Source organism: Lactuca sativa, chromosome 2 (genome assembly GCF_002870075.4).
Source record: "Lactuca sativa cultivar Salinas chromosome 2, Lsat_Salinas_v11, whole genome shotgun sequence".
Taxonomy (NCBI): Eukaryota; Viridiplantae; Streptophyta; class Magnoliopsida; order Asterales; family Asteraceae; genus Lactuca; species Lactuca sativa.
Window position 1 is genome coordinate 161,505,422 of NC_056624.2, and position 144,179 is coordinate 161,649,600.

Consider the following 144,179-nt stretch of genomic DNA (forward strand, 5'->3'; position numbering starts at 1 on the left):
TCTTGAAAGCTACTCAACAATTCCATTCTTTTTTTTATTAAAAGACCAAAGTACCCCATTATTGGAAGAAAAAAAAAACAAAGTAGAACTAGACAAAACAAAAAGTTTTATTTTGATTCCAACATATATAGAGGTACTTACCCGGTCCTGATCCTTGATCACTTGGTTATATGAAAACCATGTAACAGGAAAATGGTGTTTTTTTATGTGGTCAAAAAGTATAATGGTTTAATCAGTACTAAACAGAGTGAAGTGTTAAATCAATAAAATGTTGAAAGTACAAGTGTTTTTTTCTGTATTATTCCTAAAGAGAAAATACAATCTAAACACAAATAATATGTAATTTTCTAAGTAAAAAACATACAAAATGATGTGGTACCTGAATGAATAACTGATCTACAAGGTGTAAACGAAAAACAATATAGTCTTTCATCTGTGAAAAAACGTGTAAATGAATTAGAGAAGGAGCTTAAAACTAATTAGAATCAAGGGCAAAATTCTCAAGCTCAAACTGCAAAGAAAATTATGTTCACAAAGAAGTGATACCAATAAAAAAAAGGAACTCTTTTATATAATCTAAAATCTACCTTAATTTGGTACATTCCAAGGAGATTTGCAAAAGGAATAGGTACACTACCGATTCCCTAAGCTGGACCAATGAGCTTGAGAGAGACGTCCTGTAGTAGCTATACGAAGGAATAGGTGAAGAATTAACCTTCACAACGGATAAATTAATCCCCTGAACCATATCTAAGCTAATCGGAAGAAGAAAAAACCGTTTATCCTCTGCAAGACGTGATGAAAAAACGAAACCATGCAACAGAACTTGCAAGACTCCCACATGTGAGATGAGGGAACTACAAACAAAACCATGCACTAAGAGCTCCAGCATAAGAAACGCCAAACAAAAACCATGGATTTTAAAAAGAAAAACTGATAATTCAAAAAAAAAATGTTACTGGCTAGAAAAGGAAGCTTTCTCCAATCTGGATTTAAACAAAGTGGCATTAGAAATATTGACACATGGAGATTAATTATAAATTCATAAATTCAAAAAAAGAATGTTACTGGCTAGAAAAGGAAGCTTTCTCCAATCTGTGACATCATTAGATGACTCCTTAACAGACTGCTCTTTCTGTATTAGATCCAATTCAATTTCAGCCTCTTCAATTTCCTGCCACACATCAATCAATACCTCTTATTATTTTTTTTTTATTTTCTAAAACAAAATATTGTAATTTTAGAACTTACCATAAGTTTTTCATCGGTGTTTTTCGAAAAGAAATCAAAGTATGATTGTGTTCCATGTTCTCTCCAACTTCTAGAATGGCAGCCATAACCAAGGAATTGCTAACAATTCTATTTCACAGGGAAAAATACATGAAATGTGGGATGGGATGTTAGGTTGATTCATACCCCTGATACAGTTAATTCTATCCTTCATTGTCCCACCTTGCACCTATAAAGAAGCATAAATAATAGTTTAGTAGTAAATTTGTACACATTTATAAAAGTTTAGTGTTGAGAATTGTTAAGAATCGTTATTATTTAGGAAAAGAAAAGAAACAGGATAAGTTTTTTTTTAAATACTATTATTATTTATCCATTCTAGAGAACACTTAATCTGTATGCTGTTATACTTAAGAAAGTGAATGACCATTTTACCCTTGTATTTGCAAAACTACTAAATCTAATAGAAACATGGGTAGAACAGGAAAATGCAACATCTTAATTCATAGAGTGAGTGACACCCATTACGACATTGATAAAGAAAACAATAGTGCTACTATTAGCTACATGATGCTAAATGTATTCAAGTAAAAAAGAAACGGGTATTTATAAAAGAATAGTGCTACTATTATCTACATTATCAAAATTCAATTGTAAACTCAAAATTAAAAAAAATGTTCAAAACAGATAGAGCATGATTTACATGAATATACACGAAAAAGAAAGATAGAGAATGCGGAAACCATACCATGAGCTCCTGACCACCAATACTTAATTTACTCAGAAGCCTTAAAGCACGCAGAACTCCTTCAACATTCCTAAATTCACAAAAACCAAAGCCCTTCAAAGCCCCAGTAGTGGGATCTGGTACATGTTTCCAACTTTTAACAGGCCCACAGAGCTTCAGAAGACATAAATGTGTAATAAGTCCATGAACATTGGGCAATAAGATCTATTTCCAGTAAAGATGTGAGAAAAAGAGGAACTTACCTACAAAAAGGGAGAGCATGAACTCATTGTCCACTAATGATGCTATCTTGCCAACATAAACTGTGGTTATTGGCTTTTCAGCTGGAGTTATTGTATTGATGGGTCGCCTAATGATTGTAGGGACCACTGGACCCCGCATAGCCATCATTGGTGGGTGTGCTAATGATGGAATGACTCCCACTGCTCCAAGTGGCCTTTGAGGATATGCTGGTTGCAACATTTGTGGATATGGAGAGGCATAATAGAGAATCCCTGCAAAAATAAGACAAAAATACTATTACAAAAAAGAGAGATCAAATAGTGAAAGTATCACAGCAAAATTCAAACATATCGCACATATTTTCATCATTGACATATATAACTATATACCAAAAACTCAGATCTGATGTGAAGTTAAAAAAAAAAAAAAGGAAATTTAACTGAATTGAAAATTAAAACCTGAAGTTCTGTAATGAAGCTAATGCTCTGTTCCGTGGAAGGCTCGTGGAAGGTCAATGAATGATTTGATTGTTCCACTTCCATAACTCTCTGTCTCTAGCTGAATCACGAGTTTAAAACAACAAATTTTGGGGAAATTCAAGAAGTGATTATTTGATATCAACAAAAGAACCCTAGCTTTAGTTTACTCTCTACTTTACTAGATACATGTAAAGAAAGATTGGGTGTGCAATGGATTCCAAGATTTAACTAACTTACTGATTATAATAATATATATTTTGGTTCAAACATTTAGTCAAACACCTGGTGTGCATAAAAAAAATCAGGTACTTATATCATAACATATCAATAATTCCATGAAAAGATTTGAGAAAGGGTAGAAGGGCACAAAAATCGTCCAAAAAGAAGGACCAGTTGTACATGAAATAGGTAACTATGGTTGAAAAAAGAAGAATTACCTTCGTAATATGCCTACTACTCAAATGAAATACACTCCTTTAATTTTGAAGTCTCCAAAATCGACATGAGGTCAAGATGACCTGAAGCAACCAGGAAACTATCATACTACATGATGGAGGCGTGCAGAAGTAAGCAGGACGGAAACATCGGGAGAAACGACACTGCCAACAAGGAGAACCCATAGAAGGGAAGAGACGAGAAAAAGGCACCGTATCATTCTTCTTCTTGTTTCTGTTGTATAAGTAAAATCAAGATTGATAGAAGATTATAAAATATTGGGATGAGAGAAGAAAGAAAACATACCTTAATCCGTACGAGGTGTGTTGAATCCGAACTCCTCAGACTTTGTAGAGAGAACTCATGTAGTAATGCCCTAAATCACCGGTTCTCTAAGAGTAAGAAAATTAGTTTGATTCTAATGGGAAGCTTAAATTTCTGTCGATTCTTTCAAGTTTCAATCAAAAAATGAGAAAGAGTTAGGGAAATCAAGAATGGAATGCTCACGATCATTGGGAAGATGAAAGATAGAAAGAAGGTAGAAAAGAAGAAGGCGGGTCTTCAAAATTTTGGAGATTTCATTTCCCCCCATTGATAGGAGAAGCGCGTTTCATTAAAATTATAAAGCGACAGTCACAAAGGACGCGCGATTAAAATAAAGCGCCCTCCGTGTTTTTTTAATTTTTTCTTGGGACACTAATTTAAGGGCACGCAATAGTGCGTGACTTAAATCCTTAAAATTTTTGAAGAGATGACACTCTTTCAAGGTCACTCTTATTTGCGTAACATAAATCATTGTGTGTCGTGGTTTGCGCGTCGTAAAAGGGTCTTTTTCTTGTAGTGAGCGAACTAGGAATTTGTAGGATTTCTAGACTTAAACTTAGAATGCTAAGTGGAGATTGTGAGATGTGTGTCTGATATATTATAGACACGAGCACTAGTATTTTAGGAAAGTTGCCTAAAATGCTTTTATGTGCTAAATGTTATATGTTGCCATATATGATATTATTTGTTCGGATCTACGGTTTGTTGCCAACCGAATCTGAAGGTTTATGTGTTTAGGATTCTAAGCGTATGTATACGATATTAGAACTAGCATGTAATCGTTTGGAGTACTAAGGATGAATTGAAATCTTATCGTGAAAGAGGATCTAATTTCACCTTATTCGGTGTATAGATCAAAAATGGTGAGAACAAGAAGCGGAGTTGGAAATGCTAATGAAAACAGGAATCAACCACCTGTAATTCAACAAGTACCTGTTGTAGCTGTTGCACCTGAGCCGATAACAATGGCTGGTGTACAAATGATGATTCAAACGATGTTGGATCGTCAGATGGAAGAAACAAGACGTATGCTTAGGCAGAATCTTGAAGAACCGTCAATTCAAGTGGAAGAGCCCAAGGAGAATGGAGGGTAGTTTGAAGGAGAAAACTTTAGTGGGATCATTGGTCAAGACAACCCACCCGTGGTTAGGTGCAATAACCAGGATGGAGGAAATGATGGGCGTGGGTGCAAGTACAAGGATTTCATGGCGTCCAAACCACCATGTCTATCCGGAAGAGTGACGCCGGTGCAAGTTATCGACTGGGTCTCCGAAATGGAGACTATGTTTGAAAGTTGCGAATGCAGCAACAGGCAGAAGACCGCTCTTGCGATCCCTCTGCTAAAATCTGGCGTGTTGAGTTGGTGGAAGATGTTAGCTGACTCTATGCCCAAGGGAGAAGCAAGCAAAATGTCTTGGGAAGACTTTGTGGAACAACTAAAACTGCAATACTGCTCCGAGCAGGACCTTCTGGAAATCGGTAATGAGTTTCAGAATTTGAAGAAAGGGAAATTGAGCGTTACTGAATACGCTGCAAGTTTCACAGAAAAGATGAAGTCTATCCCATATTTGGTGCCTACATAACTCTCTAAGGTCAACAAGTTTGCCCTTGGACTACCAGCGGACTATGGTCCAATGGTTAAGCAAGCAACCACATTGAAAGCCGCCATCTGGGCTGCTAGAAATGTTGAGACCCAAATCAGGGAAAAAGGTCTGGAAAGGTCAGAGGTTGGTGAGAAGAGGAAAATCGATGGATTTTCAAGGTCCAGCAAGAAAAGTAAATTCTCAAAGTCTAGTTCGAAGGGAAGTGGAGGAAAGGTAGAGGCGAAATGGTGCGACAAGTGCAAGAAAAAGCATCATGGGAAGTGTGGCGGGGAAACCACATGCTTCAAATGTGAAAAGCCAGGGCATTATGCCAATGACTGTACCTTCACTAAGAATATTTGTTATGGTTGTGGTGAGGAGGGGCACATCTCAAGGGATTGTCCGAAAAAGAAGGAAGCAGCAAGACCCAACATTCCGCCAAAGCCAAAGGTGAGAGCATTCCAGATGACACTGGAAGCTGCTAAAGGTGAAGCTGATGTCGCTTCAAGTACCTTTCTCGTTAACAAATTGCCTGCCCAAATTTTATTTGATTCTGGAGACAACTACTCCTTTATATCGCACGAATTTGGTAGAAAACTAGTTTTGCCTGTTGATAGACTAGATAATGCCTTATTAGTCGAAGTTGCCAGTGGCAAGTTTGTACCTGTTAGCCATCGTATGAAAAACATCTTAATTGATCTGAATGGGAATAAGTTCCACGAGGAATTATTGTCTATCGAACTTAACGGTTTCGACATCGTTTTGGGAATGGATTGGCTTAGCGCCAATGATGCCGAAATTTTATGCAAGAAGAAAATAGTGAAAGTGAACCCGCCTGGGAAGGAATCGTTTATGGTGTACGGAGATAAACGCAGAGTAAATTCTGAAATCATTTCTCTAATGAAAGCCAGAAAATGTTTGACCAAGGGGTGTACATCATACTTAGCATTCGTAATCGATGCTAAGAAGGAAAAGAAGGTGATGCAAAATATTCCCGTTGTGTGTGATTATCCGGAAGTATTTCCCGAAGATCTTCCTGGATTACCACCCGATCGGCAAGTAGAATTCTGTATCGACTTGTTGCCCGGAACAACGCCAATTGCAAAAGCACCTTATCGATTAGCACCGACGGAGATGAAGGAGCTAATGATGCAACTTCAGAAGTTATTGGACAAAGGTTTCATAAGACCTAGTTCATCACCCTGGGGAGCTCCGGTGTTATTTGTAAAGAAGAAAGATGGAAGCATGAGGATGTGCATTGATTACCGAGAGCTGAATAAGGAAACAATAAAGAATAGATATTCGTTGCCAAGGATTGATGACCTATTCGATCAACTACAAGGTTCAAGTTATTTTTCAAAGATCGACCTGAGGTCAGGATATCATCAGCTGAAAGTAAGAGAGCAGGATATAGAGAAGACTGCATTCAGAACGCGATATGGACACTATGAGTTCTTGGTTATGTCGTTTGGACTAACCAATGCTCCAACAGCATTCATGGATTTAATGAATAGAGTTTGTAATCTGTTCCTTGATAAATCTGTGATAGTGTTCATAGATGACATTCTGATTTATTCAAAAAGCCAAGAAGAGCATGGCAGACACTTGCGAGAAGTGTTGGAAGTCTTGAAAAAGGAGAAGTTGTATGCGAAGTTCTCCAAATGTGATTTTTGGATTCGTGAAGTCCAATTCTTGGGTCACGTGGTCAACCAAGAAGGGATAATGGTTGATCCAACGAAGATCGAAGTTGTGATGAAGTGGGAACAACCGAAAAGTCCCACGGAGATCCGAAGCTTTTTAGGATTAGTCGGATATTACCGAAGATTTATCCAAGGCATTTCTTCGATCGCTAGTCCATTAACAGCTTTGACCCACAAAGGAGCTACTTATGCTTGGAGTGATAAGCATAAAGAAGCATTCGAGAAGCTAAAGAAGAAACTATGCGAGGCGCCGATACTTTCTCTACCCGATGGAGTTGAAGACTTCGCTGTTTATAGCGATGCGTCTAGGGTTGGATTGGGTTGCGTTTTGACCCAAAGGGATAAGGTGATCGCATATGCGTCTCGACAGCTAAAAGAGCATGAAAAGGACTACCCGACTCATGATTTGGAGTTGGCAGCGGTAGTTTTCGCTCTGAAAATATGGAGGCATTACCTCTATGGAAACACGCGAATGGGCCGAATCTCACCTGGGAGACGGAGAGTGACATGATGAGTCGCTATCCGCATTTGTTTGTTGATGTGTGATTCCGGGGACGGAATCATCCTAAGGTGGGGAGAATTGTAACGCCCGTGTTTCTGGGCTTGCCATTTTTAGCAATGTAATAGTCTAGGTTAACCTTTGTAACCCAATTTGAAATAATAAAAATGTATTATTTGTGAATTTTGTGAATTATGTGAGTTATGTGTTTATTTGCTTAATTATGTGATATAATCGAATTAAGAATAAAATGAGCATCAAAATTTAAGTGTAAAATAAACTTGATATCATTGGATAATGTTGTAGTAGTTGAAATGAGGTTTCTGAATATATATAGAACGCCCAAATCTGACTTCGTATGAGGAAGTTATGATTTTTTGAAGTTTCGACTTGGCAGTATGCAGCCCGAATACTTGATTTGAGATCGAGCGGTTTTTAGCCGAAACAATCTAAACGAGAATCGAAGATCTCGTTGTTAGTAGCAAAACGATGAAAAGTTAGGCGAGAACGGACGTCAGACGAAGAAGTTATGAATTTATAACGAAGTTTTTCTGTCCCGGCCTTCTAAAAATAAAAGTCAAAATTAGCCGACGGAGTCTAAATGAAAGTTGTGGAGTATGGTCTGACCTACGCGTGGATATAAAGAACGTCGAAAACGGAGTTCGTATGCGAAAGTTACGCAATTTAGAAGTTGACGAGTCAAATTACGCCGAGCGTAATTTGAGTACGCCCAGCGTACTCAGTCGGATGCAACTTGTCTGACCAATACTCGAGTGCCACCGATCGACGCACGTAGTGACGTCAAAGTACGCCCAGCGTAACCCGAGTACGCCCAGCATAAATTGAAATTATGCCCAGCGTAATCCCAGACCCAGCAGCCTATAAATAGAACTCGAGATCAGCCATTTTCCTTGCGATTTTTCTTACTTTCTCTCTAGTTATTTGCCTCGGTTTGCGTGCCAATCATATCCCAAAGCCTCGGTATTATTCCCGAGCCCCGAAGCAAGTTCCGAAGTCCCGAGGATCCCGAGAAGTGAGATTTCCGAGCCGAAGCCCTGCCCGTGAGGAGCCCGGTTTTTGTGAAGATTTTCCAGATCTACGGAGAAACACTACTTCTGCAAGCCGTAGCGCTGCCCGATCGTCTTCCGATCAAGTGAGTGTGTAGTCATTTTCATTCCAATGCAATATTATGAAGTATTCTATATAAAATACGTGCTATGTGTATATATTTTGTTGTTATATGTGTGAATGTATATTCACTCTCTTCTATGTCATAGATCTGATATATTCTCTATGAAATATGTGTTATGTGTGTATGCCTCGTCTGTTATGTGGAATATGTATTGATTAAAGCATGCTATACAGGTTTTTAAACAATGTATAAAAATGTATATTTTTATCTACTAATATGTTGGGTAGAACATGGGTAGATAATTGGTGTGAAATAAACAGATGAGAGGCCTCGGTGTTATTGGTGTTATTCTAGTCATTCAGCAGAGTATGGATGACGACCACGGACTATTCTAGACTGTCCTGTGGAACACTAGCAGGCTCATTACCTGTAGGTGTTGTGAATGACGTGTTCACCGGTGTACTCTATCCCCCACATGGTTGCCTTTAGGATACTTATTGTTGAGGAAGCCCCTCTGCAGTAATGTCCGTCCCGATGAAAATCCTGAATTAGGTTCCTTATAATAGAAGTTATTTTAGGGACGTAAAGTGAGGATAACGGGAATGGGTAATCGGGTTTATTGTGGATTGTTGTAATTAAATATAATTATTGTGGGTTTGAAAACCCTATATGCTCACCAGGCTCCCAAGCCTGACCCACTCAGTTTATTTGTATTACAGGAAGTGGCGCAAGAGCTTAAGATGGGCGAATCATCAAGTTGTTTTGTTTACAAGTTTGTATATGTATATATTTGTTGAATGACTTGTAATGTTATCGTTTATGCTTTATGATCTGTATCGGAACATGACATCCCGACTTTTGATTATGAAATGAAATCATATTTCTATATGAAATGTTTTGATAAATATCTATTTTATCGTGTTTTGTTTTTGGGAACAAATTCCGCATCTCTTTTAAAATCAAACGGATTTACTCTGAAAATGTTTAAAAAGCATAAATGAAATCGGTCTTTTCTGGCCGAGATTTTGGGGATGTCACAACAACAAACATCCAACCCAAGCTTCTTAAAGCCAAACCGAGACCAGTCCTTAGCCAAATACTCAATTCTACCCAACTTCGATCAAAAGTCAAACTAGCAAAAATTCAATGGTCAAAGTCGACTGAGCCGTCAATAGTATATCTTCATTTTATTATCGATCCAGGAATGATTGGCTCCAAAAGTCAAACTCGATCGCCAGATATTCCTCACACACATACCATTCTATGCACGTTGATTCCTTATCCCAGGCCTGGTGGTCGATGCCACCTTCTTCTCCGACGACGTGCACCTCCTTCGGTGGCACCTTCTATTTATGTCAAGGTATTAATACCAAAAAAGACCTGAGATACTCAAGAACTAGCTTTGTCGATCCCTTCTTCTCCAGCCTCCATGGCCCCTGCCAATGGCAGCGCCGCTATTGCCATCGTTCTCTGGCAGCAACAACATTTTTGCTACTTCCCGTCTTTGTCCTTCACTAGATATTTATCTCTCATCTTCACTCTTAATCTCTCTCTTTCTTACTCCTCCACATGCACGCACACACACACATTCACACACCAGGTTCATATGTAGATATAATCTTGATGCTTATCGATCCAATGAGCCTTTTGATATTCTCTCATTTTCTCCCAGATTCAAGCTCAAGGAGGGGAGTGATTGGTTTTAATATGATTGGGATTATGATCAAATGGATTTTCCAAAATTCGAGTTTTGCTTGACCTTATGAAAGAAATGACATGTTCCTCCTCTTGCATCGTTGTGACCGAATGTGAAGAATGAGACAAAACAACTTTCAAAAACTGGCATAAATGGTCCCTAGGGTTTGGCCGAGATTTTGGGGATGTCACATTGAACAAATCAAAAGGATCCATTTTTTTAATTAAAAAGAGTATTAGAAAAGAAAATGAAATTGAAAGAAATGTGAATTGTTGAAAGAATTTGTTGAGTTTTGTAGATAAAACTGAGATAAATATTGTGTATTTATATTAGATATAAATAAGGAAAAAAATTATGTTTATGGCTGTTTGCAAACGGTAAAAAATGTGACCGTTCCTTAGCAGGGGTGTAGCAGGCGTTATAACGTTGTGTTTAGCTTGCCATGTCGGAAAAACAGGGGTGTCTGTTACCCACTCCCATCTGTCTAAGGTTCTACAGTTAACCAAACTAGTTCAAATTACAATTATTGTGGGTCCCGACAATTTGTATGCAAGAAAAAAGTCTGGACCTTGGCAATTATACGTAGAATGTTAGTTGTCTTTGTGATACTTTCATGGAAGACTAGGAGTTGGCTCTTGGAACTTGTTTTTAATACTCGGTTTTTGGCCCTCGTCATGGCAAGGAAAGACCATGATAGGATTTTTGGGAAACTCACTAAGCTTTGTGCTTACGGTTTTATGTTTATGGCTTCAGGAATTTTGGTTCCAAAGGGAAGGACCTGTTCTGACTGCACTGCATCCCCAGAGATTTCCACATCGGTTATTTGTGATTTTTACTATGATGTTTAGATAATATATTAACCTTGATTGGTTTTGGAACAACTCCTTTGTGTGGTTTATTATTTTAAAAATGAAAATTTACTATGAATTTTAGGGATGTTACAAGTTGGTATAAGAGCCTTTGTTTGAGGGATTCGGGCACACTCTCTGGTGTGTATGAACTCAAACCGAGGAGGTTTAGACAAGCGCCTGGGCATGTTTTGCACTAAGATTATGGCTTGGGAGCTCGCACTCATTCTTTCTGCGATTTTCGTGCTTGTGGAGCTCCCGAGTTCTTTTGGGAGAAGGACCCTATTGCTATTAGGAAGTGATTAGGGGACACGGTGAATGCTTTCTGGACAAGCTTCTACCCCAAGGGGTCAAAGTTCGAATTTGCATCCTGTCTTCTGAAATACAGAGCTCATGACTGGTGGGATGAGGTAGATTTCACTTTGGGAGGTGAGGCTATTCAGACGATGACTTGGGATGAGTTTGTGACCCGGTTCAAGGCGAAGTTTACACCAGCTATCGAGGTGCAGCAGTTGTTGGTGATTTAATCACCAAATATATTTTAGTGTAATGGATCTAACAAGTGTTTCAAGAATATTGTTTCAGTTATAATACAAGTTAGGAGGTGTGGGAGTGCACACTTGTATTTACTAAACATTGTTAGAACAGTACGAGGATCAATTTGTTATTCTTTAAAGATGCAAATACAAGGTTTAATTCGTATTTTCTGAAAGTTGAAAAATGTTCTCGTTTTATCCGTTGAGTGGATAAGTCCGGGAAATATAACGACTTCGTTGAAACACAAAAAACTAAAAAACGCTTTCTTCTTCATTCTCTCTCAAAATTGATTCTGTGTTTTGTTCCTAAAACCAAAATCGTTTCTTCAGGAATTATCCTAGTTTGGATTTCGTGATACCCAAGGCAATTAGGGTCGAAATATCAAACAAGGAAAGTGTATCACACGATTCCTGTGTGACAACCGTCAATTTCCGGTCAAGTCAAAGTCAACTAAAGTCAACAAGTCAAACCGGTCGACTCAATTAGCCCATGGGTACTAGGGTTTACGTTATGTAATTACTAAACAACTTGGTATTCTAATGAGAGATCATAAATCGAAAAGTTCGTACATCTAGATTTCCTTAACCTAAAATTGTGGTAAGTAACGAACCAAACCGATAAAACAATGTTGCATACTCATTGGGAGTGTGTAAGATCCTTAAACATGGCTTAATGGGGCTTACGGACCTTGCGTTGCGGAGCCAAACACTCACAAATGTCACACACGAAACCTCTCTCAATCGTTTTCACTCTATCTCTCTTTATCTAGAAATCTCTCCCAAATCTCTCTAATAATGTGAAATCTCTCCCAAATCTCTCCAAGAATGTGAAATCTCTCCCAAATCTCTCCAAGATTGTAAAAACTCTCCCAAATCTCTCTTTGTATGTGAAATCTCTCCCAAATCTCTCCAAGTATGTCAAATCTCTCCTAAATCTCTCCAAGTATGTGAAATCTCTCCCAAATCTCTCTCCGTATGAGAAATCTCTTCAAGTATGTAAAATCTCTCCCAAATCTCTCTTTGTATGAGAAATCCCTCCAAGAATGTGAAATCTCTCCAAGTATGTGAAATCTCTCCCAAATCTCTCTCCGTATGAGAAATCTCTCCAAGTATGTTAAATCTCTCTCAAAACCCATTTTTATTTATTTTGATCATTTGGGGGCCTTCCGATACTTGGCTTGATAAGAAACCGCGCAAGGAGGGGTAAAATCTTGGAAAAAGACCCCTTGGGACCGAAGCCTCCCCTTAGGGGCCAAGTCCCTCTTGAATCGAGGTCTAGAGTAGAACCGAAGCCTTAGGAGAAGCCATCCGGAGCCGCAGCCAAGGAGGCCGACCGCAGTCAGCGAGCCGCAGCAAGCCGACCGCAGCCAGAACTCCCCTCGGACCGCAACTTCCTTCCTTCGGATCCGCCTCCGCGACCAAGACCAAGCCACTTCGGATTTAGTCTGCTGATGACCGCAACCTCGCCCAGAACTTCGGATTTTTGCGTTTTTCACCCGGTTTTCGACTAGTTCTCCATTTTAAGCCCGTTTTTCATCCTTTTAACGCGGGATTTTCTCCAGAAATCATATTTTAACATATAAGACCCTAAATATTCATAATATAAACATATTTTTAGGGAAATTCATATTTAAGAATAAAATCTATTAAATGAGATCTTGTGGTGGAGTGTTAACTTATCTTTGATTAATGACACAAGCAACCACCACCCCCACTCCATGACTAACCCACACACCTCCCCACCATACCTTGTCACTTCCTTGTACTTTCCCACTCAATTTTCAGCCTCTCCCACGTCCAAAGAGCTGAAAGACTCTCTCCTTCTCTCTTCATTTCACTCACTTCACTCATTTCCACCACAAATCAAACACCACTTTTCTCTCAAATCCTCTCACACAAATTCAAGATTTCCAAGGCATTCTCCAGCTTTTCTCCTTCATTTTGGTAAGTAGCATCATCCTCCTTATGATTATCACACTTATCTTTTACTCAAATCATTGACTCCTTACACAAACATCATCACATTCATGATTAGATCTTCAAATCTTCAAGTGATCTTTCAAGTGTTCTTGAGTTGAACACTTCTCTTCTTCAACACTCATCTACTGAAACCACTCAAGGTGAGTTCATACCCCTATATTTTCATGTTTTCTCAAGTTTTTAGGGGGGGGGGGGGGGGGGAATACAAGTTAAAACACCAAGAACATAACTAAACTTTTCTAACAGCCTTCATCAGAAAAGTTCAACTCTATTCACGGACTTTTTTTGGATAACTTAAACATTTTAGTTTCCAAAACTGTTTTAGGTGCAAGTAGTTCCAGTTCTTAGCTTTAAAATGACTACTTGCACATCTCCATACGATTTTTCTATAATTTATGGTGATTTTTACAAAACTGCCTATCATTTCAAGAGCAATCATTTCCCAAACTCTCAGAATTTACGGATTCTGATTTGGACCTTTGAGGATTTTTCTATAAATTTTCTAAAATTAGTAAAAGAAAATGTTAACAACAGAAAAATGCTATCAATTTCATTTCACCTTGTAACATGTTGAGCAAGGTGTATATCTTTATGTGAATATGTGTTTTTGCAAATAAATGACATTTTGACTTAGTATATAGTCATACATCAGTTAAAAAATGGAGATTGCTAGATAAAGTATAGAAATAACGATTTGTTATAATCATAGCACATTTATTACATACAAACATTTAAATAAACTATGTTAAAGTATAGTTCATGTACATTACCACTTTTACACTTGTTTTGATAAACTATAATAGGTATGGTTTATGTTTCCATTAATACAACAAACACAATTCGGAAGGTTTTATTCCCACAGAAAAAGGTTTTACACTCACGCACACCACACGTAAACTTGTTAACTTAAATTGTGAGGCATTCTCTCCCTGTACGTCCGAGTATGGGATCCAAATTTCTGGTAGTTATAATCAGAGTCTCTTGTAGGGAGAACGTGATAGTTGTGTATAGATCTATATTGGGTTAGACACCCCACACTTGAGCTGCATGCAACAGCTAGACCGGCAGGTCTATGGTGACAAGTGTCATTTCAGTTTCGCGACGCCTGAGAAACGTCGTGGCAGGTTCATTCAATCATAGTATGATTATAGCGGCTCACATAGGAAGTTAACAACTCATAAAGTTTACGGGAAATTTTATAGATCAAAAGGGGTTTTATGTCGATTTAAAATCACTTTTTATATCAATAATTACTGATATTATTGTATATTTTCAGTCTTGGTATTTAAGACTACACACCATTCATTACGGGATTTTTCTCAATTCAGAAAGGGTTTTACGCCAATTTAAAACCACTTTTATATCTTTAAGTATGACAAATACTTGTTCATTCTCGGTCCTGGGATTTAGGACCACATAACTTCTATAAGGAAAATATTGGATTTTTCTTGGTAACACACAACTCATTACAAAGATCGGTTTCCAAACTCTTTATCCCAAAAACTTATGAACTCACCAACCTTTGTGTTGACACTTTTTCAAACAACTTGTATTCTCAGAAAATCAGTGAAACAGGAAAACCAACAACATTTTGAGGATAGGACGTTGAATCGTCAAACAGTTCATTTTGTCATCATAATGTAATTGATTTGAAACATGTAAACATATACTTTGGTGTAACTTTTTCAATTATATTTATGATGGTTGTATTGACTTTGAGCATTATTATACTCGTTGTTGTGATACTATACATGAAGTCCGCCACCCCCGGACATTTCCGCCATCCTTGGTTTGGGGGTGTGACATCATGTTTGTGATCCAGATTTCCTATTACCCAATTCGTAATTCCCCAATAGCAGTTGGAGAGAGAGTTTCAAGACCTGCACCAGACGACTAGGACTGTGGCAGAGATCACCACCAGGTTTAGGGAGAGAGCTCTATTGGTTACAAAGTATGTCGTAGACAAGGAGATGAAGAAGACTCGGTACCACGTCATGATGAGGGTAGATATTAGGGAGTTCATTAGCTTTTTAGCTTGTCGGACATTAGTGGATATGATAGCTAGATCCCGAGAGCAGGAGATTGACTTAGAGCACCTTGGAAAGAGGAAGGCATTTCAGGTACAGACAATTGGTAGTCCTATGAAAAGACCCAATATTTCCGATCAACGATTGAGGGGCCAACAAGGCCGAGGAAATTACGACACAAGTGGGAAGTAGCATGATGGGGTATGTTGATCTAGGGGTATGGGTTGTTATAAGTGTGACAGGGTTGGTCATGTCAGTAGAGATTGTCCTCATGGAACGATTCATTTATGTTTCCACTACAACCAAGTGGGACACAAGAAGGTCGACTATCTGGAATTGTTAGGTGGAGTGGTGCGGGAACTAACTCCAACCACTCTGAGGATTACTGATGTCCGCGAGAGCAGAGTGGGGGCTCCCATGGTGAAGATCTGAATATTTCACTTGCAGATGAGACTCGAGTTCCATCAGATGACATCATACTCTCCACCCATGGATCATAATTTTCCAATAATGGCCTAGATTATTACAATTCGAGAATCTTCACATGCCATTTTGCATACCGATGTCCATGTTTAAAGGATATTCAAGTGAGTCGGTTCTAGGATTTCGTTTTGGGTGACCTCGACCAACGACAAATCAAGCCTTAAGTTGAGGAAGATTAAGTGTTCCGCTTGTAAGACCATAATCCGATTTGATTCATGGTGGTGTCAGCAAGGAGTCTAAGGAAGTCGCATCGTGAGCGTGACGAATTTGGATGTAGGGCTCATGGGGGATCTTTTGTGGTTGCGATACAATGAAGAATTGGACTAATCGCGGGTAGACGAGAAGATGTGCGAAGTTCATACATTTAAAGTGTGCTCGATTGCATGTTCGTATGGGAATTGCTCCATAGTAAGCAGGTCATTGGATTAGCTATCAATCTGTATCGATAATTAAGTTATTTTTTTTCGTCAACCGCTAAAGACGCTTGAGGATTTTGAAGTTATACCATTGGAAGGTTCTTGGAGATATTGAGTTTGTTGAGATATTAGGGTGTATTCATTCAGTTTAAGAATGTGTGGGTGGTCATGGAATGCTAGTTCTTGTAAGCTCTGATGGACGATAGCTTTGAGTGGTGAGTTGGTGAATGGCTTGGAAAATTAAATGGGTACGAGATTGTCATGGTATAGATGATTTCAAGTAGGGGAGAATCACTTTGAATTGATGGGAGTACCTCCAAATGTAAACCAACATGAAGTTTCCAATCTAAGGTCGTGGGTAGCTAGTTCTGGTGGCGGTTTGAGCCGGGGTTTATTCAAGTGATTATGTGAAGTAGTCAGTTGTTATCTGGAAAGCATATGATGGAAATTCAGGTTATCTTGTCCGAGAACATAACATCAGTGGTAGCGCATTCTGGATTCGTGATCAGTCTCAGGCTTAGGGTTGTGTTATGACCTTTTTGCCTGTTCTTGTCTGAGGAAGGATTTGAGACCCAAACTCCTGTTGGGGTTCAACAGTTTGGAGTTCTAGGTTGTATTGATTGTCGGATAAGTTTCCTCGTGGATAATTGGCAATACCATGAGCCGAGACCATGGCAGTGGTAAAAGTGTTGTAAGATTGTGGGGTGACTGTAGCATTCACTAGGTTGGCATGTAGTGATAGAAGTGTTGTAAGACTATGGGGTGGCCATATAATTCACTAGGTTGGTAGGTAGTGGTAGGAGTGTTGTAAGACTGCAAGGTAGCCATAGCATGCACTAGGTTGGCAGGTAGTGGTAGAAGTGTTGTAAGACTGTAGGGTGGTCGTAGCATTTACTAGGTTGGCAGGTAGTGGTAGTAGTGTTGTAAGAATATGGGGTGACCCATAACATTCACCTGGTCAATGGATGGTTGTGAGAGTGTTGTGAATTTACGATTTGGCTCGTAGCTTTCTCTATGTAGAGTTAGACCCTATAAGGACAGGTTGTGAGATTGTGGGAGGGGCACAACATTAATGGGATTGAGGAAGGTTGTATGCCGATTTGGGGTCGGTTATGATGTAAGACTACAAATGGAATGGTAGCATTCACCTAGAGTGAAGTGGACTATCTTACATCCGTGTGATGGTTGGTTATGTCATCTCTGGTTGGAACAAGAGGGCATGTGTTGCTTTTTCTTTTGCATGAGTATATAAGAGAGCATCTTGATTGAGTTTTTGACTATGTGTCTTACTAGTTTTCTTCTCTTCCTGGTGATGGCCGAAACTCCTCTCTCTTTACCTCTTCTTCTTCTTGTCTTTTGAAGTGTATTGAAGAAGCTAAAAAGTACTTCTCCTATAGTGCTTATTTGAGTTAAGCACTTAAATGCTTTAGAAGTACTTTATACAATAATGAACTAGCATTCCAAGTGCTTAATCTTGATGGTGGATACTTGTAGAGAAAATCATACTCTTTTATTTTTCTATCTTCATCAACACCCCAAAACCAAGTGAGTTCAAAGGATCCAAAGGTTGTCATTCTAAAACACTATATGTTTGTTTTAATATCATTCAAACCTCTATAAATGGATCCTAGATAGTTTTGTTTTGTTATAAACTCAAAAATAAACTTGTTATTTTTAACGCTTTCGTTGACCAGTTTTTGTGAAAACGCACTTATATTTTGTATCAAAACCCATCGGGTTTAGCTATCCCAAAAGGGTGCAATGCTTCTTTTTTTTTTACAGTTATACCCAAGGTTGGATATCCCAAGTTTATAAGGGATTATCGCCCTCAGTGTTATTGGTTACCAGTATAACATTATTGGAAAATTGTTGGCTAATCAATTAGTGAGTGTAAGTCGGAGTGTGGTTAGTGGGGAGCAGTTAACTTTTAATAAAAGGTTTCATATTCTTGACGAGACTTTAATGTTGAATGAAGTGGACACTTAGTCCAAGGCGTAGAGGGGGCGGTTGATGGTCTTCAAGGTTGATTTTGAGAGAGCATGTGATTTGATTTCTTGGGATTATTTGTTGGAGATTATAATTATTATAGGTTTTGGTCATGTGTGGTGTGGTTGGATCCAGGGTCTTTGTTTTCATCCATAGCTTCAATTTTAATCAACGACCCTCCGAATCATGAGTTTTCCATTGAGAGGGGTCTTTGTCAAGGGTGATCGGTTATCCCATTTTATTTTATTATTGATATAAAGGGTCTTTCATGTGGCTTTGATGCATGGTAGACATGCCAATGTTTTTAGAGGGGTCTCGGTTCATAATGATAATTTTGAGTTGTCACATCTTTTTTATGTGAATGATATTATAAATATGATGTGTGATTGGCGATTTGGAAAATGCAAGGCCATTGTTCGCATTTTGCGTTTTTATCCGACATCATGATTCGAATTTACTTACTTAAAAGTGAGTTGATTGGTGTGGGGGTCCCATTTGGCCAAGTAAATGAAGCTACTAAATCTACTGGGTGTGCGATTATGAGGTTGTTGTTTATTTATTTGGGCCTCAAGGTGGGAAATAATATATCCAAGGCGATTTCCTGGTAATCTGTTATTGATAAGTTTTCCACCAAGGATAACAGGTGGAAGGTGAAGACCCTTTTGATAAGTGGTAGACATACTCTTATCAAGTATGTTTTGGTTGCAAGTAGTGAGGGGCATATATAACCATAATAAAGGTTTTCTAGATCAGTTTTGGCTACGTTGTCCGAGTGGTCCTTGGAAGGATATCATGATGTCTATTAGGTGGTTGCGTGATAAGAGTTTGGATTTGATGGAGTTTTCCTCTATTCATATTGGAAATTGTAGACAAACTCTTATATAGGTTGGTGTTTAGATGGGGTGCCATTCTCATTCTTCCAATTTTCCCTCAGGTGTTGGCTCTAAGATTGCACAAGGGCATGGCGATTTGTGCTAAACTTATTGAAGGTCTTACGGTGGAGTCCCTGAAACGGGATCCTAGAGGTGGTTCTAAAATGGAGCGGTGGGAGATGATGGATAATTTGATTCATGCCGTTCAACTTTTAGACATGAAGGATAGGTTAAGTTTGACATTTGGTTTCCATGGACATCTTATAAAAAAAGTCTTTTAGACAGCGACATGTTGTCAGAAGGTTCAACTACTATGAGATAGAATAATATTTTTCTCTCAAATGTAATATTTTGATGTGGAGGATTAGTGCATGTCAACTAAAAGAGGCTTGCTCATAAAGGCTTAGATTCTGATTTTGTTCTTTCCCCGATTTGTATGGAAGAATAGGAGTTTGTATACCATGTCTTTTGTGGGTGCTCTTCCTTTTTTGGGTTTGTGCCCATATTAAAAGGTTGGGGTGGCGTTGCCTAATGTATTCATGTTTGACTCCTTGATTGTTTGGCTTGATACTTTGTGCTTGTTTGTTCTACAAAGAAAAGATTTTTATGCAACGATGATTATTTTTTGTCCGATGACCTTGTAATTTTTTTGTACTAGCTATTTGATAGTTTTTATGAATCTCCATCGTTTTTTAAAAATAATAATAAATAATAAATATAAATAATTAAGTTGTTTAAAAGGTATAAAATAGTGGTTGATTTATGGCTATTTTAACAACATATATATTTATATTGCGTTGATACAAAAATAATTACAAAAGTTTAAAACTAATAACACTTGTGTATTGTGAACCAAATATATCCTAACGAAATGATACATACATTGTTACATCATGGTACTAGGAGAGAATATTTTTGTTTTCATTCTAGTGAGTTTGTGTTGTAAAATTATGAAGGTGACCATTCATATAAATATATATATATATATATATATATATATATATATATATATATATATATATATATATATATATATATATATATATATATATATATATATATATATATATAATAAATTTGTTTGTGTTTTTTACTACCAAATGAATTGCTTTCCAATTTTGAAGAAATATTTTGTGAAATATTATTGGGACAAAATGAGGTAAAATGTGATATTAGTTAGATTATTACTTTGCATTATCTTGTAAACATGTTTTTCAATATGTACTGATTTTAATTTAGAAGAAGTACGAGTAATTGCTTTCCATATTTAAATGATTATAGTTTACATACTTTACAACAAAGATTGATGAAATCTAACATCGAATTGATGTTTTTAGAGTGGGTTCCACCATATTTGCTTTTGTTGATGACAATTTCATTTGGTGAAAAGGCCCCTCCCTTGCTTTATGCATCATGCAACCTTGTCCATTTGTAATAATCTTACACAATCTAGGAATGCTCATCAATCACTCTCTCATTAAGTTATTTGTGTTGCTTTTTCGGCAAAATAAATATAATTTATGTTTTTTAATAATAAAACTTATTTAAAATTTTATTAATTATATATATATATTTCAAAAATGGTATTAATTATATTAATTTTGTTTTATCGTAATCACTTAACATGATTGATCAAATTGATTAAGAGGTAACTATTTGACGAGAATATGATTTAAATTATGATCAGATACTTTATGTTAAAAGAAGAGTCAAGATCAATAAAATAGTTAGATATAAGATGAAGAATGGTCAAGACATCATAAAGGAGACACAAAAGTTGATTCAAAAAATTAAATTTATGGATGTATTATTATGTGTAGGTCCCCAAAACAAACCCACATAAAAACTGAAATACTTCGAAAATATCTTTCTGCGTATTTTTCTCATAAAACATAAAAACTGCAAGGTATTTTAATGCTTCAGAATTTGGAATAGGCTTGTATTTCAAATCGAACTTTGTGATACCTCGGGGAATAGGGTTGAAAACTTGAAATTACATATTCTAAAAAACGTATTCATACAATCCTTACAAAACAAATTCAAAACCTATTAGAAAACTAAAATATTTTATATTTTCATTTATAAAAAATCAAAATCTAATAATAATAAAGAAAATTTTCTAAAAAGTTGATTTATCTTACCTTTAAGTTAGTCTCCACCACTCATTATATCAAAGATTCTTTTACAATCACTCGAACTTGTAAGCTTTTGTATATTTTAGAGCTACTTGTTCTTCTTCGCACTCACAATAATTCATTGTCATCACTTTTAGTCTAACAAACATCGAATAGGGTTTTTACTTTGTACTTTATGTCAATATGCTTACTTATCCATGACACAGTAGATATTTTGTTAGTTTAACTGTCGGCATGTTGTCAAACATCACCTTTGAAGGGCAGTCTTTCTTATGTTGGAAAAACTGTCATATTTCTTTATCATATCCTATGGGTGATGGAATTTGCGAAAACAATGTACTCTGAGCAACCATGAGTAGTTTTTTTTAAACTCCAAGAATAAACATTCGTTTAACATTGTTAAACGGAAATGTCATATTTTAAGGATAAGGATTCTAACTATTTTTAGGGCCGAGTCTTAATTCTAATAGTATATTGCAAGGAACTTTGTGAGTTCAATTTAAATAGCATCTTGATCTAACAAAACAAATATCATTGTAATTATAGAAAAATACGAAAAAACATCATAACTTTAACAATTTTTACTTTTTAACGTGTTTCTTTGATGAGATAGGTGAAAAAATCTCCAAAATAAAGTGGTTAAGAAAAAAAATACCAAGTCCTTATTTTGATTGCAAATTTTTGGTTTCTCTCAAGTTCCAATTTTTGGACAAATGACTTTTCTTTAGCGACTTTTGGATTAAGTTCTTGCTCTAATTCACTGGTATAATCAAGAGATGAATGTTTATGCGCATTACTTTAGATCGTGTAATTTTCCATAAATTGTTTGTTTGTTCTTTCATTCAATTTTACAGATATGTGGTCATTAAATGAGAATGGTTTTCGGGTGTCCCTTGATGACCCGAGAGGTAATTAGCAATCGTAATTGGTAACATCGTGCATGAGCTGCAATTAGCATACATAGAAGGGAGAAACATCCTTGACGGGCCTCTAGTGATGAACGAGATGTATTCTTGGGCAAAGAAAGAAAAGAAATTGATGTTCTTCTTTAAAGTTGATTTTGAAAAGGCATCGACTCTATTAATTGAGGTTACTTAGATTCCGTAATGGATCAGATGGCTTTCGGAGATAAATGGATAAACTGAATACGTGGATGTCTTTCTAGTTCCAAGGCATCGTTATTAGTAAACGACAACCCCACATATGTATTTCATACTAACCGAGGTGTGCGACAAGGAGACCCGTTATCTCCATTCCTATTCATCATAGCAATGGAAGGATTACACGTTGTGATCAAAGGAGCTCGGGAAAAAAACTTGATTAAAGGAATTAAACTTCCTCATAGCGGGTCTGAGTTGTCTCACCTATTCTACGCAGTCGATGCTATTTTCATTGGTGATTGGGATCATGGATCCATTAAGAATCTGTCTCGCATCCTCAAGTGTTTCCAAATCTCTTCAGGGCTCAAGGTTAATTTTCACAAATCAAGACTATTTGGTACTTGCATTTCGGACTCTGAGCTTCTACGGATGGCTCAAATTCTTGGTTGTCTTAAAAGTACATTCCCATTCGTATACCTTGGAACTAGAATTTGCAATCAAAATGAGAACTAAGTATTCAAGTCTGAAATGAGTATAGGAGTTCGAGAGTACAAAATATAGAATCATGCTCAAAGTTATAACTCTACTCCAGTACCTATCCTGTATATAAGATACAAACAGATTATAAAAAATTACAAGGACTAAACGTCTAAGCTTCGAATACAACAATGCCTTGTAAAATAGATAGAGAGTCGAAACCATTTGGATTTCGACTCCTTACAGACTCAGACCAATTTGACTCCTCACTATTAACGTTTCGACCCCTACAATCTCCCATTTAGTGAGAGAAGTCGAAATTATGCAATCAGCTTTAAAGTCTGTAGAAGTAAACTACGAATCTCCATATACCATAAAATGGTCTTTCGAATCTCTATTTTGTCTTGACTTTCATTCTTCTTGCAGTTGTTATTTCGAATAAGGAGATTTATATACTGAGAGTTCGTATGCCTCTCAAGATCACTCACTTCAAACAAGAATTTTTTCATTCGCCCATTCATGTTCTTTCCTCGAAACACGACACCAAGAGGTTGATGAATTATTTCACTATCTTCATAATCATCAATGTTAAGCTTTCCTCTTAGTAAATATTGAGGGACTTTTGAAGTTTTCTTGACAGCTATTGCAAGCTCAATATCAACGATTTCCAAGTAATCATAGTAATTGTCTATGAAAACTTTGATATGAGCAAAACTAATGATGAAATCATCCTTGTTGGTTTTCGTTATCTTCAATACATCCACAGCACTCAATATCTTTGTTTAAGTTCATTAATGGAAAATTTGCTATTGTGAACTCAAAAGCAACATTATTTGCTCTTAAGACAACGTAACGAAAGTTTTGTAGAAGACCTTCGAACAAGTTGTCACAAATTATGGTCATGACCTTTACTATCCTCATAGGAGACCATATCGCTTCTTCATTTTTCCTCAAGACTATGTGAAATCGTATCTTCAATCTTTTGAATTCTTCTTTATCATTGAAGTTCTTGACAATCTTGAATTGAGAATAAGTGAACAACATGTGATTGATCAGAATGTCCAACTAATTAAAATCAGAATTTTCTATGTCGTAGTTCTTCTTAGGCACCTTTCAAAATTAATCATTCATTCCAATCGAAACTATATCATCAATTGTTTCATAACACCACTGCTTGTTTGGATCGCCCTTGTTCAAGCCAGGTGGGTCATTTGCTCTTCACCTCAAAATGATGTTGATCTGCCTTTGTTTCTCAATTTCAAGAGCTTGTTTCATTTTCTTTTCTTCCTCTAATAGAACAACAGAGATAGCTTTTCCTTTATCACTTGAATCATCATTCAAGAGCTTGTTTCTTTGTCAAAGCTCTTTTTTTGTTGCGGAAGTTGTGGTCAAAGCCATGGGAAGTGAAGTTGGAATTTGAGTCGAAATTACTTTCCCAACTACAACTCCTTTCTCTTTATCAGAATCCTTTGAAGAACCAACTCTTCCAATTCATTTCTCTCCACCTTATGAGACTAGCACTTCACGTGGAGCATTTGTTGGTAAACGAAGGACCAACTCAAGGATTGGAGCAAGCTCAGATTTGATATTGGACTCAATATTCAAAATCATTTGATAAAGATACTCTTAAGATACATTCGATTGATTTGAAAAATCAACCTTGGAAAGAGACTCCTTGATACTTGACAAAAATTCTTCCATCTTCTCAAACAAATGAGTATCCTTTCCTGACTTGGCTTCAAGCTGTTCGTATATTCAGCCAAACCATGGGGTATATTCCAATACCAAGCATACAACTCAGCTAAACCCTGGGGTATATTCCAATACAATATGAAAATATAGGCCTAGCCCTAGGGACTAACCCTGGGGTTTCTCCCAACCCATCATATATGCATGGGCCCAACCTTGGGACTTACTTCAACCCAATCATACAATAATGGGCCCATCACTAGCGTTTCTTTCAACCAAATTATAAAAACACGTGAAAGTCATATAACAACTAACATTTTACATAAATAATCTGGTGGCCATCATTCGTGCCTTCAACCAGCAAGCACAGTGAGAAGACTCACTTCTAACTGAAGATAATTGAACCATACACCCGAGCTACTGCTATCTCGGCTCCTCACACTAATCAAAACCAAAAAGACAACCCTAATTAATAATCAGGGTCTTAACCCATAATCAATGGTCTAAATCATATATTATCTTCCAAGGGAAAAATACCATTTTGCCCTTCCCATGCATGACCCAAAGATACAAGGCCTAAAACCCCTAACAACCCAAAGCCCAAAAATATCCCAAGAGGGTTTTCTAGGAGTAAGTCATGCATACTACTTTTTATGCTCAACGTACCACTTCAACTTAGAAGGTTTATGGGGCAGCAACCTAGTACGCCGAAAGTACTTAGGGTTATGCCCAACGTACCCTTGAGACGTCTAAAATCCCCATTAAGGCCTTATGACATTAATACTTCACGTCCAAACTTCATATCTAATCCTAATAAAAATCTAAAACCATAACGTTGCAACCTTTATGCCTTTTCATGGCTACAAGGAGCTCAAAACCGAAAACCCTAACTCATAAACCACCTAAGACCCCATAACTATTGCATGAATGAATATAAAGGAACAAGCTTGCATTTTTATGACATGAAACACCCACAAATGTCTAAAAGTACAGCTCAAATTGTCTGGAGTAGACTATACTCATAGGACTAAGGTTTTTGGGACAAAAAGGCTATAACTTGCAACCTAACAAGATCTAACAAGGCAAGCATCAAGATTTGAACTTTATACCTCCTATAGACGCACAAAGATGTAAATAATCTGGATCCAAAAGCTTTTGTGCAACACTACCTCTTCAAGGATCTTCCTTCACTACCAAGAAAACTAAAATAACACTCAGGAGCTTCAAATCTCACACACAAGAATTAGGGTTTTAAGATGGGGGCTAGGAGGTATCGAGGCTGGAGGTAAGAGAGGGTTCAAGGCCATAATGTTTTAAATAGGGTCTAAACTCTAAAAATAGGGTTTGGAATCTTTATGATTACACCCTACGTACTCTGACATATGCCCAACATATGCAATAGCATCCCCGCTATCTACTTAATGAGCTACGCTCAGCGTACCAAAAGGTATGCCCTACATAAGGACTGTTTTTGCAAATATTTTTATACTTGAAGTAAAAAATGAAAGGTACCTATAACATGGGTGTTACATCTAAGGTATCTAAGGATAGGCTTAGGTGCAAATAAAATGAGGTTCAAGAGGATCACGTATATAAAGGCCTATTTGTTAAATCACATAGGCAATATCCGGATGGGTGAATGTTAGATATTGAAAAGCATTAGCAAGACTTCTATAAAAGTCGGGTCAGAAACTGACTTCCCAGAATCAGAATGATTGGGTTTGGTGTCGATGGGAGTGTTACAAAGATTGCAGTAGGACATGTTCTCATGAGAAAGAATTTCTTTAACAAAGGCGGTTTTGGATATAAACAAACCATGCATAGTCCTAGTAGCAACAATGTTGTGGAAGAAAAATAATGGGCCAAGATCCATCATGGAGAATTTTGTAGATAATATAGATATAGCATGAGATATCAAGGATGGATTTGACGCAGTAAGAAAAATGTCGTCGACATAGAGAAAAAGATAAATGACTTCCGATCCTCGATGAAAGGTAAAGAGACAAGTGTCAAAATGACCACTACAAAAGCTTATAAAAGACAGATAGACATCAAAATGTTAGTTCCAGGTACGAAGGGATTGATTAATACCATATATCATCTTACAAAGGCGACATATATAGTTAGGATGTGGCTACATATAACCAAGAGGTTGTTTCATATAACCTGGTCATTGAGGTAACTATGCAAAAAAGCATTCTTGACATCGAGTTGACAAATAGGTCAATGTCGAGAGATTGTGATGCTTAAGATGGTACGAATGGTTTCTAGTTTGATGATAAGAATGAACGTCTCATCAAAATCAAGACCATGCTGCTAGAAAAATCCTTCGACAACTAAGTGACCCTTGTAGCGATCAAGCTTGCCTTGACTATTAAATTTGTGGCGGTATAATCATATATAGCCAACAATGTTGGCATTAGGAGGAGGATGATAAACAAGATCCCAATTATGATTAGAATGGAGAGCATCCATTTCTTTATCTACAATGGATTTCTAGTTGGGATCACATAAAGCTTGAGAGGAGGACCGATGGATAGGAGAGATTTCGGATGTAGCAGAGAGATTGAGAATGTGATGAGGTTTTAAGGAGCCAGTTTGTGAGTGGATGGTCATAGAAGGGAGATGAGTGGGATTCATTGAAGGGGGGATAAGGGGTATAAGTACCATACAATGAAGGAAAAGGAGATGAGGATGACAACAAATCCAAATGGGAAGAGTTAGATGCACTCGTGTTGGCCGAAGATGTAACGGTAGTGGGTAGATAAGGAATAATATCATTCACATTGAGAGAGTCATATTACGTGGATATGGGGATGTCATGGAAGTCTTTATAAGGAAAATGATCCTCCTCAAATATGATGTGATGTGTAACACTCAAATCCAGATATCATGTTTACCCTCAAAGTATTTCATTTTTTGGAAAATAAGGACCCTCCGTACACTGGGCGTACATATGAGTATGCTTAGCGTATGTTTGTGCATGCAGTGGGTGGCTGAGGCTCGTACGCGGGGGCGTACAAGGCCAATGACCAAAACCCTAATTGCTTGGCTTTGACACTATTTTAACACACTTATATTATTTAGACCAAACCCTAATCAGCCTCCATAGCCTCTTTTCGTCCTAAAACCCTATTTTCGCAAAAAAGTGTGAGTTTTGTGCCTTAAGGTGTTTTTGGTGGCCTATCTAGTGGATTTTCAAGAAGAAGGAGGTGGTGTCCAAACCTTGAATGTGGGAAGAGTTTGAGGATCCTGCATCTAGAGTATTTTGGGGAGCTTTGGAAGGTAAAAAGCTTTCACCTTGCTTGTCCTTGTTGTTTTTTTTAGTTAGGGTTTTCTAGATCCTCTTTTGAGTCCATAAATCCTTTCTTGGGAGTTTGGGCAACTCCAGAGGTTAGGAAGGATAGATCCGAGGTCCTTTGGCTTGTTTATAGCATAAAAATGCAAACTTGATGACTTCTATGGCTCCATGCATGAGTTAAAACCTTTGGAAAGGTCTTAATGAGATAGGATGGGTTGTTGGGAGCATATATGGAATGCAAAGGCATGAAGTTGCAAGATTTATGCCTTAGGACCCTAAAAACGTCTAAGACCCGAGTTTGAGCAAAAAGTCTTCATGCATTAAGAACTTAATGGATTTGGATGCAATTCAGCTTGTACGTTGGGCGTACTACGTTGTACGCTGCACGTACAACCTATAAACCCAATACGTTAAGCGTACTGAAGAAGTATGTTGGGCGTACGCTCTCATAAAGTTTTGGGCTTCTGGTGGAGCTTCGAACCTTTGGGCCCTAATTGTTTTGGGCCCAGACTTGTTGGAGTTGTGATCCTGAATTTATTTAGGCCAATATTGGCATGAATGGGCCTTTTTGGTCCTTATGGCCCAATATAGAATTGGATTTTGATGTTAGGCCCATTAGTGAGGGGAAGACCTTTGGGCCATCATGGAGCGACTTGGACTTAGGATTTTTGGGCCCTTGTCTAGATTGTGTCATAACCCTAATTAGAGTTATTTGTATATTTGTTTAGTTTGAGATTTTGAATAGGTTTTCGAGTAGCTTTTGTGCTCAACAGACTGAGTTGAGTCTTCTCATTATACTATGGGGGTAGTCCATGGCATTCCAGGTCAAAAACCATGGAGGGAGTCCACGGCAATCCTATGTGTATATATGTTGCATGGCATTATGTGGTTATATGTTTGTGTATTTTGGGAACTCACTAAGTGTTTGCTTACAGTTTGTTGGATGTTTCAGGTACTTCTGGGTCTAAGGTCAAGGGCCCGGCTTGATGGCACAACATGCACTCTCTAGTATTCCGCATTTCTTGTTTTGGATACTCTGATCTTATGGAAATGAGTTTATGTAATGAAAATTTGGAAAAACAAATATGGTTGTAATTTATAAATATTAAATGAAAAAAAATGTCAAAATTCTCAGGGTGTTACATGATGAGAAATGACGAAACGTTTAGCAGTAAGCTCAAGGCATCGATGTCCATTATGATCCTGAAAGAGGCCAAGATATACACAAGCGGTTGATTCTGGAGAGATTTTGTGGGGAGAGGTAGAAGAAATACTAGGATAATAAAGGAATCCAAAAACTTGTAGATGGTCATAAGAAGGAAAAAAGTCGAGCAAAACTACAAACGGTGTTTCAAGGGACAAGGTGGTGGTAGGAAGAATATTGAGGGTGTGAACAACTACGTTAGGGGCTTCGGTCCAGAATTTGGTGGGCGACGATGTTTGAAAAAGATATATACGAAGGATGTTATTAATGATCAGAATAGCACGTTATGCTTTACCATTTTATTGGGACGTGTAAGGGCAAGAAAAGTGGACACGTATGCAACTATAATGAAATTGATGTAATAGGGATCAAATATTAAATCTATGACCATTATCACATTGAAATCATTGATTGAGAATGTAACGACCCAATTTTACCAAGAAAATTTTCATTTTTAATTAATCAAACAAATCCCATAGTCCATAGATTTCCAAACCATTTGTTTTCCAAATCACAATTATTACAATTTCGTTGTACTTTTTGAAAACATCAGAGAGTCCCAAACACACAAAAAGAGAGGTAGAGTGCACGCCACATCATCACGCCTTGCCTTTTCCCTTAGGTTCTGAAGTACCTGCAACAATCAACAACCTGTAAGCGAAATCCTTAGTGAGTTTCCTAGAGCATACCACACACACAATCCACATATCACATATCCTGTTAGCTATAAAAGCTACACACATATTGCATAAGTCATGCAAACATGAAACATGTGAGAATGTCATGGGCTACCCTACATGGTCTTCACCTAGGACTGCCATGGGCTCCCCCACATGGCCTTACATCCAATGTCATGGGCTACCCCACATGGTCTTCACCTAGGACTGCCATGGGCTACCCCACATGGTCTTACATCCAATGCCACGGGCTTCCCCCGGGGTCTTCATACAAAACATGCAATCACATAACAAAACATAGAATGTCTAACACATATATCATATTCACATAATGGGCCGACCTTGGTGCCTTAGACCCATAGGTATGGTGAGAAGACTCACCTGTCACGAATGCTGAACTAACACTTTACGACCAAATATACCCCACGAGCTGCTCCACTCAACTGCCTAAAAAGTGTCATACAATATCCATTCATTTCCCCAAAGTCCATCCTGGTCAACTACAGCCAAGATCAAGTCAACAGTCCATGTTGACCCTAACTCGTCGAGTACAACTAGTGACTCGCCGAGTTTCTCGGGATAACGTCTACTCGCCGAGTCATCGAGGTGACTCGTCGAGTTCATGCGGTCTTGATTGATAATCTAAGGTCATTCGTCGAGTTTCCTTGCTTGCCACTCGACACGTCTACGAACATCCAACAGTTGGCGGAATCTTACTCGACTCGCTGAGTTGTTCATTCAAATCGTCGAGTTCTAGGTAATCTTCATCCGTCTCGTCAATTTGTTCATCCAACTCGTCGAGTTTATGGCAATATTCATTGGGCTCGACGAGTTGTTCATCCAACTCGTCGAGTTCATGTCTGCCTTCATATGACTCGCCGAGTCGCCCCCTGCGACTCGTCGAGTCCTTACAGATCTCAGGCCATACAGACTCTTTTGAGCCATGCAATGCTTCCAAATTACATATCTAAGCTTCTAAGGCATGCGTTCCGCGTAAAGTTGCAAACTTTACGTGCATGCAAGGCTTTAAGGCCCTAAAATAGCAGATCTAAGCTTGGAATGGAGTCATACACTTGAGGGGAGGCACATGCTAGGCTCGACTGATAACTTTATGCATCTAAAGGCCAAAAGAAGTCCAGATCTGAAGTTACAACTTCAGATCTTGGCTTAAACACAAAAGCCCTTTCTTAGAATTCATGCACAAGAGGGTTTTGGGTGGAAATGAGCCAAGCAATAGCTTAATACCTTCAGGGAGTGCTCCACAGAAGTAGATCTTGAATCCCCACGAGTCCTTTTCTTCCTCTAGCTTGTTTCCTCAAGTGTTTCCTTCACCAAATCCCTCCTTCAAGCTTAAAATCACCAAGAAACACACTCACACTCGAATCAGGGTTTTTGGGAGGTAAAGAGTTGTAAAGGGGAGGCTAGGGGAGGCTAATGACCCTTTAAATAGGGTGCAAGGCCCTGAAAGCTAGGGTTTCATCTTCCAACATCTACACGTCGAGTCCCATATTGAACTTGGCGAGTAGGTCATTAAACTTCGCGGACAAACTCACTACCACTCGACGAGTAGGGAGGCTAACTCGCCGAGTAGGTTCTTAAAAATATCCAAAGCAAAATGTCATTATTAATACCTGAGGATCAGGGTGTTACAGAGAATTAAACCTAGTTTTAATATATGCTTGAAAGATGCAAAATACAATATAACACATCAGATTTTGCACGAAAAGTCGAAGAGGAAAAACCCACAAAAAATGAGAAAATAGATCCAAAAAAAATATAGTGTTTAAAACCACTAATACTTAAAACTGGAGAAGTCCAAAAATCAGAAGGTATTGACTCAAACAACTTAGATGTCTTTGTAGAAGATGACGCAAACGGAAGACGACAATGCTTTCATAATTGCCATGCATGGAAATAAGAAACTTATTTGAAGAAGACACGGTGAAATTGCGAGAATGTACAAACTATAAAATAGAAGACTCGTGATACCCTAGACAACGATGTCATATAGGAAGCGACACCATAGCTAGAGCGGTTGCTAGAGAAGACTAGGAAGAATGAGTAATTGCATATAAATCACCGGTAGTGTCGCAACGTTGGAGAAGGGTACCTGAATCAAGATCCATTACAGAAAAAACAAAAGGGTCAAAAGTAATAAAGATAGAATTATTAGTAGTGAATTTACGAACAAACACAAGATTTTTGACAATTTTATTGGACACAAGAACATCGTTTAATATGAATTTAGTTTGAGAGAATGGATAGTAAGTTTGACCGTTGTGACTAACAGGAAGCAACACACCATTACCAACTAAGAGGGACTTAGAATTACATGGAGTGATGGAAAGCATATTACCTTGATTAAATAACATATGAGACCTTACGCTCGTGTCCATATAGTAGTTATTATCCGGAGGCGGCTAAAAGTCATATGTGGGAGGAGATTGAACCAGAGCAACAAAAAATTATTTGATTGCTATGGAGAAGGGCCAAGAGTGGTAGGCCTTTGATGCGGGAAAATGGGTTGACCGGGTGAAGCCTATTGGACCGACGAGGAGGTGGCATGGGGCGGCTGGAAATGTTGAAGTGGTGAATATACGTCACCAAAGTTTATATTTTGACCCGTCCATGAGTTGAGATTTTCCTGTTATATGACCAACTACTTTGGCGCCTTTGCAAATATCGGTGAATATACGTCACCAAAGTTTATATTTTGACCCGTCCACGTAGTATAAAATTGAATTGGTTGTACACATTTGTTACGACATAGACAAGTGTTTGAGCAGTCGAGTGGTGGTGGATGAGGAGGACGGGTTGGTCATGATTCCAAAAAATCTAAAAACATGTGAAATAAAAAAGAACCAAATAGTAATAGGAAGCTTACTAGGGGTAGAAGGATTGTAGACGTACATGATACCAATCCTTGAAGATGATGTGATGAAGGCTAGTGGGAAGCAGCAAGTTGACAACGTCGACAGAAGGAGACGAAGGCAGTTGGATGTTGGATGCAGAGGAGGCCTGAACGTGAGCAGTCAGAGAGATCGAATCGAAAAAAAAACATATGATTATCGGCGGTGATGACCGGATGCGGAAAGCAGGCGCCGGAAATCAGGAAGTCACGTTGGAGGGAAGGGGGAATGGGATCCCTAACTTGTTACCTTGTTAGATTGTGAAAATACTCGTTATAATTTCTATGTATTTCATTGTTTTAAACAATATATAATCTAAGTTAGATCGATTCTGAATATGTGGTGGGATAATTCCCTTATCTCAACAAGCTTCATGTATACATGTATGACTCTTGAACAAAAGGCATGTTCAGGTATGGTTGTCCTCGCGTTTTTGTGGTCGTGTGGAATTACATAACACTTATGGGCGTGTTTAGCACAGAGCTTTTGGAAGCGTTTGGGAGCTTCTAGCTTTTAGCTTTTGATCAAACGCTCTAGTTTAAACAAAAAGATCCGTTTCGCAGTACGAGCATTTAGCTTTTAGTTTTAACAAAACACTCCGATTCTAAAAGCTACTTTGTGTAGCATTTAACAAAACGCTCATAAGCTTTTGAAATCAATTTCCATAATTACCCTTAAAAATATATTTATATATTTATTTATTTTTAATCAATTGTCCTTTTATGTAATTTTATATATTTCAAAAACTTCCAACTATTTTTGCCAAACATTCATATAACAAATAAAAGCTACAGCTTCTCGCTACCAGCTACCTGCTACACGCTACCAGCTAACCGCTACCCGCTTCCAGCTAACAACTATTTTTGCCAAACACACTCATATGTGTTCAACGACAAGGAGATGAACAGATTTTGGTTGAAGAGATTAAACTTTTGGTAACCAAGTTAGAGATAGGCGAGGTTATATTTTTAATTGGTTATTGGTCCAATTTTTGAAATATGTATATCCGTATATAAGAGAATGGATATAGCCTAAACCTCATATGTGTTTGCTAGTTTAGTCTTTATAAAATCTGTTGTTAAAAAAAAGCGTACAATTAGATTTAAACACTTTCAAACTAAAATTAAAATGTACCTATGTAATCAAACGAGACGATTTGGTTTTATGTTTCAAAAGTTTAATGATATATATAAATATACTTAAATAATTTAATTAACCAAAATAATTTATATATAGTTGGGAATTCTATATTTAAAAAACGTCATCCATATTTTAATTGGTATACAAAGTATGTTTTTCTTTTTTATAATGTCTATTCTTAAAATGTCAAATGAAGTTAGATTTATATTTAAAATCATTACGTGCCTTCGTTTATGGTATGTTGATACCACCATACATGCAACCCAATCACCAAGAATTATATTCCCTTGCAATCTTGAATATATTAAGTTTTTTTTTTTCTTTTTTTTTTCGGTGTTCATTTGTAATATATAAGGGTATTAATAAAACTAATTCAGTTAAATAAGAGAATTAACAAAAATAATCATTTTTTTTTGGAATTAGATGCCGATTTTAATCTAGTAATATTTGTTGCTTCTTTCGTTGGGTTGGTTGGAGTACTATAATTATACTTGTTGAAAAATAAACATATTTTACGGAATATTGTATTCCGCAAGAGTTAAGTATGTGTTTTAAAGTTGGTGATATATGACGTAAAGATATTCTTGAATTTGACATTGTATACTGTGGAGTAGAGTATAGTCTGAGTACGAAGATTTCGGAAGCATGTTTCCGAGTAGCTAAAAATCAACCATTTCTATAACTATTCTTTGCCTATTATGAAGAGATTTTATACAAACTCTTCACAAGATTGTCATCTAGATTTTTAATATTGAAAATAAATTTGTGTAGTAAGTTTTTTAGAGTACTTGCTTATTGTGGCGGTTAATATGAGTGAATACGCGTATCTATGCAATATATTGCTCCATGTCTTTGATCAAACATAGTTATGATATAGATTTAACCAATGATATCAACATTTATGGTTCCATTAAGTTGGTTGTTTCGAAGTCCAAGTTAGATACTTCGTTTGTCTTTTCAATGTCTTGGATCAAACATAGTTATGTCGATCATTAATGATAATGATTTCATATATTTTCTTAGGTTTGTAACTAGTATGTCTCCTATCACGATACAATTTCTAGTTGTGAGTCGTATTATGGAAAGCAACATTAATCGATTCGCATGAAAAAATTGTTTTAGTGGCAATGGGTCGTTTGGTGTCGAAAGTAACAAAAGATGTAATTTATCGTTGATGATGGTATAACATTTAGCGGTGATAAATCGGTAATCCATCATGCAACATTGATGATGTTGGTTGACGATGCAAGCTACTTCCACACGGGTAAATTTTTTGGTGTTTTTCCAGAATATGATGATGACACTGAATCCGATGACGGGGAAATTAAGATTCAACAACACTGTAAGGATAACTACCCATATTATTTTTCAAAGTTATGAAGAGACAAAAACTACTTATTATGGAATGTCTGTTACTTTTGCCCGAATTGTCAACCCAAATCATAAACTTTTATTAGCCCACAACCCCTCTTCGCATATCAAGCTGTTACAATTGTTCAAAAGCAAAGAAGCTCTTAAGGTATCATTAGAAATGAAATGTGTCCACGAGGGATTTCAGAATAAAGTCAACAAATTTTCAACATACAAGGTTGAAGTGGTTTGCTTTGTTAAAGACTATAAATGACGAAGAGAATCTATAAAATATAAGATTACGAAAAAATTTCAAATCCATAAATTATTGGAAACCCACATTTGCTCAAACATACAATTGCAATCCCATCATCGCCAAGTCAACATGAAAGTGTTGGGTCGCTCATTCAAGAACATATTAGCTGAAAATACATCAAATATGTTGTGGGGAAACAAATCAAACGAACTCTAAATGACCGCTTTAGTGTTCATATTTCAAACTAGAGAGCATGAGTGGCGAAATTATATGTTCTAGATCTGTTGAGAGGGTCCGTAAAGAAACCTTTCTAAGAATCCCTTTATATTGTTATAGTTTAGAGAACAAGGATCCAACAATGGTTTCACATATAAATACAGATGACAACAATCAATTTAAATATTTTTTTGTAGCTATTGATTGCACAATAAGAATACTTTGCACACATTTTTTACATGTTATAAAGTTTTGGGATCTTATTACTACTATATTATTTTGTAAATTCAAGCATTTCAAATGTGCTTGTGTCTCCTTGTTCTCATTGGATGTGCCCACCTAAAAAGGAAATATTTGGGAATTATGTTCATAGCAGTAGCCATGGACAATAATAACCAATTTATGTTCCTTGCATTTAGAGTTGGAAAATCATAAAGTAGAGAATTGTGGATATGGTTTTATCGATGCTGAAAGAATATATTCGGGATATGACCCCTATAGCCACAATATATGATATAGTTATTTCCATTCAGATGGTAATCAAAGTTATGTTCTCAAATGCATATCACGAGCTCTATTGTTGACATTTAATGATGAATATATGAGCAAAGATTGAAAAATATGAGAGAATTGAAATTTTGTTTTGGGAGACATACAAAGCTTACAGAGAGTCTGATTCAGTGATAACTTGGCTAGGCTATGATGCACACTTACCAATGATCATTATATGTGTGTGTGTGTATATATATATATATATATATATATATATATATATATATATCATTGTATTCTAACTATTTATTGTCTAGACGTAAGATTGAATGTGTAACACCCAGTCCATGTATTATTTACATTTTGGTCCCTTATATATTGAATTACTGCTTTTGAACCTTGTTATTAGGGAATTTGGAGGAAGGAGGGAGCATTTCTGCCAACTTTGGATTTTGGAGGCGGAGCCCGAACGCGTGGCGTTCCCCTGACGAACGCACTGTGTTCCCGTGCTGAATGCAAACTCTAATTTTTAGGGTTTGGGACCTATATAAACAACATTATGACTCAAGCTCTGGCCTCCTTACCAACCTCTCAACCTCAGAAACCCTAGATAGCCTCTCATTCCTTATTCTTGTGTGTGTTTTGACCTTGTGAAGTTCTTTGTGGTGCTTAGGAGCTTGAAAGGAGAAAGAGGAAGCTAGTGAAGAAGAACTTGAGTATCTTGAGCTCAAGGATCCGGGATAGCATCAAATTTTGGCACTCATTTGAGGTAAAAAGCTTCCAACTTGCCTCGTGTATGCTTAGATCTATGTTAATGGAGTTTTGGACCTTTTAGGTCCCAAGAAAGGATTTTTATGAGTCCAATCCGTTTTTGGACTTAGGGTTGCTACCCTTGATGCTAATGGTGTCCCTGTATCAATAAAGTTTCGATCTTTTAGGTCTTCATGGGTTCATGCAAGAGTTAGGACCACATTTATGGAAGTTGATTGCTATCACTTGAGATTTGGACTTATGGGGACATGCAAAGTCACCAAGTCCGTGACTTTATGATTCTAGAGGTCCTAGATAGCTTAGATCCGTGTTTGGATAACATGGATTAAGCATTAAGTGCTTAATGACCTGTGTTTGAAAACTGGATGCGAACGCCCTGCGTAGGTATGGGGAACCTCCAACGTTCCACAAGGGAACGCCTCGAATTCTTTGCGTCAGTGGGTCTTTTTGGGCCATTTCCTCGGACTAGATGATTATGGGCCTTAGTGGATTATTCTTTTGGGTTCATAATGAATTTTATAACATATTGGACTTGAGGGAAGGCCCATTTGAGAAGTTGGGCCCAATTTAGAAAATTAGGCCATTAGTGGGCTTGGTGAGAATATATGGATTTGGGCCTAGGTCATGGGTCCATTTAGATCAGGGGTAAAATGGTCATTTTACCCTAAAAAGGATTGTTTGGATTTTGACTAAGTGTTATTTGGTAATGATAGCTCGGGGAGTCGTGAGAGCAGCCGATAGAGATTCCTTACCGAGAGATTTAACTACCAGCCTTGTGAGGTGAGTTTTCCTCCAGTAGGAATGGGACGAAGGCACTAATTTCGGCCCGTTTATGTATGTTAGTAGATGCCGGACTAAGGTCCAATGTCAGGCTGAGCCCAATGTAGGTTTATATGTTTCCGGACTTCGATCCGATACCGGGGAATGTTTGTCTGCTTGATGTCTTCGTGATTCTTGCATGTGTTTGTTTATGTGTTTTGTCCTTCGGTCCAATGTCGAGGCAAGCATGAGGAATGTTAGCTTATATGTTATGTTTATATGTTCCCGATGTAGCGGGCAAGGCCCAATGTATGTTATTATGTGATTATGTGTATGGTATGTGGTAGTCTGCGGAGACTCACTAAGCTTCATGCTTAAAGTTTTCAGTTTTGGTTTCAGACACTTCCGCTAGTAAGGGGAAGAGCTCGGGATGACTACATGGCACACACCACAACGTTTATCCTGGGATGATTTACTCTGATGTTTTGACAAATGATTTTGATATATTGACAGATGTTTAAGATATTTTTGGAGATACACGACTCATGGTTTTTATATGATGAATGATATTTATGGTTTCATTAATGATTTAAAATGAAATTTTTAGACTGTATTTTTTGGATGTTTCAAGTTGGTATTGGAGCCTTGGTTTGAGGGATTTGGGCACACTCTCGGGTGTGTCTGGACTCAAACTGAGGGCTTGGTATGAAAAATCTCCAAATAAAAATTATTTTTATAAAATGAACTTTGGAAAAAGAACAGACTTTTGAAAAGAGAAAGGAATTTTGGAAAGAAAAAAAGGGTGTGGTGCATGCAATTAGTCGCGCTCAAGTAAGTACTCCCAAATTACCCATACAAGTTTATGTTATGATATGTTTATGAGAACTGCATGCTAGATCAGTAGATTGGGGCTAAGGATCTAGGAAGGATGCCTTATGTGCATGTTATATGTATATCAGTTTTATGAATTGCATGTTAGTACAGATTAGTCAGTGATATGATGGCCTGATTTGAATATGCTTGATTATGTTTACTCAATGCTTGAATACTGGTTTCTTTGTGCTTTTAGGAGCTTTAGTTATCTTTTACTAGCTAGTAAACGAATATGTTAAGTTACATATTGCGAGGACTAAATAATTTCAGAAGGTTAGGTCTAGCTCTATTTCGCAGCTCTTGTTTGAGTCCAACCGTTGTAGGGTAGAACCTCTCATTCGAAGAATTATCTAGTCTTAGTGATATGTAATGGTATTCACGAGCTAGTTAGGGGAGATAACATGGACTTCTTATGCAATTGATGGCAGAGAGTGGGTTGGTGATTACTCTAGGGCAAGCCTATGATGAGATTAGCGTGAGAGCAGCAGTAGCAGTAGAAGGGACTTGGTGGAGTCAAGCCAACTCTTGAGGGAAGTACGGATAGATGTGGGAGGTAGTATGGGCCCATACTACTAAAAGCAGAGGATCCGTACTCAAATCAAGGAAGACTGAGATGAACCCAGGAAACTTGTAGCATGTGAGATCCCTCGAGTTATGATGTGTATACTGATGTTTGTTATGGTGTATTTTCAATATGGTGACGTTACGCATTAGGCCAGTTGGCAGTTCAGGTGTTGGTGAGGGATCAGGCTCGAGCTCTGGAGTCGGGCAACTTGACGAGCAGACGAGAGAGTTCATTTCGTCTGAAGTCGTGTGCAATATTTTAGACCAGACTCCTGTGATCTTCGGTGCTGTAATGACGTAAATTTTCAAAAAAAATCATTTTTCAAACAACATAATTATCATTTAAACATTTTCAAATTCCATGTTCAACAATTGTCATCAAATAAAACGCATCCCAAGATCACAAATAAAAATCCTCGGCCTGTGTGTACGGATTATGTCGGTGCCTTCTCGCGATCGTCACTAGTACTTGAAACACATAACACTGTAAGCAGAAATGCTTAGTGAGTTCCCCAAAATACCACATACAACACATATTAGCCACTCTAGGCTATAACTCTGTATGACCCTCTGGTCAAAGTGTCTCAGTGGGACCCTCCAGTCCCATAACTCCGTGGACCCTCTGGTCCTAACTCTGTAAAATCTGAATCACATATAACACATAATCACGTAGATATCACATCATATAATAGCTTACAACATACTCTGTCACATAACTCTAATTACCACTCTAGGTAAAGTAGAGTGAGAAGACTCACATCGGGTAATTCGGTAAATCTCGAACTCGGTAATACGGGTCTAGCCTCCGCCTAATCACATGGAACAATTACTTTAATCAATACAACTCCCAAAGGCTAGACTAAACCCTCTCTAAGCTCTCTCAGAAGGTTAAAAGACCATTTTACCCCTCCAATGGCTCACAAGTCCAAACATTGACTAGACCCTAAAAGTCAACGAAAGTCAACGGTCAACTTTGACCAAACTCGTCGAGTGCACATAGGTGACTCGGCGAGTCCAAGCATGTCCTATGGGTCTATCTAAACCTCACTCGACTCGCCGAGCGAACCTTCCACTCAACGGGTCGTAACTGGTCATGAATCGCGGGGCAACCCGACTCGACTCGTCGAGTCCCCTTATAGACTCGACAAGTTCCTTCCATGGCAACACTCAAATGACCTTCTAAGGTCAGATCTGCTTCACCAACTAGTAGATCTAACCTTCTAGCACTCAAAAGTCACGTAAAGGTTCGAACTTTAGGCGCATGCATCACACTATCATCTCTATATGCCAAAATAACCCTTAATATGATAAACTAGGCCCCAAAACTCATAAAGGATTGCATAAAGCTGAAGAATAGGGACTCTCTGGACCTCTCAAGGCCCAGATCTGATAATATTGTCACAAGGGGACATCACACACACTTGATCTCTTACCAAAAGAGAAGGGAAGAAACCCTAGATTCATGAAATCTATTACTCAATGGAAGATGGACATGAATCCTTACCTCCCACAGCAGCTACGAACGAAATGATGGAAGATTTGAGTCCCACAAGTCAGCTTAGCTCGAAATCCTTCCTTCCCCTTGCTAAAACACACCAAAGAATGATGAATTAGCCCTCCTCTTGCACTACAAGCTTTCTCTCTGCTCTCTAGGGTTTCTTAGGGGTGTAGTGCCTGCAAATGAAGGCCATAAAGGCCTTTAAATAGGGCACAAGCCCCAAGATTTAGGGTTTATGCCGCCAGCACAGACTCGTCGAGTCACCTAGCCGACTTGTCGAGTCCAATCATTAATCCAATTAGCGAATCGCGATCCTACTCGAGAGTATAGGCGTCAACTCGTCGAGTCCCTCTCTATAACTCAAAAATAAAAGGTTAAAATACAATACCTGGGAATCCAGATGTTACAGGTACGATCAAGGAGGGTATCCTACATCTTTTGCATGAGAGACTGAGTGCATTCCGCACTGAGGTGGCAGCCATGATGGGGTTGCGCACATTGATGTTCAGGGAGTTCTAAGCTTGCGGAGCTCCAGACTACCATGGGGCTCGGGACCCCATTGCTAGCAGCAGATGGTTGGCTGATGTCGCCAACGCTTTTCCGTACGAGCCAGTGTCCCGAGGGGGACAATGTCCGACTTGCTTCCTGTCTTCTAAAGGACACAACACGAGACTGGTGGGAGGAGGTCGGATGTGCCATTAGAGATGATGAAGTTCTAGATGCGATGACCTGGAGTGATTTTATGGCCAGGTTCAGGGTCGAGTTTGCACTCGTGATCAAGGTGCAACAGCTAGCTAGAGAGTTCCAAGATCTCCAGCCGGAGGCTGAGATCACCGGCATGTTCAGGGAGAGGGCTCTTCTCGTTCTGCAGTACGTTGTGGACGAGGAGATGAAAAAGGCCTGATATCATGAGATGCTGCAAAGTGATATATGCCAATTTGTGAGCCGAACCAGTTGCAAGACGTTGGAGGATATGATTGCTAGGGCGTGAGAGAGAGAGAGAGAGAGAGAGAGAGAGAGATTTAGATTTGGTGAAGGAGAAGAAGAGGAAACCTAAGGGGGTTCAGTCAAGGAGTGCAAGCAAGAAGCCCAAGCTATTAGACCACAAATCTAGGAGCCAACAGGGTCACAACTGTTGTGGCAAATATGGCAAGTTGCACGAGGGGACGTGCAAGGCATGGAGTTCAGGATGCTTTAAGTGCGGCCGAACTGGTCATGTGAGCAGAGATTGTACAACTACTACCACCACCACCACATTATCAGATCTGATTTTCTTTCAATGCAATCAGAGGGAACATAAACGGTCTCAGTGCCCGAGTTTAGCAGCAGCAGGACAGGTGGCAGCACCCGCTCCTGCTACGTTGAGGATTACAAACGGTCGTTAGGGCTGGGTAGAGGCACCTGTGGCGAGGAGCAGGGCCTTTCAGCTGACAACGGAGGAGGCACGTGTAGCTCCCAACATGGTGACGGGTATGTATCTTCTCCTTATCTCTTTAGTTATATTGATTATTTATTATGTTTCTATGTTTCATTATAGGATCATTCCTTGTGAACAATATATCTGCCCTAGTATTGTTTAATTTGAGGGTTACCCGATCTTTTGTGTCGCTCGTGCTCAACAAGCGATTCGTAGGGCCTCCACGGGAGCTGGATTGCCCACTTGATGTGGAGATAGCAGATGATAGGACCGTTCGGGTTACGAGGGCTCACCGAGGATGTCCACTGTTGCAAGAGCAGGAGTTGTCTACACAGCTGCAAGAGCTGTTAGATAAGGAATTTATCAGGTCGGGAAGTTCGCCATGAGGAACCCCGATCCTGTTTGTAAAGAAGAAGGATGGGTCACATCACATGTGTATAGACTATTGGGAGCTGAATAAGGTAACAGTGAAGAACCATTATCCCCTCCTGGTGATCGATGATTTGTTTGACCAGCTACAGGGTGCATCTTGGTTCTCCAAGATTGATCTGCGATCGGGTTACCACCAAATGCGGGTCATGGACGACGATGTGCCGAAGATAACCTTTCGTACTTGCTATGGTCACTATGAGTTTGTGGTAATGTCGTTTGGGCTCACCAATGCTCCAGTCGCGTTCATGGATCTCACGAACCGTGTGTGCAGGCTAATGTTGGACTGGTTTGTGATAGTCTTCATTGATGACATCTTGGTTTATTCCAAGACTCAGGAGCAACATGAAGAGCACCTGAGGGAGGTGCTGGAGACACTGAGGAGGGAGAGACTTTTCATAAAGTTCTCCAAGTGTGAGTTCTGGTTGCGCGAGGTGCAGTTTCTTGGGCACCTTGTCAACCACAAGGGTATTTTGGTAGACTTGGCCAAGATAGAGGCAGTAATACAGAGGGAGGTTCTGAGGTCTCCAACTGAGATTCAGAGTTTTCTTGGTCTAGTGCGTTACTATCAGAGATTCATTAAGGATTTCTCCAAGATTGTTGTTCCTTTGACCCGACTGACCAAGAATTCGGTGACATTCTGCTTGGGGACTGAGCAGTATGCGGCCTTCGAGACTCTCAGACAGTGGTTATGCGAGACACCGATTCTGACTTTGCCAGAGGGTGTCGACAACTTCGTGGTTTACTGTGACGCTTTAATCACGGGCATGGGTACAGTTTTGATGCAGCGAGGTCACGTGATAGCTTACGCTTCGAGGCAGTTGAAGCCTGACGATGCGAACTATCTGACACATGATTTAGAGCTGGGGGATGTGGTTTTTGCCCTCAATATTTTGCCACATTACCTCTATGGGGTTCGTTGTACTGTTTACACAGACCACAAGAGCTTGAGGTACCTCATGGACCAGTCGAATCTGAACACGAGGCAACGTCGGTGGTTAGATGTGGTGAAGGATTACGACTGTGAGATCATTTACCAACCACGCAAGGCCAATATGGTGGTCGACGCTCTTAGCCACAAGACGGTGACGGCTCCATTCGAGACATATGTTTGAGGATGACAGTGATTAATCCACTGCTCGAGCAGATCCGAGAGGTGCAGGTCGAGGGTATGAAGGAGGAGCGTCGAAAGTGTGAGCGGATCATAGGCTAGGTGGCCTCATTTATAGCCATGGATTGTTGACCCTGCATGGGAGGTTCTGGGTTCCATATTGGGGTAGAGTATGATAAGTTTTGATGGATGAGGCCCACGAGTCGAGGTTATCCATTTATCCTGGGGCGACGAAGATGTCTCGGGATCTTCGCCCTGATTACTGGTGACCCTGCATGAAGTGGGACATAGCATGGTATGTGGAGCAGTGCTTGACCTGCAGGAAGGTCAAGGTGAGCACCAACGACCTCATGACAAGATGCAGTCATTGGATATTCCCATGTGGAAATGAGAAGACATCACTATGGATTTCATCACCAAGCTTCCTAGGACCGCATGTGGAGTAGATTCGATATACGTCATCATGGACCGGTTGAACAAGAGTGCACATTTCATCCTGATCGAGGAGAGTGTATCGGCTGAGAAGCTAGCCGAGATCGATGTTCGTGAGGTGGTGGCACGTCATGGATTTCCCATTTTAGTGGTGTCAGATCGAGATGTTCGTTTCACTTCCAGATTTTGGAAGCCGTATCACGACGAGATGGGCACTCGTCTCCACTTCAGCACCGCTTTTCACCCTCATACGGATGAGCAGAGCGAGAGGACGAATCAAACTCTCAAGGATATGCTATGTGCATGTGTTTTGGATTTCGGTGGCAGTTGGGATACGTATCTTTCGTTAGCGGAATTTTCGTATAACAACAGTTACCACGCCAGCATAGACCGAACTCCCTTCGAGATGCTCTACAGGAGGAAGTGTATGACCCCAATCTGTTGGGGCGAGGTCGGACATAGGGTTATGGAGAGTACTGGGTTAGTACTCAAGACTACTGAGAGGATCCAGCAGGTCTGGAGCAGCCTCCAAACTGCTCAGAGTCGACATAAAATCTATGTCGACAAGCGCCATTCTGACTTGGAGTTTTAGGTGGGCGACATGGTCCTCCTGAATGTGTCACCTTGGAAAGGTGTCATCCGATTCAGGAAGCGGTGCAAGTTGGGCCCCAGGTACATCGGTTCGTTCATGGTTTTGGCTCAGGTAGGCCGAGTTGCTTACCATTTCGATCTTCTAGCAGAGCTCAGCCAGATCCACAATCCTTTCCATGTCTCTTAATTGCGGAAGTGCATAGTGGATGACTCTGCAGTTGTGCCTTTACAAGATACACAGGTGGATGACAACTTGAACTACATCGGGAGACCAGTAGTCATTCTCGATAGGAAGATGAAGGAGTTGAGGAACAAGAGAGTAGAGCTGGTGAAGGTACAGTGGCAGCACCGCAAGGGCTCATAATGGACTTGGGAGCCCGGGGACGATATGAGGGATCATCACACAGAGTTATTTCCAGATGCAGCGGACTTTGAGGACGAAGTCTGATTCAAGTGGGGGAGAATAGTAACACCCAATCCAGGTATTATTTACATTTTGGTCCCTTATATATTGAATTACTGCTTTTGGAGCTTGTTATTAGGGAATTTGGAGGAAAGAGGGGCCATTTTTGCCAACTTTGGGTTTTGGAGGCGGAGCCCGAACGCGTGGTGTTCCCCTAAAGAACGCACTGTGTTCCCGTGCTGAATACAAACCCTAATTTTTAGGGTTTGGGACCTATATAAACAACATTATGACTCAAGCCCTAGCCTCCTTACTAGCCTCTCAACCTCAGAAACCATAGATAGCCTCTCGTTCCTTATTCTTGTGTGTGTTTTGGCCTTGTGAAGTTCTTTGTGGTGCTTAGGAGCTTGAAAGGAGAAAGAGGAAGCTAGTAAAGAAGAAATTGAGTATCTTGAGCTTAAGGATCTGGGATAGCATCGCCTTTTGGCACTCATTTGAGGTAAAAAGCTTCCAAATTGCCTCATGTATGCTTAGATCTATGTTAATGGAGTTTTGGACCTCTTTGGGTCCCAAGAAAGGATTTTTATGAGTCGAATCCATTTTTGGACTTAGGGTTGCTACCCTTGATGCTAATGGTGTCCCTATATCCGTTAAGTTTCGATCTTTCAGGTCTTAATAGGTTCATGAAGAATTAGGACCACATTTATGGAAGTTGATTGCTATTTCTTGAGATTTGGACTTATGGGGACATGAAAAGTCACCAAGTCTGTGACTTTATGATTCTAGATTTCTTAGATAGCTTGGATCCATGTTTGGATAGCATGGCTTAAGCATTAAGTGCTTAATGGACCATTTTTGAAAACTGGATGCGAACCCCCTATGTAGGTCTTGGGAACGCCCTGAGTTCGTTGCGTCAGTGGGTCTTTTTGGGCCATTTCCTCGGACTAGATGATTATTGGCCTTAGTCGATTATTCTTTTGGGCTGGTAATGAATTTTATTACATATTGGACTTGAGGGAAGGCCCATTTGAGAAGTTGGGCCCCATTTAGAAAATTGGGCCATTAGTGGGCTTGGTGAGAATATATGGATTTGGGCTTTCATGTTATGGATTTGGGCCTAGGTCATGGGTCCATTTAGATTAGGGGTAAAATGGTTATTTTACCCTAAAAAGGATTGTTTGGATTTTGACTAAGTTTTATTTGGTAATGATAGCTCAGGGAGCCATGGGAGCAGCCGATAGAGATTCCTTACCGAGATTTCGCAGCCAGCTTTGTGAGGTGAGTTTTCCTCCAGTAGGAACGGGACAAAGCACTAATTCTGGCCCGTTTATGTATGTTAGATGTACAGTTGGTGATTTGTATGGTTTTAAACTAAATTCCCTGATTCAAAGGGGATATGAAATACTTTCAATATCTACTAAAATTAAAAGAGTAAAGAATATTGTTATACCCTTTAAACAATTTATTAATTATATTTTTTTAATTTTGGTTGGTCCGCAATCAATCCTACATCCACGCAATAGATAGTTAGAATAAATGAACCTCTCTCTCTATTTCTCTCTCTCTATCTCTCTTTTTCAGTATGTGTATATATATATATATATATATATATATATATATATATATATATATATATATATATATATAGGAAAAGGCGTGTTTCCCTAAGGTTCTTTATAATATAATGACATCAAAAGGTTTCGATTCCGTTAATACGTTATCAAAAGCCACATGGAAACTTCCAACAACAATTTTGATTGACTTTTATTTAACAACAATGCAACAACGGTTTTGTCAGTGGCATAATGTTGCATGTAATTAAAACTTTATACTAATATGCCTTTATTTTACTTTATTTTATAGTACATGACAATATGTTATTATTCATTTATAGTGCAACTTGAAAACCATGTTACCCTTATGTTGAGAAGGTTATTGATAAGTGGATTTGTAGATTCCCAACTCGGATGGTATACTAGATGGATGGAAGAATATATCAAGTAAATATCTAAAAGAAAGATGGTTTGGTCCTATAACAATGAAATAAATATACATGTAAGAAATGACAATTGACTGATATACTGTGTAGTCATGTTATAATGACTTTTCAAAGTAGTAAAATATAAAACACTATAATATAAGGGTGCAACAATTTCACAACAAAAAAATATTGAGAAACATCTAAGGGGTGGTGCATCTTGTGCTAGTCCTATTGAATATGAACAAACATATGAATTTATGCTTGTATTACCGCTGTTGATGGACAAAAGACAAATTAGACGTCCATGAAACCATAAACTAACACAAAATCACACAAGATGTAATGGTTGGTCTTACTCACCACCTAGACATAAATCAGAATGTCAAACGTTAGTCTACCATATAAAACTACCTAGTTAATCGAAAGTCAACATGGTAAAAAAGTAAACGGTCAACGTTCAAAGTAAACTTAGCATACCACCTCGTCGTGCCATGTCCTTTGTCACGCCGTGGTCTCAGCTGATCTAGAAAACACGATGGATTTGCCAACCGCACCGTGGTGAGCACTGGACCACGCTGTGGAGATGCTGACAGATGTATAGTCTCATTAAGTCCTTAATACACTAAGTCCAACATTCCAACTTTCTAGAAGGATTAATAGAACCCTAATGGTCCATAAAATCCCAACTTTATGGATATGCATGTATAATGCATTTAATACACCCAGTTAGGTTAAAGTGATGAAAAATGGTCCAAGACTTCATGCATGGTACCAACACCACAAAGGAAATCTAGATATAAAGCATATAATACTCTTGGGACCTCAAAGATCGATAAAGTTGCTAACTTTATCAAGAACAAGCACTCAAGGCTTCCCAACAAGAAGAATTAGCCCTTAAACCTAGATCTACAAGGAAAATAACCACCAATATCTGATTAAGAAGACTTACAAAAGTCCAACGAGTGAACAAGAGGTTGAGGTGATGCTTGCTTGCATATATCTTTCTCCACAAATCCTTCCTTCTTCCTTCAAAGATCAAAAACAACCAAATAGAGAGGAACTGAGTTAGGGTTTGGATGAGAGTGTTTCGGAGGTGATGGAGGCTAAGGGTGGTCGAAACCCTAACCCCTATATTCTTTATATGGGGCCCAAATCCCAAAACTTAGGGTTTTATGCATGTTGTGGCCCCACATCACGGTTTCATTTAATTACCATGTCGTGGTGACGTTTCACCTATTAGAATAAGGTATCTAAGCTAATAATTAAATTGGTATATTCTTGAATTAAGAGCAAAGTTCTTTTTTGGTTGCCCTCATAACTAGTAACCAAACATAATGAATTTTGGAGAGAGAGAGACCGATTTATTAATTTATTATATGATTGATAAATTAATTAGAAATCAAAATGAATGATTTTCTAATACTAACTTTGTCCCAAATTGATAGTCCACTTTTGACTTTTGAAGTCGTTTGTTTTCAACTTTGACCTTAAATATTTTGTTTTTCATAGATAATACTTGATGCAAATTATATGAACGGATTGTATTTTAAATGTATTTTTTTATTGTTATAAGTTTTATCAAGTAATATATAACACAAATAAAAATATTTAAGATCAAAGTTGAAGAAAAAAAACTTCAAAAATCAAAAGTGGACTATCAATTTGAGACGGAGGGAGTATATTATGTGATTAACATATTAATTAGAAATTGTATTTATTAGTTAAGAATTAATCAAAAATTAATTCGAATTAATTTTGTGATTAATAAGATTAATTGAAAGTGCAGGGACTAATGGTGACAATGTTCAAAACTTGAGCATTGAAGGCTTCCAAAACCTTCCCGTAGAAGGGGGGGGGGGGGGGGGCAATTTTGGGAGGCTTCATAGGGTTTCTAGGAGACTTAAGGAGTAAGAAAAAGGATATGGGTTATCTAGGGCTACTTGCCTTATTTAAGTTTCCTTATTCACCTATAAATACCCCTTTAAGGATTCTCTATTTTCGTCCCTCGGCTCCATCATACAAGAGCCGAAATTTTTCTCTATTCCCCCTCTCTCAAAGTCTTATAGTTGCTAGGTTTTTTGGTACAACCCATTAGAGGCATCCAAACTTTTGGTGCTTGCTTTCCAGGGAAGTCAAAGGAGATTTTGGTTGATTAATTGCTACATTAATCAAAAGGTATGTAACCCTAAACCTTTTGTAATTTCGATTATACTAGGGTTTCTTGATATGCATAGTTTGTTGCTATCGTTAGAGAAAACATAAATCATTTCTAGGTTGTATGTGGACTTAAGGGTTTAAGAGTTTTTTCGCCACATGAATTTTTATAACATAAAAAACTCATCAGTGGTATTAGAGTCTTACTTTTCTATTTAACTGAGCATTAAAATTAATTGATCAAAATTGGGGTTTATGGAAATTAAACCCTAAAGACTTCAATTTCGACTTGGCTAGGGTTTTCTGAAACTTAGCCACCATGCCCTTATTTTAGAAAATTGATATGTATATCCCTAGGGTTTCTAGTTTCCTTAATTATTATTTTAATATAATTTAAATTTGAATAATTAAAACTTGATAAACCCTACCCTTTTTCGAAAATTAGAAGGCTAAGGGATTAGGATTAAACTTGAATTATTTAATTAAATGTTTAATTTATAAATAACTATTTAATCCATATGATTTAAATTTATTCAATTAATTATTTAATTGGTAAATAATATGATTTAAAATTATTTAGTTAACTATTTAATTAAGATGAAATATTAAATCATCATTTAGTTTAAAGTTAATTAATTATTAATTGTGTAATTCAAAATTTGATTTTAAACCCTAATATTTTAAAAAGTTTAAAATACACCTTATACTATATATAATTAAATGTTTAATATATTATATGTATAAGACAAGACACTCAAATCAATATTAGGCCTCATTCACAAAGCCATACTCTAAGGTGAGGGGGTACAAGAATAACGACCTATAAAATGACCGTTGAATGAGTGTCCACTCTCACTCATCGATCTCATTGTATGGTGGAAGGTCATTAGCTGAACGGGTTTGATAGGACATAACCTATAAAAAGTATGATACCATAAAAGTAACAAAACCTTTTATAAATCCCAACTATAGTTACTTTAGGTCAAAATGTGAAGTGTATACTAATCCATGAAAACACACATCACTCTTTATATGTCATTAGTGGAGGGTGTGTGGTTAACCAACACACTAATTTGGGACTATACAGTTGAGTTATGGACAAATCGATAAAATTCAATGAATCTCAAATGATCGAGGAATTTCATGTTAGATTGAAATTGGTAAATTTGTATTACCTATCTTAATAAATTCGCAATTAGATTACGACATCCCTATTCTTTGTTGTAAATTGTATTTTTGGATCCTAGCCTTGAATACTTATTTTGGGTTAAAATATTAAGGATTCATATCACTAACTAAAAACTATGTTTGTTTGTATAGATGTCTGGAACCTGTGATCTCACTATTACTCAATCTACCCCTTCCAACTCAAATTTCTCACTAATCTTGATTATGTTAAAAGAAAAGCTCACAGGTCCGAACTACACAGATTGGATGGGGATATTGAAGATGAATCTTTGATACGAGGGCAAAGAATATGTCCTCAAAAATCCTCTTGTTGAAATCGTTCATTCCAACACTACTCTTGAGGAAATTGCCTCCTACAACAAATAACATGGTGATACCACAAAGGTTGCTTGCATCATGGTGGACACTATGGCCCCTAAGTTGGCCAAGTTCTATGAGGATTGCTGGCCATATGAGATGGTTCTCAACCTTGTTGGAAAGCTCCACGATAAGGCGAGACAATAGGGCTTCGAAGTGGTCAAATCTCTTATGGCATGCAAGCTTAAGGAAGGAGAATCTGTTTGCCCCCACGTATAAAAGATGCGAAGGTATGTGGAGTAATTACAAAGGCTTAATGTGTCATTTGATGAGGATTTGGCCATTGACATGGTCCTTAATTCCTTGACTCCTAGTTATGATCAGTTTGTTCTAACTTATCATCTGAACAACAAGGAGACGACATTGACCAAACTCCATAACTTGTTGCAAAATGTTGAGTCGGGGATGAAGAAAAATCATGCTCATTTTGCAAACATGTGTTTCCTGTCATGCCCATTAGATATGGAAAAGGGAAAAAGAGGAAGGCTCCTTCCTAATCCAACAGGAAAGGGAAGGACCACGCGGGGGGCTAGCAGTGGGTCCAAGTTGAAGCCTAATTTTAATGTCCTTGCAATCAATGATCAAAAATAGGCCACTTTCTTCCATTGTGGCGAAAAAGGGCCATTAAAGAAAAAGCTTCCTGAAATACTTGCTGGATTTAAAGGATGGTAAGATTAAGGCGTCCTTTTCAAGTATTTACATTGATCAAGTTAATAACACACAAATTTCTCATTCTTGGATCCTTGACACAAGATCTGGTTTCCATATTTGTTTTGATTTGCAGGGACTAAGAGAAAAGTGAGGATATGGAGCATGGAAGGTTGAGCCTAATCATGGGGAATAAGCAATCTTCATCTGTTACCAAGATTGAGAGTTATGAACTTGTGCTCGGTAGTGGTGTTAGGGTTAATTTGATTAATTGTTGTTATTCGTCAGATATGACGTGAAACATTATTTCATTTCATGTATTGCTCAAACAAGGTTTTAGATATTCGTTTGATAATGATATTGGATCTATTTATGCTTTTCATAATGTTTTTTTTTATGTTAAAAGCTTTACCTTGCAATGGAGTGTATGGAACTGTGACTTGTGTTAATAATCTAGGCAATAATGTGTTTCATATTGATTCATCCAATGGCGTGGACAAGACGTGTTTGTGGCATTGTCATCTTTGGCACATAAACAAGAAATGTATCGCCCAACTCCAAAAGGATGGAGTGTTCGAATTTTGATCTTAGGACAAATGATAAATATGAATCTTGTCTCTTGGGTAAGATGACAAAATCACATTTCACTAAATCATGTGAAAGAGGTGACGGATTATTGGAACTAATCTATACGGAAGTTTGCGGACCATTTAGATCCACCACAAAGGATGCTAACCAATATTACGTGACATTTACGAATGATTATAGCATATATGGCTATATTGACTTGATCAAACATACGTCAGAAACTTTTGACAAGTTCAAAGAGTTTAAGCATGAAGTCGAGAATCAATTAGGCAGGAAGGTAAAGATGCTAAGATCTGACAGAGGTGGTGAGTATCTTAGTATCGAGTTCCACGACTATCTCAGGGAATGTGGAATCGTTTCACAATTGAATCCTCCTATGACACCACAACTTAATGGTGTGTATGAGAGGCATAATTGAACCTTACTAGATATAGTTTGTTCCATGATGAGTCGAGCTTCTATTCCGATTTATTTATAAGGGTATGCCTTGGAGACAACCACTCATATCATGAATCTTGTTCCAACAAAGAAGGTTGTCAAACACCTCATGAGATGTGGACATGGAAGACTCCCTCGATCACACATATTAAGGTATGGGGTTGTGAAGCACTCGTAAGACGAGAGACGCATGAAAAACTTGAGCCTAAATCTGAGAAGTTTTATTTCATTGGCTATCCACATAAGTCCTTTGGATACTTGTTCTACAGACATAGTGAGAACGTGGTCTTAGTAGCTCAAAGATGAGTCTTTTACGAGAGAGAACTCATATTTAAAGAGGACAGTAGGAGTGATATTGATCTTGAAGAAATTCAAGAGTCATCTAATGAAGAAACCTCACACAACACTAGGACTCAACATGAGGAAAAGGTTCAGTTGAGCCAGTTGACAACTCATTACCCCTTCATTGTTCTAGTAGGGTTAGCATGCCACCTGCGTTCTATGGTTTCCATATTACATCAGATGGTGATACATTTATCAGTGATAGAACACTGGTAAATTTGGACGAACTAATTAACTACAAGGAAGCAATGGCAAGCCCTGAAGCTGCTAAATGGAAGGAGGCAATGGACAGTGAGCTTCACTCGATGTATGATAACTAAGTATGGAACTTGGTTGATCATGTACCTGGTCGAAAGACAGGTGGGTGCAATTAAATATTCAATAGGGAGACCAATATGGATGGGAAAGTACACACCTATAAAACTAGGTCGGTTGCAAAGGCTTTACTCAAACCTAAAGGATTGACTATGATGAGACCTTCTCACCAGCAGATAAGATAAAGTCTATTAGGATCATGCTTGCCATAATTGTGTTTCATGATTATAAAATATGGAAGATGAATGTTAAAACTGATTTCCTTAATGGGAAGTTATATGAGGACGTTTACATGAGTCATCCAAAGGGTTTTGTACATGCCAAATTTCCTGATAGGGTGTGTAAGCGTGAGAAATTCATTTATTGATTGAAACAAGCATCTCGCATATGGAATATATGCTTCCATAAGAAAGCGAAAAAGTTTGGGTTCTCTTGAAGTGAAGATGATTCATGTGTATATGTCAAAGCTAGTGGGAGTATAATGACTTTTCTAGTCCTGTATGTTGATGACATACTCCTTATAGGAAACAACATTCCAATTTTGCAAGGAGCTAAGTCTTGGATTGGCAAGTGATTCGCTATGAAAGGTCTAGGGGAAACGTCCTATATTATAGGAATTAGGATTCATTGGGATAGAAAAAATCGTCATATTGGTCTTAGCAAGAGTACATGTTTGGATAAAATACCGAAGCGTTCCAATATGGACAATTCAAAGAAAGGCGAATTGCCTATTCATAGTACTATCAAGTTGAGTAATACTCAAAGTCCAAGTACTGATGAAGAGACACCTGACGTGAGTTGAGTCCTATATGCTTTGACTGTAGGATCGATCATGTATGTAATGACACTGACTTGTGAGTCGGAGTACATTGCAGTGAGTGAAGCATATAAGAAAACGACTTGGATGAAGAACTTTATCGGGGATCTCAAAGTCATTCCAACTATTCAAGAGCCAATGAGGGTGTGGTTGCTTTGATGAAAGAACCAAAGGATCATGGTAGATCCAAGCATACAGACAGAAAGTACCATTATATTCTACATCGGGTAGAAGAAGGACACCTTTTGTTGAAGCGAGTATCATCAGAAGATAATGTTGCAGATCCTTTCACAAAGGCTTTGAGTAGAGTCAAACACTACCGACATGCTAGGAGCATATGCTTAAGACATGATATTAGTTTTAGTAGTTAGGTGATATTTTGAAACTTGTAACAAAAAAATGTAATTGATTGGTGAATGAATAATACATAATTATTTATGAGTATTATACTGCCTTATTTAATTATTTATTCTTGTGCTTCTTTTTGCATGTTTACACTTCTTGGGTAATTTGAATTATTCAAACTTCCATAGACGTTCATACTTTTGGAAGTAAGTACTGAATTAAGACTGTCATGAATGAATTGTAGATTGTCGATTAAGGTTACGACATTGGAATTTGAATTACTACAATATTCATGAGTACTTTGAAAATAAGGATTTTAAGTATTGGATAAACCCATGCTTAGAGATTACTTCATGGATCTTGTCATGAGTAATTCTAAGATGATAATATATACTATTCTTAAAGTGGAGATATATAGTTCATAGTTTACATATCAATTATGCATCGGTTTGCTCAAACACATATCGTAACTGGATGTTATAAAGGGTTATTCCATATGTAAATTGTATTATTATATGGCCAAAGTAATTCGTTCCTTTTGCCTTAACAAGAAAAGCGATATCATTGGCCCCTCGATAATTTGATGTTGACATTATAAGTGTTGGACCCAACCAGGACTAATTGATGTGTTCAATTTGAAGTCCAATAATGTCTTTAAAAGTCAGGAAATTGAGAACACATAATATTGGACGATGAGATTGATTTCGATCCATGTCTCGTGTCCATACAATATCTTGTAAAATGAAGGAATAACTGATCACTTATCTTATGGCAAACAACTGATTTGAATAAGAGTTTGACAGTGGCTTTGGAAAACACTCTTTGCTGTTAACTTCAAGGTATATACTTGCAATTGTAGTTACAGACTTATCAAAGTGGGAGACTGTTGGATTAAGGTGTCTAAGCCAATAACTAAATTGATATATTCTTAAATTAAGAGCAAAATTCTTTTTGGGTTGCCCTCATAACCAGTAACTGAATAAAATGACTTTTCGAGAGAGAGAGAGAGAGAGAGAGAGAGAGAGAATGATTTATTAATTTGTTATATGACTGAGAAATTAATTGGAAATCAAAACGAATGATTTATTAATACATTATATAATTAATATATTAATTAGAAATTATATTTATTAATTAAGAATTAATCAAAAATTAATGGGAATTAAGTTTGTGATTAATTAGATTAATTGAAAGTGTAGAGACTAATGGTGACAATGTTTAAAAATTGAGCATTGAAGGCTTCCAGATGCTTGCCATAAGGGGGATAGTTTTTTGGGAGGCTTCTTAGGGTTTCTAAGAGCCTCATGGAACAAGAAAAGGGATAAGAGTTATCTAGGGCTACTTGACTTATTTAAGCTTCCTTGTTCACCTATAAATACCCCCTTAAGGGTTCTTTATTTTCCTCTCTCACCTCCCTCATACAAGAGCCAAAATTTTGCTCTCTTCTCCCCTCTCTCAAAGTCTTCTAGTTGCTAGGTTTTTGGGTACAAGCCATTAGAGGCATCCAAGCTTTTGGTGCTTGCTTTCAAAGGAAGTCAAATGAGATTTTGGTTGATTAATTGCTACATTAATCAAAATGTATGTAACCCTAAACTTTTTTTTTTAATTTCGATTATACTAGGGCTTCCTAAGGTTTCTTGATATTCATAGTTAGTTGCCATCATTAGAGAAAACACAGATCCTTTTTAGGTTTCATGTGAACTTTAAGGTTTAAGAGTTTTGCACCACATTATAACCTAGAAAACCCATCATCACTACCACGTCGTGGCAACCAAATTACCACGTTGTGGGAAGACAAGAATCTAAAAATCAAAACTTGAACATAAGGGAACTTCAAATTAAGAATAATACTTCGAAACCGGGTGTTACAATATGTGTAGTTTTCAATGAAAAAAACGACAAGTCTTTTAAAGTTTTATAGATGTAGTTATGACGTTTTTTCCACATAAAATTTAGTATACCAAAAAAATGTTTGATTTGGACCAACTTCAACGAGAAATATGGAACTATCCATAAGTCAAAAAATCGTGTATCTTACATGCTTGGAAAGATTTGATTGTGTAGTTTCCAATAAGAACGATAAGTTTTTTGGAATTATGTAGAGAAAGTTATGATATTTTTATAACAACCTGTCTAGTGTACAAAAAATATTTGGTGGTCTAAAAATATGTTTAGTGATTTGAAAACATGTTGTGTGGTGTGAAAATATGTTATGTTGTATGAAAACATGTTCCAATTTGTAAGATCAATACCCTCTTACTTGTGTTTATAAGACATATCCCTTAAGTTCAATACCATTTAGAAAATTAATAAACTAATGATGACTTAACCATCGCAACCTATATATATATATATATATATATATATATATATATATATATATATATATATATATATATATATATATATATATCATCTCATCTCATCTTATTATTTAATAAAAGAATAGTTTTATTCTTCTATTGACATGTGTCATCTTATTAAACATCTTAATTAATACATATTTTATTCTCTTTTTGCCATGTGTTATCATACTGTATCTCCTAATTAATACATGACATTTATAGACCTATTGATTCTCCATTTCAAATTTTAAATTTTAAATTTCCAACTCTAATTACATTAATTTAATAAATTAGAATAAAAATTAAAATAAATTTAATACAAATTATAAAATGATATAATTTCACATATTTACTTAAATCAATGATTAAAATTTTTATAACTAAAAAATCTCTTAATTAATAATTTATTTAAAATTATTGATTAATAATTTTTAGTTTTTTTAAAGGTTTAATTAATTATGTAACCGTGGTTTACACGGGTTATAAACCAGTATATATATATATATATATATATATATATATATATATATTAATCACATTATTATTATGTGTATGTACGGGTAGAACTATTTCGAAAATCAATGAACCGTGGCCTATATTAATATGGGTCATCACTTAATTAGGACATAAATTAGTAAAAATTAAACATCTTTACATAAAATTGATTAAAGTTAAAATATAATTATATAAATAAATAAAAAAATGATAAACCACAAAATTTAAATGACTAACATCGAATCCGTCCAAAGACCCATCATATTCGGGGGATATATTTTTAACTTCTCAATGTTTAAATTCTAAATATTCTATTTGGAATTTCCCACCTTACCAATAGACTGCTATAAAAAAACATAAATTTAAATAAAATTGAATCACAATTTTATATTATGTTGAAAAGTATTTTCTTACATAAGTTTGAAAAAAAAATGCATAATACATAAACAAACATTCTTAACCTAAAACAAGCTTTTAGTTTTTGTCAGTTTGATAAATTCAATTTTCTATATATTACTATTGATTATTGATTACTTTATTCCCGTTGAAATAATGTTACAATGACTATATATTATTTATAATATACAATATTAAATGTGAAATTGCATTATAATGAAAAATTGTGAAATTGTATTTTGAAAATAGTCTCGTGACCCCCAGCAATCTCTTTACCTCCCTCCATCTCTCTCTCTCTCTCTCTCTCTCTCTCTCATCAGTGCCGGCAACAAACGACTGGTACAGATCTTCATTTCTACGGCACCGATTCTATACCTATCTTCATCTCCACTTATCGTTTCTCAAGCTTGCACAAGGGTACATTTTCATTTCTATTTTACTTTGAAACTTTCTTGAGATATTCAACAATCAATTTCAAACCATTTCTTCTTCTCCTCATTTCTGCAAATGGGTGTTCCACAAGAATCTGTCTTTGTATGTTTCGCGTCTGTTTCTCGATTTAAAATACGTGCTTTCCTGTGGATCTTAGCGTAGATTTAATCGCCTTACGATTATAGTCAGCTATATATGTTCGTTTCCACTACTACTAGCTCATAGTTTCGCTTCACAGTAATGTCAAGATCCCCCTTTTAGCTTCTTCATCACCTCAGCTTCGAATGCCTGATTTTTCGGCATTTTTGTATTTTTTTTTCTAGATCTTTCTAATTTGGGGTTTTGACTGTGGAGAAGCTGCCGTCAAACTCTTCTTTCAGAATTTAAACCTAATGATTTTTGTAGCTTGAAATTGTTAGCATGTTCTGAAATCATTAAATTTGCAGGATTTGTAGCAACATAAAAGGGATTGGTGTCGATCTTTTGGAAAGGGGAGAAATTTGATGATAATATAAAAGCAACTCATCGGAAATTACGATCTTTTTAGAGGAAAAATGGCTTCAGATGTTCCATCTATAATGTCTCAAAGTGTGAGAACAAACAGATCTTCATTCAGCTCAAGCAATGGATATGAAACCCAATCTCACTATTCCGCCATTACAAACGGAGATGATTATGACAGCGATGGTTCAAATTTCGCACCACCGTAAGTTTTTCTTCCCCCTTTTAGTTTCAAGATTATCATTTTGAAAGCCGAATTATCCTCTGATTCCCATGGTTCTTGCAGGACGCCAATGACCCTTTCCAATTCCATTCCAGCCGAGCTTGCTGGTGCAATTCCTTTGATTGATAAATTCCAAGTAGAGGGTTTTCTAAGGTCCATGCAGAAACAGATAAATTCAGGTGGAAAACGTGGGTTTTTCTCAAAAAGATCCGTAGGTCCCCAAGATCGTGAGAAGTTTACATTTGAAGACATGTTGTGTTTTCAGAAGGTAATCACTCATTCCCACGTTCCAATTCCGATTCTGACCTTTCCCCAAATGACTTTCTAACATAATGTGTCACAGGATCCTATTCCAACATCCCTCTTGAAAATAAATGGTGATTTGGTTAGCCGAGCTGTAAAATTATTCCAAACCATCTTGAAATACACTGGAATTGATTCATCTGAAAAAGGGAATCAGATTGGCATAGAAGAAAGAATTGAACTTGTTGGAAAGTTATATAAACAAGCATTGAAACGCTCTGAGCTTCGAGATGAACTTTTTGCACAAATTTCAAAACAAACCAGAAATTGTCCTGATAGGTATGCACTCATTCCATTTTTTCTGATTCCATTCCATCACACCAAGCAGACCCTTATGATGTTGTCTTCATTTAACTTTGTGTTATATACAGACAACATTTGATAAGGGCATGGGAGCTAATGTACTTATGTGCATCATGCATGCCACCTAGCAAAGACATTGGTGGATATTTATCTGAGTACATTCATGATGTTGCACATAATTCCAATACTGACCCTGATGTGCAAGTCTATGCATTGAACACACTAAATGCACTAAAGTGTTCAGTAAAGGCTGGCCCACGACACACTATCCCTGGGCGTGAAGAAATTGAAGCTCTTTTAATCGGTAAAAAGCTCACCACAATCGTGTTTTTCTTGGATGAAACTTTTGAAGAAATAGCATATGACATGGCAACTACTGTTGCTAATGCTGTTGAGGAGCTTGCTGGAATAATCAAATTGTCTGCATATTCAAGTTTTAGTTTATACGAGTGTCGCAAAGTTGTTACAGCTTCTAAATCACCAGAACCCGGAAATGGTATTCATTTTATCATGAGTAATTTACTAAAATGGTCCTTGTGCTTTCTCATTTATACTGTTTTTAGTCCAAAAATTCAATCTTTTTTCAGTTTTGGTACTTATTTCAAAGTTTCATATTGATTTTGGTGCATGAAACCTTGAAATAAGGACCAAAAACGATATGGAAAGGTTCAAAACTGAAAAAAGTTTCAATTTTGGACTAAACACTGTAAAATCCAAAAGTGTAGGGACCATTTTTGTTATTTCTCTTTATTATTTTATTAGAGTAAGTTACATTTTGGTTCTAAAAATATACTCATTTTACTTGAAACAACTGACAAAAAGAAATTACAAAAACCTCAAATGTGGACCAAATTTCAAGATAAGAACTTTTGTGAACAAAATTGAAAAAAATCAGTTATACTCAAGGACCAAAAATGTAACTTACTCTAAATTCTTATTATCTATATTCCAACATAGTAATTTGAGAAATGGTTTTGGTGTCAACAGAGGAGTATATTGGATTAGATGACAACAAGTACATTGGAGATCTTTTAGCAGAATTTAAGTCAGCAAAAGATCGAAGTAAAGGAGAAATTTCACAATGCAAATTAACCTTTAAAAAAAAGTTATTTCGCGAGTCAGATGAAGCCATTGCAGACCCAATGTTTGTTCAGTTGTCATACGTTCAAGTATGCATTATACAATTACTTTTATTTAGTGTAATATTATCTTTTATTTTATTTTATAAATACCTGTATTCTTACATATGTTATTTGGCAGTTACAACATGATTATATCTTGGGTAACTATCCAGTTGGAAAGGATGATGCTGCACAGCTGTCAGCATTACAAATCTTGGTTGAAATAGGATTTGTTATTAAACCAGAGTCATGCACGTTAGTTATCTTTCTATTTCTTAATTTTTTTTTTACTTTTATTGTTTTTCCATTCAAGTATTTTAACAATCTTTAATTTTTGTGTAGTGATTGGACTCTGCTTTTGGAGCGATTTCTACCCAGACAAATTGCAATTACTCGTGCTAAAAGAGACTGGGAATTGGATATACTTGGTCGTTATCGTTCCATGGTAAGACCTATTCATCAATACTACGTAGTTTTGAAGATCCTGGATCCTTTCGATACTACTATTGTTGCACATGTTTCAACGTACTTAATTCTTTCATTTATCTGTATAGGAAAATTTAACAAAAGAAGATGCAAGACAACAATTTTTGAGGATTTTAAGGATGCTTCCATATGGTTATTCGGTTTTTTTTAGTGTTCGCAAGATTGATGACCCAATTGGACTTTTACCTGGAAGAATCATATTAGGGATTAATAAACGTGGGGTATGTCAAAATTTCATTTTGATTAAAATTTGGTATTATATAATTTGCCTTTTTTTTATATACATACCAATGAACATAATTTTTTTTTGTGCATAGGTTCACTTTTTTCGTCCAGTTCCCAAGGAATATTTACACTCAGCTGAATTAAGAGATATAATGCAATTTGGTAGCAGTAACACTGCTGTGTTTTTCAAGATGAGAGTTGCTGGTGTCTTGCATATATTTCAATTTGAAACTAAACAGGTTTGACTACTTTGATTGACTTTCTTATTTTCTTATTTTGAGGTTCTTAACTATTTTTTTTTTTGAAATAAAGGGTGAAGAAATATGTGTTGCACTTCAAACACATATAAATGATGTTATGCTACGTAGATACTCTAAAGCACGAACTGCTTCTAATACAAGCTCTGTTAATGGTGATATTCCTACTAATTCAAAGCCTCCAATTGCTGATGTTGGTGAAAAACGTGTACAAGATTTGTCAAAGGCTCTTGAGGAATGTGAAAAAACTGCAAAACAAGTGAGTAATTCGGTTTCTTTTTAATAAAGTACAATGTTACTGAAGTTGTCCTTAAGTTTTCATTTTGTTGCGGATGTAATCCCTGTGACAAGACATGCAAACTTAAGATGAGATAGAGAAGATTTCAAAAAGTGGACCAAACTTGTGATTTTTTATAAACTATAAAGACTGAATTTGAAGTTTAATTTTGTTAATATATCGGTAATTTACTTGTATTTTATTTACTGTGGTAATTTAGCTTTCAGAAGAGTTGAATGAGAAGCAAAAGAAGGAAATGAACATGCAAGAAGAAATGGAGACATTGAAAGACATGTTGAGATCAGAAAAGAAGAGTTTGGAAGAACTATCATCTGAATATAATGAGATTAGATCTTTGTGTGAAGAAAAAGAATCTAACCTTCAGGTAATCATCTTAAGTTAAAAAAAAAATCATATTTTGAGGATTATATTTCTTGATTTTAATTTTGAGTTATTTTTTTTAGGCTGTATTGATTGAGAAGAGGAACATGGAAGCTAGGCTTTCACAGCTTAGTAAAGGGGAGTTGGAAAATAATACCAAAAAGGAATTAGTTGAGGCAACTAATCAGGTCTGTATTATTTTAAATTCTTATATATATGTTTTTGAATCATTAAATTCTATTATTCTTAATCAATAGCTTATTGATATGCTCACAGGTTTTGCAAAGGATCCAAGATGAGTTAAGAACACGTAACTCAGAGTTGCATGCAGCTGAAGAAACCAAGAAGAAATTGTTGAATGAGAAAATGTTATTGGAAGAAAGAATTTCAAGACTTGAAAAGAAGAAAGTTGATGAGGTAATAATCTAACTTCTATTTTCTTTGATTATTCATATTTGGTTATGCATTTATGTATATTAAAAAGTTTTACATTATTAATTAGATACGGATGCTTGAGAAAGATTTAGAACAAGAGAGAAAGATGACAAAGCCTCGAATTTCTGAACTTGAGAAGAAAGTAGCAGAGCTCACACAAAAATTGGCCAATGCAGAGTCTACTCTTGCAATCAAAGATAATGAATTATCAAATTTGCATATAAATCTTAAAGAATTGGAAGATTTAAGAGAAATGAAAGAGGTAATTTATTTATATAATCTTTGATATAAGAGTAAATTACATTTACGGTCCCTTATTTTAGCTGATTTTGCACTTTTAGTCCCAACAATTGCTTTCTTGCAATTTTTGTAACGTTTTTTCATCCCAAATGACTATTTTTGGTCTCCGAATGTAACTGACTTTTACAAATTTGGCCTCAAAAATATTCATTTACTTGAGTAGGGACCAAAAACGTTACAAAACCTCTAATAAGGACCGAAATTGCAAAAAAAAAAACCTTTTCCTGACCAAAATTGAAAAATCAGAATTATGGTATAAATTATAAAATAGTGATATCGTTTTTTTTTTTTTTTTTTAGGATATCGATAGGAAAAATGAGCAAACTGCTGCGATATTGAAGATGCAAGCAACACAGTTGGCTGAATATCAAGCTCTCTATAAAGAGGAATTGGTTTTGAGAAAACGATACTTTAACATTATTGAAGGTATAAATTGAATTCTTTTTTACGATATTCTATTTAGTAAATATAATTTTAATAATTTTTGCTATTACAGATATGAAAGGAAAGATCAGAGTTTATTGTCGATTAAGGCCTTTGACACCAAAAGAGATGAACGACAAAGAAAAAGACGTGCTTACAAGTGTTGATGAGTTCACAGTTCAACATTTAGGAAGAGATGAAAAGATTAAACAACACTGTTATGATCGTGTATTTGATGGAAACGCAACTCAAGAAGATGTTTTTAACGACACTAGGGTACGTTCAAAGAATAAAAAATTATCAATTTCATTACATTTTTTTTTATAAAATGTTGAAATTATTTATTTTAATTGTTTGTGTAACGCAGTATTTGGTGCAATCGGCTGTTGATGGTTACAACGTGTGTATATTTGCATATGGTCAAACGGGAAGTGGGAAGACTTTTACTATTTATGGATCTGAAAATAACCCTGGGCTTACCCCACTTGCCACGTCAGAGTTATTTAAAATTCTGAGAAAAGATCGCAATAAATTCAATTTCTCTTTGAAGGTAACAATTATTTTTGTAACATAAACTTATTTTCATAACTCAAAAAATATTATTTTTTAACTATTGTTTAATGTTCATGTAGGCATACATGTTGGAGTTATACCAAGATACCTTAGTCGATCTTCTAATTCCAAAACAAGCAAAACGTGCAAAATTAGAGATAAAAAAAGACTCCAAGGTTAATTTAACACTAAACACTTAATCTAGATTTGTTTTTTGGGATGTAAGGGTAAAACGGTCATTTAACTGAAAAATTGATTTACATAGGGAATGGTGACAGTTGAAAATGCGACAGTTATACCGATTTCAACTTATGAAGATTTGAAAAATGTTATTCAAAGAGGAACAGATCAAAGACACACAACTGAGACACTAATGAATGAAGCAAGTTCAAGGTCTCATTTGATTTTATCAATCGTTATTGAGAGTACAAATTTACAAACTCAATCAATCGCTAGAGGAAAGGTAAAATTTCATTATTTCATTTTTTGTTCCATAACTTTTTATTATTAATGAATAATGATTAATGGTTAAACTTTTTTTTTTTGAATGTAGTTAAGTTTTGTTGATCTTGCGGGTTCTGAAAGGGTGAAAAAGTCGGGTTCTGCTGGAAATCAATTAAAAGAAGCACAAAGTATAAATAAATCACTTTCAGCACTTGGTGATGTTATTAGTGCTTTATCTTCTGGGAATCAACATATACCTTATAGGAATCATAAGCTCACTATGTTAATGAGTGATTCTCTTGGTGGAAATGCAAAGACTTTGATGTTTGTTAATATTTCTCCAGCTGAGTCAAACTTGGATGAAACCTATAACTCTCTTACGTAAGTTTATTATTGTTTAAATTACGTTTTTTGTTCTCTATGAAATCATTAACTTTTTTGCTTTTGTTTTTGTTTTTAAAAGGTATGCATCGAGGGTGCGTTCGATTGTGAATGATCCTAGTAAGAATGTTTCATCGAAAGAAGTTGCAAGATTGAAGAAGCTATTGGCTTATTGGAAAGAACAAGCAGGGAAAAGAGGAGATGATGAAGAACTTGTGGAGATTCAAGAGGAAAGGACACCAAAAGAGAAAGGTGATAACAGGCATTCAATGTAAAATTGAAGCATCATGATCTTTTGGGATTTGAAGAGAGTTTGTGTTCTTCACTAATTTTACTAACATGAAGATGGGAAAAACAAAAACAATGCATGAATTGTGTCACTAACCATGTAGCCTTTTAGTCCATAGTCTTTATATTCATGGTTTGAAAGTGGTTGGTTTTGGTTAATATTTTGGTTGATGGTGGGGTTGGGGGTAGGGATGATGGTGATGCATGGTTACAAATGGTTTATGTGTTTTGTATAGTATGGTATACTTAATGTGTATATTATGGATATGAAATCCATATCTAGTTCTTATGAATGCAACAAGTCGTATTTCATTCAAGTTTAATTTCTTGTAAAGTGATGAAAGGGTGTGAGTGTGTTCAAAATATAGAGGAGTTTGGATTTTTTGTTTAATTTTTTATCAAAGTGTTTTTTTAGGAAAATGGTTTTAAGGTATTATTATACAACATCACTCTTTACGGGAAATATAACAAAAGTAAAATAAGGTAATCATCGTGTTAAAAAAAACTCGGTTGACAGATTAAGAACTTTTTACAAGGTATTTTTTTGATGACTTTTCAACAATTTTGTAATTTTAAGGTTAAAAAGACTTATGGCTTAAATAATAATGGTGACATTTCATAATTACTGGAAGAGCCTTTTCACCACATGACTTTTTGATTTGCTTTAAATTTACAAGTTTTCTACAATTTTTTTTCCCTTTCATAATTTTAATGAAATTTTATTTATTTTGCTAGAAACCACAAATAAGTTTTATAAAAATAACTTTATTACAATAAGTATATTTTGAGATTTTTGGATTATTGACTTGATACTCATATGATACAAAAAGAAAAAAGAAGTAAAAAAGCCTTCGTATTCTCTGGATGCTTTAAGTTCATGCGAAATATATTGTATAAATCTATTGAGACATGTTTGATTCGTTACAATTCAATATATTGAATATGCGGATCGTGGATTTATCATTTATTGTATCGTTATATTTATATAAAACCAATTTATTTAAGTATTTAATCATATTTTTTAAAACCTTGTTCATTCCCATGTTTTTTATCCCATAAAACTCTTTCTACGAATAAATATTATTTTATCCAGTCACCCCTCATTCCTTTAACTTGTACTATTCACATGCTCACAGCTTTCCTTGGTCTTAATGAGCTGCATTCCGAAAAGACTTAGAGGGTGATTGGCTTAGCTTTTGTGGGGCAAAAGTTTTTTTTGTAAAAGAACTTTTTGTAAAAGAATTTTTTCTAAAAGTTGTCTTTTAAAATGTGTTTGTATTAGCTTTTGAAGGGAAAAAATAAAAAATTAAAATGTTTGGTTTAACTTTTACATGTAAAATGACTAAAAAGGACTAAAAATGACATGGTTTAACTTTTAGATGGGGTTATAAATATAATTTAATGTTTTAGCTGGTGAAAAGTCATGAAAAGTCACGATTTGGTGACTTTTCAAGAAGTTGGAATTTACACTATAGCAAAAGTTGATTAAAAATTCATTTTCATTTTACCCAAACATCTTTTTGAACTTTTTCTAAAAGATAAAGTCAAAAGTCACTTTAAAAACCAATACAAACACCCCCTTAGTATGATGATGATGATGATCCAATGTTATTTATGAATTCCATCCTTATCACGTGACTTTATATGCATCTCTTGAAACAATAGTTGCATGCATGAGTGATTGTTTTTAATGTAGTTATGGGTACTTGTACATGATATTGAATGTAAGAAATGTCAAGGAATGTTCAATCAATTACTTTAAAATTCTATTATAGTTCATTCAACTTATCAAACAAGGCCTAAAACATAGAATGATCCATTTTTATTGAGGTTCTTGTCATCAATTTAAGAAATCGAATTTAATAGATTCTTCTTCCGTCGTAACATATGTATGATTAATGTCGTATAACTATATACCAGTCTAAAATCGCTGATAAATTTGACTCTGTTTTACTTGTAAATTTTGAAAACCAACTCACATGATTTTTATTATTTTGACAATGGTTACGATGAACACACACTATTGGATGATGATACAGAAACCAACCTTCATGCACTCAAATCTCAATTTGTAAATAGTAAGAAAAAAAGGAAATCACACCCACTGGATGACTCAGATTGAACCCATCCCAAAACCCATGTTAAATTGCAGAACACTAATAATATTTTAGACGTGTCAACAATATTTATGGTAAGACTTAATTTTGCTACACTCAGATAGTATGACAACCCTTTAAAATATTTAATTAATTTGATATATTATATATTATAGACATCAATATATGAACAATGACATAATTTTTTTTTGAACAATGACATAAATAAAACCTTTGAAACAATTGCAACATATGTATATGATAAAGATGCAATTATTTAATTATAATTTTTTTTCCATGTAAATAGTTTAAATTGTCTCGATCGTTCATGTTAATATTTATTTGGTCATTATGATAAACATATTCTTTATAAAAGTCTATTAATATATCATTTTGTCGTAAAACTCGACCATTCATCAAATATGTAGAATTTCATCTAATATATGTGTCGGATTGCATTTCTAAAAAGTATCATTTCTAAATTTGACATTTTTTATACTTTTGAAGAGTAGTTGGTCTATCGGTAAATATTAGACGCGTCGTTACTTTAAAGTTTTTTAAATATATGTATGAGGCGGTTTGATTCGATTATTGGACAAAACCGAACCATAACCATTATAATTGGTTAATGTATTTCGATACCCACTTAATGATGATTAACATTGGTTTTGGTTGATGATTTTAATCGGTTAAAGGTTAATATTGGTTAACCATAATGGTTCACAATGACATAAAAATAAAAATACTTTTCTATAAATTTGAAAAACATAAAAAATGATTTTATATAAATAATTGTATTGATAGAAGATTACTTATTCTATTTAATTTCAAATAATTACCTTTTAAAATTTCAAATCCTAATATAATTACATACTATATAGTTAATATTATAGTATATATTTTTATTAAAACATTTATTAATATTATTGGTTCAGTTCGGTTTCTAGTAGTTCGGTTTTAAATGAAAACCATAACCAAACCATATGTATTCAGTTAATTAAAATTAGAAGCCGCACCATATCTTTTAATAATGGTTTGGTTAAAATGGTTCGATTATATTGGTAAATTTGGATAATTGCTCATCCCTAATATGTTTTATATATTTAAAAACCTGTTGGATTGTTGAATAAAAATAATGACGCCAACAATGAATGTGAAATTCATGAGCCATTACACAATATATTTAAGTGCTATTCACAAAAATGATGTTATAAAGTGTCGTGTGTTTTCACAAAGGGATAATGAGGTAATATAATTTAGATTGTATACACATTTAACAATTTATATGTATATTTTTGTGTATATTTAGTCATATATATATATATATATATATATATATATATATATATATATATATATATATATATATATATATATATATATATATATATATATATATATATATATATATTAGATGTGTGCCCACACAAAACAACGACGATAAATAGTTTTTTGGGATATTATTTTTCTTACGGGAAAATAATTATTAGATTTTGTTATTAGTTATTATGTAATAAGAAAAATTATCATTTTTAATTAAAATATTTATGTTTACAGCTTATACTTATATTGTATGTTTATACATTTGATGTAAATTAATTATTATCGGCATCTAGTTTAAGAAATATAAATTAACTTATATTTATGGATTTAATATTTTAAAATTGTTATTTTGCGTCAAATTAATTTTTTAATAAGCTTCCTTAGTTCAAGTCTTTAAAGTTTTGGTAATTATTAATGGTTTTGTTATGTATAATTGATTTGTACAAAAAACTTTGTATCTTATACCTTTTAAAATTCAGGATATGACTAATATATATATATATATATATATATATATATATATATATATATATATATATATATATATATATATATATATTACTTTGTACATATATGACCACTAAAGGTAATGGTCATATGCGTACAAAATAAAAACGTAAGTGACTAAATGTGTATAAAAACATAAATAACTAAGTATATACAAAAATAAAATAAATGACTAAATATATACACAATCTAAACTATGTTACCCTTTTAAATCGTTATCCATTTCAGAAAACCACTTCTAACCGAAACCTACAAAAAAAATAATATGAAAAAGCAGTTAGAAAGTAAGAGTTGGCTTACTTTACAGTTGACATCCCTCCTTTGCGTTCTCAAGAACTTTTATAAGTCAAACATTTCAATCCAGCTAGAAAGCCCGATTCGGATAAAGCTTGGTCGATGACCATAGACCCGGGTAAACCCCAATATATGGTTCAAAAACATGCATGCTAAAACCTATTGGCCAAATCTGGCCTGATTTTGGTCGTAAAATCCTGAATCAAAGGCTTGGATTCTTAGTAGTCATAATGCCTCTTAACTATTTTACAATTTCTATACATACAAGAGGCCTTATAGCTTTGAATTTGCATAAATAAAATCAGATAGAAGGCATGACAACCTAAATCCAAATAAAATCAGATAGGAGTTGTTGGTGATTTTAGTGTAACCATGTCATTTTATGTAATTGGAACTAACATGTGAGCTAAGCGACTTCATATTTTGTACTTTACTATATGTACAGGTATGTGCGGAGTGCACACATATATAAGATCGATATAGAAGCCGGTTCGACAACAAATCGGGGGTCTGGGGGAAGCGCCCCTAACGGGGTCCAAGGGACAGAGCCCCTAGTTGGGGTCCCGTTGTTTCCAAAGAAACCCATGATGGCCAACCCTAAAAGTCAAACCTAATCTCGTTTATAATAAATAAAACAACTCTTCTCTTTGAGAAGATACACAGAAATCATTAACTCCCTTTTTTCATCAAACGAACATAGAATCATTCTATCAATTTGGTTTACGATTTCTGTGCCTAGATTTGTAAGTGTTCTCTTGGATTATCCTAGACTGAATTTCTTACAATCCAGACATATGGTAGAAATATCAGTTTGGAAAGTGTTCATACGATCCAATGGGTATCCAGATCTCTAACATAAACCCTACTTCCTCAATGAATTTACAAATAGAAAGTAAGCATAAATGGTATAAAGTTTAAACCTTTTAATACTAAGGTTTAGTCCAATACCTAAACTCTTATAATTATGTTTTTTCCTCCTCTATCTTAATTTTCATTTGAAAGACATATCAAGTAATCTAATGCATATCATTCATGTATTTCATAACACTGAAAATCCATATGTAGCCGACAACGTCATATCACACATTGCACAATTGCATTTTGTAACATCCTAAATTTCGAGTCCAAAAATTTTGTTTTTAATTAAATAACTTATAAAATCATTTCTCAAAACATAGTTGTTAACATAACAATCCATAAACCATAGTGATCATGTTTCCGAAGTCATATCATCAAGTAGTAATAAAATCATAGTACAATCCCATGAATCGCTAAAATACGGAAAACTGGTGTGCGTGTGATGTGTAGCTACCACGTCGACTCCTTCCCCTTCGCTGAAGAGGTACCTGAAACAAAACTAAAAACTGTAAGCATAAAGCTTAATGAGTTCCCCCCATCATACCACATACCCTACTATAACATATTTTCAGGCATATCTGGATGCCCGACCTACCCTGCTAAGCATACCGGGGTGCCTAACCTACCCCTGTCAGACATACCGGGGTGTCCGACCTACCCCTCCGGTTTATCTCAACCGGTTACGGGGACTATTTCACCCCTTACTACTATCGCATACTATCACAACATAATCATACTGCCTAGCATAGTTGGTACTAAACTACCCATTTGGTCCTATAGACCTGTAGTCAGGGACTATTCCCCTTATTACTACCACTATCACATATAACATATCATACTAACACATAAACGTACCAGGTAATAGCAAAACAGATAATTATCACAAAGAAAATCATCTCAACTATAATCAACTACTAGTAGGCCGACCTTGGTGCCTTAGACCCACTTCTACTGGAAGGTAACTCACCTCGATGTCGTGTAGTATCTGCACAGTCCTCGGTGTGAAAATCGACTCTCTTCAACCCCTCGATCCCTACACAACAACTTTTCTAAGTTAACCATTCACACTCATAACCCTTTCAAGGGTCACTCATGTAACACCCATAATCAGAAAGACTAAGAAAGGAAAGGAAAACCCTAAGTCAAAGGGGTTAACTCGTCGAGTCCAGGGTGGAACTTGACGAGTCTGTGCGGGATCCAGGTCGAAGAGTAAGTGACTGACTCGACGAGTCGGAGAGTAGACTCAGCGAGTCCGGTATGGATTGGGAAAACCCTAAGTTTGGGACTTGGTGCCCTATTTAAACGTCTCATTCTCTTCCCTAGGGTTCCTATACAGTCTCTCTCAACCAGAATACCGTACCCTAGCCACCATATCCATTTTGAGCAAGATCTAGCCTTGGTGAAGTGATTTGAAGTTTGGAAGAGAAGGAGGTTCATAGTGGTGCAAGAGGAATCCTTGGATACAGAGTTGGTGTGACTTTTCAGATCCTTTGAGGTAATAAGCTGACCTTATTGCATTAAGATCTATCTTATGATTGAGATTTAGGCATTTTGAGTATGGAGAAGGTTTATTTCGAGTTTAGAGTAGATCTGAGGTTACTACCTCAAATCTAGGCAATTAAGGATCCAGAAAGCCATAAAGTTCATGCCAATAAGTTGTTGGTGAAGCCCCTTTGTCACAAACCCTAGCTCAAGAGTGTTCTAAGCCTATAGCCCCTTAGTTTCACGTAAAGTTTGCAACTTTACGTGAGGAATAGACTTTGGAAGAGTGGATCTACAAGATGGAGCCCCTGCATGGCTCAAAAAGCCACTGTATGGATTAAGAACTGAAGCTACTCGACGAGTCACATGGGTAGACTCGGCGAGTTGGATGAAGATAGGCAGGAACTCGACGAGTTGGAAGAACAAATCGGCGAGTCTGTTGAATATTGCCATGGACTCGGAGAGTCTGTTCTTGGACTCGACGAGTTGGATCGCAGAACCTCAACCTTTTCTGGTTAAGACTTAGATCGGTGAGTTGAGTGGTGACTCAGTGAGTTGGGCAGGATGGGACTCAGAGATCGTTGAACTCGACGAGTCTTGGGGTGACTCGGCGAGTTGAGTCGTTTTACGGGAGTTTCTGAATTCATGGACTCGACGAGTCTTGGGGTGACTCGGCGAGTAGAGTCAGTCAAGAGGGTTGACTTTGACCAGGAATTTGACTTTGGCAAGAGTGGACTTAGACGGCTTATAAGAGTTCTGTTTGGATCTAAGTGGTTATGTATATTGATATTGGTAGCTCGGGGAGCTAGTGCAGCAGCGGTTCAGAGAATTGTTGGTCAGCAGTCAGAGGGTTATCAGCAAGAGTTCCTCAGTGCAGGTGAGTTTCCCTTTTGTGTGAATGGGTCTAAGGCCACAATGCAGACCCATGTAGTTATGAGTAGGAAGACCCTGGGGTTAGCCCTAGGCACTGTTTGCTAGTATGATATTCAGGACTTAGGTCCGATGTCGGGCGGGTGCCCAAGGACTGGTTTGCTTGATAGAGTATACTTGTTGTCTGTGTGATGCATATATGTGCCTGGTAGGAAGGTGAGTGTGGCCGAGGTCCCGTATCTCACCAATAACAGAGTATGGATGGTGTTCCATATCTCATTAGTAGCAGAGCATGGGTGAGGCTCGAGATAGGTATGGAGTGAGTGTGGGCGTGGGCCCGTATCTCACTTACAGTAGGAGCTTGGACAGGGTTCCATGACTCAGTAGTGACAGGATAGGGGCGAGGCCCAAGACAGGCGAGGCCTAAGGACAGGATTACAGTAGGGTATGTTCAATTATGTGTTATATGCTAATTGTATTATGTGCTTAGTGGGCGGGGCCCAGAGACAGGCGGGGCCTAAGAGAAACAGATCAGTATCCGAGCGGGGCTCGAAGCCAGGCGAGGCCTGGAGCGACGGGGCCGTTGTAGTGGGCGAGGCCCAAAGTAGCGGGCGAGGCCCGGAATAGCAGGCGTGGCCCAGTATGTGCAGTATGTGTTTATGCATGGTATGTGGTAGGTTGGGGGAACTCACTAAGCTTCGTGCTTACGATTTTCAGTTTTGTTTTCAGGTACTTCCGGTAGCAGAGGGAAGAGCTCGGGGTGATTGCATGGAACACACCATTGATTAGTCAGCCTGGATGTTTTACTCTGATAATGAAATTATGTTTTGGAATTAATACTCTGAATTATGTTATGCTTTATGATATGTTTTTATAAAAATGGTTCTAGTAATGATTTACAGAAAAAATTTTGGTACGGATTTTTGGGATGTTACAACTCAAGTGTAGGTCAAAGACGAGGGCTAAATCTTGGTCAAAGTAAGCATCTAGTTGACTCGACTCGCCGAGTTGGTCCACCAACTCGCCGAGTCCCCATATCCCCACACCGCCATAATCCCTTCCTTACTCGTCGAGTCTAGCAAGAGCTCGACGAGTTCGCCATCAACAACACATTGGACCCTTAATTCTTGGTTATGACTATCGAATTTAAAACAACAGTTATGTTGTTTACTTGATTTTTATATTTTTACGATATTGATTTTCAAATATTTTTTAACTGTTCGATTTACAATGTTATTTATTGGTCAAAGGTATCGTACAAATTATGATATAATTTTACACGACAAAAAGATATATTTTGGGATCTCTCTCTCCCCCCCTCTCTCTCTCTCTCTATATATATATATATATATATATATATATATATATATATATATATATATATATATATATATATATATATTCTAAACTATATAAACAAAAACTAAATTACTCATCATCCTCCAAAAATAATAAATAAAGAGATTGTTGTTATTTTTTTAAGATGTGATTTTAATAAGTTTAATGTATTCTAGTGTTTGGCATAGATTGAACACGTTAAGACGGCTAAGTTATATAAAAAATAAATAAAAATATGTTTTTTTTTGAAATGACAAATCAAATCTACTCCTAAACTACACTTTAAATCCATATATGTCCACAATGGGATTTGAACCCTCAACCTCATGGAGGGAGGACAATATCAAATACCGCTGGGCTAGAATTGTAACATCCCAAAAATACAGGCCAAAAATTTCATTTTTAATTAGGTCAATTCATAAAGACTTCGATATAAAAGTTTCATAGTAATTCTTCATGTCTGAAAACCAGCCACATCATAATAATATGTCAGAGTACATCCCAGAAAATCCATAATGCGGAAAAACAAGAGTGTGTGTGTGATATGCCGCTACCGCGCCAGCTCCTTCCCCCTAGTTGAAGAGGTACCTGAAACCAAAACTGTAAACTGTAAGCACGAAGCTTAGTGAGTTCCCCCAACGTACCACATACCATACATTCACATAGCATTCATACTGCTGGGCGATTCTGGGATGCCCGACCTACCCGGTACGGCCATTCTGGGGTGCCAACCTACCCGTGTCAAGCCATTCTGGGGTGCTGACCTACCCATGTCAAGCTGTTCTGGGGTGCTGACCTACCCATCGGTCCTCACAACCGATTCTGGGGACTATTCCCCTCCTACTACCGCTATCACATAATACACATCATGCTAGCATATAAACATAACAACACATACTGTCAGACATATCTGGGGTGTCCGACCTACCCTTCGGTCCTAACAACCGAACTCTACCACTATCACATATAACATATCATGCCATCATATAACATATCAGGTAGTAGCAAACCTATATGACATCACAAAGACAATCATCTAACCTACAACTCCTACTGGTGGGCCGACATTGTGGCCTTAGACCCACAGCTACTGGAAGGTAACTCACCTCGAAAAGTAGCTGCTGGAAGTCTGCTTGCTAGACGTCTGACTGCTGCACCGGTAATCCTCCGGCTATAAATCCATAGACATAGATTAATCACTCATAAATACCCTTAGGTCAAATGATTGACTTACCCCCGGTCCAAGGTCAACTCCTTGGTCAAAGTCAACTTCCAGTTGACTGGACTCGCCGAGTCATGGCACAGACTCGCCGAGTCATGACACAGAATAGCCGAGTCCCTCTCCTACTATCCCAGTACTAACTTATCAAGTCCCTCTTCCCACTCACCGAGTTACCCTTAACTCACTACTTGGGACGATTAGACCGACTCGCAACCCGACTCGCCGAGTCCGAGAACAACTCGCCGGGTCCCACGAGCAGATCTCCTACTCGCTTCCAAATCCTCACCAGAGCATCCATCTTGAGGATTTGAGTTTCTGGGACTATTGCTACACGTTAAATTGCTAATTCCGCGTGCTGCTACGAAGGGTTGGACCATCTACACTTAAACCCCTCTTAACTCAGTAACAGTTCATATGACTCGCCGAGTTAGAAGAACAACTCGTCGAGTTCCAAACAATCATCATAGGACTCGCCGAGTTGTTCATCCAACTCGTCGAGTCTAAGACCATCTTCATAGAACTCGCCGAGTCCACTTTGGAACTCGCCGAGTCCCTCCAACCTTCCTCCCATACGGACCAAATTTGAGACATGCAACGGTTTCAAACCATAGATCTAAGCTCCTAGGGCATGCTTATCATGTAAAGTTGCAAACTTTACGTGCATGCATGGCTCTATGAGCTCCAAAAGGCAATTCCAAGCTCTTTATGAGGTTATACACTCAATAGGGACCTCAATCACTTCAACCACAGAGACTTTACACTTCTAAGATGTCCAAAAAGTCCAGATCTTAAGTCCTTTTAGAACATAGAGCATAAACACATGGAGTTTGAGGTTTTAGGGCTTAAAAACCACAAATTAGGTACAAAAAGGGGATTTAATGAACTAGTGATCAAGATAGGAACTTTTCTACCTGAATGGAAGCTTCTCATAGTGTAGATTTCGGATCTACTTCCCCTCCTTGCACTCTTCAACCTCCTCCTTCTTATAAGCTCCAAACTTCCTTCACAAAGCCAAAAATCACTCACAAGAACAATATGGGGGGCTAGGGTTTCGCTCAACAGCTCTCTGGAAGTGTAGGGGACAAGGGAGGCCGAGTTAGAGTGTTTAAATAGGGTGCAAACACCCGAGTTAGGGTTTTACTCGCCCAGTACGGACTCGCCGAGTCTGGGACCCGACTCGTCGAGTCCCTCATTTAAATCCCGTGCCAAAATCGCTCCTACTCGGCGAGTCGAGCCTCCAACTCGCCGAGTCCAAGGCAAAATGAAAAAAATACATAAATAGAAATCGTACCAGGAATCCGGTGTTACAAGAATGTAGTAAGAATTTTAGAAACTAAAAATATATTTTAGAAACATTGATTAAAAATGAAAGGGTGTAAATTGAAAATTAATATATATTAAAATTTTGATATTTTATTCACGATTGATAGTGAATTGAAAGATTACAGTTTCGTGTATTTAAGTTATGATCTGTACATTTAAAATTAACCTTTTTTATTTTGTACACCATACTTATTTTATTCATCGTTAGTTTGCTACCAATACTTTATTTTATTGTTTGGTTTCATATGATCCGGAATGGTTTGTAAATAAGAAATATGTATTCCATAATATGACAATCACTAGCATTCGGTTTGTTTTTTATGTTAATGATCTTTTAGTATATCCACTGTCACAATAAACATTTTATTCGGGTTCCTCGTTACGTTATTAGAATGTATTTCAGCTAGGTAATTATGTCATAATGGTTGATATATCATTATGTCATATTCGATATTAGAGTGTACACCTTGTAGCCTATTCGGTAATGAGATCTCAATATATATATATATATATATATATATATATATATATATATATATATATATATATATATATATATATATATATATATATATATATATATATATATATATATATATATATCCTTATGAAAGAATAGTTTTAATATCCTTATGACATGTGTCATCATATTAGGCCTCCTAATTAATACACATTTTTTTTTTGTCATGTGTTACCCTATTAAACCTCTTAATTAGTGCATGCCACTTGTCAACCTATTAATTCTTTATTTCAAATTTTAAAATTTTCACTTTAATTACAATAAATTAATAACAATGCAATAAAAATTAAAATAAAATTAATACAAATTATAAGGTGATATAATTTCACATATTTATTTAAATTAACTCGGCGAGTCGAGTCGCGAATAGAAGGACTCTGAACATATGAGCTCGGCGAGTCAATAGGGTGACTCGGCGAGTAGGGTTGACCTGGAAGGTTGACTTTGACCAGGACTTTGACTTTGACTAGAGTTGACTTAGTTGTCTGTCGGGGGTCAGTTTGACTTAGTTTTGTATTGATATTGGTAGCTTGGGGAGCGAGTGGAGCAGGAGTTCAGAGAGTTGCCGGGCAGCAGCTAGTGGGATCATCAGCGAGTTCAGCCAATGCAGGTGAGTTTCCCTTTGTATGAATGGGTCTACGGCCACAATGCCGGCCCATGTAGTTATGAGTATAAGACCCGAGGGTTAGCCCTAGGCACAATATGCTAGTATGATATTCGGGACGAGGTCCAATGATAGAGGGCGGGTGCCCAAGGAATGGTTTATGTGATAGTTTATACTTGTTGTCCGTGTGATACTTGTATGTGCCTGGTAGGGAGGTGAGTGTGGGCGAGGTCCTGTGTCTCACCAATTGCAGAGTGTGGATGGTGTTCCACATCTCATTAGCAGCAGATCAGGGGCGAGGCCCAAGTTAGGGAAAGAGTGAGTGTGGGCTGGGCCCGTATCTCACTATCAGTAGGAGCATGGATGGGGTTCCATGACTCATCAGTAGAGTTCAGTTGTTAGGACCGGAACCGGGAACCGGCTTCGGCCAAAATCAAGAACCGAACCGGCCCGGCGATTCTACCGGTTCCGGTTCCACCGGTTCCTGGTTCCTATCGGTTCTTGTCGTATCTTCAAATGTCGGAACCGGTCCTTGAAAAATAGCATCATACGGTTCCGGTTTTTGCCGGTTCTACCGGTTTTTGCCGGTTCTACCGGTTTTTGTCGGTTCTATCGGTTCCGGTTCCTACCGGTTCCCGGTTCTAAAAATCCACAAAAATAACGTCCCGGTCCCGGCCCGACCGGTTCTATCGGGTTCCGGTTCCGGTGCCGGTTCCGGTTCCGGTACCGGTTCCGGCCGGTTCCCCGGTCCATATGCTCATCCCTATTTATGATATTTCAGCAAAAAAATAATGCTATTTTAACAAAAAATAAAGATATTTCAGCTTAAAATATATCTCATCAACAAATTATTATTATTCAATATAACAAAAAAAAAAAGAAAAAAAATTCAACAAAGTTAACAAAAAAAAAAAAAACGAAAAAAAATGTGAAGTAAGATTTCAGGAATATATAATCAAATATTTTAGCAAGAAAAAAAGAAGAAGAAAATGTTGGAAGAGACAAAACAAGTGCTGCGCCAAGAAGAACACGCACACAAGTTTTTTAATCCGAACACTTATAAAAAACAAACAGCTGCGAGATGAAAAGTGTTGCGCATGTGCTGCTTCACGCAACAATAAGAGGTCTGAAAAGGTTTTTTTTTTCCAAAAACAAACAACACCTAAAATATTAACAACTTACATAACAAATAATATACTAGTTGTTATAGTTTTATAAAGTAACTCAAATAAATACATCTAAACTTATAGACTTCATTTTTGAAACCTAATATACATAATTAATTATAATTTATAAAATCTCTTTCTGAAATATCTATTAAAGGTTACATTTTGATTTTGCATAATAAATGAAACTTTAAATTCCAAACTAAAAGCTTGGTCGGTTGTAGAAGTTTAATGAGATCCTATTCTTTATATATATATATATATATATATATATATATATATATATATATATATATATATATATATATATATATATATATATATATATATATATATATATATATATATATAATTACTTGTTTGTTTATAATTCCTTTTTAAATTGTAAGCAAAATGAGTTATAAGTTGAAAACCTAATATGTAGTTTGCATAATATTAATTCCAAACTTACAAATATTTTCTAATGACCACCGACGGCCGACGGGCAACTCGATACATTCAAAGAACATCATTCTAAAAGAATTATATATATTTTAATACAATCATAAATAAATAAATATATTTCAAAATGAAAAAAATCACGACAACCCAACACAAACAAATACCTACGACAAACTTTGTCTGCCTTCATATTGGAATGTCACATTCCATTTTGAACAAAGACAAAACTCATTTCTGATTTCACCTCATGAATTTTATAAACCAATCAAAATTTAACATTCTAAATGAGCAAATGACTTCGCTTCTTCTTATATAAATCTTTTAATTTGCACCATTTTTTTATATTTTTCTTTTGATAGATTAACTTAATAGATTAAAGACTGATGGGATAAAGACAATATTCCTTGAATCGTAATGTTTCCGAGTGATTAAAATTACCATTTAAACTACACATTTTGCAACTACCTCTAACTATTTGGTTTGCAATTTCAATCAACTAAATGACAATGACTACTTATGTTTGGTATATATCCACCAAAGCAAATTTTCGTTGGAATATTTTAAAAAATTATTTAGGCACTATGCCATATTAATATTAAATATTAAATATGTAATATTCATGTTTTCTAACATATATTGCAACATTTTCTCAATAAAATGCGACTGATTTGAAGTTTTGAACCACGGTTCATCACTTATCGGAGCTTGATGTGTACAAGAGTGCAAGAGCTTCGCCTGCCTGCAGCTTCGTCGAGAACCTTAGCTTCCTGTACTCTTCGTAGGTGGTGGCCACATACACACGGGGGTGCTTATCATCCACAAGCTCCGGCAGCGGTTCCACCGCCTCTCTCGGCCCTAAAAGGAACGACGCAATCGAAACACGTATCTTCGCTTCTTTACACTGCACCCTATGCTTCACGTTACAAAATCTTCCATTGCTCCAAACCTTCAAGTAACATCGATCAATTCAGTCACCATTGCGTCAAATCTAAATCGAATGAAAAAAGCCCTAATTTGGTGGTTTAGGGAGTAGGGACGCACCGTTGCCATGTCGCCGAGGTTAACGAGAAGGGTGCCTGGCCAGGGATCGACGGCGATGAACTCGCCGGAGCTGTTCATGACTTCTAAACCGCCGACGCCTTCATCGTCTTGGAGGATGGTGAGGAAACCGGAGTCTGTGTGTATTTGGACGCCAGGGGAACCAACACTTTCAGGGGTGAAGTGGTATTTGTTTATCCTGAATTGACATGGCCAATTCTCGAATCCGATATTTTCACTTTTGGCCCCTAGACCTTCGGCTAATTTCCCTACGATCCCCATAAATAGGTCATGTACTGCTCCAGCATATCTCATGATTGTCTCTCTGTCAAAATTGAAACTTCTATACAGTTAAATCACATGTGTTCATCAATTATTTCAGGATCAGTTACTTGTAAGAAAATCCATCTCTTTCAAACACCATGAAAGCGACTAAGTTCCTGTTATTTCTCGTTATCTTATATATCATACTGAAAATGAAGGCCGTTGACTGATTCTCAGTGATGATCATGAAATATGTATGTACAGTTACAGAAAGAGGGATGAAGTACCTTTGATGCGGTGAAGCATCCAATTGAGAGCAAAAGGAATCGACGTCTTGAGGAGATGACATGTCATACAATCCGAGTGCTTCGTAGAGCGGATTTTTTGCCGATGGAGCCATATATCCGCTTCCGGTGATGACATCGGTGTTCTGGCGCTTGATCTCCACCGGTAAATCGAAGAGTGATCTGACCACCGCCTTCATCTCCGACATCAGCGTCGATGGGAGGACTTCGTGGTGGTTGAGTAGCCGGAAACAGCCCCATTCTTCGCATGCTGAGATCAATTTGGATAATTGGTTGGGGGAATCTAAATCTTGTAGATCGATCACCGGGATACTGCATTTGGTGGCCATGTCGTGAAGCTGAAATTTGCGTGGTAAATTGGGGGATTTATAAAGGGGAGTTGCAGAGAGGGATTTGTTTTTTGCTTCAAGGAGACAAATTGCCAAAAATACCGCCGAATTTTGTCTTTACTGTCTAACTAGAAAAAGATAGATTAATGGTGAGATGTAATTTAATAAAAATATATTTGACATTTAGTTACAAATCAGTGTTAGCTTTGTAGTTTTTAGGACCTGTTTCTCAATCTTTTAATTTTTTATTTTAGGTAAATTTTCATTTTTAAAAGTATCCAGCGAATTTGATGAACACTTTTATATGTGTAAAAACTATAGTTTCTAACTTCCACATAACAATTAATTAAACTAACCAAAACTCTACACTTAATCAAGTATGTCCAATCAGAAATATCCTATTTATCATCTTGAAACAAGGTTTCAACACAATAAGCAATTAACAAGATTGAAGATACAAAATGAGATTGTAACCAATTAAAAGAATTTATGTGCTCTGCAACTTAATTTTGAATAGATAAATTGTCAAGGAAGAATGGAATTTTCAAATCCGTAACAAACAACAATCAATAACTATCCATATCTAAGTCCTTAGAGAGATTGTGTCACGGTTTGTGGAGAATAAGATAATCGTTCTAGAGATGATTAAACTCATCACTGTTGGCTACTCGACTACTCCAGAAATCGTCTTCCTTGGCTTCTCAAGAAATACGAAAGTTTTCAGATTTTTTTAATATTCGGAATACAATGTTTATGCACATTACTTTGAAAAAACTCCCTCTATTTTCCACTTCATTTTGGCTTTCTTTTTTGAAATATGAAATATGTGCTCATTTCTAATCATATACTTGAACTTAAAATTGTGTTGTTAACCACCTACTCGACTTAAAATAGGTGCACTAAGCTAACATGCATCTTTGATCAAGCCACGGGTGATTCGACCACATATCGTGATTGGACCACACATCGATACAAGGTTGCACATAAAAAAGTTTGAAGGATAAGTAATGTCTAAAACATGTGATTAGAACAAAGTTAATATTCTTAAAGGATTTTTGGAACTGTTGCACAATAAAGTTTAACAAATTTACATATTTAGTCAATCAAGTATTTTTATGTCTAATAGACAATTAAAGTTGAATTTTACCTATCAATTACATCATTATATGACATGATATAAGAATAGCCGATTACTCGAGTGACTAAATGTATAAATTCGCTAAACTTTGTTGTGCTACAGTGTCAAAAACCGCATATGAATTTTGCTCAATTTCCCTCAAACTTTGTTGTGCTATGTCAGCATATTATCCATAAACCGGATACAATTTTTCCAAAACCCTTAATTAGATGATATTTTCTAATGACAATGACCAATTGAACACAAAAAATACTTGACAAAATATGTAAATTCGTCAAGCTTTGTTGTACTAGAGTGCTAAAAAATCTTCCTTAATCATAATGGCTTTGAATGATTAAATATAAGACCATTTGATTTGCTATCCACAAAAGTATTGGATAATCACTAGTTACTATTGGTATATATCTACCAAAGCGAATAACAAGAAAATTAGTTCTTGATAATTCTAAATGCAAATGAATATGAGAGACAGCAGTTTGACAAAGACATTGTTTACGAAAAAACTCTAAATGCAAATGAATATGACAGACAGGAGTTTGACAAAGACATTGTTTACGAAAAAACTTCTATTGGAATGTCGTAAATAATTATTTAGGCAATATGCCTCTACTAATCTTAAATATGTAATTTTCATGTTTTCTATTTTTCTAACATAAACTCCAAACATATTGCCACATTTTTTCTCAACATATTGAGACCGATTAAAACCATGTTAATCACTTGTCGGAGCTTGATGGGCACAAGAGTGCAAGAGTTTCGCCTGCCTGCAGCTTCATCGAAAACCTCAACTTCCTGTACTCTTCGTAAGTGGTGGCCACATACACACGTGGATGCTCATCGTCCACCAGCTCCGGCGGCGGTTCCACCACCTCTCTCGGCCCTGAAAGAAACGATGCAATCGAAAAACGTATCTTCGCCTCTTTACACTGCACCCTATGCTTCACGTTGCAAAATCTTCCATTGCTCCAAACCTTCATGTAATATCGATCAATCAGCATCCCGTCAAATTTAATAGAATGAAATTTGGAACGAAAAAAGCCATAAAATTAAAGGTTGCTTGGAATTTGGAGACCCACCGTTGCCATGTCACCGAGGTTAACGAAAAGGGTGCCTGGCGATGGATCGACGGCGATGAACTCGCCGGAGTTGTTCATGACTTCTAAACCGCCGACGACGTCATCGTCTTGGATGATGGTGAGGAAACCGGAGTCTGTGTGTGTTCGGACTCCAGGGGAACCAACAGTTTCAGGGGTGAAGTGGTATTTGTTCATCCTGCATCGAGATGGCCAGTTCTTGAATCCAATATTTTCACTTTTTACCCCTAAGCCTTCGGCTATTTTCACTCCGAGCCCAATAAATAATTCATGGACTGCTCCACAGTATCTCATGATTGTATCTCTATTAAAAATATACATTTATACAAACCCAAGGTCATATACACAAAGCCTAAACTTTTGGTTCTTTTTGAATCATATGCAACAATTCATATTTTATATATTTTATACTGTATAACCTTAAAAATCGTAAATTGTTGTCTATAGATAAATAGTATTGTATATAAATCAATTTTCATTCTCATAAAACCTTTGAGTCTTCAAAAAATTTTTGGTTTTTTATTAACATCAGTTTTTGACGTGTTAAAAACAAAACACTGCAGTATTTTTTTTTTTTTTTTTTTTTTTTTTTTTTTTTTTTTTTTTTTGCTATTGTTACCTTTTATGATAAGTTTACAAGTAACTGTGAAATAAAATTTAAAATAAAATAAAACTTTTATATATTTTTTTTTACATTTCTACCTAAATATTTTTTCTTCATAGTACGTATTCATACCAAAAAAAATTATTTATATATGGAAAAATGTTTAATTAAAATCCTATTTGTATTTTTTTAAATGATATATCTTTAAATACCTGTTTTTTTTTTTTTTTTTTTTTTTTTTTTTTTTTTTTTTTTACTATTGGTACGGTTTAAAATGTGAAAAATACATTTTTAGAACCATAAATATGTATTAGAAGTATATAAAATTAAAACGTCATTATATAAAGAAAATATATTTATACTTCTAAAAACATAAAAATATGTATTTATACTTCTAGAAAACATATTATATTTTTTTAGGAAACCATTTTTTTTGCATGAATGATTCCTTTGAAGCAAACATCACATACAAATAGTCATTATTGTGTGAATGTTCGTTAAATAGATCCGTTAAATTGAAAGAATTATAAGGACCATATTTAGTCTTTTGTGAAACTTAGGTAATGACCATTTATGAAATTTCGTTAAAGGGCCATTTGTGAAATTTTAAATAAGTCTATTAAATTTTGTATTGATTACTACAAATCAAATAAAAAGGCAAAAAGAAACATAGAAAATGTAATATTTATATAAATAAAAAAACTTAAAACTTTCAAATTTTAATCATCATGCAAATATATTTTTCTTTAATACATAAATATTTTTTGTAGTCGAGAATTAATCTAATATATTCAAACTATAATACATAATTAAATATTTTCGTTTTATATTTTTTATTTAAAAAGTTTAAAGTATAAAAACATCATTTTGTTACTTCTTATTTTTTATGTGATGTAATTTTTAAGATTTATCTTTATTTTTCTCATACAAATATATTTATTGTTATGAAAAAACGATGTGTTATTTCGAAAAATATGTTATTATAAGAGTAATAGTATGTTGTTATTTTATTTTAAAATATAAGTATGCGGTTTTAAATTAAATATAAAAATATGTTTCTGTTTTGGTTTTGTAATATAAGTATGGTAAATTTTATATTTTTTGATATAAACTTTTGATATTTAATTTATAAAAATTATTTAGTTTTATCAAATTTAAAATATGCTTCTTAATAAGAGATTGACTTTTCAAAGCAAACTTAAGAAAACGTCACTTAGCTAATAATTATTTACCGATGCAACAGATGCTAAAATACTTAACCATATTTATCATATGACATTAGTTTCGTTTAATTTATTTTATTTAAAAGAAAATAAAATTATTTTATATGTTTAAAAGGCTTGTATTTCATAAACAATAGCGTCTCATATTTTTTTTTTATAAAAATAAATATTTTTTATAAGTTATCATTTATGAAATACAATCATAAACCTTTTAAACATATTAAATATAAATATATCTATATAAGTTATTATACAAATATATTTATTTTTATGAAAAAATATGATACATTAATATTTCTAAAACACAAACATAAACCTTGCACTTTAATTCATTTTGATATTTTCATTAGATCACTTATGACACATGACATGCCAACTAGACAACGGCTGATGTGGCATTGTCTAGTATTAGAATATGTAAAATTAGGATTTTTAATATAAAAGGAGGGGAGTGGGGGTTCAAACCTACCAGCTCTTAGAGCATTGGGTGTGGGCAACAAGGTGCAACACCAAGTTGTGCCACCTCACATGCCACATAAGCAAATGGTGTTATAACACCAAGTGAGGAAATGGACAACAAGATACAACAAGATGTAACACCAACATTTTAAAAATAAATATTTTTATTTTTGTATTTTTTTTACTATTTCGTTTTTTTTTACTTTTTTTTGTTTTTGTTTTTTTTTTCTTTTTGCGTTTTTTTAATAATAACTAATATTTTTTTTATAAAACATATAATTTTAAAAACAAAAAAAAGACATAATATTTAAAATCTAAAATCCAATTACAATTAAAAAAACATAATTTTAAACCTAAATTAATAACTAAAATAACATTGAAATCACTACTAAATACCACACACAAATCCTAATGAACCCAAATATTTTTTCCTAATTTGTTCCTTCATTGCATGTAGCACCGCTAGATCAGCAGGTGCTAAACCATCCTCGCTTGTCCGAAGAATTGACAACTGTTGTGTCATTAGTTCCCTCTCTTTTTGCTTCCGCTTCTCCCGTGCCTGAATTTCTAGAAATTCCAAATGACGACGTTTCAACTCATTTTTTTCTTTTATTAACAAATAATGTTCGTCGAATTTCGCTCTCATTTCCGCCGCATCTTTTGCTCTCGTCTCCACCTCCTCCGCATGTCTTGCAGCGCGCCTCGCTTTGTCGCGTCCGGGCGGTCGTCATGGTGGGGATATCTCTTGGATATCATCCGGGATCTCATCGTCATCGGCGTTTAGGTCGATGTTAGTCCGTGCGTCCGACACGTCGACCGAACTAGAATTGCGAGACCTTTTGGATTGAACCTCCGACGATGTAGGCGTTTTATTCCACTTTGGATCCGCTCGCAACAATTCCCATGATTTTCAAAGTCGAAAACATGACCCATTTCGACTCGATATTGTTCCTTAGTAGCTTTGAACAAATCAAAGTCGTTGGTTCCACTTTGTTGTTGCGCCGCAATCCGGTTGTAAATACCGTTGAATTTGTTGCACCGCTTAGTTATCATACCTCATTTGCTGCTCAACATGTCGTTGTTGCGATACGGATTTTTCCTTAAAATAGCGTGAAACTTGTCGAGCACCGCCCCCAATAAGCTCCTTTTTTCATTCCATTTCCACGAAGTTCGTCCTTTGAAGTAGCACACCAAGCCGTTGTCAAAGCGTATTCCTCCTCCGGTGTCCACCATTGTGGAACGTCTGCATTTTCAGATTCCACCGCTATTAATTTCCCTTTTTGATTTTCCTTTCCCTTTCCCTTTCCTACTACTTCCTGCTTCCACTTGAACTGTTGGTTGTGTTGTAGGTGACGGTTGATTGGTTGTTTGTTGCATCGAACCAAAAGTAGAGAAAAGATTTTGTTGTAAATTTGGGTTTTGACCAAATTGATTTTGTTGAACGTAAGGTGAGTTGGGAAATTGCATTGGCGGTGAAGCGGGATTGAAAGCGGCACCTTGGTATGGTATTTGTGGTGAACTTTGAGACGACAAAAGGTTAAAATAATTTTCGTACCCCGCAAATCCGAGAGGCGAGGTTGTGTTTGGGTTTGATGATGGAGGGGGGGTGTTTGGGTTTTGCTCCATTTTTTGAATTAAAGATATAGATAGAGAGAATGAGAGAAAATGTGTATAAAGATATAAAGAGAATGAGAGAAAGGTATATAAAAATTGAAATAAACTGTATGTATATATATAAATGGTAAAAAGGTATTTTTTTTGAAATGGACCGTTATTAAACGGTAAAAAAATGTGCAACGTATATTTTTTTTGGCGTTACAACTCGTTTCCAAGGCAACGAGTTTCGGGTGACGAGAAGCAACGGCTAGGGGGGCGGTGTTTACCGCGTTATGACGGCGTCGCGGAGTGCCACGTAGGTCTCGTCGCTTCTCGTCGAGGCCCATACCGACTCGTCTTACTTATAAAGCCACTCACTTTTTATTACTAAAAACTTCTTGTTGATTTTATTCTTCAAAGTTTGATATAATGTTTTAAATGCTAAGCTTCTAATACAACTATTATTATTATTATTATTATTAAAAACATAAATATATATAATAATTTGTAAATAAATATATTAAATATATAATCATATTATATATATATATATATATATATATATATATATATATTGAGTATTTTAACGTATTTTTATATATTGTTTTAAATACTTATGTATTTTTTAAAGTATTTTAAAATATGTTTATGTATTCTAAATACATAAATATTTTATATACATTTTTATATGTAACTTTAACGTATGTTTATATATATATATATATATATATATATATATATATATATATATATATATATATATATATATATATATATATATATATATATAACCTTAAATCAATTAGCAAATGAATCAAAATGATATATTAACTTTTAATAATGACTTTTTTAAGCGAGTTTTTGAATTGTTTTTCTTTATATTGCTAAATAACATGTTTATCACTAATAGTTCTGACTTGTGACATATTTTTATGTTAATTTAAGGGAAAACTGCAATAAAGTCCTTACATATTGGTCTTATAATCGATTTAGTCCCTATATATTTTTTTATTCAATTAAGTCCCAAATACCGGTAATCGTATTCAATTTAACCCTTTAACCCGGTCAACAAGTCATCCAACTTTCAAAAATTATATTTTTGGCCCAAATTTCAAATTTTATTATAAAGTTGGTCCAAAATTTACACTTTTGGCCCAGATTTTAAATTTTCTTACAAATTTGGTCCAAAATATACCCTTTTTGCCCAAATTTTAAAATTTTATTATGAATTCATCCCAACTTTAGTTTCTTTTTACAACTTTTTTTCTCAAAAAATTGTTTCTAATATGTTTTTTCTTTATAAACTCATATTTATACAAGAAAAAACATATTTTCACATAAAAATCTTATTTTTTCTATATAAAAACTTTTTTTTTAAATGTTTTTTGTATATAAAATATCTAGTTATAAAAATAAGTTTGGATTATTTGTGTGATATATCTTAAAAAATCAATTAAGAAATTAAAAGTAACCCTAAATTATAAAAACAAGTTTGGATTATTTGTTCTTTAATCATATTTATATGAAAGTTTAAACTAGTTACATTATATATGAAAATTTAATATATATAATATAATAATATTATATTTTATTCGTAAGAATTTTTTTAGGAAAAAAGTTAAAATCATAACTTTGATATATTTTTTTATAACTTTTTAATAAATATATTATCTAAATAAAACATATCCATTCATGACACGTGTCCGATCTAGGTTGTGATTTTTTATTGCCAATCAACCTCTTTTTACTTGGATTATTTATAATCTTGTATTTCCTTTCTTTTTTAATGTCTGTTATATGGAATATTGGCTGCAATTTATTATTGATAAATATGTTTTTAGGGGAGTGAGAAATGACCAAAAATAAAATAGCAACATAGATATATAAAATATTATAACTATCAATAACACAATACTAAAGTTCTTGAGAATTTACACATGAGTTTGGTTAAAAAAATTCCTTGTGAAGCTCAACTCAAGCATTTTTCAGGTCTTTGAGTAATTTTTTTAAACCAAACTCATGTGTAAATTCTTTAGAACTTTAGTTAAAGTATTATATTGTGTTATTGATAGTTATAATATTTTATATATTTATGTTGTTATTGTATTTTTGGTCATTTCTCACTCCCCTAAAAACATGTTTATCGATAATAAATTGCAACCGATATTTCATATAACATACATTAAATAATAAAGGAAATACAAGATTATAAATAATCCAAATAAGAAAAGGTTGATTGGCAATAAAAAATCAAAACCTAGATCGGACACGTGCCATGAATGAATATGTTTTATTTAGATAATATATTTATTAAAAAGTTATAAAAAAATATATCAAAGTTATGATTTTAACTTTTTTCTTAAAAAAAATCTTACGAATAAAATATAATATTGTTATATTATATACATTTTAAACTTTCATATATAATGTAACTAGTTTAAACTTTCATATAAATGTGATTAAAGAACAAATAATCCAAACCTGTTTTTATAATTTAGGGTTACTTTTAGTTTCTTAATTGATTTTTTAAGAGATATCACACAAATAGTCCAAATCTATTTTTATAACTAGATATTTTATATACAAAAAAACTTTTAAAAAAAGTTTTTATGTAGAAAAAATAAGATTTTTATGTGAAAATATCTTTTTTTTTTGTATAAATATGAGTTTATAAAGAAGAAACATATTAGAAACAAATTTTTGAGAAAAAAAGTTATAAAAAAAACTAAAGTTGGGATGAATTCATAATTAAATTCTAAAATTTGGGCAAAAAGGCTAAATTTTGGACCAAATTTGCAAAAAAAAAATTAAAATCTAGGCAAAATATGTGAATTTTGGACCAAATTTGTAATAAATTTTGAAATCTGGGCCAAAAATGTAATTTTTGAAAGTTGGATGACCTGTTGACCGGGTCAAAGGGTTAAATTGAATAAGATTACTGGTATTTGGGACTTAATTGAATAAAAAAAATACATAAGGACTAAATCGATTATGAGGTCAATATATAGGGACTTTATTGCAGTTTTTCCTTAATTTAATAATAAAAATAACCCTCGTTCAGATTTTTATTTTATTTTTATTTTCCTGATCAATTACTTATAAGAAAATTCATCTCTTTCTAACACCATGAAAGCGACCAAGTTCCTATCAATCTCATGCATCTCAGATCATCGAAATCAATCCAGATTCCATTTTTCTTTATCTACATATCATACTGAAAATGAAGGCCGTTGACCGATTATCGATGATTATGGTGATCGTGAAATATCAATTTACAGTTACAAAAGAGGGATGACTACCTTTGATCCGGTGAAGCATCCAACTGAGAGCAAAAGGAATCGACATCATGAAGAGATGACATGTCATGAAATCCGAGTGCTTCGTAGACCGGATTATTCACCTTCGGACCCATATATCCGCTTCCGGTGATGACGTCGGTGTTCTGGCGCTTGATCTCCGCCGGTAAATCGAAGAGTGATCTGACCACCGCCTTCATCTCCGACATCAGCGTCAATGGGAGGACCTCGTGGTGGTTGAATAGCCGGAAACATCCCCATTCTTCGCATGCTGAGATCAATTTGGATAATTGGTTGGGGAAATCTTGTAGATCGATCGCCGGGATGCTGCATTTGGTGGCCATTTTGTGTAGCTGAAATTTGCCTCGAAAAAATTGGAGATTTATAACGGGTAGTTGCAGAGAGGATTTCTATTTTGCTTCAAGTTGACAAATTGCCAAAAATACTGTCGCATTTTGTCTTCTAGTGTCTAACTAGTGATGTAATTTAATAATATATTGACTAAATTAAATTAAAGAAATGGTCCATGTGATTAGCATGATTTTAAAGGTTTAGTGCAGTTTTTCCACTTTGTCAAAAAAAGTCCCTATTGCACGTTTTGATAACACATTCGGTCTTCCTTTTGTTAACATTCATATCACACTGAAACTAAAGCTGTAAATTGGTCAACCCAATCCGGTTTTTGGTTACACATGTCGGGTTAGTTGTTTTTGTTTTTGTTTGTTTGTTTTTTTTTTTGTTAAGTATTAAGGACTACGGGTGGTTAGAATCGGGTTAGTTAGGTAAGTCGGGTTAAGCATGAATGTAGTAGTGATAGAACAGTAAAGATAATAACACCTAAGATCTGTAAAAAAAGCCAAGATCAGATGTAAACAATATTAATAAACAGCCACATACAAATGCATTCAAAGATTATAGCGCTTAAAATATGTCTCACATATTTTGATTTGAGAGTTGTACCTTCGATTGCAAGATTTGTGTGTCAAATTAGCGCCAACAAGGCTTGTTTCACATGTTTCATCACCTGATCTACATAATCAAATAACAAAATAAAATAATATTACTCCTAAGGTTAGTAATAAAACTAGAAAGAGACAGAGAATTCGATTATGAAAAAAATGTGGTTTTTTGAATCTTCTCAAACTAATCAATTGTTTTAACTTTTGGATTCTATGTAATTTTACAATTAGTTTTTCGAACATTTATATACAAGTAAAAACCACATTTTCATATTCTAAGGAGCTAATTTACCAAAACGTCCAATCCCTTCTCTCAATTTATGATTTTCTCATGTGCTTCTTGAAGTGAAAAAGTGGTGGGTGAGTTGATGACAAAATAAACAATATGAGTTTGAATATGTTATCATTAGGTCATCTGTTATATCAGTCATACCCGGCTCGTGGTTGACAAGGAAACGATAGTGATCTGTGCACACCACTCCAACTGATCGTGGTCGGTCGTGCTCGTGGTCCTTCGTGTTGCTGACGACGGAGTGCAACGGCCAATGAAATGGTTTTACTCCTTTGACATCTTTGACCACCGTTTAACGGCTAGTTTATTTTTTTTTGCAAAACTTTTACCTATAAATACAACCATACATCTTATATTTCACACAATTCTTCTTTACCTTTATTTACTTTCACAAATTTGTGTTGGTTGATCTTTCAAAAATCATGGCTCCCAAAATGTGGAATTGGTCGGAAGAGGAAGAAGAGAAGTTGGGCCTAGCATGGGTTTCAGTTTCGGAAGACGTAAGTATTGGTGTGTCTAGAGATTTTTTGGGAAGAGTTCGAAACGTTTTCCACGATTTAACGAGGTGTCCAAGTCGTAATATTGATGAAATATGTTTCAAGTTTCGCGATATGATGGCAAAATGTCGCGAGTTCGATGAAATTTAAAACTCTGTTATAAACAACGCACACGAAGGCAATATCAATCCGGTTGTTATGGCCATACATCAATATGTAGACATAAACCACAACCGTTTACGCACATCAAGGCTTCACTATAATTTAAGAATTCCCCAAAATAAATAAACGCTGTTTACAAAAATAGGGTCAATGATAGTTGTTTGTGCTTGCATTTTTATATTTTTTCTATTTTATTTTAAGTTGTTTTTTTAAAAAAAATTAAAGCAATGTTATTTTATTGAATAAAAACCAGTGTAAAAATATATGCTTTTATTGTATATTTGAATTAAATTTAATTAAAAAAATAAACTGGAGTGATGTGATTAGTGATAGGTATTATGGTTATAATGTGACATCCATATTATAATGGTTAATGATGAATATAATAGATGATTATATTAAGGTGATTCGTAAATCGAGAAACTAGTTAATGTATTCATAAGATAACTTCTATTTTCAATTTATTTATTATGTTAAGACAAAATTGCAAAAATGGTCCCTATGGTATGCGTTTTTTTTGTTTTAGTCCAAACCACGACTTTTTGGGATTGATGGTACTTTTAAGATAGTTTTGTTGCGTTTTTGGTCCCCCAGAAAACTAAAAAGACTAAAATGCCCTTCTCATATATATTTTTTGATGGTTTTTGCTATTTAATTTAAATTTTTATTAATAAAAATTATGGGACCCACTCTCTTTCTCTCTCTCTCTCTCTCTCTCTCTCTCTCTCTCTCTCTCAGTTTTATTTATTCCTTTTCTTCTTCATTTTTATGGTAAAAACACCATCAGAGGTGGATGCATTTCCGGTGACCATCAAGAACAACAACTCAACCGGCGAGCAAGGGGCCGCCATCACCACCACCAACACCTTCGTCGCCACCAACTGTCGCCTCCGTTAATGCTTCCTTCTTCTCGGATCAACAGAGGATCGAAGACCTCCATCCTTTTTTACGTTTTTTTGCCGATCACAACAGAAAGGGAATGAAGGCTCCGAGGATAGCCTTCTGCCAGCACCCCTCCTCGTGACTGTGTAACCACCACAACTTGAGACCTGCTTATCAGTTTCACAAAGAAAGAAGAAAGAGACATCGAATCTCCATCTCTGTCCCATCTTCTTGTTTAAAATCAAATAAGAAATAGAGGATTATTGAGAGCTGTGATCGAAAACACATATACACACACCTATTAATCGATCCTACTAAGATAAAGAAAGGATATCCATGGTTTGATTTCACACGTAAAATCAGTTTCAGATTCGAAATTGATTTCATATTGCATTAGGGCTTACCAAGATTGGATCTTGAGAGATTGAAGAGCAAACCCAGAACATTGAATGTTCGTGTGTCTGTGTCGGTGTGTGTTAAAGTGCAAACCTGTGAATTGATTTCCATGTGAGTTGATTTCCAAAAACGAAAAATAGATCATCGCTGACATCCGTCAACGACAAACATCACCATCACCTACCAGTAAACCTAACAGCATCGTTGCCGTCCCTTTTTTCTTCCTCCCTGTCGATAACCAAACCCTAAATCTTGATATTTTAGGTGTGTTTCATTGCGGTTGTTTGGTCTAAGGGTTTCAATGGAGGAGATGGTCAATTTCCCGACAATGGAATGATTATCGAGGTTCATCGGGTAAGGGAGGGGAAATAGCATAAACAAGAATTCAAGAATTGGGTGAGAATTGAGGAAAATGAGGGAAAAAGGTGGGGTCACATGTGTGTGTGTGTGAGAGAGAGAGAGAGAGAGCTCACTTTTATATTTAATAATAATAATAATATTAAAAAGTGAAAGAAAAATCAAAAATAAATTCATTAAGGGTATAATAGTCTTTTTAGTTTGGACAGGGACCAAAACTGCAAGCAAAAGTAGCTCAAAAGGACCACCAACACAAAAAAATCGAAGTTTAGACTAAAACCCTAAAAAAATGCATACTACATGGACCAATTTTGCAATTTCGTCTTATGTTAATGTTAATCACTCTATGGGTACCTTAAGTTGCAAGTGGTGTATAAAATCCAATCTTTTTTTAAAAACAAAATGTTGAAGCCCTAATATATTTTAGTGAATAGTGAATAGTATTATAGCGACGATGAAGCCCAATTCACCATTTTCTTTTTGTTAGTTAGAGAACGAGGGAAAATACTCCGGGAAGATCGAGCAGCCTTCAAACTCATCGTCTCAAATCTCATCCAAATCTATATACACGTACTACGCTCACGCCGTTTCTTCCCTCTGATGATCGATGATCGCTGCCGAATCCAATTAATTACTCCCTCACCGCTTCCTTTGTCTGCTTAATTGCTGGTGAGGAGCTTTATCTTTACGATTTAGTTACTGTAATCACATTTCATTGTCAGATTCACTTACTTAGGGTTTATCGGAGCCTTTTTCTTTTCTTTTTAAATTAAATTCACTGTTAAATAGTTAATCGTAGAAGAATTAGTTTCACCAAGTTATAACTTGGACCATGAACTTGATCCACAAAATTGTCCAACTGGTATTTTCGATCGGCTACAAAAGTGCACGACATTGAGGTTTTCTGAAGTTCTAAAAGAAACGCACAATTTCAAAAAAAAAAAAAATTTAGGTTAAAATTTCTTCATACCTAGGTAACTGAGGGTTTTACAGAATTTCTGCTTCTACCTCTGATCTTTCATACCGATCCAGATGATTTAGCAAGTATTGAGGAAAATCACTGTCCAAAGAACACCTGCTACTTTGCAATCTGATTAATGGCTTAATGCAATTTACAGATCAACGATTGAAACTCATTTTATCTTTGTGCTCAGATTGAGATACAGATACCAGACAAGTTGAAGAAATGCAAGACCATGGAATGGTTCCAATTGATGAAACAACACCACCAAAGTCAACAAAAAGAAAACCATCCACTACGAAGAAGCTAACACAAGAAAACAACACAAAAGGGGGTTCCAAAAGAAGCTCTAAAAATGAAGCGCAAATCTTCCAACAACAGGAAAAGTCAACAACTTCTGATTCTTTACCTGACTCTTCTTCTACTGGTAATGATTATCGATCCCTGAGACGCAAATATTTACTTTTAGAAGAAGAAAGCTTTAATGTTGGAAGAGAAACAAAAGAGATTCAAGATGCTGTTAAATCTCTTGAAGAGGAAAAACTCTCACTTTTAGATGAACTTGTTGTGTTGGAAGGCTTAGTTGACCCTTCAGATCTCAATGCCAATGGTCAACGTTCACCATAACTTCTTTCTAATTTAGTTAACACCAGAATTCTGTACTTCAAAAACTTTGAATATTTATTCTACTCTTGCTGCTTTTAACCTTTTTAGCTTGTTTTGCTAATATACACCTTCACTTTCTAATTAATAAACTAAGTCCACAACCACAATTCCTCAATTATTTGTCACTTCCGAATTAATAAATCAAGTCCACAATGCTATTGCTCCAAGTGTTTAATCATTAAGTCTCAAATGAAACATATTCCATTTTCATCAAGCTAACTTCATTCAAGAACAAACTAATGCCACAAATATCAAAAGCACTTCAGATTAAAAAAAAAAAAAAGAAGATATTAACAACTTCATTAAATTTAGTCCAATAAACTTCATAACCAACATCTAATCTAAACTACAACAGCTCCCCTATAGATGAAAGTTGACCTTTGACTGGATGGATACAGCTCATGGGTTGATTTCAAGTTCTTGATTTGGCCTAGGAGTTTGACCGATGTTTGACCATAATAGATGCTTGGTTCATAACTTACAGCACATGAATCGAACATTGAATTACATTTTTAACCTTTATGCATCCTCATGGCACACACGCCAAGATGTTACATGAGGGAAGTGGTAAGGGTAAAATCGTCCAAACTGGGTAAAAATATGACTTAAGAACTCACTCGCCACTTGGGATTATGATATGGCATCATTTCTTCTCTTCTACAATTTCACTTACATCTAAATCAGCTAAAGTATCCTTCCCAAACAATGTAAAACCAACAGTTACCTGAAAAAAACAAATGAGAAAAATTTGTAACAAGTCTCCTTCCCATGACTTTCTATATTAAGTCGCATTAAGTGTAAGATTAAGTCAAAAAAGGAAATAATGCATACCGATCCTCTTTTTCTATCTAGCTTTTTTATGGTGCCTGAAAAGTCCAAAAATGGCCCTGACACAATCCGAACAGTTGACCCAAGAACAGGCCCTGAAGGTTTTCTCGATCGACTCTTGGATACTTTTTTATCTGAAAGTGGAAGTGATTTTTTCTCTAAAATCTCTAACTGTTGTTGTTCTTCAAATGTTTTATCTGTTGCTTCTTGCTTTTCTTTCACTTCTTGAAATATTGCTTCCATGTCAGCTGCGGATACTGGCCTGGGTTTGTTAATTTGCTTTTTTCTGCAAATAGAAGTTTTATGTTAAATGTTTAGAGGAAGCAATTTCGACCCGTTTACCTAAAATGGGTCAATTTGGGTCATTCGGATCTAACAGGAGAAGAAGTTGCTTACGTATTTCCAACCATTCTTCCAACGAATCCTCCAACTCCTTCACATTCTTCTCTTATAAAATTGTGGAGTTCCCTGTTCAATATGCAATTCAAAAACACACATCCGGGATACAAAGGCTTTGGTTTGATTGAAATCTTCCCGTTCTTCAACTTAGTTTTCTCAGAAACAGCTGCAGTAAATACCTGCCATCAAATCGTAAATGTAGTATTCAATCGGGTTAGATTCAAATTGGGGTAAAATCCGATGTAACCCGAGAACTGTTGAAGCAAAATCTATGGTGATTATAGAACATCAAATGGAAGATAAATCAAACACAGGAGTTAATTAATTACCTGAAATTCAGCATCAGGAAAGTTCTTTGCGAGTGCCTGCATCATCCGTTCAACAGTATCCTTACCTTTAGCTCTGGAGACCTTGACGATCCACCATTGGGGACCCATTACCGCGAGTTTGTCGAGGTTAAGCTCTTCCTTCCAAGAGTTAAACTGCTTCTTTGGTTTCTTCAATAGCCTTTCTTCCACGTCTTCCCTCCAATTATACGATTTGTTTTCCTCTCTTTTCACGTTCCTCAACTCTCTCTTCTCTTTCGCAGTTAGAATTTCCGCTTTTTCGTCGACCGAGGTTTGAAGAGTTGCCCGGATTGGTTGAAAAACAACGCCGACGTTGGTGGGTTTTGTGATGGTTGTGGGAAAGGGGAGACATGGACGACGCCATGAGAGAAGAAGCTCTTGGTTCATCCTGACGAACGTTATCGCTTCACTCTTCAAGCTTTCCACAAACGACAAAGGGGATTTGTTAAAACCGAGGGTATTTGTTCATCTTTCAAAGTTTCTAGCGACGAAGTAAAAAAAATCGATTAGGTTAGGGATGAAAATATTATAATTTAGAACTACTTTGTATTTTATCATAATATTATCTTTATAAAAAATAAAAATAAAAACATTAATTTAATTATTAGTTATTGATAATATTAAGATAAATAAATATGAAGTTTGTTAATTATAAAAAAATATTTTTTTTATAATTAAAATAATTTTATATTTAATTATGGTAATATTCCTAATAACTAATAGTTTAATTAAGGTTTTTTATTATGTATATTTTATGGCACATGTTTAAAAAATCTCAATAAACAAAAGGATTTGTTAAAACAGAAGATATTTGTTCATATTTTGTTATTGAGTTTTTTTTCTATCAATATTTATCTTTCAACTTGTTAAAGTGTATACATTTAATTCTTATGACCGGTTACTCCAAATAAACCAGAAAAAATGGCTTAATAGAATAATATATTTTTTAATTTGTGTACATTTAGCCGTTAATATTTTTTTTTGTACATTTAGTCCTTAATATTTGTTTTGTTGCAAAATAAATCAATGTTGTTTTTGTACACATTTAATATTTATGACCGATTTCTCTGGGTTTTTCTCACGAAATCTTATATGGAACAATCATTAATAAGGTGTTTGAGATGTTGGTGTTTATGACCACTAGAGCTTTGACTGCTTAGGTCTTGTGCTTTGACTAAGGTATTGTGTTCTGAACATCGTAACTTCTTTATGCGTTCGTATTTGAGTCTACTACAATTTTCGTTTAGATTATTGCCGTTAAAAACTAATATATTTTTACTTACGATCTATATATCCATGCGCACTTTATGAATGTATGTATAAACATTTTTTATAAAATCGCAAGTAAAAATATATTACTTTTTAACGAGAGTATCTAAACAAAAATTATAGTAGACTTAAATACGAACATGTAGATATAAATATCGTTAAACTCTGAGATCGTATGAAAAAGTTAAGACGCTCAGAACACAAGACCTAGGTCAAACAACAGACCTAAGCAGTCGAGGTCGCGGTGGTCATAAGCATCAACAACTCCTAACACCTTATTAATGTTTGTCCTGCGTAAGATGTTATGAAAAAAACCTAAAAAAACCGACCATAAGCATTGAATGTGTATAAAAACAACAATGACAAATTTTGCAACAAAAAGAAAATTAAGAACTAAATGTGCAAAAATTATTAAAGACTACATGTATACAGAATGAAATGTATATTACTCTATCAAACAAGTTGAAGGTGTAAATGTGGACGAAAAAATTTAATGACCAAATGTGTATAAATCAAAAAATATATTACTCGTTTAAGTTATTATTCCATAAATAAACCACTAAATGAACATTATATACTACTTTAATCATAACAAAAACATATACTTTCTAGGGCTTAATTCGTTGACAGTGTAGTCACCGTTAGACGCAAACTGCTAGTTAATTATTTAATTCAAAGCATATATTCCTGGAAAGTGATGTGGTCTCTCTTATATAGAATAAAATATTATTAAAAAAACAATAAAATCATTTCTTTGATTTTTATAAAATCAATTAAAAAAACAAAATAAGTTTCATAAATCAAATACAAATTAGTGATTGAGACTTGAGAGAATATATGAAGTTCAGTAAGCAGATTTATCGACTGAGGTCAACGACAACCGGCCAGTAAAACTTCATAATCAATTTAGCTACAACTAATTTGGCAATCAAGACAAAGATATCAATCGACCTCATTCTTGGTACAATGTAGTTATATATTTATTTGCTGTTTAGTGTTGAATCAAACATATAAATTATTTAACACGTTTAATGAATAATCATTTCAACCCGAAATTCCATCTTCAAAGAAGTAACAAAAAACTGAAAAACATTAGAAATTCAAAGTTCAAGGTAATCATCCAAAACAACCATGAAATTATACTCTGAAATCAGGAAATAACTATAAAACTATACATATGTTGACCATATAATAGCTCATATTGAATATATATTTTTGAAATCAGGAAACAACCATAAAATTGTTAACATACGTGAGAGGCTGAGAGGGATGCATGATGCTCAATGAACCAAAAAACTAAAATACGTTAAAAGGAGACAAGACGGGAGTGGAGGCAACATCGAGCAACGACACTTACTATGATTCATAGTGGAATGACTGAAGAAAAAGACAAAGTGTGCTTGTGGCTTTCTACTTTGGGAAGCTGGAAAGTGAATGAAATTAGGTCAAACATGGTTAAATACATTCCTTATCCAATCTATTTTTTAGCCCAATTCAATATAAAATTATATATGATATATTTATAAAATATTAAAATTTTATAAAAACTTATATATAAATAAATGGGTTATATACAATTCATTCTTGAGATGAAAATTTTAATCTTAACCTTACCCATTTAATTTTCGTGTCGATTCGTGTCAACTTGTTTACTTAAACCTGTCGAAATCTCTTTACCCAACCCTATTTATTTTGGGTCGTGTCAATTTTTTCCACGTCTAATATACACGCTTACCCTTGCTTATCTTTACTTTTAGCTTTATTGATTGCTTTTTTTTCATGCACCACTATTTGTTCTTTGTTGTGGTTAGATGTTCTTTATATGTAAACTAACATTTTTTTCTTGAATGTTGCGTACCTCTTGCATTCCTTACATCCTTACACCAAAAATGGTGTTTGTGAATAGTACAACACCAAATAGGGTGTTACACTATTTAAAGGTTTGTCATTTAACTTTGAATTTATGTATTTTTTTCTTTATTATTTTGTAACATCCCCAAAAGTAGTGATAAAGTTTTTCGTTTAAAATCAATAGGTTCAATCATCAAATAGTTCAAAGACAATCAAAAGGTATAATATCCAAAATATCAGAGTAAGAGTATCCAAAAGGTGCGGAAATCATGAGGGGAGGATGTTGTGTCATCATGTCGGACCCTTCCTTTTTTGTACCAGAAATAGTTGAAACCATAAACAAAAACTGTAAGCACAAGACTTAGTGAGTTCACCAAAGTACCAAATACCAAACATACAACTCGGCCTAACCCTAGGGTGTATCCCAACCCAATATACAAATATAGGCCCAACGCTGAGGCTTATTTCAACCCAATCAAAAAAATATGGGCCCAACGCACTGCCATGGGGTTTATTTCAATTCGATCATACAATAATGAACCCAACTCTAGGGTTTATTTCAATCCGATCAACAAATATGGGCCCAACCTTGAGGTTTATTTCAACTCGGTCATGCAAACATATGAAAGTCACATAACAGCTAGCATTCTACATAACAGAATAATTGGCCGACATTGGTGCCTTCGACCCACGAATATAATGAGAAGACTCACCCCTAACTGAATATAACAGAATTGCACACTCGAGTTGTTGTTAATACGACTCCTCACACTAAACATAACCTAATTACAATCCTAATTAATAATCAGGGTTTACCCACAATTACAATCCATATGTGCGTATTCCAAACCTAATGTAATAACCATGGCTTTCCTAATCTACTAGTTAACATTGACGACCTTGAATCTCATAGATGTTATATAGTAACCTGACCATGCATCAACTCCCTCTTCTCATGTGGACCCTCTAGTTCATACACTGGAATCATAAACTCAACATGTATCAGGAACACCCGCTCTTCTCAAAACTAGGTTGAAGGCTCAGCTCACATCATAGTCCCCACCATGACCATTGAATCTATTAGATGAACGACTCGCTGCCATCCCTTTACTAGAAGATGAAGACGATTCACATCAAGTCGAACCTTGCCTCCTCCGGGCAACCACTGATGCAAAGATCATCTTCCTTTCCATTTATCATATGGTAAGAATCTGATCTTCTCTCCTTTGAACACACGAGATAGGAAATAAAGTATAACCATGCCATAACAAACGTCAACATGAACCATCGACTAATCATACATATGTCGATCATCACAATTGCTTCTTTCATGACTCATATGACTCAAACTGGTACTACCTCTAACAAGGCCCTTGAGACCTTAAAATCGAACAACTCGACCAGGTCTACACTAATCAAACCCAATCTGCCATGGCAAATAAGCTCTGAACAATTACCAACCTCGTCTTCATCCTAAACAACCATAACCAGAAAACCGATAAAGGCGGAAACACACTGCAACGAATCATGGTGTTGAACCATGCTATCTACTCTTAACCGGCTGCCTAGAAGCCTTTTCGACTCTTCTTGATGATGTGCTTTCAATAGTACGGACTCATACTACCTTCCACACCTATCCGTATTCGTCCCAAGAATTGTCTCAAGATTCCTAAGTCACTACTCGTGACCACTTCTGACCAATCTAATCACATATACACACTCTTAAATGAGTACACACTGCTAATCTTCTCATATTCTCTTTCTAGGATTCCTCTTACACAAGTATACACACTAGCACATTCTAACACTCTTCCTAATTCACTAGGAATTTCCACCCCACCATGTTATTAGCTGTGGAAGAAACTTCTACCATTGTCAACTAACTATCTTACAAATACAACCACATACAACAAAAACTAAACAATATTTTGACTGAAAGATCTTGCATTACAACGGCTGAACTCAAACAAGAGATGCACAATATAGCAAAATCAAGAATTCTAAAACTATTTAATCTTTATGGAATGCAACCTAACGTATTTGCTTAATAGTTAATTAACATCAACATATGTTTCACACAGTACAAAGCAAGCAACATTCAAACATCAAAACCAACATACAATAAGGCATAACCACGCACAACAAAAACTAAACAATCTTTTGACTGAAAGATCTTGCACTACAACGGCTGAACTCAAACAGGAGATGCACAATAGAGCAAAATCAAGCATTCTAAAACTAATTAATCTTTGTGGAATGCAACTAACGTATTTGCTTAATAGTTGTTTAACAACAATATATGTTTCACATAGCACAAAGCAAGCAACATTCGAACATCAAAACCAACATACAATAAGGCATCATAAAGGTCAGTCAATCCTATCACACAATTCTTGAAGGTCCTTAGCCTACACATTATCATGCATCTCCAACAATTCACATATTAGGCACGAAAAGGCATCTCCCTAAGAATGCATTCTAGCATGCAATCCTGAGCATATCCTTATTCATATGTGCATATGCAACCTTTAATAATCGAGGTTTCAACTTATTACTGCAACTCCTAAGAAAGACAGAATGACATACCTCTTTTGCAGCTAAAGACTTTCTGGCTTGCAATATTATACTTGTCACCTTGCTTGGATGTGGAGGATCCAAAATAGAATCGTCCAAGGAGAGGAAGGAAGATAGGAGGCGAAAATTCAAGCCAATGAGCAAAGAGGTTATGATCCCTATCACCCTATTTATATACCTTAATATCCTTACCCCAAATGGATCGAAATAGGTCAACAAAGTCAGATCTGGTTTAGGCTAAGACCAGGAAATACTCGATCCTATACAAACCTGTTCGGACTGGATCAAACCCGGATTGCATGAAAGAAATTTGGAAAAAAATGAAATATTTAGGCTTTTATTCCTTTGTATAACATTCCAAAATTCATAAAAATTTAGAAGTTTTCAAAAACAACCATTAACCATCATTGTTTAGAAAAAGAACCGTTGTTTCAAAATGTAACATCATATCAGAGTGTCCCAAAAACCAATAACATAAAAATAAGGAGATGTACACGATCAGGCTTTCGCTTTCCCACGATCCTCTGAAGTACATGAAACAATAAACTAACATTGTAAGCCAAAGTTTAGTGAGTTCCCCCAAAGTACCAACACACATAACATATAACAACATATATTGGGTCCACATCTAACATACTGGATTACCTTTGACCCCTTAATATGAGTCTGGCTTGCCTAACGGGCCCACGGCTCATATCTGGCTTGCTCCCGAGCCCACAACATAAGTCTAGATTACCCTTCCGGCCCTCAGCTTATGTATGGCTTGCTCCCGGGTTTGTTGGCTACTTCAAAAAGCAGTACTACCTCAACATAACCATACTATGTCGACATATACAAAATAGATAACATATATCCAACAAACATATAATCATATAAACAGGCAACATACAAACATGCGGATATAACAGATCACTACAACATAGCAACATCTTTTATACCGGGATACATAACCTAGTGGGCCGGCATTGGTGCCTTCGACGCACAAGTACAGTGAGAAAAATTCACCTCAATCAGAAGATAGCAAATCTCACACCCAAGTCTGTTGCACAACGGCTCCTCACGCCGAACACAATCAATACCAACTCTAGTTACTTTCTAAGGTTAAGCCCATAATCATGAGGCCCAATAATGGCCCAAGTCCAAACTAGGCCAACTAATGGCCCAACCCATCTAGAGAACCCTAAGGCCCAAATGTTCCAAAATGGTCTCAAGTCAACGGTCCAAACTCGAACGGCTGACCCTCACGTCATGACTAGCTCATCGTCACGTCGTGAGCATCAACTTGACCCGGTTCCAACTCAGCGGATCAACTTAGTCAATCAACTCGCCCAATCTCGATTCCAATCATCGTCGCGTCATGACCACCTCCAGAGTGACGACGTGACCTAATCTGGACAAAACAGCCAGAAAGGCAAATGTTCTCACAACGTGACAAGCTTATTCCTCACGTCGTGAGCGCTACATGGCCAGCTTTGAGCATTAAGCTCTTATTCCATCCAACCATTACTTGGGGCATTCTAGGGGGTCCTCCCTCGCCTAAAGGATGATAAAAATCATAGCTTTTAGTTATGCATTTCTAATGCATGACTCAAACACTCACTAGGCCAAAAGAGGGAAAATGAGATCAAGACTCATGCTTGGAGTCTAAAACTACTCAAAAACTCAAATCCAAAGATTACACTATAGAGAATGCCTCAATGATCCATAAAGTTGCCAACTTTATGGATCCCATGCATGCAATCCTTCACAACCATGCAAAAAGGAGCTTAACACTTAGATCTAGCATGCAAGAGATAAAAAGGTCAGAGATTTATGGCTTACAATGTTCCAAAAGCTCTGCAAGAAGGTGAGGTAGAAGCTGGATAGCCGAGATGTTGCTCCACCAAGGTCTTCTTCCACTTTAGTGAGACAAAAACCACCAAAGAGAGCTTCAATGAAACAAAAATAGCTAAGGACTCTAAGTAGGTTGAGATTAGGGTTTTCAGGAGGCAAGAGAGTGAGAGAGGATAAGGATGGGCAACCCTAGCCCTCTCATTCCATTAAATACCCGAAATATTAGGGTTTTGGTCATCAGATCGTCCTCACGTCGTGAGCACCCATAGACTTACGTCATGAGACTCAAAAACACGGGTCAATTATTAAACGGTCACTCATGACGTGACCACCATGTCTCATGTCGTGAGCCTCATCCAAAATCTATAAATCAATAAATAATTAATATTGTTATCACTAATATTTTTATTTATTATTATATTATTATTACTTTAACCGTTTACATCTATATAATGTCTTTTATTAAATTTATCATTTGCCGAACTTACAAAATTTAGTTTTTAATTATATAATTACTCATTATTATAAATCAACCATATTTCGAAGTCATTAAACGAAAACAGACGTTACAATTAAATCAATTAAATATTCAAATAATAATCTTTATCTAAATAATACTTAAATAAAATATATCCAAAATTCTAACTATATCAAATTTGTTTCTTGCTCGAAAAGTTAGCAAACTCGAGGAGCAAGTTAGGGTTCCATAGGACTCGATCTATATAGAGTGCGGCGTGCCCTAGAGAAGGCACGTCGTGTCCTTACGATCTCCATCTCCAGGTTTCTTTTTCCAATTTCGTTTTTAGGGTTTATGGTTATTTAAGCATAGCTTAGGGTATAAGAAAAATCGGAAATAACCATCAAAAAAGAAAATAATAACTTCACATCCTAAAACCTAAAATTAAAAAAATAAAAAAATAAAAAAATAAAAACAAAAACCTAATCTCAACAAACAATATTCAAATCTATTTAAAATAACAGTGCAAGTAATCATGAACCAATGACTCTAATACCAATGTTATGTTATAAGGCTTATAACACATAGATATGGTTGTGGAAGACTAAAACAAAATTCATATGTGCACATGCAACCTATAATAATATAAGTTTCAACTTATTACTGCAACTACTAAGAAAGACAGAATGACATACTTATTTTGTAGCTAGAGACTTTTTGGCTTGCTATCTTGTACTTGTCACCTTGCTTAGATATAGAGGATCCAAAATAGAATCGTCCAAGGATAGGAAGGAAGAGAGGAGGTGAAAAGTCAAGCCAATGAGCAAAGAGGTTATAATTCCTAACACCTTATTTATAGACCTTAGATCCTTACCCCAAATGGATCAAATCAAGTCGATAAAGTCAAATCTGGTTTAGGCTAAAACCAGGAAATACTCAATCATATACAAACCTGTTCGGACCGGATCAAAACCGGATTGCATGAAACCAGTTTGGAAAAAATGAAATATTTAAGCTTTTATTCCTTTGGTTATTGCTTTCCTCTTTTTGACCTTTGTTCCCTTATTCATCGGTCCATAAAGAAAGAAACACAAGGCATTTTTTTATTGTAGAAATATTGGGGCACCAAATAGAGGTTGCAAATGGGTCGTGTCCTGTCAGGTTGAAAGTTAAACGGGTTGGAATTGCTTGACACAAACACGATATGTTTAATAAATGGACTCGAAAGACTTGACATGAACACGACACGTTTAAACTCGTGTAACCCAACACGACTCAGATAAACCATTTATGTTGAAACATTATCCTTTTAATCTGTCTATGTTTGTAACCCATATAATTTAACATAAGCCAAATACCCAAATAACCAAAAGCCGAAAAACATTAGAAAGTGAAAGTTCAATGTAATCATTCAAAACAACCATGGAATTATATACTAAAATTAAACATAACTACTTAGATTATACTAGATTGTACTTGTATATTTTAAAATAAGAAAATAGTATGAAACTACACACATATTGAACATATAATAGCTAAGATTCAACATATAATTTTTTAAATAAGGAAACAACCATAAAGTTATTAACATACCTAAAGTTAAGAGGGATGCGGGGTATCAGCTATGATGCTCAACAAACCAAAAACTGAATGGAGTGACGGAGACAAGACAGGAGTAAACCGGCAATGTCGAGCGGCAGATCTTACTATGATTAGTGGAATGAAAAACGAAATGTGTGGAAAAGGAGACAAAGTGTGATTGTGGTTTTGGGGAAACTAGAAAGTGTAGGAAATTAGGTCAAACATGATCAAATACATTTTTTTTCCTACACCGCTTGAATACAAACAAGACCAACCCAACCCGATATAAAATTATATATAATATATTTTTAAAATATTACAATTTTAGAAAAATTTATATACAAATAAACAGGTTATATTCGAGTTATTCTCAAGTTAAAAATCTTAACCCTCACTTTATCCATTTAATTTTCATGTTGTTTTGTAAGTTACTATAAAAAGTCAAAGTTGTAAAATGCTAAAAAATATAAAAGCTCTTTCTCATGTGAAAATTTATGTAATGACTATATTGTATATAATTTTATATTGGATTGACTAAAAAAATATTGGGCTGTCTTTGTTTGTATTGAAGCGCTATTAAAAAAGAAATATATTAAACCACGTTTTGACCTAATTTCGTTCACTTCTAATTTCCCCAAAAACACAAAGCCAACACACTCCGCCTCCTTCTTCACTCATTGTTCCACTACAAAGCATATAGCAAGTGTTGCCGCCCTCCAAGCATTCATCCCAAAGTCATCTCTTTTTTCTCTCGTTTTAGTTTTTTGTTCGTTGAGCATCACACTTACTACCACTACATCCCTCTCAGCCTCAACTATGTTAATAATTTCATAGTTGTTTCCTAATTTCAGAAATTTTATGTTCAGAGGGTCGGAGGTTTCACAACGGGACATGCTGCATTAAAAGCTGCTACTTGCAAGTACCATACATGAAAAATCGTGCGTGGAAAATCAACACATGTTCTTACCTTTTGCATTTAATACGTTTGGTTTACTTGCACGCGGATGCGATGAAATTTCTTACTAGACTACAACAGATCTGCATAGCAATGTTATATCCTTAGATCTATCGATGTAGTTTTCAAAAGAATTAGCTTTACCATACAAAAAGGCTTAACAACCCTGTCTTCTCAATTATTGTACAATGATAACTAAGATATATTAAATACACTTAAAGACCTTTTATTCATATCATTATTACGGGTAAAAATCTAAGCTATTATATGTTACATGGCTATTTTCTTATTTTAGAATGTATAGGTTCAATCTAATTATAACCCGAGTAGTTATGTTCGATGTGAGTATATGACTTAATGGTTGTTTTGGATAAGTACTTTGAACTTTGAAATTCTAATGTTTTTTAGGTTTTGGTTATTTATTTGGAGATGCAAATTTAGGTTTTTGGTTTATGCTTAAATTATCCAGATTACACGCGTTATATGGATTAAACAAGTTAAAAGAATAATATTTGAAAATAAACAAGTTACCCGAGTTTAAACTTCTCATTACCTGTTTGTTAAACAGGTCATGGTACTATGTCAGTGTTAAGCAATTCCAACCCGTTTAACTTCAAGACACAACACATGTAACACCATTGTGGTTTATAAACAACAATCATTTCAGTCGGTTTCATAACACAATCTCAAAGTATCAAATATCAAATCTTAAAATTAGACCATAAACTTTTTTATTTAATCTAGACCATCAACTTTTTTGTTTAGATTAAATGTTGGTAGTTTAACACCAACATTCAAGATCATTATCATGTAAACTGTTAAAAAATTTGCCACTAATCATATTTTTCGTCAATATCAATATTTGAATAATCAACATTTGCCTTCCAACTCCTAAACTTCGCTTCAATCAACTCCTAATAATGAGTTATCATTTTAGAAAAGACTTTAAAACCCAACCTGTTGTGCGTATATCAATAATTATTGCTTTAAGAAAATACTACATTATAATCTAAAACTATTTTGTATTTTACATTAACATGAATCGATGCATTGTTATCTTTATAAACTATCTATGAAAATTCCAAAATGTGTTAGAATTGTTTAAAATAAACAAACCACAAAATGAAAATTAAAAATCAATGAAGAAAACGAAATAAGTTTCATAAATCAAGTATGAACAAGTGATTGAGAGAATATATGAAATTCGGTAAGCAGATTTATCGACTGAGATTAACGACAACCGGCCAGTAAAACTTCAGAATCAATTTAGCTACAGCCGATTTGGCAATCAAGACAAAGGTATCAATCGACCTCATTCTTGGTACAATGCAGCTATATATTTGTTTATTGTTCAATGTTAGATCAAACAGATGAACATACTTACTCTTAGATCTATATGATGCTGGATTTCGAATAACAACAGGATTTGTAGAAATCAATGCGTCTTGTCTTGTGAGATTAGAAACCTTGGTTTATAGAGGCGTTTTGAGCGTATGAGTCTCGTCGTTTGATTAAGTTACAACCCTACATATTTTGGGCTTACAGGCTTTTTAGTTATTTCAGTTTGGGCTTTGTCATGTGCATCGATGGACTGCAATTTTTTTTTTTATCTACCACTTTAATACAAACAAGGTCAGCCCAATTTTTTTTTAGCTCCATCCACTATAAAATAATATATATGTGATATATATTTATGAAGTATTAAAGTTTTATACAAACTTATAATCTTATATATAAGTAAGCGGGTTATATTCTAATCATTCTCGAGTTAAAAATCTTAACCTTAATTTTATCTGTTTAATTTTTATGTCGTGTCATGTCAACCCTTTTATTAAACATGTCGAAATTTTTTACCCAAACCCGCTTATTATATCAGCTGTTACACCAAAAATGGTGTTTGTGAACATTATTACACCAAATAGGATGTAATATTTATAGTTTGAACATTTAACTTTGAATTTATGTATTTTTAATTTATTATTTATACTAATAATGTTTTATATGTAATGTTATATTATAAATTAAATTGACATAAATCTATTATGTATATAAAGTTATTGTAACAAGTCAAAGTTGTAAAAAACTAATAATCACAAAGGTTCTTTCTGATGTTAAAAATGGTGTACTTTTTGCGACAAATATTACACCATTTTTATCATTTTAGTGTGAAAAATGGCGTAATGGGTATTCTCGTATTGTTTTTGTATTTGATAATCGATATAACCCCAAATAATGCAGCATTTACAATGTTTTTAGTGTCAATAGATACATAACCAAAACCAACCATATGTTCTAAAAAAAACTGCACAAAACAAAACAAACAGAATAAAGAAAACATATTCGTATACCCATTACCCACTACCATAAAACTCTTGTAACCTAAATCTTTTTTCAGTCCTAATTACACAACTACCCCCAAATTAGAAGGCACAACTCGAACAACCAATGGTGTAGTAACACGTGTCTTTCTATTCTTCCATTGTAAATAACCAAACACATAACCTTGAGAAGGTGCAGAATTTTTCCTGAAAGTTACAGTGAAGTTCATTTTCTGACCATATCTATTGAATACCAATCTTCTCGGGTGCACATCGACTTCAATCCCAAGTAGTGTCGACACCACTGCTCTATAACTGTAACTCATTTCCTGTTTTAGGTTTCTAACATTGGTCAACGTTCTTGTCACTGAAAACGTTGACTTTAAATTGGGTACTAAAATTGCAGGGTAATTGAGGCTCGAGGGGTGATTTGAAAACGGTTTAGTTTTACACGTGGCGTTGTCTCTCGTTATTGTGTGAAGCATTTTTTGATTGTAACCAATTGAGCAAAGAAACGATTTGTAATCTGTGGGATTTGAATCGTATACAAGGCCGGGATCAAGGACAGCTGTCGGGTCAATAAAACCCGATCCATAGTCAAAGGCGTTCCCTCTTCTTGAATCCGGGTCAACTCTTATCGGGTTTCCTTTCTTGTCAAATACTGTCGCTGCATTTTTTTGTTCTTTATATCAGATTCTTTGATTCCAATTTCAAGATAAAAGTTTTTTAATTCTTTAATTTTACCTGTAGTCATGATTGCAGATTTAATGGCGGATGGAGACCATGAAGGATGAACGGCTTTGATTAAAGCTACAATTCCGGTTACATGTGGACACGCCATGGAAGTTCCTGATAAAATATTAAATTTCATTTTTCCAATTGCAGGTGACCATGCTGCAAGGATATTTAACCCTGGAGCTGTAATATCAGGCTACAATACAAAACAGATAATAATAAATGATAAATGATAAATGAGTTCCACTTTTATTAAAAATAATAATAATAATAATAAAACGTTACCTTCAAAATTTCTGGGGTTAGAGCGTTAGGACCTTTAGAAGAGAAAGATGCGACACGAGGGGCAGGTTGTGATCCTATTTTAGCCTTTGATGCGAAAATCCTTGTTGTGGCCTTGCTATTTTTGTAGATGAAAAATATTAAAATTATATTTGGGACATAATAATTAAAAGTTACAACATTAATAATAAGTAATAAGTAATTAAGTAAAGTAAAAGTAATAAACCGTGTGCTATTAATGTAGGATAGAATTCTGTTTCCCATTCTTTTTCCAACAATAGCAGCTGGGAAGTTAAATGGAATTGCAACATCTTTGTCAGTTTCATCTATTAGGATCATTCCTACCCCACCCGCTGCTTTTACCACTTCGCCCTTCGCCAGCTTTGACTCTGTTGACCTTTCCGTGTGTCGACATACTAACACCTTTCCTTTAGTCTTTGTGTGGTTTAATGAGCTTTCTAAGCAATAGCTAAAACAAAAAAAAAAAGACAATATTCAACACTTTGACACTAGAATAATGTCTAGTTTGTAAAGGGCTAAATGCAAGAAATATCAATAATTTTTATAAAAGTACATTGATATTTCTTACATTTGACCCTTTTGTAAAACACAAAACAAAAGTACCTGTTTTTCACCTGGATTGGTAAGGGGTGAAGAAACCCCTATTTGCTATCGAAGCAGATATGATCCTCGCAGGTGCCTTCATTTCATATACACCAAGACTCTCCCCCTATTTAATCCAAAAAAAAAAAATTTAATTAAAAAATTAAAATTCCAATATTTTTTTATATAAAAAATCGAAATAATTATATACCTTTAAATTAACACCATTTCCCATTTGTAATTTAGAAGTGAACTCTCTATCAGTGGAGCTAGCAGCAACAGTAATTAACCAAGGAGCTAAATTAGTAGCCGAGCCTTTTCCCCCTTCATTTCCAACCGAAGAAACAACCGTAATCCCACGGCTAACCGCATGGTAAGATCCGATGGAAATCGCATCACTGAAATAATCCCCTTGAGGTGCATCGGGACCTAATGACAATGACACGATGTGGACCCCATCTCTAACTGCATCATCAAAAGCTGCTAAAATGTCGGCATCGTAACAACCGGAATCCCAACATGTTTTGTAGACAGCAATCCTGGCCATGGGCGCACCACCTCTGGCTCCGCCACCGGCTAGGCCGTTGTAGGACATGGCCACGTAGCGGCCGGCGGCGGTGGAGGCGGTGTGGGTCCCGTGACCGTTGCTGTCTCTTGGTGACCTGAATGATAGTTTCTTTTTTGGGTCGTCTGTGTTTTCGAGATGTTTTTGGTTTAATTTGGCGTGTTTTTGTTGTTGCTGTTGTTGTTGTTCGGCTTCGTAGCCCATGTGGTAGTATCTTGCTCCTATTAATTTCCTATTTCAAGTAAAAAAAAATGAGAGGCTTTTATCACTTTTTAGAAAAATTTATGAAATATAATCACATATATATTGTAAAATGATCCTTTTGAAATAAGTTTTTTAACCATATTTGTGAAACAAACTATTATTTTACGAAATGGTTCTTATTTTGAGGTATAACTAATTAACTATTAGCATTTTATGACATCATTATTCATATTTCGCGTGAAATAATTGCTTCTTTTTTTGTGAAATAGTTATATGCATATTTTGCAAGAAAAAAAAACAAATTATTATTTTTGCAAAATTATTCATATGCGAAACAATTATTTGTATTCTACTTTGTGAAAAAGGAAATTATTATTTTCCAAAACAATTCATATTTTGTGGAAAAGACAAAAACTATTATTTTTCCAAAAGAACGCATGTATAGCAAAATTATTCCTATTTTGCCAAATAGTAATTCGTATTTTGTGAAATGATTATTTATCAAGCGAAATAGAAAGTAAATGAAATGTTTCTGCAAAAATAGTTTAATTAAATCAAACGAATTTCGACAAAAACATTGATTTAGGGATTATATCCGCTTAAAAGTTAAGCAACCCCATATGGAATTGATTGAAGAAAACCTGTTGCAATTTGTAGCGTTGAATGCTTCCCCAGATTGGCATATTCCTTTCCATTCCGGTGGCACCGGAGGCATGTCGGAATCGCTAAAACTTGGGGATTCCGGCCAAATTCCTATCATAAAATCCAACATCTTAATCGTAATTACAAAATAAATAAAAGGGATGATTTAATTTTAAACCCACAGTCCACAGATTCGAAATCGGAAATCCCACCTGTATCAATGAAACCAATGATGACATCAACTTGCTCCTTTGTGGAAAATCCCGGGATTTCCATGGTTTCTTCTTCTCCAAGACCAATGAAATCCCATGAATGTGTTGTGTGTAGCTTCCTCTTTTTATTCTCAAACACCGATACCACTCCTTCCATCTCTACAAAATCATAGTAAGTAGCTATAAATATTATAAATAAACAAATAAATAGATGTGATAAGTGTAAATGTGTAATGCCATTTCTTGAACTTACTCGAAATTTGAAGGGCTTGATCGTCATTTAACTTAGCCGCAAACCCTTTAAACCCATGTTTATAACTATACAAGTGAGAAGCCTTAGCTTCTTCAACACTAAAAAAAAAAAGCAAAAAACTCCAAATTATTTCAAAAACCCTATTCGAGAAAAAAAGAAAGAAAGAAAGAAATGAAACGTTTAAGACCTTTCGCTATGAACAGAGGTGAGGATTTGATGGTTTCGGGTCAAAATATGATCCGGGTCTTGGTTGTCGGAGCTACCCATGTAGACGACATACACCTGAAACAAAATGAAATTAAAGAAGAATAAAAGTAGGAAACAAAATACAAGTGATATAAGTGAATAAATAACCTTATTAGCAGAAATGAAGATTGTAAGGTGTGCGAGAGACAGATATACGAAAAAACCCAAAAAAATGGTGTTACAAGAAGAAGAAGAAGATGCCATTTTGTTTCAGGTCAAAAAGTAGGTCTTCTGAAATTCTCTTTGTTTGTGAAACTAAAACAGGGGAAGTTTCAGGAAGAATTTATGAGAGAGAGAGAGAGGGGGGGGGAGGGGGAGATTAGTCACATATATACCGTGGGACATAGGCACAGTATAAGTAATGGGAACGGTGGGGATGAAGCTTATAACAGCTTTAATGTTTAATGTGTTTGGGGTGTTATTTAATTTTTTTTTATAAAACAGAAATCTCGCAAGAATTTATTTTATATTATTATATTATATATTTTAAATTTAAATTAAACTTTATTATGTAAAATATAAGCTATTGAAACGGAAATTATAAATGGATAAAAACTAAAAACAATTAATGCAAGCACAACTCAGGGATCCTGAAATTAAGCAAACCCGTGGGTGTGGTTAGTTCTTCTTACTTTACTTGACCCGGCAACTAAGGAGATGTGATCACAAATGTCAGAAATCAGAATATTACATCCACATTCAATGAAGTTTCATGTGTTTAAATCCAATTATTCACATGCTTCATTTTAATTTAAAGTGTGTTTGTTACGTTGTTCTATATTTTTGCTCGATTAAAGGAGTCTTGAAACTTCTAAGATTAATTAAAAGTATGTTAGTTGTCTATTAAAAGTTATGATTTTACTTGAGACTTCACGAATAATAGCCTAATTGGGGTTTCGTTTTCTATCGGTTGCCTTATTTTTGTTGTGAAATGTCATTTCAACCGGATCATGTGGGGATAAGAAACATTGACTATAATATTATTGTATGTGGTCAAGGCTACTACATATATATTGATAATGATAGTTCTATACATTACATCTACGTTGGAATCAACCTGAAAGCTAGCAAACATGTGTTTTATGTAATAAAAGTTATGAAAAAACAACAATCCGTCAACAATATGAGTTGCATCATTTTCATGTGAATTTTCAAATTTACATTTACAAAAATAGTTTTTTATGATAATTACTAAATGGTATAACCAAACTATAGAAGGCATAACTATGTTGGGCTTGTTTAGAAAAAATAGTTGGAAGCTACAACTTTTATTTATATAGGATTGTTTGATAAAAATAGATGTTAGCTTTTATATATGTAAAATTTGTTAAAAACTAAAAGCAAAAAAACTTTGAAAAACTAAATGCTACTTGAAGTGGCTTATGGATTCAAGACTTTTTGTTTAACCTAAAAGCTAAATGATTATGTTGCGAAATTAGGTTTTTTCTTAAAATCTCCCCAAAAGCTTTTAAAAGCTTCGTGCTAAACGCGTCCTTAACAAAAGTTATCAATAATATAAGAACTATTGTTAGAAAATTCCAATATTTTGGTGTAATTAAAGAGAAAATTCATATTTAAAAAAAAATAAAAATAAAAATAACAGGAAATCAAATCAAAATATTATATTTTTTAACACTACCCTATCATTAACAAATAAGCTACAACTTATTAATTTCTTGAATTAATAGTTCTAATGTTTTGAACAAATTAATGGAAGATATAACTTTACCGTAAGTTATTTTAAAATATTGCAAAATTTCTAACGCTAACCGATAATATTACTATTATTCCTTAGTTTTATAACCACATTAATCGGATCATCTTCATTTAATTTTAATAAAACCATTTAACATGAATTGTCAATATTGAAACGATACGAGGATGTGAACAATTTACAACGAATAATATTAAGCATCTCGGTCTTTATAATTCAGTTGAAATGAAAAATAAAATAATAATAATATAATTTATGTGTTTATAAAGATGTTAATGTTAATATCTAATTCACCGAGCTTTTGTTTTTTACGATTAAAATTTTTAGATGTCATAATATTATTTAATCAATTTCGTGGGCTCGGCCTCACCTCACCCATAATTCCTTTTTTTAAATTATTGCTACTTTTTCATAACCTCGGTACATTAATTTAAGTTAATTTCATCTTTTTATGACTTCGCAGCAATTTTTTTTTATTTGAACTGTTTTGAAGTAATTATTTAAAAATCGTGTCCATTCCTTTATGCTTTTCTTTATTTCAAGTTTCCATGGAGTTATATTGAACTTTACATGTTCACATTGAAAAAGAAAATCAAGCAATACTTAATACATTGTTGATATTTACTTTTATTTTATAGTTTTTATTTGGTAAATAATTTCTAGATCATTTGTTACCTAATACTTATTAATGTATATAATTACAGAAGACATATTATATGAAACATATGGCACAATCTTACAAATTAAAAATATTGTGTGAAAAAAATATTAAATTATTTTGATACATTGGGCGTTTTTGGCAACAATTTTTTTAAAACTTTTAAAACTTCATAATTTAAAATCTAAATTTGAGTTTTTTTAGAGTTTTTAAACCTTTTAATTCTTATGTTTGTAGTTTATATTTTTGAATACTTTCAACCATTTCATCAAATGCTTATATAAGTATAAAAAAAATATATAGCTTTAAAAGAGAGTGTGTGTGTGTTTTATAAAGTTGGGATTTGACCGTTGGGAGGGAATGATAAGAAAGCATGCAACAACGGGTAAAACACATTTTCAGTGGCAGACATTCTTAACATCCCAAAAAATGGAGTCCCTTTTTGGTAATAAGAATCTTTATCACATGTTTCTCACTAAACCCCAAAAGATTAATCTCAACAAAAACAAAACTTTACTATATCTTTTTACTGATAAACCATCGATTGTATTAAAAATTTTAATAAATACTTTTTAATAATCGAATGTCTACAGATATTACCAAAATAAATAAAACAAGTTGACAAACGTACAAAAAGGCTTGTAACCTACTAATATCAAGTGTTAGTAATAGTTTCTTTCGACCATGTATTATGAATTAAGTCTTATTCGAGATAAAAAATAAAAAATAAATAAATAAATAAATAAATTAAAAGTAAATAAGTAGTGTGTGTTTGCTGGAAGTTTACCAATATTTATCAACTATTTAAGAAATTGACAAAGTATTAGTAGCGACTTGCATAAAGTATTAGTAGCGACTTGCATTGCTACTAAAGGTCTCAAATGTCACCGTTAATACTTTTAGCGGTAACCTGTCGCTGCTAATAGATTGTCGTTGTTGGCTCGACTCTAATGTTCCAATTGTCGCCGCTAATGTTTACCGTCGCCACTAATGCCCTGTCAAGGTTAATACTATCCGTCGTCACTAAAAGTGTCGCCGTTAATTGTAGTTTTTTCTTTTTTTTTTTTAGTTTTTGAAAACATTCATTCCATATACAAAACAAATGTTATAAAATTATAAAAACTGCTATAAAAATATAAAGACGTTATAAAAACATATAACCAAAAACACATACATGCGTACACAAATACACAAATAATACACATACAAAACACATATACATATATATACAAAAACACATATACATACATGATACACATACTAATACACAAATACATACATAATACACATACAAACACAAACACAAACACACAAATACCAACAAGTATGTCACATAGTGAGAAGAAAAAGAATAAGAAAAACAAAAAAGAAGGAGTTGTTGCCGGAGTGGTGAAGAGAAACGAGTTCACAAAAGAGGAATGAATGAGCTGAAGGGGATTATATCTGCGAAGAGAATCAGCGGCGACGACTTTTAGCAGCGACACCTTTGGAGGGAAATTTTGATGGTCAAATTTTTGAGTATTATCGGCGACACCTTTGGAGGGGAAACTTTGGCGGTCAAAATTTTCGAGTATTAGCGGCGACCCGTCGCCACTATTGGTATATACGTTATCGATTTACAGTCCTTGGATTAGAGACAAAATCAACGGATAAGGTTTCACCTCATATTTTGACGCGGATCGGGGTCGATAGGCATTAGTGGCGACGCTTTTAGCGACGACATCCACCTTTATTCTTGTAGTGTATGAACTGTGAACACAGGTCACGATTTAACAGACTTATGGTTGCTATTAAAGGTATCTTGGGTTGAATAAGAATCAGTGCTTAGTTTGCTTAGTTAATTGAATCTAAAAATAAAATGAAGGACAATGAAATATAATCAAGCATGAAAAGTATTTGGATGAAATGTGATTTGCATGTGTAGTCACATATTTACAACTAGTTTTTAGCTTTTGCACGTTTTCAACAACAAATTGGAGATGAAAAAATTAATTGTTTATCTCTTATAATTTTCTTCCAAAAAATTTCAAATTTCAAAACACATGACAAGTATGCAGCCCTACCAATATAAACGACATTTTAAAGAGGTATAAGAGAGGAACATCACCAAGTAGTAGTAGATCTTTTGCTGACAATCAAGTAACACAAGTTTAAAAATCCTAAATATATATCATTTAAGATCTTTTGTTTCACTTTGTTAGAGCTTTAGGGGTAATAAAATGTTTGGATCAATGAGAGTTGTGAAATACTTTCAAATTAAAACATTTCGAGGGTACATCCGAGAATATTTAATATGATAAAACTCATTGTTCTTAAAAAAGAGAATACAGAATATGCTATGATAATTTGTGTACCAAACTGATTTCAAAAATGATCATATAATAGGAAACCAACTTCATATCTTAAAACTAGAATATGACAGTTACAAGAATGTAACTTCCTGTCCAAAACTGTCACATAAACTGCCATAAACAATCATAAACTAACTTAAAACGGATCTAGAATATGGATCACAAAACCGGGTTCATTTTCCAAAAATCATATTTCTGATGCATTTTTAATATGACAGCTTGAACCCAACCAAGGGCTTTGCCCTTTGGACCCCGCTCCCAGGGGCGCTGCCCCAGGACCCCCATAAGTTTAGAGGTTTCGTCCTTAAATAGTAGTGTGCTTTTCACCAAGACAAACTTAAACAAATGTGCACTTCGTACCGTCCCTTAATGTAACACTCCAAATCAGTTATGACCTTGTAGCCCTTTAAGTATTTTTAATATATCATAAGAGACTCTTAAGTACGCTGGGCGTACTTATGAGTACGCTTAGCGCACTTAGCAAGGAGGATCACGGAGGGGCAGCACGTACGTTGGGCGTACGTGCCAGGATGTTCAAACCCTAAAATCCAGACTTGAGACCTATATAAACACCCTTAACTCCTTTGAGCCTCACCCTTAACAGCCTCATTCACCTTCAAACGCCTTTGAAAACCCTAATAATTTTTATGAGTTCATTTTGAGCTTTAAGAGTGCATTTTTGGTCCTTTTAGTGTTCATCCAAGAAAAAAGAAGTTGTCAAGGAAGCTTGGAGTGTCATTTGGCTTCAAGAATCTGCATATTGTCGACCTTGAGGAGATTCTGGAGGTATAAAGCTTGCACCTTTCCATCTTAATCACTAGATCTAGCTAGGGTTTTCTAGTTTTGTCCCTTTGGTTGATTTTGGACCTCCTCTTGTGAGTTAAGCAGCTCCAGATGATGGAAATGGCAGATCTGAGGTCCCTTACTCCTTTTTCAACATAAAAATAGAGTCTTAGTGGGTGTTTTAACCTCATGCACGGGTTAAGAGCTTTAAAAAGGTCTTAATGCGGGTGTTGGGAGCATATGGGACATGCAAAGGCATAAAGTTGCCAACTTTATGCCTTAGGTCGTCTTAATAGGCTTAGATCTAACTTCTGGACGTAAAAGAATCAAGTATTAAGCACTTAATGGAAAAAGTGCTTAATTTGTTAGTACGTTGGGCGTAAACCAGTGTACGTTGTGCATAAGTCCCCGAGCCCTCGTACGCTGCGCGTACCAAGGTGGTATGCTAAGCGTACACATCACAGATGGGCTTGGATCTGTTTTGGGCTTTTAGACTATTGGGCCTCATTTGGTTTTTGGACTTGGTTACATTTTGAGAACAATAGGTCATTTTATCTGTTTGGGCCATTGGTGTTATGATTGGGTCTTATTGGGCCAAGAGGCCCATTAATGATTTTTGGACATAGACTTTGGGCCCATTAGCAAAGAAAGGATATTTTTTTCATGGAAGGATTTGGGGTTTGGGTTTTCCCCTTTGATTATGTGATGTCCTAACATGGGTTAATATTATTATTTATCACGGGAGGTTACAGACAGTTAGGAGAGCAGTTTCGGATTCTTCGGTCTGAGGTGAGTCTCCTCACCATACTAATGGGTCTAAGGCACCAAGGTCGGCCCATTTCTTGATATTTAGTGTCCTAGATAAAATTGTATTATTTGGCATGATAGTTGGTATGAGCTAGGAAGTATGTTAGCAGTATGTGTGGTATGTTTGTATGGAAGACCATGGGAGAGCCCATGACACTTGGATTGTAAGACCATGAGGAGAGCCTCTGGCTTTCCTATCAAAGACCATGGGAGAGCTCATGGCACTTAGGTGTAAGACCATGTGGGGATCCCATGGCATCCTGGAGTAAGACCCTCACGACATCTTTATCTGTTGTATGCATGACTTATGTGATATGTATAGTTGTTTTAGCTAGTATGATATGTTGTATGTGGGTTGTGTGTGAGTATGCTCTGGGGAACTCACTAAGCATTAGCTTACAGTCTGTGGATTTGTTTCAGGTACATCTGAGCCCAAAGGCAAGGGCAAGGCTTGATGGCGCGGCGTGCACTCTCTCGGGCATTTTATGGGACACTCTGATGTTTGGAATAAAATTTGTATTTGACTTATGTTTTGAAAACAGTTATTCATGGATCTCTTGATATTGGAAAATGTGTTTAATTATTCAAAATTGAAAATGTTCTTTGTAAAAATTGGGTCGTTACACCTAACCTGTTTAATCTTTATGAAGGTGACATTGATTAACACATTAACGACATTACACTTAAATAATATTAGTGATACAAAATCACCAACAACTTTCATGTTTGGATGATTATTTATCAATATCAATTGAATTAAATGCTCAAGATTTTCACTATTAAATGTACTTCCTAACTTCTACGACTATGAAAAAAACCTTATGAATATTCTTCACTTTGTAATTAACCTTCCAACCTCTAATTCTTCTTTGAAACATCATACAGATAATCATAAAGTACACTCTTAATTTATCCTTAAATATATGGGTGTGGCATGTTTTACATATTTCTACCTTATATAGCTTGAGCTTAAAAAACATGCAACCATATATCCAAAATCACAACGACAAAGGTTGTGAAAACCAACATATATGTATAACTATATACTTTTCAATTCTCTTTTATCGATATACTTAATTGGAGAAGAAACACCCTTTATGTACTATAGAACTAATGCAAGGAAATCCGTTACATTAATAAGTTATGATTAAATAAAGATTATGTCTCATGGTGACTTGATGCATGATATTGTTATATTCTAATTGGGTGGTAATGTTATGTTGGATGTTCAAATGGAATTATAACTAAGTATTGTAATAGAACATGAAATATAAAGGAAGGGCTTGAATAAGCACGAGTAATTGTGAAAAATATGGTACACTGCACCAATTAAGCGAACCACATCAACCACTCCAGAGCTTATATGAGAGGTCAATCACATAAATAATGTAACAACCCACACTTTTTATAAACATTTAATATTTAAAATATTGGGAATAATATAAGAGTTTACATAAATGCTACCAAAAACAAGAGTTTCAAAAACTTTAAAAAGTATTTTCCAGCAAAACATTCACTATTGGTTTTTTATTCAAAAATTAGTTTAAAAAACAAGAGATTTAGCAACGGAAGACTTGATAATTTGAATAACATACAACAAATTTATAACCCACCAAGGATCTTCTTGCAAAGTTTGGAAAGAAAACAAGCACCAAAGAAGAAGATGGAGAAATTACAACCAAAGTATGAACTTCAAGGGAGTATGAAAGCAAGTAATATCTTTAAGAAATGACCAAAACTGAGAGAGAATGCATATTGGAATGCATGTTACGTTTTTTCTAGCTAGAGAAAAAAAGGGATGAAAGCCTTTCTTAAAAGCACATCTATTACACACAAATCCTTAACTAGTTAAGCACTTATGTCCCTAAATCTAGTTTGTCTCGCATACCTTTAAGACAAGCCATGATTTTGATTAAATTAATCAAAAGCCCATGTAACACTTAGTTTTGAATCGTTTCATTATTCGGGGTCGTGGCCCAATTATCATAAGGCTTAGGGCCTTGGGGAAGGAGGGTGTTGGCCTTTTTTGGATGGGGGAGATATAAATTAAGTGATCTGAATGTTTGTGTTTCGGAGCCCAAGGGTTTAATTGTAATTTGATAAATCGGTTCTTTATGAATTTTAAGTTTTTGTTCGGGAAGTTCTTAGGCGAAGGTGAGTGCATAGAAGTGTAGGGCTTCTCGTCACATTTTCATGGATATAAAGTTCATTGAAAATGGACTTAAGACGAAGGAGCTATGGCTAATTGAAGATCATAAGAATTGGAGTTTGGTCGAGTATGCGGAGCGTACTCACCAAGTACGCATACTCGCCAAGTACGTTGGGTGTAGAGAGTAAAGTCATAGAATGAATGATGATGAGAATTGCCATAGTTAGATGCTTGTGACATTTTTAATATGAGTAGATGAAGTCAAAGAATGCTACAATGAGCGTTGTTATAGTGAATAATGGAAGTAAAATTAGTGTATGGAAAATCTAAACCAATGGATCAGAACCTTTTAGTGGAAGTCAAGGTTGGTTATGTATGATGTGGGTATAATAATATAGGGCCTGTACTATTATACACACATGATACATACATGAACTTGGTGGAAACATGAAAGGGTTTTGTGAAATATAGTAATGATTCGGGTGAGTTAGGGTCTTAATGAACGTGTGCCTTGTATTAAATAAGAGTCATGAAGGAATTTAATGCATGTTAATGTATAATGGAAAATTTTGACAGTTTTAACGTTTCTGTCAAAGTCAAACAACTACTGTGAAAATGAGAAATTGTTTGGGATACATTGGATATATGGCTAAAATTGACTTTATGCGCTTTTAGTATCATTTTAATGAGTAAGAAACGCCAAGGAATGAATTGAATTGAGCTATTTAAATTGTTAACAAACATTTAACTCAAAAGGGACATAGTTGACTTTTAGAAAAAGTCTAAAATGGGAGAAAAACTGGAACTCCAAATTTATGATTAAGAAAATTAGTTGGAGATGGTAATTAGGGACGAGCTTATGTTACAACATAAGAGTGATAAATTCAAGTTACAAGTAAGTTGATTGAGAAAGGAATGGAATGGAATCATAAATTCCATCCTTGATGAAAGATAATTATTTGATGTGATTGTTGACACGGGAAGGCGAGCCAATGGCTAAGTTAGCGAAAGGGTGATATGATGATGAAAGTGAGATGGTACACGAAAGTGCGACCGAGAGAGATTTGGGAATGAGCATGATAATATTGAATCAATATGATCTTTTGGGATCCTAAGGAGTTGGCGACTAGATGACAACAATATTAGATGTCGAGTGTGATGGTGGTCATGGAGGTGGTGTCCTTGTGAAATTAGACACTAGTAAAGGTGATCAATGGTGCATTAAACTAATGCACTAGATTGGTAAGTGAAGTTGCCACAAGGAAACAAAAAAGGATAGTTTGAAATATCTGAAGGTATTTCTCGAGCCTGAAGGAAGACAAACAATATGAAGACTGTCTAGAATTATGCAAATAACGGAAACTAAGAAGTAACAATGTTAAGACGATGAGAGTACCTTACCCTATGGTACTAGACTACCATGATGAACAACATAATAGGAGGAACTTTGTAAGCTCTACTTACAAGTTCTAAGATTAGTAATAGAAAGTCAAGATTACGTGGAGAATGGGATGAGGGCGTCAGAAGAAATAAGGCTCTAAGGTGTGATAGCTTGACGATGAAGGAGAAGTATCTGGAAGGTGTTATATGATCGATAAAGTAGGAAGGCGATTTCACATGATGGAATATAGAAGAAGGAAAATAGAACATCAAGAATTTTATAGTACTAACAATGTGCAGACAAGAATAAACACTTAAATTTTGTTGAAAAGGGCTATAAAGAAGAAAATAATGATCAAAGGACATTTTTGAAATTTCCATGAATGATTCAGAAAGAAGAACTACTGCCGCATAGGAATCATAGGGTAATTTGGACCTTAAAAGAAATTCACTCATTTCTTTTAAGGGGTAGATGGTAAGAAGGATACAAAAGTGTGATGATGCGATGTTCAAGAGATCATAACCCACTGGAAGCTGGGTAAGAACAATGTGTGATGCTTGAAACTATAAGTGACACAAACAAAACAAGGATAAAATATTTAGAGCTACCAAGTGTTGCAACCTAATGATGCGGACCAAGCACACTTAAGTAAGGTTTAGTACTAGGTTTGAGTATTGCTATTAATTGGGATCGATAACCAGGAAAGGAGTAGATAGACTTTTGATAATGGGAGCTTTTATTATGAGTAAATATACAAGATGGGACTTTGACTTGGAGCACTATGGGCCACTCGAACTATAACCAAAGGACGCGAAAATCAATTGATATAAAAGTTGGCATTGTATATTCATAAAAAGGGACAAGAAATAGAAAAAAGTAAAGCATGATGATACTTGAGAAGTTAAAAAAAAAGTATCGAATGGAAGAGTTGAGTACTTGAGCAACAATGTTGAAGGATACACGAATGATGAAACCATGATGAAAGCTATATGCAATCAATAGGAAAGGTAGAAGTGGGATCCGAGGTCCATAAGGAGTATATGTGAGGCAACTAGTTTCCATGAAGAAATATACAGAATATCTTGCAACATGATGAGGATCATCTTGTGTTTTAACCTTAAAATAAATGCTCTCATTTCTTTTAAGGGGTAGATAGCTGGGAAGAACCAAGTTACAAGCGACGAGACAATTTGGAACCAATAAAATTTTTGAGAGTTGAGTTGAAGCAGCGCCAAGTGATTTAGAACTTCTTGCATGGTATGATTATACTTGTGGACCTAATAAATGTGCTAACTTATGATGAGATATTTGTTTGAAATGTAAGTTAAAGTGAATGAAGAAGGATAGGGACATTTTATGGGAAATATATATAGACTTGGATAGTATAGTACATGTTGGTATAAAGGTAGTAAACAATGAATGATATACATGATTGAATTATTTTGATGGACTGTATAAATTGACTTGCATTCATGGTTTTGTAACGTCCCAAAATTCAAGACTAAAAATTTCTTTTAATAAGACATTACTTTAAGAAAATTCATCATTTCAAAAACATAAACAAAGTATTAGTTTCCTAAATACATGTTCGTTATCAGAGTAAACATTCCCAGGCTGTCTAAACTATGGTGTGTGCCATGCGATCACCCCGAGCTCTTCCCTCCGCTACCAAAAGTACCTGAAACCAAAACTGAAAACCGTAAGCACGAAGCTTAGTGAGTTCCCCACCCTACCACATACCATGCATAACCACATACTGCACATACTGGGCCACGCCCGCTAACCTGGGCCTCGCCCGCTACAACGGCCCCGCCGCTCCAGGCCCCGCCTGGCTTCTAGCCCCGCTCGGATACAGATCTGTTTCACTTAGGCCTCACCTGTCACAGGGCCTCGCCCACTAACATATAATAGCACGTAAACATATCACATCACAACACATAATTTAAACACATACTAACGGATCTTGTCCTAAGGCCTCGCCTATCTCTGGGCCCCGCCCTTGTCCTGCTACTGATGAGTCATGGAACCCCGTCCATACTCCTGCTGATAGTGAGGTATGGGCCCAGCCCACCCTCACTCCTTCCCTAACTTGGGCCTCGCCCCTGATCTGCTGCTACTGAGATGTGGAACACCATCCACACTCTGCTATTGGTGAGATACGGGACCTCGCCCACACTCATCTCCCTACCAGGCACATACAAGTATCACACAGACAACAAGTATTAACTATCACCCACTCATCTCCCTACCAGGCACATACAAGTATCACACAGACAACAAGTATTAACTATCACATAAACCATTCCTTGGGCACCCGCCCTCTATCATTGGACCTCGTCCCGAATATCATACTAGCATACTGTGCCTAGGGCTAACCCCCGGGTCTTCTACTCATAACTACATAGGCCGACATTATGGCCGTAGACCCATTCATACAAAGGGAAACTCACCTACATTGGCTGAACTTGCTGATGATCCCACTAGCCACTGCCCGACAACTCTTTGAACTCTTGCTCCACCCGCTCCCCGAGCTACCAATAACAATGTAACACTGAGTCTAACTGACCCCCGAAAGACAACCAAGTCAACTCTGGTCAAAGTCAAAGTCCTAGTCAAAGTCAACCTTCCAGGTCAACCCTACCCGTCGAGTCACCCTACTGACTTGCCGAGTTCATAAGTTCAGAGTCCTTCCACTCGCGACTCTACTCGCCGAGTCAGTCCATGACTCGCCGAGTCTACCGATTTCCGAGTCCTGACCTGTCCAACTCACCGAGTCTCTAATCGACTCACTGATTCGAGTCTAAACTCGAAGGGTTTGGGGTTTCATGAACTGACTCGCCGAGTCCGAGAACAGGCTCGCCGAGTACAAGGCAATCTTCTTCCAACTCGCCGAGTTGTTCTTCCAACTTGCCGAGTTCATGCCCAACTTCATCCGACTCGACGATCTGTTCATCCCACTCGTCGAGTTCTTCCTCATCTTCCAGCTACTCGCTGAGTCCACTCAAAGGACTCGCCAAGTCCATCCGGTCCTTCATACATGCAGAGGACTTTTGAGTCATGCAGGGACTCAAATCTGTAGATCCACCCTTTCCAAGCCTATTCCTCACGTAAAGTTGCAAACTTTACGTGTAGAGAAGGAGATCTAGGCAAAATACACCATAAACTAGGGTTTAAGGCAAGAAAGCTCCATAATCGACTCAAGGGCTGATGCTTTACGGGATTCTAAACCAAAACAAGCATGGATCTGAGGTTGTAACCTCATATCTGGACTTCAAGCTCGAGATTGATCTTAAACATGGCTTAAAAGCCCCAAAACTCATAATCAAAGAAGATCTAAAGGAGAGAAACGACTTAATACCTTAAATATCTCAGAAGGGTTCCCCAATCTTCGGATCCAAGGCCACTCCTTGATGCTTCAATGATTCCCACTTCTTCTTCTTCCTTTAAATCACTCAAAATGGCTAAAAGCTTGAATGAGCACAATGGAGGCTTAGGGTTCGCTTTCTGAATGAGGGGGGCTCTAAGGAACCCTAATGGAGAGAATAAGGAGCTTAAATAGCGCCCAAAGTCCCGGATTTAGGGTTTTCCACGCACAGACCAGACTCGCCGAGTCCACTTGGCCGACTCGCCGAGTTGGTCACTTACACCTCGACCCGGATCCCGCTCGGACTCGTCGAGTTCCTCATTGGACTCGCCGAGTCTCCCCTTAAAATTAGGGTTTTTCTTTCCTTTCTTGGCCTTCAAAACTTTGGGTGTTACAGGTTGAGTGTAAAGTGTCATTCTTATGACTTTAAAGTAAGGACTTTGGGAAGAAAGGTAGAGGTATTAGTAGGAGCTAAAGTGATAAATCTTAATTGCATGAGACTTTAAAGGATGGTTTTATGCTTAAGGGCATAATTAAGTGTAATGTATTGAGAATGATAAGTATAGAAAATAAAGAAATAATAGTGGTGTTCTTGGGTATGAAAGGGTATACCTTGGCAATATGGAATACCTAAATAAGGAAATAGACAAATGCTGATGTAAGGTTGATAACCTTATTGCATGATGTTGTCAAAAGTTTAAAAAGGGACAAAATGGTAAAAGTGTCCAAGAGGGTTAATAAACCTTAATGATGTATTATTAATTATTAAAACAAATTAAAATTGTGATCAAATGATCAAGAAGATACGACCATCAAAGAAATTGAAAAGTGATGGGATGAAATTCCAATGAGAAGGTTCATGATGAGATTCTAGGGACGAAATCCTTTTAAGGGGTAGATAATTGTAACATCCTAAAATTTAAGACCGGGTTCGTAAATTAATAAAGTAAAGAAATGAAAAATGATTTATATAGTTAAATAATCAAGTGATAATCATATTATTAGTTAATATGAAGTTTGGAAGTTTAGAAAGGAAAATAATAACATTTTAGAAGTTAAAGGGGCAAAAGTGTCAAATTAGCAATGTGAGTAGACCAAAAGGGTTTACTTAGTTATTGGAAAGGACTAAAAAAGTTATATAATGGATGGGGATGAGCTTAGCATGCCAAAATTTAAGTTAAAATCATAAATAATGAAGTTTGGTGGGTATTGGCCAAAACAAGTAAACTTGAGGGGCCAAATGTGAACAAGTGGGAAATAAGATGAACACTCCCTTCTTTCTCTTCCAGTTACGTATTAAGCATGCTAGAGAGCTTCAAATGGATATTTTCTTCTCCTTTTTATCTAGGGTTCGATCCAAGTGAAGAATGAAATAACCAAACAAATGAGAGAATGAATCAAGGCTTGAAAGGTAAAAATCTTCTCATCCTTTAGCTTAGAATTCAAATTTGTGAAGTAGGTCTAACCCTCAATGTTTAAATTAGTATGATTCCTTGATTAGGATTTGGTTTTTGAACCTCTTTTGAGTTGTTTTGATGATCCCAACCTCAATCTAATCATTCCATTGATGAATTTGAGGATTTGGGTCAAAACCCTCATGAACCCTAGAAAACCCAAATTGAGAATATGGCAATTGATAATGAAATGGGATTAGATTCTATGTCCTAGATGATATTTGATAGTAACAAATCCAATTAGAATGCTCAAATTCATCAATGATGGTAGGATCAAGTATAAACATGGGTTTTAGATGTTATGTGAGAAATTGAGATGAAAACAATGAAATTATTGGAATGTGAGCATTTGATGAGTATATCTTATTCATAAACATGAGTTGATACTAATAATTTGATTTGAATCCAAGAAGATGAAGGCTTGAGTGATCTATAGTTGAATTTATGGAATAATTAGCCATAAGGGCATTTTAGGAGATCTAGGGATACCTACATGTTAATTGACATCTAAGAGGTGAATGACATTCATGGATATGAATTGATACTTTAGATATGGAATTGAAATATAAACATGAAGGAATGTTAGAAAATATATAGCTCCAGTTATTGTTATGACCCAAGGGCAATTTTGGAACATGGAATGGAATTTAGGATTCCATGTTTAGATTGGGCATTTTCATTGAGATTAATGGTGGTTTTATATGCATGACAACTTTAATATGAGTGTTCAATAAATTAGGGAAAAAAATCCTTATGAGTTTTGAATGTTCAACCGAACAATTGGCTACTTAACCCTTCCTATCGAATTTGAGAACCTGTGTGTTCTTAAAAAGGAGTTCAATGAGCACTTATGGATTAAGTGAAGTGTTTTTGAATGATAAAACACCTCCTAATCATGTGTGAGGAACTAAACAAATGGTACAAAGTGATTTGGAAAAGGGTCTTCAACAACTATGCAAAGTATAATGTTATTTTGAGAAAAATCGAGTTTTGTGTGTGTAGACATGAGAACACGGTCCGTGTAAATGCATGCTTTAATTGACACGACCCGCGCAAATCCATGATAGAGGTTTTCTTATTTTCTTCATAACTTTTGTATACAGACTCGGATTTACGCATGGTTTTCGCCAACATTCTTATTTTTGCATGAGGAATAATTTGAAACAATAAAATTTAGTAATGGAAGCTATGAGGGGTATTTTGTTCATTTTAGTGAGTTATGTCCATATATGGTGTAGGTAGTGTTTGAAGAGGATTGATCTAGGGAAAGGAACTAGAAGAGCATTAGCTAATCTACGTGTGATTGAGGTGAGTATGTGTTGGCATTTTTCCCACTTTGGGGTACATGGCAAAATGATTTTATGATAACGAAATGCAATATTTGATATATGAATAATTTTGAAAACAAAGTGTTAAATGTTTTTGGAAATAATTATTTTGAAAGAACGCCTTGAAGGAAAGAATGTTTTTAAAGGAAAGAAAGTCTTAGAAGAACAAATGTTTTGTTAACGCGTTTTAAATGTTTTGAAATATAGATGCTTTGCTTTTTAAACGAGTAATTTGATACTAATGTATGAAATATGTAAATCATGGAAAGTAATGAAAAGAACGGAAAGAATGGAAAGAAACGGAACGTAATGAATAGAACGAAAAGAAATGGAAAGTAATGAAAAAAATGGAAATAAATGTAAAGTAATGATTAGAATGGAAGAAATGGAAAGTAATAAAAAGAATATATTTCTCGAGCCATGATGTTCCCGTAACGGGATATAAAGGAATCTATCAGGGTGGTGCCTCCCCTTCGCAAGATAGATGTCCTAACGGAAATGATGCCTTGGTGGACTGATTTTGTTCTTCCCACCTTGATATAGACTTGGGGATATTGCTAGGCCCTAAGTATAAAAATGGTAACGGTTTAATACCGAAATTACCCTTAATGGAAAAATGGAAATGGAAAAGAAGCTAATGAAATGATAAGATAAGAAATGATGATTATGACATGACATGTATGAAATGATTTTTCCTTGAAAATTCTTGAAAATGTTTTGTGGTCTAAAACTATGTACACAAAGATGAAATGTTTTTAGTAAAAATGTGTTAAATGTTTTGGGTCACAAACCCACGTAGCTCACGAGACATTATTGTCTTACGTATCTCTTTTTAATGTCATGTATCTCAGTTTTCCATTAAGGAGAGAGGATGACATATGGAAGTTAAAAGTCAAGTTATAGAGAATGGATGTAACATCCCGAGTCCAGGTATATCTTGTGAACCTTGATCTTTTGAGCTATTGTCTATTTTGGCCCTTATTATAAAAAGAGTGAAAAACGAGTACGCGAGGCGTGCCTGAGGTGTACGCTTAGCGTACTCGTCATCGTGCATGTGGCGCGGAGACCACCTAGTACGCTGGGCGTACTAGGCCCAGAGTGCAAAGCCTAATTTAGGGTGATTCCCTTATATAATGGATATGATGGCCTCATTCCTAGCCACCATTCCCAGATAGAAAACCCTAAGAGAGCCCTAACCTCGTTCTAGAGCTTGTGTGTGTGTATGTTTAAGCGTTGAGAGTTTTTGTGTGGTTTTGAAGAGAAGAGGAGGCCTTGAAAAAGAAGGAGTTGGAGTCCAAGCTTCTAGATCCGAGCAAATATGAGTAGGGAGCTTCTTGTTGAGGTATAAAGCTTTAGACTTTGCCTCTATTTTGTTATGAGCATCTTATTTGAGTATTTTAGGGTTTTGTCCCAGAAAGGTGGAGACTTGATGAGATCTTGAACTCTAGAGACTAGGACCAACCCCTTTTGAGCATATGAGTAGTGTAATGTCATAAAAATCCAATATTGGATGTTGAAATCACTCCATGCATGAGTTATGAGCTTCCTTGAGGCATAAGAGTGTATATTTTGAGGTTGGTGACCTTTTCAGTCATTGACTTTATGGGTTAGGAGCTATTAGAGAGTGTGGATCTATGAGATGAGCCGAGGTCTTAACTGTTTAAGACCAAATGAGTGAGAATAAGGAAACTAGAGAGTACGCTGGGCGTAAATCCAGTACACGCGGCGTACGGGTTGCGCATCCCCGATGCCGGCATGGCATCCGAGTACACGCAGCATAGAGATCGAGTACGCATAACGTACTCCCTGCCTTTGACTTTCGTTGATTTTTAGGGTTTGGTCAAGTTGTGAACTATTAAGCCTATGGAGGGATAAAATGGTCTTTTACCCTTTTGTGAGTGTAGAAGGGTGAGTCTAGCTTCTTGAGGACCAATATTAATTAGGGATAATTATTATGTGATGGGCGGAGGCTAGACTGGTGGGTAGAGTTTGAGATTTCTGAGTGCGAGGTTTTCATTGCTTGCTTATGAGGTGAGTCTTCTCACTATACTTACTTTGAGTGGTAATTTATGTGTGACCAGTGGGTCTTATGTGTATGTGCTATGTATTGAGGTATCTTGTTATTTGTTCTGTGATATGCTTACTGTGTATTATATTGATTTGCTGAGTTGAGGGACCAGAGGGTCCACCTGAGTTGTGGGACTAGAGGGTCCCACTGAGACACATCGACTGGAGGGTCCTACAGAGTTTTAGCCTCGAGTGGAAAATGTGTTGTATGTGGTATTTTGGGGAACTCACTAAGCTTTATGCTTACCGTGTTATGTGTTATGTGTTTCAGGTAGTTCCGAGGATCGCGACAAGGCACCGACATGATTGTACACACTGGCGATAGATTGTTTTTATGATTTTGGGATTGTGTTTTCTTTTGTTGACGTTTGAGACATATGTGATTTTGGGAATTATGAAATGAGATATTTTTTGTTTTAAAAATGAGAAAAATTGTTTGAAAATTTACATCGTTACAATGGAGTGGAACTTGATAAGTTCCTTATTATTTTGTATTGATGCAATTCTTATTTTCTTGCTATGGATTTATTGATGCTTAATGGTAACACACCATGTTTTAATTTATAGAGGTTTTGTGGGATCGATTTTTGTTAAATGTGGGTTAATACCTGAATGTTTTTAAAACCATAGCATGAAAAAGGTTTTGAAAAATTTGGGGTGTTAGATAAACCTTTCGAAGACCTCTTATGGACATGTGCAACGAAAACACATGTACAACAGCTTAACAAAGGCATGGAAGAGCTAAAGAAACTGAACAATGATTGTTATGAGTGGCTTAAGATGATACCACCTCAGCATTAGTCTAGGTCACATTTCACTGGGATAACATTTCATTCTAATACCATTCTTTATGTTTTCCTGGTTTATGTAGTTTGTTAGTATTGAATTTAAGTGATGTGATTGGACAGGGAGAGCACATTCTGATGTGTTTCTTAATAACTTGTGTGAAACATTCAATGGAAAACTGAATGATGGCCGTGATAAAGAAATTATTATGTGCCTAGAGTTCATTAGGGAATATCTAATGAAGAAGATTGTGAATGCAGAAAAGGTCATTGGAAAATCTATTGGTCCTTTGAATGTACAACTATGCAGACTTTGGAAAATATAAAAAAGGCAAAAGATTATAGATATGTTTTTTGTGGAAATGGTAAGTATCATGTAAGTGGCCCTTGGATGGACCAATTCACAATGGATGTGTTTCAACAAACATGCTCGTGCATGAAATGGGAACTCACTGGGATGCCATGTAAACATGTTATTGCTACTATATGGGAGATGAGGAAGAATAGTAGGGATGTGGGAATACCAGAAACTTTGGCCCATGAGGTATATTGGCTAAAAACTTGGAAACAAATGTACTCATTCAAAATTGATCCCATTAATGGGAGAAGCATGTGGGAAAACTCTATGTGTCCAACAACTTAGATTCCTCGCAAACACCATGTCACTATAGGTAGACCAAAGAAAAAACGCATAAAATCAGCTTATGAAATTGATGGTATGGTGAAGCGTAATAGTGCATCAAGAGTCCTTAAGTCGGTCACTTGTTCAAAGTGCAACAATAATGGTCATAACGCAAGGAGTTGTGAAGGATAAAGATCTAGTGGTCCTGGTGGTTCTGGTAAGGCTAGAGGTTCTGATAAGGAAAAAGGAATAGCTGGTTGAGGGAAAGGGACTTGATCCATTAGTCAAAGTATGTTGGTTAATCGGTTCTTTTGGTTAAACTGTGTCCTTATCGTTAATACTTTTGGGTAAATTGTGTTTCTTTTGGTTAATCATTTTGGTGATGTATGAAACTATGTTATGGAAACTAAATTATCCTTTATTAAATCCCACTTATGTTATTGATTTTTTTAGCATATGTTATTGGTTGTTTATGTCAATTGGTAGTGTTTAATTTTACCATATACTTGACACCAATATATTATCAACTATTAGTGTTTAATTTTGTGTAACATCCCAACTCCCAGGTATAATGTAACATCCGGAATTTCAGGTATTATATTTATTCATTTTATTTTGAGTTTTGTGGAAGAACTCGGCGAGTTGGTGCGAAGACTCGCCGAGTAGAGACGCGATTTCTCACTCGGATTAATGACCGGACTCGACGAGTCACATTGATGGACTCGGCGAGTCTGCGCTGTTTAATGAAACCCTAATTTCTCGGGTTTGGGGCCTATTTAAAGGGCCTTATGGCCGTCATTTGTGCTCACCAGTCCCCAGAGCGAAACCCTAGTGAGCTTGAGCGTTTGGAGTGAGAGAATGAGCCATTGTTGACCTTGGAGGTGTTATCTAGCAAGGGAAAGGAAGCTATAGCCAAGGGGAAACAAGAGGATCAACTTCCTGAAGATCTGAGGTCCAGAACATCACGTTTGAGGTACTATTTTCGAACCATTTTCTGTTATGGTGATGTTCATGTTGATTTAGGGCTTATTGAGCCCTTTTGTGGCTAGATCTAGTGCTTCCTTGGTCCCTTAAGCGAGTTAGGTTCTGGATCTGGACCCTTGGAGGTCCAGAGTGTCCCTTTGTCCAAGCTTTTTATGAATCCATGGAGGTTTTGGTTTGGGGTCTTTGTGCTTGAGGTCTTTGTGCTTGAGGTCAAAACACCATTTATGAGTCATTATGTGTGTTATGAGCGCCAAGACATGAACTTTACGTGATGAATAAGCTTGGAAGGACTAGATCTATGAATTACTGAAGCAGATCTGACCTCAGAAGGTCGTTTGGGGTTGTGCATGGAATGCACTCGCCGAGTCCATTTCCAGACTCGACGAGTTGGTGCGGGTTGTTCAGTGATTTCGAACCAGGGTTTGAGTAACCGAGTCGGGTGAGTGACTCGGTGAGTCGGAAGGGACTCAGAGGAATCGGGTCCCCGTAGAGACTCGGCAAGTCCACGCCAGACTCGGCGAGTTGAGTTGACCGTTGACCATTGACCGGTATTGACTTGATAGGGTTAGTCAACCTTAGTTGAGAAAGTGTTAATTAGAGATGTATTGTGTTATAGGAGGACTATAGCTCGGGAGATCGAGCACTAGTGATTTCGGGGATTTGCGAGTTATCGAGATACGCAAGGTGAGTCTTCTCACTATACTTTACCTTGAGTAGGTAACTAGAGTTATGTGATACAGTGCTTGTATGCTATTTATGTGTTATGTGTTGCACTGCATTATTCTGTGTGATTTATGCTGTGCATGTTTACAGAGTTAGAACCTGAGGGTTCACAGAGTTTGGGTGCACGGACCCAGAGAGTTATAGCCTCGAGTGGCTAATATATGCTATGTGTGGTATTTTGGGGAACTCACTAAGCTTTGTGCTTACAGTGTTTGGTGTTATTTGTTTCAGGTACTAGTGAGGATCGCGGGAAGGCGTCGGCCTGATCAGTACACACACGAGATTTTTATGTTATGAGATCTTGGGATTTTTATATGTTATGGATTTGAGTTTCAAACACTGATGTTTTTATGAATACTAAATGAATTATGTTTTTATAAAATGAGAAAAATCGTTTTGAAATTTACAGTGTTACATATAATATTTATATTTTTGGGGTTTACTGAGTGACTCGACGAGTGGTGTGCCCAACTCGTCGAGTAAAGTTGAATTGGCCACGCGGGTTTAATAACCAACTCGACGAGTCAGAGAGTTGACTCACTGAGTTGGCACTGTGTGAGGAAACTATAAATCCATGAGTTTGTGATCTATTTAAGGGGCCTTAATCCTTCATTCTGCCTCAACACTCACCTTACACCCTTGAGAGAAACCCTAATCGTCCACTTGAGCTAGAGAGTAAGAGAGGAGCTAATCTTGTGGTTATTAGTGCACTTTTGAAGGAGAAGAGGAGAGTATCAAAGCTTGGATCAAAAAGAGGCTTTGGATCTAGAGGTTCATCAGAGTTTTGATTCAGTTAGAGGTAAAAAGATGTTAACTTGATCATTTCCTTATGAGATCTTGGTTTAGGGAGTTTCTAGGGTTTTCTCCCATCCCTTTTGTGTCATTTGAGTCCTTTGAGCATGATTTGAGGTTGAAACCTTAGATCTGAAGTGTAGGAGGTCTTGTGAGTCGAAAGACCCGAACTTTATTGAACTAGAGATAAGATCTTGTGTATCTAACCCTTATTGGAGCTTGAATTGGCATTATGGAGCAAATATGTCATGTATGAACGTAAAGATCGAAGTTGTACGTCATAATCGAGCCTTAGGAAGTCAGATCTGGAGTATGGGGCATGGGTTCTGCCTTAAAACGTCTGAATGAGAATTTGACTTAAGGGACTCGACGAGTCAATGAACTAACTCGACGAGTCGGCTAGGGTTTTCCCCGATGAGTCTGTATATGGGTAACTCGACAAGTTGATGAGACAACTCAATGAGTTAAGTTGGGTTTTCACGATGTTCTAAAGTAACAAAGGGGACTCGGCAAGTCATATTGATGCAATTGACGAGTCGGGTTAACATAAACTGTTGACTCGAGTGTTGACTTCTGTTGACTTTAGGGTTTGGTCAAGACAGGGATTATGGGGACCATGTAGGGGTAAAATGGTCTTTTAACCATTCCAAGAGTTAGAGAGAAAGAGAGAGAGAGAGAGATAGAGAATAACCTTTGGTTTATTAGAGTTGTGAATAAAGTATTAATTAGAGATAATTATCCTATGTGTTAGGCGGAGGCTAATTCAGAGATTTGTGTACGAGATTATTTGTTTGCTTACTACGAGGTAAGTCTTCTCACTATACTTACCTAGAGTGGTAACATTTGTGTGACCGAAGGGTCTTATGTGCTTATATTAAGTATTGTGATATCCTGCATTATGTCTTTGTGATTTATGTTATGTATTATTCTGAGCTTACTGAGTTAGGACCAGAGGGTCCATCCGAGTTGTGGGACCGAAGGGTTCCATTGAGACACTTTGACCGGAGGGTCTTATCTGAGTATAGCCATGAGAGGCTAATGAGCTATGTGTGGTATTTTGGGGAACTCACTAAGCTTCGTGCTTACCGTGTTATGTGATATGTGTTTCAGGTACTTTTCAGGATATCGGGAAGGCGTCGACTCGATTATACACACCGATTTCGAGATCATGTGGATTCTGGGATAGTGATAATTTTTATGTGGAGTTGTGTTGACACTTGAACAATTATGTTTTTGAGAAATATATTATGAGTTTTTATGTGTTTTAAAAATGAAAATTTTGTTTGAAAATTTACGGTGTTACATTTTGTTACCAAATTCACCATAATTTTTTGACCAAATATTAGCAATATATTACCAAAATATTATCAAATTCACAAACACTTAATCAAAATACATTCCAAAAACACTTCAAATTCACAGACAACAACCAACTACATGGATCATTAGAAACACTTCAAAGTCAAATTAAATTCCAGAAAGACATAAACATCCTACATAGCATACTAGTTGAATCTTCTGAAACACTACAACTTGTAAATAATTATTCCAATGAACACCCAACTTAAAAACATGATCATCTTCAGTAGCCGATTCTCAGCTTCAACTTTGTTCTTAGCCTTCAACAACCCTGGAATTACCTTAGTACATCGTCTACGTCCTTCATCATTAACCCATCTAATAAACTTACATTTGGGTCCCTGTAAAGTTCAAATCCAACCAACTTACGATCACCGTCACACAAAAGCTTGAGTTAGAAAGAATCAAAACGACTTTACCTTCTTTGTGTATCCATAAAACTTTCTTCCGGGGTAGTCTTTAGTCCACAAAGTTAGTATAACACTTGGTTGCCCGTAATTACATTTCACCATTGCTGATTTTTTACTTGTATGAAAGAGATTAAAGAAAGGGGAGATGAACTAAGAGAACAAATGTAGATAAAGAAAATGTGATGCTTCTAATGACTGATCTAGGGTTTTTGAAGGGGATGAATAAGTAAAAGGACGAAAATACCCCCAACGTGCAAGGCACGTGGGGGTTTTAACTCCAAAATCAAACGACATGTTAGATTAGGGACCAGGTGTGTAATAAATCAAACAATTAAGGTTTGGCAAGGTTAGAAAATGGAGTTAGGGACTAGTAACGTAACAAACACCAAACCATAGGGACCATTCGTGTAATTTGTTCTATAATTTAGGTGAGTATTTAATTCCAAAAACTGTTAAAACGGCACCCACTTTGAAAAAAAAAACCAAATTTTAGTTTTCTATTTCAAGAAACATTCAGTTACAGAAACTTCTGAGTTTGAAGATTTCCATTCCGTGAATCTTTGAAAAGTTCCTATGTCAAGAAAATCAGTGTTCAAAGAACCCCCCAAAGCCTCTGGGATCGTTCCGTTATTTTTCTCATATCGATGACGGAGGAGACGAATGGACTCCGGCGACCACCGCTGTCGTCTTCGGCGGAACCAACCCCGGCCGAGTACACAGGAAAAAGAGGGCCACCATTTCTCGAATTCATTGCAATCATGATGTGGCTTGGCACTCTTCATTTTCTCGCTTTTCTCGTCGTGGCTTCCTTCGTATTGCTTCCTCTTTCCAATTTCCTCATGTTAATCACCTCTCCCTTTTCCTTTTCCTGTAATCGTGTCTCCATCAATCATGGGTTTAGGTTTTAGCCACAATCTCATTCAATTTCCATCTTTTCTTCTGTAATTTTTAATTTTCAGGGTAATTGCAATGCTTCTGGTGCTTACATTCATCCCCATTAACGACAACTGTAAATGGGGCTTAGCCTTAGCCAGGTTGATTATTTCCCTTTCTCCCAATTCGTATTCCATTGACATAAAAAACCAAAACCCCATTACTATCATCTACTCAAAGTCGATGTAATTCACATTTCCCATCAATTTCAGGTTCATATTCAAGCATGTTGGTGGTTATTTTCCCGCCACTATATACGTCGAGGATATCAAAGCTTTCGATCCTGATAGGGCTTATGGTAAAAATGCTTTCTTTTTTTCAATCTCGGGTTTTAATCAACAAGAATCGATCTAAAATTAAGATAATTGTCCTTTGTTATTTGTTAATACAGTTTTTGGGTTTGAGCCACATTCAGTTTGGCCTATGGGAGCTGGAATACTAGCAAACCTTACTTCTTTCATGCCTATTAAAAAAGTCAAGATCCTTGCAAGTAGTGCTGTAAGACTTTTTTTACCCTTGATGCTTTTAAAGTTTGAAGTTTGTATGCTTTAAATATTCATATTATTATGAAGTTATGATATAAACGAATCAGGTGTTTCGTACCCCTTTGATAAGACATTTATGGACATGGCTGAAAGTGTCATCAGTAACAAAGAAAAACTTCATCTCTCTTTTAAAAAATGGGTGTAGCTGCATAGTGATCCCAGGTGGAGTACAAGAGACGTTTTTTATGAAACATGATTATGAGGTTTGCACTTTGCATACTCCCTTTTGTTATTTAAATAAATGTTCATAAGATGAACAAAAGCAAAGATGATTGAATAGATTAATTAAGTCTAAGTTATTTATTAATAAATAATAAAAAATAGGTTGCGTTTCTAAAAACAAGGAAAGGATTCATACGCCTTGCAATGGAAAACGATGCTCCTGTGGTTCCTGTTTTTGCCTTTGGCCAGGTATTTATTTACATGTCTTAATTGATTCAGACATATTGTCAACTTTTCATTCCCAAAATTAAAACATGTCTTAATTGATTCAGTCGTATGTTTACAAGTGGGCAAAGCCACAAGGGAAATTCTTCTTAAAACTCTCTCGAGCCATTAAGTTCACGCCTATGATCTTCTGGGGGGCATTCTGGTAATTATCAACCCAATCCATCATTTCATCATCATCATCATCATCATCATCACTCAACACTTTTTATTTTTTTGGAGGTCTTTTGTACCCTTTCGGAGACCAATGCTTATGGTGATTGGAAAACCAATCCATTTCAAGAAAAATACTACACCCTCCATGGAAGAGGTATTCAATTCAAGTTATTAAAAAATATATATCATCAACCCTCTGTAATTTCATTGATTAAAATCTTTTTCTAATTTTGGTTTTTATAAAATTTGTAGGTTTCGGTCGTACATGGTCAGTTTTTGGAAGCACTTCAAAGTCTATTCGATAGGCATAAAGAACGAGCTGGTTATCCTAATCTTGAGCTACAAATAATATGATCTAATAATGCATCATCATCAAAAAAGAAAAAAAAATTATTAGTCAGAAATTATTTGATTATTCTAAAGAGTAAAAGACATTCAATATTTTTATTTATTTGTGTTATTGTTACCTTGAGTAAGTAACTTTAAGTAGCATGGGTTTGGTTTGTAATTTGTAAATAATAATTTAGTTTATTGGAGAAAGTGATGCAATTTTGTTATTTTTTATTTGTTATTTAGACTTACAATGTCCAAAATTCCAAATGGGCTTGAATGTATTTGATTAAAAAAAGAAGGGCCCTATTTGCATTTACTTGTGTGGACTTAAATGCTATGGATCTGGTCGCAAGAGGGGTCGAACGTGCTTTTAATGTAAGTGGAGGGTTCAATATGTAAATATCTTTGCAAAGTTTTTGTGCAAGATCACCACTCGCCACGCGTCTATTAGCGGCGGGAAGGAGCCAGGAATAAATGCACTTGACCAGTTGTTCACTGCCATTACTCTTGATTTGAGATAACAAATTTAACACACAAGAGAAAATAATTTCGTTCGATTGATTTTGGGGGTTTCAAGGTCTTGGAAGCTCGATTTCGACAGGTAATTCTTTAATTCAATTGTTATGATTGTAGGGTTTGAATGTGGCCGGAGAAAGGGTAGTTTGGTCATAAAAATCTGTTTTTCCGGTGGTTGTCTCACCACATTCTACCACCCCTCCGCCTCCAGTGAGCCCTAATTATGGCTCTACATGGCGATGGTGGCCATTGTCGGCCAACGATTGGTGGAGGTGGATGTGCTCTCTTATATGGTTGCAACCGGGTTTTGGGTCTTCCGACCTAAAATTATATTATTTCTGAATCTCTCTAAAATTATAGGATAAGATTTTTGAAAAGTGTTATGTTAACATACATGTGGCTTGGATTAGGTTCAAAATTCATATAAGTTTTTATTTATTTATTGACATGTGTCCAAAAAATAAAATTGATAATGTAGCTTTTTAAGGAGTGTTTGGGATTGTGGTTGTAAGGAGCTCCAACTTGTTTAAATAAAATGAAAAGACCTTATTGACTTCAATTATAAGGAATTCTAACTTATTTAAAAACAACTTATAATTTTTCTAAACAAATCTAACATATTGATCTTGTTTAAATTAATTCTATATGATAAATATAATTATTTGTACTATGATTGTTGTTGTACCTTAATTAATCCTATGCTAAATTTAATTATTTGTAATATGATTGTGGTTGTTTTGGTACATGTCTTATATTTGTTTTCTATTACTTTTCATATATCAAGGATTCAAGTCTACACATATATAAACAAAATAGTAGAATTTCTAAAATTCATTTGAACCGATGTTAAAGTCTGAGGAATATATAAATATGTGGCAGTTGTTAGGAATAGAGGTAAGAAGCCAAATATTGGTAGCTGCTTCACAAATCGTATGTTCATTTTCCGTGTTGATATTTCTCCTTTGTAATGCCAAGGTTACGCAAGGGTGGTTTAACAATTTTGGGGCTTTAAACAAACCAAAAATACAAGGGTTTTTAGTCTTTACTATATTTAACGTTATAAATTCCCCTTCTATAGCGAGACTTGGGACTGACAATAATAAACTAAAATGTTTATAAATGGCATAGTTAAGTTTTTCATTATGTATATGTTAATCACCAAGACAACTACAAATGAAAAAAAATGATGCCTATGTGACTATTAGTAACAAACTAATTAAGATTTGAGACATTAATATTGGGTTAGGTTTGAAGAATATGGAGTCCTTTAGAGTTGGAGACTCTGAGCTTAGCTTTTGTTTGCTTCGATTTTACAAGATGACCCTTCTCCTTTATATTTATCTATTTATAAAAAGTTACCAATATAACTATTTGTCAAAATATTATTCTAAAGGATAAAAAATAGGTTGTTATATGTAAAAATAAACGATAATTCAATAATATATAAGGATACGTTTTTTAGTCATTTTACATATATAGCTGAAAAAACATATAAAAAACAACTTATTAATTTATTCATTTTGTTACCATAAACTTGTTCAATTTTTTTTTTCAAAAAACTATATGTTCTTAGTGCATAACTGAATAGACACTTTTGAAAAAAAAAACCATTAGTTTTCTTAAAAAAAAAAATCCCAGACACTCCCAAGTATATCATCACTTTCTTTATATAATATTATATTACAGATTTATAGTAATTAAGTAGAGTTTTTAAGACACGATCCCCAAAATAGTCAATATTGTGCGGATGATTTCAATAAAATAAGTATCGTATTACTTTATAACGAGTCTATGTGAAGTTATTGCAACATATCCCCCATCACAAGAAAAACTTTTTTTTTTAAATGGCATTATTATAAAATGGTTTGTATTATTGTTAAATTGTTCATGCCATTGCAAATATGTTCATATCATTACGAATTATCATACTATTACAAAATATATAAATTCTTCATCGAATTTATTTCTTCGTTGTCAAGTTTTCTTTATGGAACAATTTCTAATGGAATCGTTGCAAAACAAGTGATTATTTTTTTAAAAAGTATATATATATATATATATATATATATATATATATATATATATATATATATATATATATATTGATAAATTTACATCATAATAATAGTTGAATATTTTATTTAATTTTGAAGTTTCATTTTTAAATTTGATTCTAAAAATAGTTTGATATAGGAAAAAAAAATACTAAAACTACACTTATTAATAGTGGGCAGTGGCTATATATCCTATCATCATCTATATGTTTTTGCAACATAAATATTATATAAGATTATGTTAAGTTAACCCAAATCTGAAATATCTAGTTTGCAGCATGAACATGGGTTCTCTAGTTTCCTTGAAGTTCACAATATCTATCTTATCTCAAAATTAAAATTAAAATAAAAAACAAGAATAGAATAAGATATTAAAGAGTTGAAACTTTAGGTACCATTAGGATCTACACTCATAAACTAGAAGGACTAAACATGCAAATGTTTCAAAATCACCCTTTTGTTTTAGTTGCTTCATATTGTTTTCGCTTGCTTCATAGTTCATATTATAACCAGGTTTACAACTCCCAAAGCTTTCGGGACTGTTCACCCGCCATTTTTTACATGTCCAAGACGGAAGAGATGAACGGAATCCTGAAACCACCGCCGTCGTCGGCGGCGCCGGCGGAGTTCACAGCAAAAATGGTGTCACCACTTCATACATTCTTTGCAATGATAATATGGCTGGGATCTGTTCATCTTATCGTTTTTCTCAACGTTGCTTCCTTCTTATTGCTCCCTCTTCATAAATACTTCATGTAAGTTTATTTAATTAGTTTAAAAGATAATTTAGTTTGATTTTCATCTTGATTTTGTAATTTTTCTTTTTCTTTTTCAGGGTATTGGGAATACTTGTGGTGCTTATGTTCATACCTATTGATGAGAACAGTAAATGGGGCATATCTGTAGCCAGGTATTGATTTTGCAAATTCGATGTAGTAATTTTTGAATCAAAATTGAGTTAAAAGTGCTTTAGATAAAAAGTTGCTGCATTCACTTTTTTACATGTTAAAAATAGAATAAAATTTTTAAAAAATTATCTAGATCTAAGAAGTAAGAACACTCTTTGATAACTGGGATGCTTGGTTATTTTCTTAATGATAACTAAGATTGGATATAAAATGAAGAATGAAGAACTTATAAGTTTCTTAAACTAGAAGTGTGTGTTGATTAATCTATTGTGTTCATAGCATTTTGTCAAGGCTATAATTAATAGATAAAGTTGGTTTGTGAAGGTATTTTAGTATGTTTCTCTTTGTTCAGATTACTAAAAAAAAGCTTTTCATTATCAATGCTACATATATATATGTTTTGGAATTTGAAAGTATTTTAGTATGTTCATGTAGTCTTTTCACCCCCAAAAGGGGTAGCTTTGTATCCTTTTTATAGATCCGCTAAAAATGATTTGTTAATTGGTATATATTCTATCAAGTGGATTCTTTTTATGAGAAAGGAATTGTTTACATCATTACAAAGTTTCTCTTTTTAAGATGTGATAGTGGTATACCACTTGCTCTTGATAGAAAGTAAGGGGTTGTATAAAGAAGGGTTTTATTTATTTATTTTACCGAATGAAAGAGTTTAAATATGTAAAATAACATTTTACCCTTCTATCTAAAAGTAATATTGAATAATAATTGACTGTTTATTTTTTGAGAACGTCACAAGTTTGAGATAGTAAATGACTATATATGATGAAAAATTAAACAATTGTTTGTTGACAACAACATTGTGCTTTCATTTTTAATTTTTTTTTTTAATTTATAATCTTAACCAAAATCATCCACAATGGGATATGCCCAAACTCAAAAGATTAATTGGATGTAAAGAGCTTATAACAAAAAATAAATAATTGAAATTTTATGCTAGTTACATAATATAATTTCGTCATTTCGATATGAACGACATTAAATAATTTTTTAAGATTTTTTTCAGTGGTTACATGATATTTTTATACAATGTGAATATATGTCGATGTTTTTTTTAGTTTGGTTAAAGGGCAACAACGCAAATAGAAACA

The 144,179-nt window shown here is 35.5% G+C and overlaps 8 protein-coding genes, 1 long non-coding RNA gene and 2 other non-coding genes across 15 annotated transcripts in view; 5 read left to right on the top strand and 6 right to left on the bottom strand.

Moving 5' to 3' along the window:
- The first annotated feature begins 57,634 nt into the window (after positions 1-57,634).
- On the top strand, positions 57,635-65,054 carry LOC111916017 (kinesin-like protein KIN-14E). 2 transcript variants are annotated; one of them, XM_023911662.3, is made up of 22 exons: positions 57,635-57,816; positions 58,278-58,537; positions 58,619-58,823; positions 58,899-59,137; positions 59,230-59,657; positions 60,149-60,330; positions 60,422-60,537; positions 60,625-60,727; positions 60,837-60,989; positions 61,086-61,232; positions 61,306-61,509; positions 61,748-61,912; positions 61,992-62,096; positions 62,185-62,325; positions 62,411-62,605; positions 62,943-63,069; positions 63,140-63,342; positions 63,434-63,616; positions 63,699-63,794; positions 63,884-64,081; positions 64,172-64,443; positions 64,526-65,054. In XM_023911662.3, exons 2-22 carry the CDS (start codon positions 58,386-58,388, stop codon positions 64,716-64,718), a joined length of 3,807 nt encoding a protein of 1,268 aa, XP_023767430.1. In that variant the 5' UTR covers positions 57,635-57,816; positions 58,278-58,385; the 3' UTR covers positions 64,719-65,054. The 2 variants fall into 2 exon arrangements, with proteins under 2 accessions (XP_023767430.1, XP_023767429.1); XM_023911661.3 differs by lacking the exon at positions 57,635-57,816 and adding an exon at positions 57,818-57,933.
- Positions 65,055-79,333: 14,279 nt separating this feature from the next.
- LOC111916016 (2-oxoglutarate-dependent dioxygenase DAO) lies at positions 79,334-80,792 on the bottom strand. The gene is made up of 3 exons (XM_023911660.3): positions 80,365-80,792; positions 79,817-80,138; positions 79,334-79,721 (listed from the first exon to the last, which is right to left on the bottom strand). Exons 1-3 carry the CDS (start codon positions 80,709-80,711, stop codon positions 79,467-79,469), a joined length of 924 nt encoding a protein of 307 aa, XP_023767428.1. The 5' UTR covers positions 80,712-80,792; the 3' UTR covers positions 79,334-79,466.
- LOC122196490 (uncharacterized) lies at positions 80,071-81,008 on the top strand. Its single transcript, XR_006188242.2, has 2 exons — positions 80,071-80,207; positions 80,342-81,008. It is a non-coding gene; the product is annotated as an uncharacterized LOC122196490 (long non-coding RNA).
- Positions 81,009-82,384: 1,376 nt separating this feature from the next.
- On the bottom strand, positions 82,385-90,690 carry LOC111916015 (2-oxoglutarate-dependent dioxygenase DAO). 2 transcript variants are annotated; one of them, XM_023911657.3, is made up of 3 exons: positions 90,125-90,690; positions 82,926-83,247; positions 82,385-82,820 (listed from the first exon to the last, which is right to left on the bottom strand). In XM_023911657.3, the coding sequence occupies exons 1-3, from the start codon at positions 90,463-90,465 to the stop codon at positions 82,566-82,568; spliced, it is 918 nt and encodes a 305-aa protein (XP_023767425.1). In that variant the 5' UTR covers positions 90,466-90,690; the 3' UTR covers positions 82,385-82,565. The 2 variants fall into 2 exon arrangements, with proteins under 2 accessions (XP_023767425.1, XP_023767426.1); XM_023911658.3 differs by having other exon boundaries at positions 82,926-83,121; positions 90,125-90,688.
- Positions 90,691-94,086: 3,396 nt separating this feature from the next.
- Positions 94,087-95,334, top strand: LOC111916014 (uncharacterized). The gene is made up of 2 exons (XM_023911656.3): positions 94,087-94,335; positions 94,821-95,334. The coding sequence occupies exon 2, from the start codon at positions 94,853-94,855 to the stop codon at positions 95,252-95,254; it is 402 nt and encodes a 133-aa protein (XP_023767424.1). The 5' UTR covers positions 94,087-94,335; positions 94,821-94,852; the 3' UTR covers positions 95,255-95,334.
- A 208-nt stretch (positions 95,335-95,542) lies between these two features.
- On the bottom strand, positions 95,543-97,416 carry LOC111916013 (uncharacterized). The gene is made up of 4 exons (XM_023911655.3): positions 96,850-97,416; positions 96,518-96,699; positions 96,125-96,407; positions 95,543-96,017 (listed from the first exon to the last, which is right to left on the bottom strand). The coding sequence occupies exons 1-4, from the start codon at positions 97,252-97,254 to the stop codon at positions 95,937-95,939; spliced, it is 951 nt and encodes a 316-aa protein (XP_023767423.1). The 5' UTR covers positions 97,255-97,416; the 3' UTR covers positions 95,543-95,936.
- A 1,551-nt stretch (positions 97,417-98,967) lies between these two features.
- Positions 98,968-99,055, bottom strand: LOC111916074 (small nucleolar RNA snoR109). The gene has a single exon (XR_002858378.1). It is a non-coding gene; the product is annotated as a small nucleolar RNA snoR109 (small nucleolar RNA).
- A 9,523-nt stretch (positions 99,056-108,578) lies between these two features.
- Positions 108,579-108,666, bottom strand: LOC111916073 (small nucleolar RNA snoR109). The gene has a single exon (XR_002858377.1). It is a non-coding gene; the product is annotated as a small nucleolar RNA snoR109 (small nucleolar RNA).
- A 908-nt stretch (positions 108,667-109,574) lies between these two features.
- On the bottom strand, positions 109,575-113,774 carry LOC111916012 (subtilisin-like serine-protease S). The gene is made up of 11 exons (XM_023911654.3): positions 113,556-113,774; positions 113,389-113,483; positions 113,202-113,299; positions 112,949-113,107; positions 112,736-112,847; positions 111,537-112,122; positions 111,358-111,452; positions 110,949-111,191; positions 110,726-110,840; positions 110,450-110,636; positions 109,575-110,372 (listed from the first exon to the last, which is right to left on the bottom strand). The coding sequence occupies exons 1-11, from the start codon at positions 113,649-113,651 to the stop codon at positions 109,789-109,791; spliced, it is 2,370 nt and encodes a 789-aa protein (XP_023767422.1). The 5' UTR covers positions 113,652-113,774; the 3' UTR covers positions 109,575-109,788.
- Positions 113,775-137,656: 23,882 nt separating this feature from the next.
- Positions 137,657-140,698, top strand: LOC111915974 (diacylglycerol O-acyltransferase 2D). The gene is made up of 9 exons (XM_023911606.3): positions 137,657-138,019; positions 138,138-138,212; positions 138,324-138,409; positions 138,503-138,609; positions 138,704-138,859; positions 138,981-139,067; positions 139,151-139,248; positions 139,326-139,413; positions 139,512-140,698. The coding sequence occupies exons 1-9, from the start codon at positions 137,823-137,825 to the stop codon at positions 139,611-139,613; spliced, it is 996 nt and encodes a 331-aa protein (XP_023767374.1). The 5' UTR covers positions 137,657-137,822; the 3' UTR covers positions 139,614-140,698.
- The window catches only part of LOC111916011 (diacylglycerol O-acyltransferase 2D), a 5,832-nt gene continuing 1,708 nt past the window's right edge, over positions 140,056-144,179 (top strand). Inside the window, exons 1-3 of one of the 3 annotated variants that reach the window (XM_023911652.3) lie at positions 140,056-140,193; positions 142,676-142,917; positions 142,998-143,072. In XM_023911652.3, the coding sequence (XP_023767420.1) occupies positions 142,724-142,917; positions 142,998-143,072 (269 nt within the window). In that variant the 5' untranslated portion in view covers positions 140,056-140,193; positions 142,676-142,723. Of the gene's footprint in view, positions 140,194-142,659; positions 142,918-142,997; positions 143,073-144,179 lie in introns of all 3 variants that reach the window. The other 2 variants (XM_023911653.2, XM_052768477.1) reach the window with 2 other exon arrangements.

Coding starts and splice junctions, on each gene's coding strand:
- LOC111916017 (XM_023911662.3), top strand. CDS start 58,386: ATGGCTTCAGATGTTCCATCTATAATGTCTCAAAGTGTGAGAACAAAC. Junction 60,331..60,421: donor TTCAGTTGTCATACGTTCAA/GTATGCATTATA, acceptor GTTATTTGGCAG/TTACAACATGATTATATCTT. Junction 60,728..60,836: donor TTGGTCGTTATCGTTCCATG/GTAAGACCTATT, acceptor TTATCTGTATAG/GAAAATTTAACAAAAGAAGA.
- LOC111916016 (XM_023911660.3), bottom strand. CDS start 80,711: ATGGCCACCAAATGCAGTATCCCGGTGATCGATCTACAAGATTTAGAT. Junction 80,139..80,364: donor GATGCTTCACCGCATCAAAG/GTACTTCATCCC, acceptor CAATTTTGACAG/AGAGACAATCATGAGATATG. Junction 79,722..79,816: donor ACCTCGGCGACATGGCAACG/GTGCGTCCCTAC, acceptor TGTTACTTGAAG/GTTTGGAGCAATGGAAGATT.
- LOC111916015 (XM_023911657.3), bottom strand. CDS start 90,465: ATGGCCACCAAATGCAGCATCCCGGCGATCGATCTACAAGATTTCCCC. Junction 83,248..90,124: donor GATGCTTCACCGGATCAAAG/GTAGTCATCCCT, acceptor TATTTTTAATAG/AGATACAATCATGAGATACT. Junction 82,821..82,925: donor ACCTCGGTGACATGGCAACG/GTGGGTCTCCAA, acceptor TATTACATGAAG/GTTTGGAGCAATGGAAGATT.
- LOC111916014 (XM_023911656.3), top strand. CDS start 94,853: ATGCAAGACCATGGAATGGTTCCAATTGATGAAACAACACCACCAAAG.
- LOC111916013 (XM_023911655.3), bottom strand. CDS start 97,254: ATGAACCAAGAGCTTCTTCTCTCATGGCGTCGTCCATGTCTCCCCTTT. Junction 96,700..96,849: donor TTCCTGATGCTGAATTTCAG/GTAATTAATTAA, acceptor ATTTGATGGCAG/GTATTTACTGCAGCTGTTTC. Junction 96,018..96,124: donor TAGATAGAAAAAGAGGATCG/GTATGCATTATT, acceptor TGTTTTTTTCAG/GTAACTGTTGGTTTTACATT.
- LOC111916012 (XM_023911654.3), bottom strand. CDS start 113,651: ATGGCATCTTCTTCTTCTTCTTGTAACACCATTTTTTTGGGTTTTTTC. Junction 113,484..113,555: donor TCTTCATTTCTGCTAATAAG/GTTATTTATTCA, acceptor ATTTTGTTTCAG/GTGTATGTCGTCTACATGGG. Junction 112,123..112,735: donor AACGCTACAAATTGCAACAG/GTTTTCTTCAAT, acceptor TACTTGAAATAG/GAAATTAATAGGAGCAAGAT.
- LOC111915974 (XM_023911606.3), top strand. CDS start 137,823: ATGACGGAGGAGACGAATGGACTCCGGCGACCACCGCTGTCGTCTTCG. Junction 138,020..138,137: donor CCTCTTTCCAATTTCCTCAT/GTTAATCACCTC, acceptor TTTAATTTTCAG/GGTAATTGCAATGCTTCTGG. Junction 139,068..139,150: donor CTGTTTTTGCCTTTGGCCAG/GTATTTATTTAC, acceptor TAATTGATTCAG/TCGTATGTTTACAAGTGGGC.